This window comes from Taudactylus pleione, unplaced genomic scaffold, assembly GCF_031769625.1.
Source record: "Taudactylus pleione unplaced genomic scaffold, aTauple2 ptg001279l, whole genome shotgun sequence".
Classification (NCBI taxonomy): domain Eukaryota; kingdom Metazoa; phylum Chordata; class Amphibia; order Anura; family Myobatrachidae; genus Taudactylus; species Taudactylus pleione.
The window spans coordinates 1,094,331-1,238,509 of record NW_028285679.1 but is presented as its reverse complement, the minus strand read 5'-3'; the positions used below and the strand labels follow the sequence as shown (position 1 = coordinate 1,238,509).

The 144,179-nt window shown below is 46.7% G+C and overlaps 1 protein-coding gene across 1 annotated transcript; it reads left to right on the top strand.

Moving 5' to 3' along the window:
- Nucleotides 1-27,244: 27,244 nt before the first annotated feature.
- LOC148443410 (interferon-induced GTP-binding protein Mx3-like) lies at nucleotides 27,245-121,441 on the top strand. The gene is made up of 13 exons (XM_088462867.1): nucleotides 27,245-27,291; nucleotides 27,425-27,615; nucleotides 37,323-37,460; nucleotides 75,289-75,443; nucleotides 77,760-77,898; nucleotides 80,377-80,575; nucleotides 83,527-83,605; nucleotides 91,702-91,824; nucleotides 95,500-95,644; nucleotides 102,841-102,999; nucleotides 107,101-107,177; nucleotides 117,927-118,145; nucleotides 121,211-121,441. The coding sequence occupies exons 2-13, from the start codon at nucleotides 27,426-27,428 to the stop codon at nucleotides 121,439-121,441; spliced, it is 1,854 nt and encodes a 617-aa protein (XP_088318993.1). The 5' UTR covers nucleotides 27,245-27,291; nucleotide 27,425.
- Nucleotides 121,442-144,179: the final 22,738 nt, after the last annotated feature.

Below are 144,179 nucleotides of genomic sequence, written 5' to 3'. Positions count from 1 at the left end.
TGACTCTGAATACAATTACTGTATATATAGCCACTTTGCATGTGACTCAGAATAAGCCCCCTAATATATGTATAGCGTAAGGGAGAGGGGATAAGATGGTGTACTAAGCCATTCCTTAGTAGTCTGTATGAGTTTAGCAATGGTTGTTATTAGTCAGTGACATATGTAATATGCAGAGTATGCCTGGTATATCTATGTGATTAGGGGCCTATTCATCACTGGGGCCTGGAATCAAGTGATTGTATTACAGTCATTTATGTGTTAAAATATCCACATAGAGCTGATTGTGTAGGCCAGGGATATTCAACTTGTGGCCCTCTAGTGGCTGTAGAACTACACATCCCAGCATGCTCTGCCTCAGTTTTGCTGTTAGGGCATGATAAAGCTGAGCAGGGCATGCTGGTAAGTGTAGTTCCGCAGCTGCTGGAGGGATGCATGTTGAATCCCACTGATGTAGGACAAACAAGTCACAGCATGAAACAGACAGAACAGGAGAGTACAATAAGAAATTCTAATTCTGATATTGATGAGATACATTCTAAGGCGCTTATTTATATTATAGGTGTGGAAAGCCCAATTGTAGAAGAAAATATGATTAATGATGATTGGCAACAAAAACAATTAGAAATAAATAAAGAAAAGATGACAGGGAAAATAATATCCCACCCTGCTAATAATACAACATAGCTCTAACTAAGCACAAATGGTCATAGCATGGTCTACTTACAGCTAATACACGGGTACAAACATGGTTGTGAGGTCCCCCAAAAAGCTGCAACCAGCACCGGTCTATGCCAGGCTTAGATGGTCCCATTATAATAGTGCCATGTTATTAAGCTATATTTTAAAATTAGATTTACTTTAAAATATTCTTACCTTAGACTCTCGTATCAGCAAAAAGCGTTAAAGTAATGAAAAAAATGCGTGTAGATAGCTATACCGATATATAACTAGCACACAACTCACTCTCATCCAATAACTGATTGTCCTGTACCAAGCAGGGCCTTTTTTCCCATACCTGAGTGACATCACAAAGGCAGCCTGTGACATCATCAGCCTCAACCTGCCTGCTTTCCACAACTGCATGTAATGACTCACATGCTTTACTATAATGTTTGTTTACCAGGGATAGCTGGGCTACAAGAAAATGGCCTTTGTTCACCAGCATGCAGATGATGCCAACAATTACATTCTAATTCCCATAACAAAGTGTGTGAGGGCCCCTATGTACCACCCAATGTGGAGAAATGTATATAACACACGTTACTATGACAAGGATGATGCCCCCCCCTCAGCTCTGGGTCACATAGCAGCTGCACCCCTTGCACCCATGGTAGTTACGCCCATGGCCATGCGGCTAATTGTATTGAGCCCTACCACTACTTTATACCATTGTATTATGCAGCATTTTCCAATAGTACACAGAATAAAACAGAGCAGTCATGAAGGGAAAGGGCACCACAGGCCCATGTGCCTATACCAAAACCACCTTCTAACAGTGATTTGTCAGGTGTCACAAGGGAGCAGCGGTCTGAAGATTAGGAATTGGTGCAAACATTTGGACATTTGTGGCTGTATAGTGTTCCTATTTTAGGTGTGGACATTTATAATTCTCTATGGATGTGAAGAAACTGCACACTGGCTATAAAATAAAAAATAATTAGTTAAAAAAAGTTGAAAAGATTTTTTTTTCCGCTGTACCCCAGTTTATTCATATAAGCACTGTGACGCTGTGTGCCATACTCCCCCCCCAGTGTATACATATATAAGCACTGTGATGCTGTGTGCTGTACTCCCCCCAGTGTATACATATATAAGCACTGTGACGCTGTGTGCTGTACTCCCCCCAGTGTATACATATATAAGCACTGTGACGCTGTGTGCCATACTCCCCCCCAGTGTATACATATATAAGCACTGTGACGCTGTGTGCTGTACTCCCCCCAGTGTATACATACTGTATATAAGCACTGTGACGCTGTGTGCTGTACTCCCCCCAGTGTATACATATATAAGTACTGTGACGCTGTGTGCCGTACTCCCCCCAGTGTATACATATATAAGTACTGTGATGCTGTGTGCTGTACTCCCCCCAGTGTATACATATATAAGTACTGTGACGCTGTGTGCCGTACTCCCCCCAGTGTATACATATATAAGTACTGTGACGCTGTGTGCCGTACTCCCCCCAGTGTATACATATGTAAGTACTGTGACGCTGTGTGCCATACTCCCCCCCAGTGTATACATATATAAGCACTGTGACGCTGTGTGCCGTACTCCCCCCCAGTGTATACATATATAAGTACTGTGACGCTGTGTGCCGTACCCCCCCAGTGTATACATATATAAGTACTGTGATGCTGTGTGCCGTACTCCCCCCAGTGTACACATATATAAGCACTGTGACGCTGTGTGCCATACTCCCCCCCAGTGTATACATATATAAGCACTGTGACGCTGTGTGCCATACTCCCCCCCAGTGTATACATATATAAGCACTGTGACGCTGTGTGCCGTACTCCCCCCAGTGTATACATATATAAGTACTGTGACGCTGTGTGCCGTACCCCCTCAGTGTATACATATATAAGTACTGTGATGCTGTGTGCCGTACTCCCCCCCAGTGTATACATATATAAGCACTGTGACGCTGTGTGCTGTACTCCCCCCAGTGTATAAATATATAAGCACTGTGACGCTGTGTGCCGTACTCCCCCCCAGTGTACACATATATACGTACTGTGGTGCTGTGTGCCGTACTCCCCCCCAGTGTATACATATATAAGCAATGTGATGCTGTGTGCCGTACTCCCCCCCAGTGTATACATATATAAGCACTGTGACGCTGTGTGCCGTATCCCCCAGTGTATACATATATAAGCACTGTGATGCTGTGTGCCGTACTCCCCCCCAGTGTATACATATATAAGCACTGTGACGCTGTGTGCCGTATCCCCCAGTGTATACATATATAAGCACTGTGACGCTGTGTGCCGCACTCCCTTCAGTATATACATATATAAGCACTGTGACTCTGTGTGCTGTACTCCCCCCAGTGTATACATATATAAGCACTGTGATGCTGTGTGCCGTACTTCCCCCCCAGTGTATACATATATAAGCACTGTGACTCTGTGTGCCGTACTACCCCCAGTGTATACATATATAAGCACTGTGACGCTGTGTGCCGTACTCCCCCCCAGTGTATACATATATAAGCACTGTGATGCTGTGTGCCGTACTCCCCCCCAGTGTATACATATATAAGTACTGTTACGCTGTGTGCTGTACTCCCCCCCAGTGTATACATATATAAGCACTGTGATGCTGTGTGCCGTACTCCCCCCCAGTGTATACATATATAAGCACTGTGACGCTGTGTGCCGTACTTCCCCCCCAGTGTATACATATATAAGCACTGTGACTCTGTGTGCCGTACTACCCCCAGTGTATACATATATAAGCACTGTGACGCTGTGTGCCGTACTCCCCCCCAGTGTATACATATATAAGCACTGTGATGCTGTGTGCCGTACTCCCCCCCAGTGTATACATATATAAGTACTGTTACGCTGTGTGCTGTACTCCCCCCCAGTGTATACATATATAAGCACTGTGATGCTGTGTGCCGTACTCCCCCCCAGTGTATACATATATAAGCACTGTGATGCTGTGTGCCGTACTCCCCCCAGTGTATACATATATAAGCACTGTGACGCTCTGTGCCGTACTCCCCCCCAGTGTATACATATATAAGCACTGTGACGCTGTGTGCCGTACTCCCCCCCAGTGTATACATATATAAGCACTGTGATGCTGTGTGCCGTACTCCCCCCCAGGGTATACATATATAAGCACTGTGACGCTGTGTGCCGTACTCCCCCCCAGTGTATACATATATAAGCACTGTGATGCTGTGTGCCGTACTCCCCCCCAGTGTATACATATATAAGCACTGTGACGCTGTGTGCCATACTCCCCCCCAGTGTATACATATATAAGCACTGTGACGCTGTGTGCCATACTCCCCCCCAGTGTATACATATATAAGCACTGTGATGCTGTGTGCCGTACTCCCCCCCAGTGTATACATATATAAGCACTGTGACGCTGCTGGCCATACCGCAGTGTAACATTCATACAAGTACTGTGCGTGACGCTGTAGGTGCATCATATGTAGCACTCTGGTGGGTTAGATGCTGTCTGTAATGTACCTGTAATCTTTGGGGCTTCCTAGTGTCACGTTAGAGAGGCAGAGGACTTCCCAAGGCCTAACACAATGAACGACACACAAAATACAACGTATTGCTTTTTATTTCACTGGAACTCTTCTTCTAATTAGGGGATCTTTCTGCATAAGAAATAATTAACAATACGTCATACAATATTCCTCAAATATATATATATATATATATATATATATATATATATATATCACAATAACAAGTAATGGCCTGTTACATGCCTGGAACAAATTGTGTATCTCTTGTCGCTAAGCTATCTTAGGTGAAATGATGTAACTATTTAGGAAGCTAATAATACAATAATGGCAGTAACAGCACAGACAGGTATAAGTACAATCTTAGGTGTAAGTCTCTCTCTCTGTGGATATGTGAGGCTATAAAATGATGTCAGTGTCCGTTTATACTTTCTCTTGTTACAGTGTGCACTGACTCTATCACTATCACTCCTGCACCAGTCTGGCTGAGCATAGATTTGTTCTCTTGTTACAGTGTGCACTGACTCTATCACTATCACTCCTGCACCAGTCTGACTGAGCATAGATTTGTTCTCTTGTTACAGTGTGCACTGACTCTATCACTATCACTCCTGCACCAGTCTGACTTAGCATAGATTTGTTCTCTTGTTACAGTGTGCACTGACTCTATCACTATCACTCCTGCACCAGTCTGACTGAGCATAGATTTGTTCTCTTGTTACCGTCACTCCTGCACCAGTCTGACTGAGCACAGATTTGTTCTCTTGTTACAGTGTGCACTGACTCTATCTCTATCACTCCTGCACCAGTCTGACTGAGCATAGATTTGTTCTCTTGTTACACTGTGCACTGACTCTATCACCATCACTCCTGCACCATTCTGACTGAGCATAGATTTGTTCTCTTGTTACAGTGTGCACTGACTCTATCACTATCACTCCTGCACCAGTCTGACTGAGCATAGATTTGTTCTCTTGTTACCGTCACTCCTGCACCAGTCTGACTGAGCACAGATTTGTTCTCTTGTTACAGTGTGCACTGACTCTATCACTATCACTCCTGCACCAGTCTGACTGAGCATAGCTTTGTTCTCTTGTTACAGTGTGCACTGACTCTATCACCATCACTCCTGCACCATTCTGACTGAGCATAGATTTGTTCTCTTGTTACAGTGTGCACTGACTCTATCACTATCACTCCTGCACCAGTCTGACTGAGCATAGATTTGTTCTCTTGCTCAGTTATGAATAATCAGAAATGTAATAATCCTGTTCCTGAGGGACTTAGCATGAGGTGGCTACTTGTCAAAGCTTAATGGATGATCACAACTATAGTTCTTTCCCTGTTAGCTGACTCCTCACTTAGGGCTCTATTTATTAACATTATTTTTACTAAAATAAAGTGAAAAAGGGTGTTTTCACACCGTTTTCACATTATTTTAGTTTCACTTGTAGTTATTACAGGGCAATTGGAGTAGAATTAGTAAAATTCTACTCCAACCCCCAGTATCACTTATTTTTAGTAAAGCAGATCGCATTTCCCATAATTGTAATGGGAAATGTGATCTGTGTGCAAGTTACTAAAAATAAATTGTAAAAAAATACCGGGGGAAGCCCTGTGATAATAACGCCACCTGGAGGTGGCGTTATCCAGGGTCTCCTCCGGTTACCGGGCTACCACTCTGCTCTAACGGGGAGAGCAGAGGCGGGAGCCGGTACCAGTAATCAGCTATGTGGTCTAATCAGACCGCAAGCTGATTGCTGTAAAAAAAAGAAAAAAATAATTAAATATTTTTTTTTTTACTTACCTGACTCCAGGGACTGGTGATCGGGCCTCCGGTGATGGCTCCTCTCTGGTCAGCTGGTCTCCCACAGTGCACTGGGGCCTGGTCATCAGGTGATCAGGCCCCAGTGCAGTAATGGAGATCACCTGATCGGGAAGCCCAGAGAAGACCACCGGAGGCCAGGAGGATGCAGGTAAGTGTAATGAAGGGAGGGGGGGTCGCGGGGGGGGGGAGGGGGGGTCGTGGGGGGCCGTGATCGCGGGGGGCGAGGCTTAGCATCGGGGGGCAGGGCTTAGCATCGGTGGGGGGGTAGTAGCGGTGGTCGGTCGGCGCATGTGCGGGCTATTAGTCGCGGTATTTTTTCCGAAAATACCGCGACTAGAGTGCGGATGGGATCCGAAGGGACAGAGCTTTATCGCAAGCTCTGTCCCTGCAAGGGATTTGTAGTAAATCCCTGTGATATTGCCTGAATTCGCAATGCGAATTCACTCGGTAATATCACACTACAATCCGCATTCAATATGCGGATTGTAGTAAATAGAGCCCAAAGGGAATGTGCAGTGACAGATTCCTAAGACGGTGGGGTAATAATGCCTGTTGTAGTGATGTGGATGCTGGATAGTGCTATGATCCTTAGCAAGTGACAGTCAGTTGGTTATATGATAACAGATCTTATCCACGTTGATGTGATGCACCTGTAGGCACTCAGATCCTCAGCCAGTCTCTTTGGTACCTCTCTGCACTCATCTTCCCCAGCGCTTCCATCAGCTCAGCTCCGACAGACAGCGCAGGGCAGACACCACTACTCCGCCCCTGGCTCCACCCTCTCCTGGGGAGCTGCACCTCTCCTATCTTCTATCACTGGGGTGGGACGGCTTAAGGTAGTCTGACTCCTCCTCTAGGGGCCGTCTCACAGATGCTGCTAATCTAAGAGGCTGCTGCTCTCTGCTCCGCCTGGTCTCCTCTCTGTCCGCGGCAATGGCTCCCTCCAAACAAATGACCAGCGACGGCAGCACAGCCCTCTTCTCCTCCGGTCCTCTCAGCAACTGCCGCTAATGGCCGGTGAGTCCCACAGTGAAGCCCCCTTTGGTGCCCGGATTGTTCTCCCTCTAACTGTAACTGCAGCACGCGGTGATCAGGGATTTCACCCGCATGGCAGCACGCACTACAGCTGCTCCAGTCCCGGCCACTGTCACCAATAGCGGGGGCACATTTAGGGGGCATTACAAATGTAGCAGGCACATTTAAGGGGTATTACAGAGGGGATTTTGGGTCTATGACCCAGAAGCCCCTCCGGCGTCCTTCTGCGCATGCGCCCATAAATAAAAAGTCTTACACTTCAAATAAAGCTCCCAGAGGTATATGTAATAAAGTGAGAGTTTTTAGAAATAGAGATATTGCCCATAGCAACCAATCAGATTCTACGTAACATGTAACTAGCACCTTCTAGAAGATAAGAGCTAGAATGATTGGTTGCTATGGGCAACATCTCCACTTCTAAAAACTCTCACTTTAGTAAATTTACCCCCTAGTCTTTTGTCCGCTGTTTCTGGTGCGTAGTCGCTCCAACATTCACATTCCAACTTACTATTCCACAGATCTCACAGTGTATCTTTAGCCATTTTGATAGGATGTTTGACACTTAAAGATAAATAAGCACAAAAAATCGCCACAATAGTGTAATCAATTTATTTCCACATTACACTCACATATCATATATAAAAACATGGATATCACCACTTCATCCTGGTTTTTATACCTTTAGGATCCCTGCTGGACCATCCTGCCTCACCTGTCCCCACCGATGGTAATGAGTAGCATGGTCTTGGTAGCGGTAACCGTAATCCACACAAAGGTAGGTGTACGGCGTTCTTCCAGCAGCGTCACCATAGGGAGTCTTTGTCACACGCCTCTGAGGACATGTAATAATACTTCTGTTGAGGGAATATCTTGCCCCACATCATGAAATCTTGTGTTACACGGGTGTGTTATGATGCTGGTTTGTTGGGCTGACGTCTTATAGTCAGACTGATGCAGAACAACAAGAAGAGTAGTCAGGTGCAAGATGGAGTTTATGTACAAACTAATAGCCTGATACAGCCCAGATCACACGGCTGCGTTCTCACACACCTGCTAGCTGCGGGAATTTGCTAACATACCTCCCAACTTTTCAACAGCTGAAGGAGGGACAGGGCGCACGCCGAAGGCGCGCGCGCCCGAAAAGGGGTGTGGCTTCTAAAGGGGGTGGAGCCAACTGAAAACTGGGAGGAGCCTCGCGGCTTCCCCCCGTTTTCATCACTATAGGGGGCGTGCCCAGCACTCTCCGAGATGCTGGACAGCCCCCCAGGCTCTCCCTATGCTAGTGAACAGATGCCGTGCGATGCGCACGGCATCTGTTCACCTTCTGCACACCCGCTGCTCTGCTAGGCAGAGCAGCGGGTGTGCTCTCCCCAACTTCCCCCCCACCGCGGGACTCTGCGGCCCGCGGGCGGGACAGCGGGACAGTCCCAGAAAAACGGGACTGTCCCGCTGGAAGCGGGACAGTTGGGAGGTATGCGCTAATGAGTGCGATCTCACAGCAACCGCAGCGCTATACCAAGACGCCCATCACTTTATAAAGCCGCCCACTTCCCATGACACATCCGCAAGTCAGCGATAACATTAGTAACATCGGAACCAGTCGCACAGATGTGGGTGACCTGACCCTGCCGCACAAGGTGCTAAACTTACTGTCACCATCTAGACCTCTGCCAGCATCTGCAATCGCAGGGCCTTAATTATGCACGCTCCTGTAATGGTGTTCTACACACAGGCACCCCTGCGCTCCGCCGACCACCCCACCTCTCCACCCCCAAACGGTCACTTCATGTCAGTCACTCTGTGAAGGCTCTGCGTGCTCACTGCGATTGATTCCTGATCACAAGGGCCGGTTTGCGCATGCGCACTGTGATGCATGCGCACTATGCAAACATTGGCCGGCTGCGTGCGAACACAGCCGTGTAATCCAACCTGAATGAGACCCTAAGAGAATTACATGCACAATATCAGGAACAGAGTAAGACACAACACACAGGATACGGGAACCAAGATGGATTCTTCCTAAGTTGTATTACTGACATCTCAGTTACAGTCACGGTCAAGGGCTGTTTAAAGTTGCAAACTAAAAGTATTAGTTCCAGGGTATCAGTGGTGTAAATTCATCCCAGTAACACAAAGCTAAGATAGATGTTAGCGCCCCCCTATGCCGACTCATCAACTTTGTAACATTAACGACATGTCTTTAACATCCCTATAAAGATGAATTGTATTGTACGACTTGGTACTCCCCATCCAGTTACAGACCATATTCTGCTAACCTGTTACCTCTCCCGTTCACCTATTGATGCAAATCCATGGACCTTTGGACTGCTAATTCGACACATAATTTGCCATATAATTATTATTATTTATTAGTATTATTATTAGTATTATTATTAGTATTATTCTTATTAGTATCCTTTATTTATATGGCACCACAAGGGTTCCGCTGCGCCTTACAGTTCAGCAGAACAAAAGGACAGTGACTTTCAGTACAAGAAATTGCAGCACAAGTACATGGTATATAAACATTGCTACAACAGCGATCATATGACACAAATAAGTAGCAGGGTGGCAGAAGGCAAGGGTTAGGTGCTGCTGTAAGGAGCGTGGAGTAAATAATAGTATAAGTAACGGAAGGAAAAGCACATGGGGAAGAGGGTCCTGCTCATCAGAGCTTACATTCTAGGGAGGGGAGGGGCAGACAGACAGGTGTGACATAGATGGAGTACACAGTAAGCATGGGACAGAGGGCCTGATTCAGAGCCGGACGCTATGACCAGAGCGCTCGCTCTGAATCAGGGCCCTCCTACCTAAACTTGGAGCGGCCTCTTGGATGCTCGCATAGCTGTAGGTTACCACCCACAGCTTATGCGAGCGTCCATGATGATGGTCGCGATGGTCAAGACCATCACGACCATCGGGCTTGCGATGAGACCCTGCGGTAGGGTCTCGCTGCCGCAAGCCCTGGAGTGATTTTGGCTCTATCAGAGCCAAAATCACTCCCACTGACATCACTAGTGATGTAATTGGGTCGGACCCAGACGTAGGCGTTCCCATGGGAACGCCTCCGTCTGGCAGCCATGCCCCCGGCACGCCCACCAAAGGGGGCGTGCTGTCACTCACCATCGACAGCACGCCCCCTTTGGTGCGAGACCCCGAGCGACGGCTACCCCGTCGCTCGCCGGGTCTCGCGCATGCGCACGACGGAGTTCCCTCCATCGTGCGCATGTGCATTTGGGTACCATCAACCCGCTTGCGAGCGTCCTGCGCTCGTGAGCAGGTCTGAATGAGACCCAGAGGGTTAGGGTGAGAGATGGCTGGCTTTGATAAAGAAGTGGGTGTTGAGAGACCGTTTGAAGTTTAGTAAAGAGGTGGAGTCTGATAGGGCGAGGTAGAGAATTCCAGGGGTAGGGAGTAGCAAGTGCACAATCTTGGAGGTGGTTATGGGAGGAAGTAGTCAGTTGGCAGGAGAGGCAGCATTAATTTGCAGATGGAAGAGGATGGGCAGGAGTGTGAAGGAAGATAAGGTCAGAGATGTAAATGGGAGAGGAATGGGTGAGGCTTTGTAAGTGAGTGTGAGAAGCTTGAATTGGGTGCTGAAGGGGAGAGGGAGCCAGTGAAGGGCTTGTAGGAGAGGGGAGACAGGTGTAGTATGTTTGGAGAGGAAGATAGACCAGACAGCAGCATTGAGGATAGATTGGAGTGGAGAGAGGTGAGATTTAGCAAGGCCACATAGGAGGAGGTTATAGTAGTCCAATCTGGGGCAGTGACGTGCGGTGAAGTCAATGACTGGGGAGTGACACATGAAGATGGGTCTGAGTGCTGGGAGCCTGTCTCATCCCCTACTCACTGTAACTCTCCCCTCACTACACTAAGCTTCCGTGTCCATTGATTTCCCTACCTGCATCACTGTGTCTTCTCTAGTGCTGCTGCACTGAGCTTTGATCTCTAAACACTGCAATACACTTTCTGGTCACATGACACATCTGAGGTGTCCATGAGTGCTCAAGGCATGCCACCCATGCTCAGAGGCATGCCTCTATTAGCTCTCTTTCTGTACAGCTTACTGCCCATGGTGTGGCCCCACACACAGCTCTGCAAGCAGTGTCTGACTATATAGAAGTGAGGCTGAGCTGTTGCTGCGTCATCTCTCGTCTCCCTGCAGTCCCAGGGAGCTCCACATAGTTTGTGAGGGTTAACTATAAAAATGATTACAATAAACAAAGAGGATGTTTATAGGTTAGAAATATCTTAATAATTTTTATATCAAATCTCAGGAGTATGACAGGGGAGGCTCTGACTCCCCTGCCTACTCTGACTGCACGTTCTTGATCTGGGGATGACTGATGAGTGAATGAGGGTCTTAAGCTGTGCACACCCAAGATGATTTTTTTAAATGATTGTCATTTTCTGACAATCACTATGTGCGCTCCCATAGGGTAGTCCGTTGCATCCTCAGACCTACCATACATGCTGCTCATTCTGAGGATCTGACTGATGACTCCATGTATTTGGATGCAGTGTGATGCAGCAGGGAAATGACATATTGTGTGTTTGTTTACCAGATCATGTGGTGTGTACGGAGCACAAGATATGTCGTTTGGCGCATCTGACGTCGGCCGGGTACACGGCTTAAGCTGCATCCAGGGAGAGGAAAGGTCTGATACTGGCAATATTTTTGAGCTGGAAACAGCAGGACTGTGAGAGATACTGAATGTGTGGTTTGAAGGTGTCAAAGATAACTCCAAGACAGCGCACATAGGGGCAAAAGGATTTTATTCTATGAATAGATAATGAAATTGTGGGAAGTGAGGTTAGATGGAGGCAGGGACTTGGAAGGGAAGATGATGAGTTCAGTCTTAGACATGTTAAGTGTAAGAAAGCACTGGGACATCCAGGAAGAGACAGCAGAGAGATAGTTGGAGATGTGTCTGAGGACAGAGGGGGAGAGGTCAGGGGAGGAGAAGGTAGATCTAGAGTATCATCAGCATAAAATATGATATTGGAGGACAAATGAGCTGATGAGCTCAACCTACAGAAGACATATAGAGGCAGAACAGGAGAGGTTGAAGAACAGAGCCTTGGGGGACACCTACTGTAAGTGGAAGTGGGGGGAAGTGGAGTCATGAGAGGAGACAGAGAGAAGGATTGGCCAGAGTGGTACAGTAGGAGGATAGCCAGTCATATACCTATGTATTAAAATTCATAGTGGTTTATTTGATAATATGAAGCCTATGTGAGGTCAAATATATATTGTTTTATATTTATAGTGGGCATGTTGTATATTATATAGAAGGGGGTGCTCACGTATATTTATATATGTAATCTGTGTATGCTCTGACTTTGTGTATGGATTGAGTAGATGTCCCTGCAGGAGTGCGAGCACAAAGGGTAGAGGCTCGTGCTATAGGTGCAGTATAGGTGGGAAAGACAGGGTCTATAGGACTGAAAGAAGGTGGTAGATGGGGCATGAGAGGCTCTGAGGGAGCTCGTGTCACTAACGGGAGAGGAGAGGGTCGCGAGGCAGGTAGGGGCTATATACAGGGGGAACAGTGGCGGTTAAGCCAATCTGCCGTTCCCCCCTCCAGTGCTTCCAGTCAGAGAGGCAGAGGCCTGTGTGGAGAAGCCAAGGGAGACTAGTGAGCAGCTCCAGTAGTGAGAGTGGGCGTAGCAGAGGAAGCCGGGGACTGCTAGACGCTGCATACCGGGGGCCTCCTTTATCAACAAGTTTTATCACTCACAACGAGTGATAAAACTCGCTGCATATGAAAAAAGGTGCTCCAGCCAATCAGCTCTCAACTGTCATCTGTTTGAAAAATGACAGTTGGGAGCTGATTGGCTGGAGCACCATTTATCATATGCAGGGAGTTATATCACTCGTGAGTGATAAACTCGTTGATAAATGAGGCACCAAGTGAGTCACCAGCAGCAGCAGTTGTAACAGACAGCGGCTACGAGTATCCCGGCCGGTGATTACATTGGGAGCCAGCTCTCAGCTGGACAATGCGGGTGACATTGCTAGAGGAGGGAAGGCGCCTTGGTAGACAGTGGAGCTGTGCCTGTGAGTAATACCAACTCACCACACCCCACTTACATAGATGCTCCCTAGCCATTTATTCAAATACAGGATTTATGGATCCAAACATAGCAGAGTTATTTAGGATGCAAATTATCTGTGTTCATTATTAAACCTCCTATATTGCAGCTAAAATAATAATAATGGGGAGATGTACTAAGCTCTGGAACGTGATAAATTGGAGAGTGATAAACGACCAGCCACTCAGCTCCTAACTGTCCTGTTACAGGTTGTGTTTGAAAAATGACAGTTAGGTGCTGATTGGCTGGCGAAGCATTCCCGATATTGACCCCATCAGCAAACGCCATCTAAAGATAGCGTTAGCCGCTGTGTCCTATGGGCACTTACCCGCATTTCAGCCGGCGGAGGGATCTTCCAGATCCCTCCGCCGGCAATGGGCGCCGCTCATGTGCAGTCCGCGGGACTGCGCATGCGCAGCAGCCCGGAATGCGCTCCGGCCACATCGCAGGGACGGGCTCTTTTCGGAGCCCGTCTCCCTGCATGTGCCGGGTCATACATTCGGCTGGTATGATCGCATTTTGCAATGCGATCATGGGCGGTACTGCATGCCCTGATCGCATTGCAAAATGCGATCCTTAATAAATGGGCCCCATAGTGTCTTAACCTGGCCAGAAATGCCTAGCCACAGGCTGTTCAGATTTTTTACCGCTTAGTGCTGATCTAATTGCGGACCTATGTAGTGCCATGCGTTCTTTAAAAGAACGAATGGTCTTGCCTACATAATATAGTCCGCATGGACATTTGATAAAATAGACCACAAAGGAACTAGAACAGGTCAGTGGATACCTAATTGTATATTTATGGCCGGTATAAGGATGATAAAAGAACTTCCCAATTGTCATATGGCTACACGTTATACAACCTATGCACCTGTAGCAACCTCCACTTTTCAGCTGTATGTTGTTAGACAATTTCACCATATCTGTAATGTCAGATTTAACTATATGGTCTCTGAGGTTTTTACCTTTTCTAAGGCATGGTAGAATCCTGGTCTGTTTTAGACACTTAAGGTCCTTATCTTGTTGTATAATAGGCCAAAGACTATGTGTAGTTTGATTAATGATTTTATTGGCAGAAGTAAACCTACGTGGCCAATGTATACAAGTATCAGTTTTTTCTTTAATGCTTTTTTTCAGTAGATCATTTCTATCCAATCGATCTACCCTTTGTCTAGCTTGAGTTAAAATGTGGGGCGCATATCCCCTGACCCTAAACTTGTTACACATTTTGATAAGATCATCTAATTTCTCAGGGTCACTAGTGATCCGCTTGACTCTAACCAATTGGGGAAAAGGTAGGCTTGTTTTGGTGGCCATCGGATGGTGGCTAGATGCAGTAAGTAGTGTATTGCGATCTGTCTGCTTGGTATAAATACTTGTGATAATCTTATTATTATCCCTTTTAAGTGTGACGTCCAAGTAGTTGACCTGCTCAAGGCTGAGATGGAATGTAAATTTTATTGGGCAGTCACGGGCATTAATGTCTTCCATTAAACTAATAAAGTCACTATAATCCCCCTGCCAAAATAAAAGTACGTCGTCTATATAACAACAGTAGAATTTTATTCTATCTCTCACATCTCTGCCAAAAAAGAAGTCCCTCTCAATTGCAAACATATATGTGTTAGCATAAACTGGGGCAACATGCGAGCCCATTGCGCATCTCGTGCGCTGCAAATAGAATTGGCCATTAAAATAAAAATAATTTTTATATAACTCCTGCTCAAGCAATGACAAAAAGAAATTAAGTTCTGGACCCCTATATAAATCATTATTATGCAACAGATCATAAGTAGCCCTAATACCTTCTTGGTGAGGAATATTAGTATAGAGGCTAACTATGTCTAAGGTACACATCCACAAATTAGTGGGTAAGTCGTCAAGTTCCTCTAGTTTGTTTAACAACATAGTTGTATCCTTAAGATACCTTTCCTCAGCCTGCACACAAGGCTGTATAAAAAAATCGAAATATTCAGATACATTGCTTAAGAGAGAGCCCCTGGCCGATATTATCAGACGGCCCGGAGGCCTGTCCAAATTTTTGTGTATCTTCGGGACACTATACAAGAGTGGGGCTTTCAGATGGTCTGTTTTAAGATAATCACCTATCGCTACATCTATTATTTTATTATTAATAGCATTATCGATTATAGAGTCTAGTTCTTCCTTGAATTTTTGTGTCGGATTGTTCTCCAATGTGACATAAACAGCCTCATCCATTAAATGTCTATCCAATTCAGCCTTATACTGATCAAGATCTTGAATGACCAGGCCTCCACCCTTGTCCGCTGGCCAAAAAATGATGTCAATATAGGAGCCTAAATCTTTAATGGCTCTACGTTCTTCCTTAGAGAGGTTATATCTTGTATTCGGTATTTCTGTAATCATATGGTCAGATACTTGTGCATCTAATGCCTTCATGAAACATTGTATCGAAAGGTTATTGGAAATCGGATCAAAATGTGATTTTTTTTTTCAAAATATCTTATCTTGCTTATCAACTGTACTTATCTCAGCTCCAAAAAACTCTTTAAGTTTCAACTGTCGATATAAAATATGCTGCTCCACTTTCCACTCACAGTTGTTGAAAGGGGTGGTGGGCACAAAACTTAGCCCTTTGTTTAGAACCCTCATTTCTGTTTCAGTGAATACTGGAGATGATAAGTTCATTTGTTGCGTGCCCTGCTCTTGCCCTTCTTTGTTGTTGCGGTGGCATTGTCCACCTCTCCGTGTGGTCCTCCTCGTCCACGTCTTGCCCGTGTATTCACCCCTAAAGGGGGTCTACGGATTGCTTGGGCACTCGAGGAGGGAAAATGACTGTCATCTCAGACAGACAGAGATCATCTTGGTTGTGCAACTGCAATTTATATTTATATTTGGATTTATATACTGCAAATATTATAATTGTTTTGTTGGATGATTCTCGGCAATGTGTTTATCATGCTGAAGATTATTTAAGATGTAATTGTATTACAATATGCCGCTTTCCTAACAATAAAATGTTTTTCAAAAAACCAGTGATGTCAGTGAGAGAGCTTCCGGCTCTATTAGAGCCAGAAGCTCTCTGGGGCTTGCGGCCACGAGACCCTACCACAAGGGTCTCGTCGCAAGCCCGATGGTCGCGATGGTCTTGACCCTCGCGACCATCATTTTGGCCGCTCGCTATAGCTGTGGGTGGGCACCCACAGCTATGCGAGTGGCCAGGAGGCCGCTCTTAAATTCAGAGGGACGGCCCTGATTCAGAGCGAGCGCTCTGTCAGAGCGTCCGGCTCTGAATCAGGGCCAGTGTCAGTTGATACTGGCTGACTCAGGCTGACTAGTGATTGGCCGGATCGCGATCAGGTGATCGGAACAGCAGTACCTCAGGGCTGGCTGGATGTGTGCTGCAGCCCAGCAGGCCGGAAATAATGAAGCCTGCATAGGTGATGCAGGAACTGAGGGGGTCATTCAGACCCGCTCGCGAGCAAAGTTCGCTCGCAAGCGGGTCGATGTTTGGTGAATGCGCATGTGCGAGACCCGGCGAGCGACGAGAAATACGTAGCTTGGAGTCTCGCACCAAAGGGGGCGTGCTGTCGATGGTGAGTGACAGCACGCCCCCTTTGGTGGGCGTGCCAGGGGCGTGGCGGCCAGACGGAGGCGTTCCCATGTGATTAGTGATGTCAGTGGGAGTGACTTTGGCTCTGATAGAGCCAAAATCACTCCTGGGCTTGCGGAAGCGAGACCCTACCGCAGGGTCTCGTCGCAAGCCCGATGGTCTTTGACCATCGCGACCATCATCATGGATGCTCCATTTTCATGGAGGAGGGCCCTGATTCAGAGTGAGCGCTCTGGTCAGAGCGTCCGGCTCTGAATCAGGCCCTGAGCTCAGGGAGCGAGTTGGCTGACCACAGCAGCAGGGGTAACAGCCCGGGTTGTGACAAATAGGGACACACTAACCTCACCTGGCCAATATCTACTAGCCTGTAATGGAGAGGATTTTGTAGCTCAACTGAAAATCAGTGTCACAACCCGAGTCTGTTTCCCCTGCCGCCGGGTCACTTACCGATGCTGCCAGCATTCTCTATCACGTCCTAGACACGCAGGCTTCAGTATTTCCCGGCCTGCTAGGCCACAGACAACATCAGAGCCTGCTGTAGAGTATTGCAATGACAAGTCCCGATCACCTGACTGTAGTGGCCAATCGGGTGACAGCCTGAGTCTTCCCTTTACCACCTGACTCTGCTCAGCCTATCCCGGGTAACCCAGAGGTATACTGTATCTCCCAGCTGCTGGCTCTACCAAATCGCCAGTACAATGTCTAACCTCAGCCTGTACTGAGTAAGCTATGCTGTGCTCCCATTGCATTTCTGGATTCCCATTTGTGCAGTGTTGTTCCTGTTTGCTGCACGGACTCCTGCAAGTGCTCTACACCTGTGGCAGCTATTCCACTGGCTGCACAGGTAATCTCAGCCTGTTCCAGTTACCTGAACCAGTACCACGCCTGTGTATATACCATCCATGCTGCACAGCGAGTCTCTGCTGGTTCCTGCTCCGCTGGTGCCGTTCCTGGTATCACTATCCACTACCCATTCCGGTGTTCGGTCTGTGTCCGGTCCTGCTACCATCTGAGTGCTCCTGGATCCTGGACTACAGCGACATCCCAGTTTGAGCCACTAAGAAGAGTGTTATTATGTTATCTACAGTAACAACCCAGTACCAGCCTGGTCAGTCTACTGCTACAGTACACTCTTCTGACAATCACAGACTGCTAGAAAGTTGTATAAGCCTAAACTGAGCTGTCACAGTGATAACTCAGGGGAAGGTAGAAGTGTGGAGTGAATTATTAGGTCTCATGGTGATAGATATATTTTTAGTTACTGCATCAATAAACTGCACTTACGGTACCAACAGTTTGTTATTCAAAAGGAAAAGGAGTTATACTGTTATATGGCCTCAGATTGTAGAACTTCTATTTTGTTAACACTGTTATAAAGTTACAAGGACCTACTTGGTCAATTTCAATATATCTATACTTATAATAAAGTATTATTTTTTCAGAATTTTTGTTTGTCTGTTCGTTCCGCATCACGCAAAAACTATGGGATGAATTTGGATTGCGTTTGTAATATTGTATAGCTTAGTCACCCAGAAAGAAGCTAAGGTATGTGTTATCTCAATGTGACATCAGGGAGAGGAGCAATAAAGGAAAACCCAGATGCCTCTATGTGTGTATGTATGTATATGTGTGTGTGTGTGTATGTGTGTGTATGTGTGTATGTGTGTGTGTATGTATGTATGTATTGTGATGACTTGGGGTATCTAGCTCTGCAGAGGGTGGATGGGTGCAGTGTTTAGGTGCTTATTGAGGGTCCACACACGGCTTTCAAGTAAACAAATGATGCTTTTACTTCCAGCTTGTCAATTCAGGATACAGAAAATAACAAACAGAAAATAACAAAACAACCTAGCCCCTGTTTAGGGCATCTAGCTCACTTCTTGAGTCCTCTCTATAAGGGTGCAGCTAGTCTGCCAACACAGTCTCTGTAAGTGGGGGTCCTTCCTGCCATGTGCAGAACTGGACCCTGGCCTCCTGGCCTGATATAGCTTCCTTAGCCTGCAGCCTCGCTGCTTTATAGTACCACAGTCTGAGAGTTTGATGGTCCCCCCTTGCCTCTTCCAAGATCCGGACTCAGGCCTCCTGGCCCCCAATGGCTCGCTTAGCTTCACTGGGCTCTCCTGGCTGCTACAGTCTCGCCTAGACTGTCCCCAGCAGCCTGACTGCTCGGCCTTCTCATTAGCTCACACCTGAGCTCTCTCCTCCTGGCAGGTGTATCACCCAGTATTTCACCCCTGTGTGGGAGGATCTCCCCAATCCCACATAGAATCTGCTGCTCACCAGCGCCACCTCTGGTGATACTGCCACAGTATGTATGTATGTATATATATATATATATATATATACATACATTGCACACCCCGAATGCAAATAGTAATATATGTACTGTATGCATAAATAAATACATGGATGGATATATATGTATATATATATAAAGTGATACTTTGAAAATTATATATATATATAATTCAGATGGATGCAGGCACTCCCTTCAAATTGTTCAGGCCGTGGTGCTCACTGAGATCAACAAACAATGCAGCAAAAAACTCAAAAAAAAAATCCAAACTCGTCATCAGGACATACATATAATAATGAAAAACCATTACCTTTATACACCCCCATTGCGTGTGCCGCCAAAGCAACTCCGCCTCCCTCACATTCGCGAGGTCCCGGCCACTGCCGATGACGTCGCTGGGAGAAAGCGCGTTGCCCCGGTAACAAACGATACTAACAACATGAAGATCCATATGTAATAACAAAAGCACACCGGCTCATAAACATAGCGTGAACATATTAAAGACATACAAAGTTTAAAACATTGAGTGTAAGATATACAACACTGAAGCAGTTGCTTATTTGCAATTGTTGAAATGCATAAGGTAAATAATTTCGTAGCAAGCAAAGTGTCACAACCAGAGTATATATATATATATAACAAGCATATATGTAACAAGCAAGACAGAATGCCCTATACAAACTCCTATATTTCAGTCACCTATGATATTACAGGCCACATCAATCCAAAAGTGTTAAAGCTAAACAAAAATAAACAATAAATAAACCAAAATGCATATAAAACAACATACAATCTAATAATTACCAAAAAAGTAAAACTAAAATAAAACAAAAATTGTACAAATACGTTATAGATAAGTAGAAAAAGAAAGCTGATCATTAAGGCCCTTTGGCTTTACCGTGTCCAGTAGGTAAATCCACCTAGTTTCTAGACGCAGCAGAGCCAGGTGTCTGTCGCCACCTCTTGGATTCTCAGGAATGTGGTCAATGACCATGGGGCCCATTTATCAAACTGCATTTGAGGTAAATTCCCCGAAAACGCCTGTTTTCGGGGGTTTACCTCAAATACTAAGTATCCCCCGAATGTATGAAGGAGGGACCGCAGCAAGTATCGGAGATACCTGCTGCGATCCCTCCATTGCCGCCGGCAGCCACCTCCCCCATAGGTTCTATGGGGGATGCGATGCTGCCAAATGTATCAATATCGGGAATGCCAAGCATTCCCGATATTGACCCCATCAGCAAACGCCATCTAAAGATAGCGTTAGCCGCTGTGTCCTATGGGCACTTACCCGCATTTCAGCCGGTGGAGGGATCTTCCAGATCCCTCCACCGGCAATGGGCGCCGCTCATGTGCAGTCCGCGGGACTGCGCATGCGCAGCAGCCCAGAATGCGCTCCGGCCACATCGCAGGGACGGGCTCTTTTCAGAGCCCGTCTCCCTGCATGTGCCGGGTCATACATTCGGCCGGTATGATCGCATTTTGCAATGCGATCATGGGCGGTACTGCATACCCTGATCACATTGCAAAATGCGATCCTTAATAAATGGGCCCCATAGTGTCTTAAGCTGGCCAGGTTATGTTTATTTTCAAAGAAATGCCTAGCCACAGGCTGTTCAGATTTTTTACCGCTTAGTGCTGATCTAATTGCGGACCTATGTAGTGCCATGCGTTCTTTAAAAGAACGAATTGTCTTGCCTACATAATATAGTCCGCATGGACATTTGATAAAATAGACCACAAAGGAACTAGAACAGGTCAGTGGATACCTAATTGTATATTTATGGCCGGTATAAGGATGATAAAAGAACTTCCCAATTGTCATATGGCTACACGTTATACAACCTATGCACCTGTAGCAACCTCCACTTTTCAGCTGTATGTTGTTAGACAATTTCACCATATCTGTAATGTCAGATTTGACTATATGGTCTCTGAGGTTTTTACCTCTTCTAAGGCATGGTAGAATCCTAGGGCCTGATTCAGACCCACTCGCAAGCGGCTGTCCGCTCGCAAGTGGGTCGATGTTCTGGACTGAGCATGCGCACGACGGAGGGAGCTCCGTCGTGCGCATGCGCCAGACGCGACGAGCGAAGGAAAGTCCTTCGCTCGTTGTGTCTGATCAAAGGGGGCATGCTGTCGATGTTGATTGACAGCACGCCCCCTTTGGTAGGCGTGCCGGGGGCGTGCCTCCCTGACGGGGGCGTTCCCACGGGAACGCCTCCCGTCAGAAGCCGGCCCACTGACATCACTAGTGATGTCAGTGGGAGTGCTTTTGGCTCTGATAGAGCCAAAATCACTCAGGAGCTTGCGGTTGAAAACCTCAACCGCAGGCTCCGGCTCGCAGTTTCGATGGTCGCGATGGTCAAGACCATTGCGGCCATCAAACTGCACGCTCGTATAGCCTGTGGGTGGTCACCCACAGCTATACGAGCGTCCAGGAGGACGGCCCTCATTCAGAGCGTGCGCTCTGCTCAGAGCGTACGGCTCTGAATGAGGGCCCTAGTCTGTTTTAGACACTTAAGGTCCTTATCTTGTTGTATAATAGGCCAAAGACTATGTGTAGTTTGATTAATGATTTTATCGGCAGAAGTAAACCTACGTGGCCAATGTATACAAGTATAAGTTTTTTCTTTAATGCTTTTTTTCAGTAGATCATTTCTATCCAATCGATCTACCCTTTGTCTAGCTTGAGTTAAAATGTGGGGCGCATATCCTCTGTCGCTAAACTTTTGCTAAGATCATCTAATTTCTCAGGGTCACTAGTGAACCGCTTGACTCTAACTAATTGGGGAAAAGGTAGGCTTGTTTTGGTGGCCATCGGATGGTGGCTAGATGCAGTAAGTAGTGTATTGCGATCTGTCTGCTTGGTATAAATACTTGTGATAATCTTATTATTATCCCTTTTAAGTGTGACGTCCAAGTAGTTGACCTGCTCAAGGCTGAGATGGAATGTAAATTTTATTGGGCAGTTACGGGCATTAATGTCTTCCATTAAACTAATAAAGTCACTATAATCCCCCTGCCAAAATAAAAGTACGTCGTCTATATAACGACAGTAGAATTTTATTCTATCTCTCACATCTCTGCCAAAAAAGAAGTCCCTCTCAATTGCAAACATATATGTGTTAGCATAACCCGGGGCAATATGCGAGCCCATTGCGCATCTCGTGCGCTGCAAATAGAATTGGCCATTGAAATAAAAATAATTTTTATATAACTCCTGCTCAAGCAATGACAAAAAGAAATTAAGTTCTGGACCCCTATATAAATCATTATTATGCAACAGATCATAGGTAGCCCTAATACCTTCTTGGTGAGGAATATTAGTATAGAGGCTAACTATGTCTAAGGTACACATCCACAAATTAGTGGGTAAGTCGTCAAGTTCCTCTAGTTTGTTTAACAACATAGTTGTATCCTTAAGATACCTTTCCTCAGCCTGCACACAAGGCTGTATAAAAAAATCGAAATATTCAGATACATTGCTTAAGAGAGAGCCCCTGGCCGATATTATCAGACGGCCCAGAGGCCTGTCCAAATTTTTGTGTATCTTCGGGACACTATACAAGAGTGGGGCTTTCAGATGGTCTGTTTTAAGATAATCACCTATCGCTACATCTATTATTTTATTATTAATAGCATTATCGATTATAGAGTCTAGTTCTTCCTTGAATTTTTGTGTCGGATTGTTCTCCAATGTGACATAAACAGCCTCATCCATTAATTGTCTATCCAATTCAGCCTTATACTGATCAAGATCTTGAATGACCAGGCCTCCACCCTTGTCCGCTCGCCGAAAAATTATGTCAATATAGGAGCCTAAATCTTTAATGGCTCTACGTTCTTCCTTAGAGAGGTTATATCTTGTATTGGGTATTTCTGTAATCATATGGTCAGATACTTGTGCACCTAATGCCTTCATGAAACATTGTATCGAAAGGTTATTGGAAATCGGATCAAAATGCGATTTTTTTTTTCGAAATATCTTATCTTGCTTATCAACTGTACTTATCTCAGCTCCAAAAAACTCTTTAAGTTTCAACTGTCGATATAAAATATGCTGCTCCACTTTCCACTCACAGTTGTTGAAAGGGGTGGTGGGCACAAAACTTAGCCCTTTGTTTAGAACCCTCATTTCTGTTTCAGTGAATACTGGAGATGATAAGTTCATTTGTTGCGTGCCCTGCTCTTGCCCTTCTTTGTTGTTTGGGCGGCATTGTCCACCTCTCCGTGTGGTCCTCCTCGTCCACGTCTTGCCCGTGTATTCACCCCTAAAGGGGGTCTACGGATTGCTTGGGCACTCGAGGAGGGAAAATGACTGTCATCTCAGACAGACTGAGATCATCTTGTTTGTGCAACTGCAATTTATATTTATATTTGGATTTATATACTGCAAATATTATAATTGTTTTGTTGGATGATTCTCGGCAATGTGTTTATCATGCTGAGGATTATATAAGATGTAATTGTATTACAATATGCCGCTTTCCTAACAATAAAATGTTTTTAAAAAAACCAGTGATGTCAGTGAGAGAGCTTCCGGCTCTATTAGAGCCAGAAGCTCTCTGGGGCTTGCGGCCACGAGACCCTACCACAAGGGTCTCGTCGCAAGCCCGATGGTCGCGATGGTCTTGACCCTCGCGACCATCATTTTGGCCGCTCGCTATAGCTGTGGGTGGGCACCCACAGCTATGCGAGTGGCCAGGAGGCCGCTCTTAAATTCAGAGGGACGGCCCTGATTCAGAGCGAGCGCTCTGTCAGAGCGTCCGGCTCTGAATCAGGGCCTCTGTGTACTGTAAACCGAATGCAAATGTTTGGTACCTTATTTCCTTATACTGATATAGGGAAGCTGATTACCAAAGCAAGCCTCTAGGGGGGGAACTATCATCATTTCACTAGGTAACAAAGACACTTTAGCAGAGGTAAATGAGGCTACACTAGGAGAGCAGGTTTCTGTTCTTAGAGAAATCGCAGTTTCAGTTTTGCTTTCCCAGAACAGGAGAAGCCCCCTCCCCTCCAATCCTCCTGTATAAGGCCGGGTGCTGTCTCAGTAGTAGCTCTTGCTGAACGCTGAGACACAGCAGCATCACACTAGCCTGAGGCAGCCGGGTACCCAGCAGACAGGTGAGATGGGAGAAGGTTTATCCCTGATCTTATACCTATGATTCTAGCACTAAAGGACTGAAGAAGAGAATAATGGTCCTCATATAATTGTCAAATACTAATAAGAAAAGAATCAAAATACTTTATTCATTTCTATACATTTAAGTTGAAAAAATATCCATTGATATAAGTTATATATTATATGTTAAATATTCTGATACATTTTGTGCTAAATATAAATAGAACAATTATATTTGTAATAATATAATAAAATAGGATAATATTCTGAAATACTGCAGTTACCTAGTGTAAAGTTAGGGGAAGTTCTCTCTCTCTCTCTCCATGTCCCCTCTCCCTCCCTCTATCACTCTCTTTCCTTTTCCTTCTCTCCCCCTCTCTCCAGCTCCCTCTCTGTTTCTCCTCTCTCTCTCCCTCTCCCCTCTCCCTCCCTCTGTCACTCTCTTTACTTTTCCCTCTCTCCAGCTCCCTCTTTCTCACTTTCTCCCTCCCCCTTTCTCCCCCTCTCTGGCTCCTCCCCCTTTCTCCCCCTCTCTGGCTCCTCCCCTTTCTCCCCCCCTCTCTCTCCATCTCCCCTGAGTTGAAGATCACAGCACTGGTCCTCTGAGATTGCTGGGGAAGGTTAGATAGATACAGTACATGGGAAAACTGGTTTCTGTGCTCAGAGACCTTGTACAGTACTTTCAGTTTCGGTTATTATTTCTAGTGTCATTAATGTCCCCTCCTCCTCCTCCATATACCTGTATGTATACTGCAGTGTCACAGTCACACTATGCACCAGCCGGGTGTTCAGAGGCTGAGCCCAGCACACTGGGCAGGTGAGTGGCAGAGCTTTATGTGTCCTGGCACTAACTAGCAATGCTCATCTGTAAGGGTTTGTTTCAGGGGCTGGCCTGCACATTTTAGACTGGGAGCAATTAAATATTAAAGGTTAAAAAAAAGCCCATTTGCTGGTGAATAGACCCGTTCTCTCCAGCATACAGACAGGGTTTGTTTTCATTCCTTAAAATGTTTTTGTCAGGTAAAACCCTGTTGTAGGAAGTCTATCTATGAAGTATTGATTGCGATATTGGCGTTTCTGGTAATGCCATCATCAGATACTGGGCCTCGTTCCGAGATGTAGTCAGACCCGGTGGTGTGTGTACATCCCCAATGTTAGATGATCGTCACATGTGCAGGATCTGTACTGCGTATGCTCCAGTCTTCTGCTGTGAGATCTCTCGCAGTTCCCGTTTAGTGGCGGGGAGTGCAGGGAGCTGGCCTGCGTTTCCAGAAATGGGGGCGTAGCCCCGTTCCCTATGAGGGCTGGGACCAGGGTCTGTTCCTCCAACGCAAACTCCCTGACACTGGATGAGCAGTTCCATTGCCCAGTAAGCTTACTCAGAATGACTGCAATGCTGCGTCTTCGGACACGAGACTCGGATCGCAGATGCTGGCAGGAGGCGTCTTTTCTCATCAGAAGCCTCTGCTACATTACCATATGTTAGCATTGCTGCAACGCCAAAAGAGGCATTAGCTATGCTAACGGCGTCCATTTCTGAGGCAGGCCCATTGTTACTGTCAGAGGGCCTGAAGTGCACTGCTGATCGCAGATTCCCGATTATCGGGAATCTGCGCGTGCACAGGACCCATTCTGCGAGTGTGCACTATCCTCACCCCCCATGGACCGATTCCCCTCTACAGTCTCTGATTGCAATTGGGTCGGATTTGTGATTTGCGGGTGTATGGGGGCGGGCCTAATGATGTGAGGTGCCCGTTCCCATTAGCAACCTGCTGTTGCATTCGAAGTTTTAGTAATAAGTCTGTATGTGTTGTAGCATGCGTATGTTTCTGTCTGTATGTGTTAGTGTGTATGTATGTGTTAGAATGTATATACTATATGTGTATTTATGTTAGTGTCTAACTCTATATGTATGTGTTAGTGTGTGTATATGTGTATGTATGTTAGTGTCTATATATGTGTATGTATGTGTTAGTATGTGTATATGTGTATGTATGTTAGTGTCTATATATGTGTATGTATGTGTTAGTGTGGGTATATGTGTATGTATGTTAGTGTGTTATATATGTGTTAGTGTGTGTATACTGTATATATGTTAGTGTATATATGTGTATGTATGTGTTAGTGTGTGTGTATATATGTGTATGCATGTGTTATTGTGTATATATGTGTATGTATGTTAGTGTGTATATATGTGTTAGAGTGTATTTGCTGTATGTGTTAGAGTGTATGTATGTGTTAGTGTGTATATATGTGTATGTATGTGTTAGTGTGTATGTATGTGTTAGTGTGTATATATGTGTATGTATGTGTTAGTGTATGTATGTGTATGTATGTGTTAGTGTATGTATGTGTATGTATGTGTTAGTGTGTATGTATGTGTTAGTGTATATATGTGTATGTATGTGTTAGTGTGTATATATGTGTATGTATGTGTTAGAGTGTATGTATGTCTTAATGTGCGATCGGCGGCTAAACTTAGACGCCCACCAGCCTGGAGTAAAGACGCCCACTTTCAGACCTCAACTCCAGGAAGTGTATGAAAACATTGACCATCGGGCGATATCGAACCAGTGTGCAGTGCTTGGGTAAACCTTAGGCTACCTCAAGCACTGCGATCACCGCTGTCTGTATTTCACCCGCATGACGCGTATGCTGACGCTGCATTGTAATTATGCACTCCTTAAAGTGGGTGTAAAGACGCCCAGCCACGCCTGTGCTAGTACAAGCACTCCCCGTTTACACAGACCTGTCCCATCCACCAGCCACCCACGCCCTGTTCTGTCACTCAAACTAGCGGTCTGGCAATATGCAGAGAGCAATCGTCTCCCGATCGCAGTGACTGGTCCGCGCATGCGAACTGCGACTTATGTGCATGCGCAGTTTGCAACAATTGCCCGGCTGCGAGCGAACGCAGCTTAGCGACCGGGTCTGAAGCAGTCCCTCTGTTCAATAATAATGTTTTATCTTCCATTAGAGTTGCCGCACGTGACTTCATGAGGTCACGCCACGCTGCTGGAAGGAAGAGGTCAGAGGGGCAGGAGAGCGTGAGGAGAACAAGCCAGAAGGAAGGAGCATTCGTCAAGGAGATAAGGTAAGTCATGACTCATGAGACTTAGCGGTAGCGGAGAAAGGGGGAGGGGGGTCCCTGCCTACTTTGTCAGTCCCGGGCTCCACAATTTCTGATGGCAGCCCTGTATATATAGATTTTTTTTGTTTTCTTACAGAATGCCTAACTACTTGTATGACACATACGAGGAGAAGATCCGTCCATGTATAGATCTCATTGATTCACTGAGGTCCCTGGGGGTGGAGAAGGACCTGGCGCTACCGGCGATCGCAGTCATCGGTGACCAGAGCTCCGGGAAAAGCTCAGTTCTGGAGGCTCTGTCTGGAGTCACTCTCCCCCGAGGCAGCGGTGAGAGGAATCTTTTCATCACTACGAAATGTAGACACAACAGTTACTGCAGTGAGGAAGAGCGATTCAGGTGCAAGGATCCTGATAACATCCATGTTACACATATCATATATCATACTTACCTACTGTACCGGGACCTGCGGGAGGCTCACGATTTTTCGGGTAGCTCCCGCACCCCCAGTACAGTCGGCACTTCTCCCGCATCCTGCCCACATCCTAGTGAAGTGAGCAGGAATAGGGAGAATCTTACCGGAAATCCGAGGTCCGAACGTAGAGGGCAGAGGCTATTATCATAGAATCGCACCCTTTGGCCCTGCCCCCCTATTTAAATATGCGCGATTAACAGGATTTTTCCATGAGGGGGAGTGGCCTAATGATGCAAATACTCCAATCTGAGTTCCCTTAGGACACAGCACTCTGATCCTGTATTGCCAGCAGGAGACCTCTAATTACACCAGACACCTCCTGCTGCATTGGCGTATTAGTTGTGCGGTATCGCAGAGCCGATTCCCTACAGCTGTGCAATGCCAACAGCTCTGAATTAGGCCCTGTGGTAACTTTTTCATAAAATTATTTACAATAATGACAGTGCCTGCGTAAGGGTTTACAATAGCACTGAAACAAAAATGACAAATCTCCGGCATTAATCACAAAAATACAGCTGAGTGACTGGCACCGGACAGACGACCCCCTCAGATACTCGCCGCCGAAGGAGAAGGTCCCCAACAGCTCTACTGACCCACAGGCAGAGCACATGAAACCAGCAGGCCTGCACCTCCGCTCATGCAGTTTAAGGATGGACCACCACGCATAGATGGGGAAGCAGCAGGTCAAACCAGATGGAGCCATGCATCTCTATGAACCACTAGGTCCTCCTATCCACTAAAGGTCCCACAAATCGTCCCATGAATCCCCCCCCCAGTACTACCCCACCACCACAAGTCCTGCAAATCAGAACACCCCCTGAACAATCCCACAGATTTACACCTCATGCATCATACAAAGAGGTATGATAACTGTGGGTTATACAGAATCGGTATGTAGTGCCGGCTGTCGGAAAGCCTGTCAGAATACCGACATCGGCATCCCGAAGGTTGGTATCCTGACAGTGGTCAGGTAGGTATACTTACCCTCCCCTCTTCCCACCCTAACCCTCCCCATTAGTGCTTAAACCTAACCCTCTCCCCTTAGTGCCTAACCCTAACCCTCCCCCCTTAGTACCTAACCCTCCCCCCCTTAGCGCCTAACCTCCCCCCCAGTGGTGCTTAACCTCCCCCCAGTGGTGCCTATTCCTCCCCCCTAGGGGTGCCTAACCCTAACCTCCCCCCCAGTGTTGCCTAACCCTCCCCCCTAGGGGTGCCTAACCCTAACTTCCCCCCCAGTGGTGCCTAACCCTCCCCCCTAGGGGTGCCTAACCATAACCTCCCCCCCAGTGGTGCCTAACCCTCCCCCCTAGGGGTGCCTAACCCTAACCCTGCTATGCTCCCTAAACCTAACCTCCCCCACCCCCCCGGCTAATGCTACGGGTGCCCCGGACTTACCTTGTTTGGCCTGGCATCCTTCGGCGTTCCGGCATCGGGATTCAGATAGGTGTCGGTATTTTGACTCCTATCTTGAGTCCTATGACGGGATTCCCCAGTCGGAATTGAGAACAGCAGCATCGCGGCCGCCGGTCTCATAACTACATCCCGGGTTATACATGGTATCAGCACAATACAAGAGAGATATATGTCAGGGAGAGAGAGAGAGAGAGAGAGAGGAGGAAGAGAGATGGGGAGAGAGAGATGGGAGGAAGAGGAGAGAGAGATGGAGAAAGAGTGGGAGATGGGGAGAGAGATAAAAGAGGGGAAGAGAGATGGGAGGAAGAGCGGAAAGAGGGAATAGTAAGATGGAAGAAAGAGGGAGAGAAGGGGGATAGATAGAGAAGAGAACGAGGAGGAGAGAGTTGGTAGTAAGATGGGGAGAGAGATGGGAGGCAAAGGAGGAGGAAGATGAGGACAGTGACAGGGGAGAAAAAGGGGTAGAGAGAGATGGAAGGAAGATGGGTAGAGAGAGATGGAAGGAAGATGGGTAGAGAGAGATGGAAGGAAGATGGGTAGAGAGAGATGGAAGGAAGATGGGGAGAGAGATGGGAGGCAAAGGAGGAGACAGATGGAAGATGAGGACAGTGACAGGGGACAAAGAGGGGTAGAGAGAGATGGGATGTGGGGGAAGAGAGGGAACAATAGCTAGCGCCCAGACAAATTACAGGTCTAATAATAATACATATTAGTACATTCATATAAACGTTTGTATAGAGAGAGACTTACTGTACATTCTCTGACAGTGGCTGGAAGACACCGCAGATAAACTGACCATTTAAAACACCAACATTGTACATGTTGGCTTCAGTCATTAGACCTTCTCCCACTTCCAGCCTCCTCCTGCACCACTTCCCCTCTCACCTGCAGGCTGAATAACTTCACTTTCTTATCAGACACGAGACAGTCACAGGACACGGCAGTGATCAGTGGTGGAGCTCCCGCTGTAGCCTGGGGTGTGGAGGCTATGGAGCCTGGTGCTGATCCATATGATGCTGGGAATGAAGGCCTAGCCCTTGTACATGCCCAGGAGGGCAGAGCAGAGGCCTCTGTACATAGAGTTGCCAGCGCACTACCCCGTGATTTGCTATGGAGCTCGGCGAATGGACATCCGTTTTAACTTCACAATCAGCAACACAGTAAATATATTAATTAGTGAAAGAGGGCTCTCAAGTCCAGATAAATATCTATCCTAAAAAATATATATTTTAATCAATTATAATTCCTTGCAGCAATTTAATTCCATGCTCACGAGGGCCATTTTAATAAAGAGGCAAAAACAAGAGATATGGTAAGAACTTACCTTTGTTATCTCTGTTTCTACGAAGTCCATAGGGTCCACAGGGTTGACCTTGGGGTATAGGTTGGGAACCAAATCCGGGCACCACGCAGTTAAAGCTTTTTGCTCCTAGGATGCACTTGGGTCCACTCTCCCTATAACCCCACAACCCAGCCAGAGGCACCTCAGTTTGTAAGTAGCCAAAGGCCAGAGGAGGAGAGAAAAAGAGAGAGAAAACTGGAACACTCAATAACCATACTTACAGAAATGGAAGACGGAAAACCGGTGACCAGCCACACAGCCCATATGAAGCCAGGTGCGTCAGGGCGGGCGCCCTGTGGACCCTATGGACTTCGTAGAAACAGAGATAATAAAGGTAAGTTCTTACCATATCTCTTGTTTTCTACTTCAGGGTCCATAGGGGATCCACAGGGTTGACCTTGGGGATGTCCCAAAGCAGTTCAACCAAGGGTGGGGACGCTCCTGTGCTGAGAGGAGAATCCGTCGCCAAAAAGGAAGCATCCTGAGAGGCAAAGGAAACCAATGCCTAGAACCTTAAAAAGGTGTGGACAGAAGACCACATGGCCACCTAGTAAGGTAACACAGCCAAGGCGCCACAGCGAGCCGCCCACGAGGGTACATGGCCCGAGAAAAAACAAGCATCAACAACAGAAAGGCCTACCCAAGGGAGGCCCCTGAAGAAGACATACGAGGCCATCCAGCCAACATCTGGCTATAGGGCGGCCATCCTTTCCTGTTAAAACCAGAAATCTCAGACCACCAATAAGATGTCCGATTTCCGTAAGGAACCTGAACGGATTACATAAATCCACAGAGGCCGGACCACAGTCAATGAGGCCACACCAGCCGAGAGGACTGGGGACTGAATGGCCGTACCATAAGTTCCAGAATAATATGGAACCTAAAAATCACTAAGAAGAAACACAGGGTGAGAGCAACTCACACCCTGACATGATGCCCTCCAGAAGAGGGAGCCACATGAGAACGCTCCCAATTCCGACACTCACCTGGGTGATATAAACACCCTGAGAGAAAGAGAGAGCCTAAGCAATAGACCATGTAATGGCTATCACAACCAGCGGTTCCATAGACCATCCCCGGAGGGAACGAAGAACCACTACTAACTCCCAAGGAGTCCCTAGGGAGGACAAATGGAGGAATAATCCAGAAAACACTCCAAAGGATGAACAGGATACCAGAGCGGAGCAATTCCATATTTTAATCATACTGACAGTGTAGAGATCCGCACTGACAGGAAGGCCAGGCCGAGGGTGCAACCCAAGCCAGCCGGAAGGAATGCCAGAATATCAGGAAATCCTGGACACCGGAGGATTGTATCGACAGGTACAATACCATAAAAATTATGGCTGCCACAGTTTGTGGTAGGTCCCAGCAAAAGCTGATCCATGTGCTCTAATCATGATTACAAAGCCAGGGAAGCCGTAAGACCACTGTAGGGGACGCAGTCAAAGACAAGCAACCCAGGTCCAAGGCAAAACCAAGGACCCTGAGATAACAGGTCCGGGCAGTGAAGCAGCAGGAATGGAGTATCGATGGAGAGACTCCGAAAATCCAAGTACCCCTGACATCTGGGGCAATCAGGAGCCACCAGCAGGAAAGCATCTCCGTCCACGAGGAAGAAGGGAGACCGGAGAACACAGGTACTCAGAGTGGAAGGACCACTTCACCGACAGAGAGTCACTGAAGGTTGCTTCAGAATCCCCAGAGTTGGACTGTAACACCATAGTGTGATAAAGTCAGAAGGCCAGGAGGGTCACCTCAGGGGGGGCCCCCCTGCTCACCAGGAGATGAAACCTCTCTTTGGGAAGAGACTAGTCCTCGTGATGCACTTCGTGACGGCTGAGGACTTAATATGAACGCTGCCGAGATGGTCGGGAGGAGACCCTCGGACTATGTCCGAATGTGTGACATACCTGTCATTGCCACCCAACACACAGTATTGCTAAAAAGGAAGCCACTGCCCTGACCCTGCTGGACTGAACTTTTTCAGGTTCACCAGGAAACAAGAGTTATGCCAGAGTGAAGGCCCAAGACAGGTTAAAGTTCCAACAAGTTAATTGCCAGGGTGGAATCGACAGACGTCCAACTGCACTGATATGGATGCGAACCAGACACTGTCCGTAGCCAAGAATACCCTGGACGAGATGACCATAGCCACCCGGAAAGGGACCGACTTGCCTCCAGAGAGAGCATCATCGTTTGAACAGTGATCCGACAGAAAAAACTCGTTCCATCTGGAGATAAGCCAATTATGGAAAGGCCTGGAATGGAACTGAGCCCATTCCACCCTTCCAAAGGCAGACACTGAATAGTGGACCATGCATCCCAGAGTGTAAAGACATATGTCGACTGCGTAGCCATCCATGTACTCCTAATGGAAGAGTGGAGATGCCGTCTTACGCCAGAAGAATTCTCAGATTCTGAGAATCCAGCAGGGCTCCTAGGTGAAGAATACCCAGAGAGGGATGCAGGGAGGACTTTTTCCCCGTTGATTAAACGTCTGCACCCTGAAGAAGCCACGGTCATCCTGACCTGGCTGTAGAGAACCCCTGCGATCCTGCTAAGAGCAGGAGGCCGTCCAGGTACAGGAGCATTGGGATATACTGAACAGGAGAACTGTCAGAAAATCCAAAACGCTGGTAAACCCCTGTGTGGGCTGAGGATAGTCCCAACAGGTAGAGCCCGAAAAATTGTAAGTGCTGTGATACAGCAAACCTCAGTCCATGCTGAGGCAAGGTCTCTGTAAGTACCCGTAGGCACGCGTCCTGTATATCTAATGATACCATAAAGTCCCCAGGTTCCAAACATAGTATGATGGACCCTAGGGATTGCCTCCTGAGCCCAGGTAGCTTTAGGAACTGGTTCAGGGAAGTGAGACAGAGAATAGGCCAAAGAGGACCATTCAGCCACCGCACCAGAAAGAAAGCAGTACAACCAGTCCCTCGCTGAGAAAGTGGGGATGGCCTAATGAGCTCCGCTTACCGCAACAACTGTATAGCTTTCTGGATTTGTAAGGCCCTGTTCGGGTCTGAATAAGGGCCTGCGTACCATCACCTGGAAAGAGTCCGCCTGAGCAAAGAGAGGGCTTACCCTCCTACCCACCTAGCCGCGGCAACTTGACACTAGTACCGGGCGAACTGAGAAAATCGCCATCTCCCAGTGGTAGGCCTGTCTCGTCAGGCTGAAGAGATATCCGTAGGTTCAGAAGCAGGATCGGCTGGCAGTCCAGGCCTGCTCGGTACTGGTTATGTCGGCCCTCGTAGAGGCCGACAGTCTATGAAGAAACAGACCTTAAGGCTGACCCAGAGGACAAAAAGACTTAACAGACTTAGTCTGAGGCCTTGTAGTGGGCATAGCTGAAGGCGGTAAACTTGTCGTTAGTAATACTGCCAATGTTACTACAAGCCTGTCAAGGTCAGGACCAAACAAGATCTACCCTATAGATGGTATCTGCACCTCTGCATTCCCAGAGCGCAGCATAGGGTATTACGGAGGATACAGTCGCAGCCGGAACTCTGAAAGTTAGGAGACTGATATCCAATATAGGCATTTCCACCTACAACAACTGCATATATTACGTGAGCGACCAAATACATTTGAACCCCAGACGTGTTGGAGGGGAAAAAACATTACAAATGCATCAGCTCAGTATGCAAGAGTATTAACCAACCATGCTATAGCCATGGTAGGATGGGTAACAAGCCCTGAAAGCGAGTATACTGACTTCAGGCAGAGTTACCCCCTACGGATCCGAAGAATCCGACCACGCAGGAATGGGAGGCGTCAACGTCTGAAATCAGATGAGTAACACAGGAGGGACTCGTGATGACCCTCAGGGAATTTGGGACAGGAGGCCAAACACTGTTGCAATACCTCGTATCTGGCAACAGCCAGAGTCCCGCCATGCGATCCACCCGCTAGTCAGCAACAGGGAACCCGAAGGCACGTAAGACTGAGGGTGTATGATACAAGTGCAGGTCAACATTCACTCTAACCAGAATGGACCTGCTACCAGCCCCAAAGAAGGGATAATAATACCTGAAATAGGCTTCCCCCCGTGTAAGAGGGAAAGAGCCCAAAACAGTATCCAGTTCACGGCAGAGCCAACTGGGAAGTAACCACAGGGCGTCAACCACGCCACTTTGCGTTTTGTAGAAAACGACATCCACCCAGGGTGGCTGTGGTAATCCCTGCAAGGGGAATGACAGACTGTTGTGGCACCAGGGGGAATTCATATTCTGCGAAAAATCCCTGCAGGGAGCGGTAGTCTGTGTCACAGGGGAAGAGTCCTGAGATGAAAAGGGCAGTATGGTGAAGTAACCCCAAGTGAGGTACAACAATGGGGCCCGCCCGGCGATCCGCAATTGAGAGGATCCAGAGAAAACAAACCACCCAAGGGGGTCGTGAAAGGGGCCGGCACCAGATGACGCCACACACAGAACCCTTTATGAAACAAATCCTCCGCACTAACACCTGCAGCACATGACTTGCAGGATAGTAAAAATGGGTGCAGTATAACGCTCTGTCTCCTGGTCAAATATATCAAACCAATCTTGGCGGAAATATCAAGCAGCGCTATACTGGTCCTGACTGATGCCAAAATTAGCCGCAGGGACCCTTCAGCGTATGCAACACACAGTTCCAACTAAAATGTGGCAACGTGCAGCACGCAACAGTATGTGACAAACCTCACAAATATTAACGAGTATATAAATGTGAGGTCTCAGAACCACCCTAAGTACAGCTGTATTAGGGCAGATAAAGTAAAGGGATAGATATACACTGACAGGTGAGAGAATTAAGTACAGACAGTCAGCACTAGCATAAGTCACATACCATGCAGATATATGCATATATACATAAACATGTCATATAATATACTGCACTATTACACTGCATTCAACTTACCCAGATTCAGTGTCTGGGAAGGCTACAGCGCTGTGTACACTGACCTGATGGTGAGGTACGCAGGGGGACTGGACTCACTGCCATCTCCAGAGATTTCTGCTGCACCACAAGAAAATGGCCGCTGGAGACCTCAGAAGAAGCGTGGCCCGCGGAGGAAGCAGCTCAGCGACGCCAGACTATACATACTGAAAGGCGCGCTGAGCTCAGGGGAGGAGCCGCTGTAACAGGGATGGCTGCCTCCCCTGGCCGGCTATTAACCCCCGGGACGCCGGCTCCCTGCACCGATCAGTAAGTCCCTGGTGGTCTAGTGGACACACAGGGTATGGGAGGGCACGCCGCCACCGCCGGCGCCTCTGGTCTGTCCCCAGAGACCGGAGGCACAGGATTGCATATTAAATGCGCGGATCACCGCAAGCGGTGACCCGCGCCTTACCTGCTCCCCGTGGATCCGGCAGCAGTCCTGGGCGCCCGCAGAGTCCGGCTAGTACAGACTCTGGGGTCCCGCTGAGATCCCCAGATCTGTACTGGCGTCTCAGCGCCGGTGGGGTGACGGAGCGGCAGCTTAGAAGTCCCATGGACAGTCCGACGCTGCCGCTCTAAAAGTCCAAAGTAAAAAATAAAAAACTCTGTTCTTTGAAAAAAAAAAAATATAGCTTAGGTTCTGTTAAGCAGCTCCCCACTGCACTAAACGGTGACCCGACGCCGGCCGGGCACCAACTTAAACTGAGGTGCCTCTGGCTGGGGGTGGGGTCATAGGGAGAGTGGACCCAAGTGCATCCTGGGAGCTAAAAGCTTTAACTGCGTGGTGCCCGGATTTGGTTCCCAACCTATACCCCAAGGTCAACCCTGTGGACCCCCTATGGACCCTGAAGTAGAAATAGCAATTTTCCCTGGACCTACTAGGCCGTGGGGCACATTATCTTCTATATCATCCACCTTGTTGCCTAGGATGACAAGAAACCCTTAGTCCTAAATGTGATCCTACCCCAGTCATTGGCCCTAAGCAGACACCTAATACAAGCCTAAGGCTTAATGTACAATTGTAACTGTGTAATTGCATGTGATAACCATATGAGATATCTGTGACAGATGGCTCCCTCCCCATACGGCTCCTAGATTGTGGTATTGGTTACAGACCAAGCTTCTATGCTACTATAGAGACCTGCACATCTCTTACATCAGACCTGCTGCTCTCCTTATCCCAATGGGTTACTTTCATGTAATTGTTGTATTCTGTCCCATGGGGTAATGTGATGCCCTTATAATGGGTGGGATGCATGACGAAAATCACAAAGGGACGTCTCTCTCTCTCCCTCGGTAAGAGCGGCCCTTTGCGATGGAGGAACCTCCGGGTCTATGACCCAGAAGCCCCTCTGCTGTCCTTCTGTGCATGCCACAGGGGTGCATCTGTTTGTCTCCCTCTCACAGCACTCTCTGGATAGAAGCCCATAGACTTCTATAGGGTAACGCCATCAGAAGATTATTATTATTATTATCCTTTATTTATAGGGCGCCACAAGGGTTCCGCAGCGCCTAACATTGCACATAAACAAATGAGCACACAAGAAACACAGTTATTAACAGTACAAACAATGAAGGACAAATACAGGATTTATATACATTGCTGCATAACACTTACATAAGCAGCAGGGTGTCAGGGGCTGTTGTAAATTAAAATATAAGTAAGGGAAGGAGAAGCACATGAGGGAAGAGGGCCCTGCTCGTGAGAGCTTACATACTAAAGAAATAGCAGATGAGGTGACCCACCGCATCCAAGCCCCGGAGTGCACCTTGGGGGGTCTGACCTCATTTCTCCCTTTGCTGGATCCCGCCCAATGTGAGAAATCATATTATAGATCTATGATACGTGATCATTACTATCTCTCTTTGCTCTACAGGTATCGTCACCCGATGTCCCCTGGAGCTTAAACTTGTGAAAAGTAAAAATGGTTCAGAATGGAAGGGAAAAATCAGCTATAAAACCACCAGCCAGGAGCTGGGGAACCCCGAGGAGGTGGAGAAGGAAATCATGAAAGGTGAGGAATATAAGCACCTCCCGGATATTATCTGTGTGATATAAGCACCTCCCGGATATTATCTGTGTGATATAATCACCTCCCGGATATTATCTGTATGATATAATCACCTCCCGGATATTATCTGTGTGATATAAGCACCTCCCGGATATTATCTGTATGATATAAGCACCTCCCAGATATTATCTGTATGATATAAGCACCTCCCGGATATTATCTGTATGATATAAGCACCTCCCGGATATTATCTGTATGATATAAGCACCTCCCGGATATTATCTGTATGATATAAGCACCTCCCGGATATTATCTGTATGATATAAGCACCTCCCGGATATTATCTGTGTGATATAAGCACCTCCCAGATATATTCTGTATGACATAAGCACCTCCCGGATATTATCTGTATGATATAAGCACCTCCTGGATATTATTTGTATGATATAAGCACCTCCCGGATAGTATCTGTATGATATAAGCACCTCCCGGATATTATCTGTGTGATATAAGCACCTCCCGGATATTATCTGTATGATATAATCACCTCCCGGATATTATCTGTATGATATAAGCACCTCCCGGATATTATCTGTATGATATAATCACCTCCCGGATATTATCTGTATGATATAATCACCTCCCGGATATTATCTGTGTGATATAAGCACCTCCCTGATATATTCTGTATGACATAAGCACCTCCCGGATATTATCTGTATGATATAATCACCTCCCGGATATTATCTGTATGATATAAGCACCTCCCGGATATTATCTGTATGATATAATCACCTCCCGGATATTATCTGTATGATATAATCACCTCCCGGATATTATCTGTATGATATAAGCACCTCCTGGATATTATTTGTATGATATAAGCACCTCCCGGATATTATCTGTATGATATAAGCACCTCCCGGATATTATCTGTATGATATAAGCACCTCCTGGATATTATTTGTATGATATAAGCACCTCCCGGATAGTATCTGTATGATATAAGCACCTCCCGGATATTATCTGTATGATATAAGCACCTCCCGGATATTATCTGTATGATATAAGCAGTGGCGTAACTAGGGTCTGCGGAGCCCAGGGCAAGTTTCAGATTGGCGCCCCCCCCACACACACCACAAATATATCTTGCGCGCCTACGGCGCGCGCCTAAAATATGGGTGTGGTCACCTACCGGAAGGGGCGTGGCTACTGAATATGGGGCGTGCCAACATGGCACAACACCCATATTTTGGCACATTCCTTTACATTCCATGTGCACCTTACCTCTGCGGTGGTTTCTCACAACGTGGAACCTCTGAAGAAATGTATCCTCCCTGGGACGATGGCGTCTTCAGTCGGTATTCACTATTCATGTAGGTCACATCGTCCGGAAGATGCCTGTTCGTGTGGGAATAATAACAAAGTCATCATCATACAACAGCGGTTCAACCAGCCTCATGCCTCCTGTGTAACTTCCTCTCCCCTGCGTCTCTCAGCCACACCATCATCCCACTGCATCATCCGTCAGCCACACCATAGCCTCCCCCCTGTGTCGTCTCACAGCACACCATGACCGTCACCCTGTGTCATCTCTCAGCATACCATCATCTCCCCCCTGCCTCATCTCTCAACATACCGTCACCTCCCCCCTCCTGCGTTGTCTCTCAGTCACACCATCATCTTCCCCCCGCGTTGTCTCTCAGCACAGACACACTGACACAGATACACACACACACTGACACATATATATACACACACACTGACACATGTATACACACACACACTTATATATATATATATATATATATATATATACATACACACACACTGACATATACACACTGACATATATTCACAATGACGCATATACACACACACACACACACTGACATATACACATACATACACACTGACATATACACATACAGTACATACTGACACATAAACACACACTCAGGGCCGTAGGGAGGGTGGTGCGGCCGGTGCCTCCGCACAGGGCGGAATCCTCTAGTGGCACCGGCCACGAACTGCCCGACTCCGGAGAGGTCTGCAGAAAGTGACCTGCAGTGCTGCGCAGCGCACACCAGCGATGCCGGCGAAGATCACCGCCCTCCACCCACCTCCGAGAGGAAAAGGTAAGCGTTCAGGAGGAGGAGTGGGGTGGGGGTGAGCGAGAGGGGCGGAAGTGCAGCACAGGGCGCACTGCCGTCCTGCTATGGTGCTGCACACACTGACATATACACATACACACACTGACATATATTCACACTGACACATACACACACACTGACATATACACATACAGTACATACTGACACATATACACACACTGACACATATACACACACTGACACATATACACAAACATACACACTGACATATACACATACATACACACTGACACAGATACACACACGCTGACACAGATACACACACGCTGACACAGATACATACATGCTGACACATATATACACACATGCTGACACAGATACATACATGCTGACACAGATACATACATGCTGACACAGATACACACATGCTGACACAGATACATACATGCTGACACCGATACACACGCTGACACATATATACACACATGCTGACACAGATACATACATGCTGACACAGATACACACATGCTGACACATATACACACATGCTGACACAGATACATACATGCTGACACCGATACACATGCTGACACATATATACACACATGCTGACACAGATACATACATGCTGACAGTAACAGATACGCACATGCTGACACAGATACACACATGCTGACAGATACATACATACATGTTGACACAGATACACACACTGACACATATATACACACGCTGATGCATATATACACACATGCTTACACAGATACATACATGCTGACAGTAACACAGGTACACACATGCTGACACAGATACACACATGCTGACACAGATACACACACGCTGACACAGATACATACATGCTGACACATATATACACACATGCTGACACAGATACACACGCTGACACATATATACACACATGCTGATACAGATACACACACACTGACACATATACATACATGCTGACACATATACATACATGCTGACACATATACATACATGCTGACACAGATACACACACACTGACACATATACATACATGCTGACACATATACATACATGCTGATACAGATACACACACACTGACACATATACATACATGCTGACACATATACATACTAGGGGTGAGCGGGTTCGGATTTCTGAAATCCGAACCCCCCCGAGCCCCCCCGATCCGAGTCCGATCCGAGTCAGGCTCGACTTTTCCCGCCTGACTCGGATCTGAAATCGAGGCAAAACGTCATCATCCCGCCTTCCGAGTCTCGCGGGTTTTGGATCCTATATAAGGTACCCGCGTCGGCGCCATTTTCTCACTCGGCTGTGGACAGTGAAGAGGGAGGGTGGGAGTTAGGGCTGTGTAGTGTAGTGTAGTGTAGTGTAGTGCTGCTGTTGTCCACTACTTCAAAGTCCATAGGGGCTGGCTGTGTTGTGCTGTGCTGCTGTTGTTAATAGGGGCTGTGTCCACTACTTCAAAGTCCATAGGGGCTGGCTGGACTGTGTTGTGCAGTCAGTTCTCCATAGGGGCTGTGTCCACTCCAAAGTCCTGTGCAGTGTCCCAGTCCTAAAGGAGTGCTGTAGTGTTGTCCAGGGGGTGCTCTGTCCATCAGGGGTGCTCCCCCCAAGTGCTAAAAAAATAATATATTTTCTGTGTTTGTGAATTGTGTGCGCAGTAGCCGCACGTGCATCAACAAAGTAGTGCCAAGCGTGCGCCTGTGTCATAAGTAAAGGGCCGACTGGCTTGACCGTTAAGGGTGCTGTAACCCCCGAAAGTACACTCCAGTCCAAACCAAAAAAAATTTATTTTCTGTGTTTGTGAATTGTGTGCGCAGTAGCCGCACGTGCATCAACAAAGTAGTGCCAAGCGTGCGCCTGTGTCATAAGTAAAGGGCCGGCTGGCTTGACCGTTAAGGGTGCTGTAACCCCCGAAAGTACACTCCAGTCCAAACCAAAAAAAAAATTATTTTCTGTGTTTGTGAATTGTGTGCGCAGTAGCCGCACGTGCATCAACAAAGTAGTGCCAAGCGTGCACCTGTGTCATAAGTAAAGGGCCGGCTGGCTTGACCGTTAAGGGTGCTGTAACCCCCGAAAGTACACTCCAGTCCAAACCAAAAAAAAAATTATTTTCTGTGTTTGTGAATTGTGTGCGCAGTAGCCGCACGTGCATCAACAAAGTAGTGCCAAGCATGCGCCTGTGTCATAAGTAAAGGGCCGGCTGGCTTGACCGTTAAAGGGTGCTGTAACCCCCAAAGTACACTCCAGTCCAAACCAAAAAAAAAATTATTTTCTGTGTTTGTGAATTGTGTGCGCAGTAGCCGCACGTGCATCAACAAAGTAGTGCCAAGCGTGCGCCTGTGTCATAAGTAAAGGGCCGGCTGGCTTGACCGTTAAAGGGTGCTGTAACCCCCGAAAGTACACTCCAGTCCAAACCAAAAAAAAATTATTTTCTGTGTTTGTGAATTGTGTGCGCAGTAGCCGCACGTGCATCAACAAAGTAGTGCCAAGCGTGCGCCTGTGTCATAAGTAAAGGGCCGGCTGGCTTGACCGTTAAGGGTGCTGTAACCCCCGAAAGTACACTCCAGTCCAAACCAAAAAAAAAATTATTTTCTGTGTTTGTGAATTGTGTGCGCAGTAGCCGCACGTGCATCAACAAAGTAGTGCCAAGCGTGCGCCTGTGTCATAAGTAAAGGGCCGGCTGGCTTGACCGTTAAAGGGTGCTGTAACCCCCGAAAGTACACTCCAGTCCAAACCAAAAAAAAATTATTTTCTGTGTTTGTGAATTGTGTGCGCAGTAGCCGCACGTGCATCAACAAAGTAGTGCCAAGCGTGCGCCTGTGTCATAAGTAAAGGGCCGGCTGGCTTGACCGTTAAGGGTGCTGTAACCCCCGAAAGTACACTCCAGTCCAAACCAAAAAAAAAATTATTTTCTGTGTTTGTGAATTGTGTGCGCAGTAGCTGCACGTGCATCAACAAAGTAGTGCCAAGCGTGCGCCTGTGTCATAAGTAAAGGGCCGGCTGGCTTGACCGTTAAAGGGTGCTGTAACCCCCAAAGTACACTCCAGTCCAAACCAAAAAAAAAATTATTTTCTGTGTTTGTGAATTGTGTGCGCAGTAGCCGCACGTGCATCAACAAAGTAGTGCCAAGCGTGCGCCTGTGTCATAAGTAAAGGGCCGGCTGGCTTGACCGTTAAAGGGTGCTGTAACCCCCGAAAGTACACTCCAGTCCAAACCAAAAAAAAAATTATTTTCTGTGTTTGTGAATTGTGTGCGCAGTAGCCGCACGTGCATCAACAAAGTAGTGCCAAGCGTGCGCCTGTGTCATAAGTAAAGGGCCGGCTGGCTTGACCGTTAAAGGGTGCTGTAACCCCCAAAGTACACTCCAGTCCAAACCAAAAAAAAAATTATTTTCTGTGTTTGTGAATTGTGTGCGCAGTAGCCGCACGTGCATCAACAAAGTAGTGCCAAGCGTGCGCCTGTGTCATAAGTAAAGGGCCGGCTGGCTTGACCGTTAAAGGGTGCTGTAACCCCCGAAAGTACACTCCAGTCCAAACCAAAAAAAAATTATTTTCTGTGTTTGTGAATTGTGTGCGCAGTAGCCGCACGTGCATCAACAAAGTAGTGCCAAGCGTGCGCCTGTGTCATAAGTAAAGGGCCGGCTGGCTTGACCGTTAAAGGGTGCTGTAACCCCCAGAGTACACTCCAGTCCAAACCAAAAAAAAAAATATTTTCTGTGTTTGTGAATTGTGTGCGCAGTAGCCGCACGTGCATCAACAAAGTAGTGCCAAGCGTGCGCCTGTGTCATAAGTAAAGGGCCGGCTGGCTTGACCGTTAAAGGGTGCTGTAACCCCCGAAAGTACACTCCAGTCCAAACCAAAAAAAAATTATTTTCTGTGTTTGTGAATTGTGTGCGCAGTAGCCGCACGTGCATCAACAAAGTAGTGCCAAGCGTGCGCCTGTGTCATAAGTAAAGGGCCGGCTGGCTTGACCGTTAAGGGTGCTGTAACCCCCGAAAGTACACTCCAGTCCAAACCAAAAAAAAAATTATTTTCTGTGTTTGTGAATTGTGTGCGCAGTAGCCGCACGTGCATCAACAAAGTAGTGCCAAGCGTGCGCCTGTGTCATAAGTAAAGGGCCGGCTGGCTTGACCGTTAAAGGGTGCTGTAACCCCCGAAAGTACACTCCAGTCCAAACCAAAAAAAAATTATTTTCTGTGTTTGTGAATTGTGTGCGCAGTAGCCGCACGTGCATCAACAAAGTAGTGCCAAGCGTGCGCCTGTGTCATAAGTAAAGGGCCGGCTGGCTTGACCGTTAAGGGTGCTGTAACCCCCGAAAGTACACTCCAGTCCAAACCAAAAAAAAAATTATTTTCTGTGTTTGTGAATTGTGTGCGCAGTAGCTGCACGTGCATCAACAAAGTAGTGCCAAGCGTGCGCCTGTGTCATAAGTAAAGGGCCGGCTGGCTTGACCGTTAAAGGGTGCTGTAACCCCCAAAGTACACTCCAGTCCAAACCAAAAAAAAAATTATTTTCTGTGTTTGTGAATTGTGTGCGCAGTAGCCGCACGTGCATCAACAAAGTAGTGCCAAGCGTGCGCCTGTGTCATAAGTAAAGGGCCGGCTGGCTTGACCGTTAAAGGGTGCTGTAACCCCCGAAAGTACACTCCAGTCCAAACCAAAAAAAAAATTATTTTCTGTGTTTGTGAATTGTGTGCGCAGTAGCCGCACGTGCATCAACAAAGTAGTGCCAAGCGTGCGCCTGTGTCATAAGTAAAGGGCCGGCTGGCTTGACCGTTAAAGGGTGCTGTAACCCCCAAAGTACACTCCAGTCCAAACCAAAAAAAAAATTATTTTCTGTGTTTGTGAATTGTGTGCGCAGTAGCCGCACGTGCATCAACAAAGTAGTGCCAAGCGTGCGCCTGTGTCATAAGTAAAGGGCCGGCTGGCTTGACCGTTAAAGGGTGCTGTAACCCCCGAAAGTACACTCCAGTCCAAACCAAAAAAAAATTATTTTCTGTGTTTGTGAATTGTGTGCGCAGTAGCCGCACGTGCATCAACAAAGTAGTGCCAAGCGTGCGCCTGTGTCATAAGTAAAGGGCCGGCTGGCTTGACCGTTAAGGGTGCTGTAACCCCCGAAAGTACACTCCAGTCCAAACCAAAAAAAAAATTATTTTCTGTGTTTGTGAATTGTGTGCGCAGTAGCCGCACGTGCATCAACAAAGTAGTGCCAAGCGTGCGCCTGTGTCATAAGTAAAGGGCCGGCTGGCTTGACCGTTAAAGGGTGCTGTAACCCCCGAAAGTACACTCCAGTCCAAACCCCCAAAAAAATTATTTTCTGTGTTTAGCCGCACGTATATATCAAATCGATATAACATAAATGGAGGACCAAACTTTCTCCGATAAAAATAAAATAGAGAAAGATCAAGAACCACTTCCTCCTAGTGCTGAAGCTGCTGCCACTAGTCATGACATAGACGATAACATGCCATCAACGTCGTCTGCCAAGGCCGATGCCCAATGTCATAGTAGAGGGCACATACAATCCCAAATGGCAAAGTTCAGGAAAATGACCTTGAAAAAGACATTTAAATCAGCTGAAGAGAAACGTAAACTTGCCAATATGCCATTTACGACACGGAGTGGCAAGGAACGGCTAAGGTCGATCCCTAGTATGTTCATGACTAGTGGTTCAGCTTCACATGACGATGGAAGCCCTCCTCCCACTAAAAAAATCAAAAGAGTTAAGCTGGCAAAAGCACAGCGAAGAACTGTGCTTTCTAAGAAGATATCACAAATCCCCAAGGAGAGTCCAAGTGTGGTGGTGGTTGCGATGCCTGACCTTCCCAGCACTGGACGGGAAGAGGTGGCTCTTTCCACCATTTGCACGCCCCCTGCAAGTGCTGAAAGGAGCACCCACAGTCCACTTGCTGATATGCAAATTGAAGATGTCACTGTTGAAGTACAACAGGATGAGGATACTGGTGTAGCTGGCGCTGAGGAGGAAGTTGGCGAGGAGGATTCTGATGGTGATGTGGTTTGTTTAAATCAGGCTCCGGGGGAGACAGTTGTTGTCCGTGGGATGAAAAAGCCCATCACGGTCATGCCTGGGCAGAAGACCAAACATTCCACCTCTTTGGTCTGGCAATATTTCTATCCAAATCCGGACAACAACTGTCTTGCCATATGTACCATATGTAAAGGTGAAATAAGTAGGGGTAGGGACATCAACCACCTAGGAACATCCTCCCTTATACGGCACCTGCAGCGCGTTCATAAAAAGTTACTGTCAAGTTCAGAAACTTTGGCTAAGACCGTAAGCAGTCCAGGGACACCTAAATCCCGTTGTCCTGTTGTATCCAAGCGCCTGCAAACCACACCGTCAACTCCCTCCTCGTCAATTTCCTCCTTAGTCAGGATCGGAAGTAGTCCTGCAGGCCATGTCACTGGCATGACTGACTCTCCTATCCGGGATTCCTCTGGAGGATCCTGCATTGCTACGCCTACTGCTGCCGCTGCTGCTGTTGCTGCTGCTGGGAGTCGTTCATCATCCCAGAGAGGAAGTAGGAACACCACTACTTTTACTAAACAATTGACCCTCCAACAGTCCTTAGCGAGGAGGATGAAGTACGACAGCAGTCATCCTGAAGCAAAACGTATAACTGAGGCCTTGACTGCTATGTTGGTGTTAGACGTGCGTCCGGTATCCGCCATTAGTGCAGTGGGATTTAGACAATTGATGGAGGTAGTGTGTCCCCGGTTCCAAATCCCGTCTAGATTCCACTTCACTAGGCAGGCGATACCGAGACTGTACAGAAACGTCAGAAAAAGTGTCCTCAGTGTCCTGAAAAATGCCGTTGTACACAATGTCCACTTAACCACGGACATGTGGACAAGTGGAACAGGGCAGACTAAGGACTATATGACTGTGACAGCCCACTGGGTAGATGTATCACCTTACGCAGCAACAGCAGCAGCGTCACCAGTAGCAGCATCTCAGAAATGCCAGCTCGTTACAAGGCAGGCTACGCTGTGTATCACCGGTTTCAGTAAGAGGCACACCGCCGACAACCTCTTAGAGAAACTGAGGGAAATCATCGCCCAGTGGCTTACCCCACTTAGACTCTCCTGGGGATTTGTGATATCTGACAACGCCACCAATATTGTGCGGGCATTACACCTGGGCAAATTCCAGCACGTCCCATGTTTTGCTCACACAATAAACTTGGTGGTGCAGAATTTTCTGAAAAGCGACAGGGGCGTGCAGGAGACGCTTTGGGTGGCCCGAAAAATTTCTGGCCACTTTCGCCATTCAGCGACTGCGTGCCGAAGACTGGAGCGCCAGCAAACACTCTTGAACCTGCCCCGCCATCACCTGAAGCAAGAGGTTGTGACGCGGTGGAACTCAACCCTCTATATGCTTCAGAGGATGGAGGAGCAGCAAAAGGCCATACAAGCCTATACATCCACCTATGACATAGGCAAAGGAGGGGGTATGCACCTGACTCAAGCGCAGTGGAGAATGATTTCCGTGTTGTGCAAGGTTCTCCAGCCCTTCGAACTTGCCACACGTGAAGTCAGTTCAGACACTGCCAGCTTGAGTCAGGTCATTCCCCTCATCAGGCTTTTGCAGAAGCAGCTGGAGAAAGTGAAGGAGGAGCTAAGACGGAGCGATTCCGCTCGGCATGTGGGACTTGTGGATGAAGCCCTTCATTCGCTTTGCCAGGATTCCAGGGTGGTCAATCTGTTGAAATCAGACCACTACGTTTTGGCCACCGTGCTCGATCCTAGGTTTAAAGCCTATGTGGTGTCTCTCTTTCCGGCCGACACAAGCCTGCAGAGGTGCAAAGACCTGCTGGTGAACACACTGTCAGCTGAAGCGGAACGTGACACGTCAACGGCTCCTTCTTCATTTTCTCCTGCAACTGGGGCTGCCAGGAAAAAACTTAGGTATCCTAAGCAACCCGCTGGCGGTGATGCAGGGCAGGCAGGACCAAGTTTGGACATCTGGTCCGGACTGAAGGACCTGGCAACAATTTCTGACATGTCTACTGTCACTGCATATGATACTGTCACCATTGACAGAATGGTGGAGGATTACATCGGTGACAGCATCCAAGTAGGCATGGCAGACAGTCCATACCTGTACTGGCAGGAAAAAGAGGCAATTTGGAGGCCCCTGTACAAACTGGCTCTATTTTACCTGAGTTGCCCCCCCTCCAGTGTGTACTCCGAAAGAGTGTTTAGTGCAGCCGGGAACCTTGTCAGCGAAAGGCGTAGGAGGTTGCTTCCACAGAATGTGGAGAAGATGATGTTCATCAAAATGAATTATCAGCTCTTCCAGGGAGACCAGCCTCCAGAAGGTACAGAGGGACCTGTGGTGGTGGATTCAAGTGGGGACGAGTTAATACTTTGTGAGGATGAGGATGTACACACTGAAGAGGGTGAGGAATCGGTGGATGAGGAGGATGAGGATGACATCTTGCCTCCATAGAGCCAGTTTGTGCAGGGACACATTAATTGCCAGCTTGTTTTGTGGGGGCCCAAACGAACCAATCATTTCAGCCACAGTTGTGTGGCAGACCCTGGCGCTGAAATGATTGGTTTGTTAAAGTGTGCATGTCCTGTTTATACAACATAAGGGTGGGTGGGAGGGCCCAAGGACAATTCCATCTTGCACCTCTTTTTTTTCTTTGCATTATGTACAGTTTGGGGCCTAGTTTTTCAAACTGCCATCCTGTCTGCCACTGCAGTTTTACGCCTAGATGGGTCACGTGTTTGTGCCGCCCACTCGTGTCGCTTAGCATAGTCATCCAGCTACCTCGGTGCAACGTTTTGGACATAAAAACACTATTGTGAGGTGTGAGGTGTTCAGAATAGACTGGAAATGAGTGGAAATTAAGGTTATTGAGGTTAATAATAGCATAGGAGCAGAAAAACCTACAAATTCTGTGATTTTAGCTGTTTTTATGCTTTTTAAAAAAAAAATACAGATCCAAAACACAAAACCCAGAACCCAAAACACGGAAGGGTGGTTTTGGCAAAACCAATCCAGATCCAAAACACGAAGAAAGATCCAGATCCAAAACCAAAACACAAAACACGAAAAGTGGCCGGTGCACACCCCTAATACATACATGCTGACACAGATACACACACACTGACACATATACATACATGCTGACACATATACATACATGCTGACACAGATACACACACACTGACACAGATACACACATGCTGACACAGATACATACATGCTGACACAGATACACACATGCTGACACTGATACACACGCTGACACATATATACACATATACACACATGCTGACACATATACATACATGCTGACACAGATACACACATGCTGACACAGATACACACATGCTGACACAGATACACACATGCTGACACAGATACATACATGCTGACACAGATACACACATGCTTACACATATACATACATGCTGACACAGATACACACATGCTTACACAGATACATACATGCTGACACATATACATACATGCTGACACAGATACACACATGCTGACACAGATACACACATGCTGACACAGATACATGCATGCTGACACAGATACACACATGCTGACAGATACATACATGCTGACACATATATACACACATGCTGACAAATATATAAATACATGCTGACACAGATACACACATGCTGACACATATACATACATGCTGACACAGATACACACATGCTGACACAGATACATACATGCTGACACAGATACACACATGCTGACACAGATACACACATGCTGACACATATATACACACATGCTGACACAGATACACACATGCTGACACAGATACATACATGCTGACACATATATACACACATGCTGATACAGATACACACACACTGACACATATACATACATGCTGACACATATACATACATGCTGACACATATACATACATGCTGACACATATACATACATGCTGACACAGATACACACACACTGACACATATACATACATGCTGACACATATACATACATGCTGACACATATACATACATGCTGACACATATACATACATGCTGACACAGATACACACACACTGACACAGATACACACATGCTGACACAGATACATACATGCTGACACAGATACACACATGCTGACACTGATACACATGCTGACACATATACACACATGCTGACACATATACATACATGCTGACACAGATACACACATGCTGACACATATACACACATGCTGACACAGATACACACATGCTGACACAGATACATACATGCTGACACAGATACACACATGCTTACACATATACATACATGCTGACACAGATACACACATGCTTACACAGATACATACATGCTGACACATATACATACATGCTGACACAGATACACACATGCTGACACAGATACACACATGCTGACACAGATACATACATGCTGACACAGATACATGCATGCTGACACAGATACACGCATGCTGACAGATACATACATGCTGACACATATATACACACATGCTGACAAATATATAAATACATGCTGACACAGATACACACATGCTGACACATATACATACATGCTGACACAGATACACACATGCTGACACAGATACATACATGCTGACACATATACACACATGCTGACAGTAACACAGATACACACATGTTGACACAGATACACACATACTGACACTGATACACACGCTGACACATATATACACACACTGATGCATATACACACACGCTGACACATATACACACATGCTGACAGTAACACAGATACACACATGTTGACAGATACATATATGCTGACACATATATACACACATGCTGACACATATACATACATGCTGACACAGATACACACATGCTGACACACAGTGCCGCCATCAGGGGGGGACTGTCGGGACTACTGTACCGGGCCCGGGCACTCCGCCAAACAAGGGGGGCCCGGCCCGCTCCTACCACCCACCCGCCGCTATTGCTTGAGCAAGGCAAAGGGGCCTCCTGTCTGATGCCCGCCCACCGCAAATGAATGGGGACCCCCGCCGCTACTGCCTCGCCCAGCATGTAAGCGGTGCCTGACCTGTGACTGTCCGCAGGATCAATAAAGTTTATTATCCGGCGCGCGTCATGATGTCAACGCGCCACTAAAGAAGAGAGAGAGAGGACAGAGGAGCCGCAGCGCCCTTCTAGACAACCATGGAGCAGAAGCCTGGACCTAACCTGGAATTAAAGGTAAGTTAATTCATATGCTGCCTGGCTGGGGAAGAAGGGGACAGGCTGGACCAACACTGTGTGCAGTATGCAGTGAGGCAGAAGGGGGCTGGAAACGTCAGATTAGTCACATAGGCTATATAGAATTAATAAAAAAAATGTGTAAATATATATGTGTGTATACACTTATATATATATATATATATATATAGAGTGTGTGTATATATATATATATATATATATATATATCTGTATGTATATATATATATATATGTGTGTGTGTGTGTGTATATATATATATATATATATATATATATATATCTGTATGTATATATATATATATATATGTGTGTGTGTGTGTGTATATATATATTTATATAGTGTGTGTGTATGTGTGTATATACGTATGTACATATATAGTGTGTGTATGTGTGTATATACGTATGTATATATATAGTGTGTGTATGTGTGTGTGTATATATATATATATATATGTGTGTGTTTGGGTTTGTGTGTGTGTATATATATTTATATGTGTGTGCATATAATATATATATATATATATAGTGTGTGTTTGTGTATATTAGGGGTGTGCACCGGCCACTTTTCGTGTTTTGTGTTTTGGATCTGGATCTTTCTTCGTGTTTTGGATCTGGATTGGTTTTGCCAAAACCACCCTTCCGTGTTTTGGGTTCTGGGTTTTGTGTTTTGGATCTGGATTTTTTCTTAAAAAATTAAAAAAAACGCTAAAATCACATAAAATGGGCCTTTTTTTGTTCCTACGCTATTAATAACCCCAATAACATTAATTTCCACTCTATTCTGAACACCTCACACCTCACAATATTGTTTTTAGGCCAAAAGGTTGCACCGAGGTAGCTGGATGACTATGCTAAGCGACACAAGTGGGCGGCACAAACACGTGGCCCATCTAGGAGTGGCACTGCAGTGGCAGACAGGAAGCCAATCAGCGTTATGGTGCCCATTTGCATGTAGCACGAACCCGGGAGATCCGTGCTACATGCATCTGTGTGATTGGCACAGAGCAATGACAGGTCCGTGAGACCCGTCTGTGCTGCTGTGGTAAAAAAAAAAAAAAAAAAACCTGTGTAAAAAAAGAAAAAAACGGCGTGCACCCCCCCAAAAAAGAGCAACCAGCCCCGGGCATTAGTAACCCAGTGCTGGGTGTGCTTAAATACAGGGGACAAACGACGTAGGGGTCCCCTGTACTTAAGCACAACCAGCACCGGGCTAGTCAGAACCAGCGCTGGTTGCCAAAATATGGGGGACAAACGACGTAGGGGTCTCCCGTATTCTGCGCAACCAGCTCTGGGCTCTGATCCGGTCCTGGTTCTGGAAATACAGGGGAAAAAAATTAGTAGGGTTCCCCTGTATGTTCCAGAACCAGCACTGGACTTTTTCTAGCGGGGGGCTGATGCCACAGCCAGGGGAGCCCTTTCACCGGGCCCCCCAGCCGCAGCATCAGCCCTGACCGCTAGTCAGCCCAGGCCGGGGATCCCTGGAGAGCTGGGGACCCCCCCAATAAAGGGGTCACCCTCTCCAGGGCACCCCAGGCCCAGGCTGATAGCCCGGGGCTATCCCCGCCACCCCTGGTGGCGGTGGGTGGAGGGTTGATTGTGTGATGTGGTGTAAATAAAGAATATCAAACATTGTCTTTACAAGTAGAACTGCAAGTCCCAGCTAGCCTGTCCCGCATGCTGGTACTTGGAGAACCACAAGTACCAGCATGCAGGGCATTAAGGGCCCACTAGTACCTGTAGTTCACCTGTAAAAAAAATGTTTAAAAAAACACAGGACACACACACCGTGACAGTATAAGTTTATTAAACATACATACACACACACATGTACACATACTCACCTATGTAACCCTGTAGCATCGGTCCACTTGTCCGGTAAAGTATCCATAGGGGACCTGTGAAAAAAAACATACTCACCATCTCCTATGCGAGGTTCTGTCCTCTTCGTTCCAAAGTAGGCATCCCCGGACTTGGCAAACAAACAAAACGAAAACGCGATCCACGAACTTAGTACCGTTCTATAGAACGGTACTTCCCGAATGAGAGCTTAGCGGCGGGGTATCACCATGGAAACCCCGCTGCTAAGCGTTCATTGGCTGAGAGAGGTCATCTCCCGTCTCTCAGCCAATGAACGGCTCCCTCCATTGTAGTCAATGGTGGGAGCCGCAGGGTAAACTTTAATAACCAGAGCTGGTTGCGCAGAATACGGGGGACCCCTACGTCATTTGTCCCCCGTATTTTGGCAACCAGCGCTGGTTCTGACTAGCCCGGTGCTGGTTGTGCTTAAGTACAGGGGACCCCTACGTCGTTTGTCCCCTGTATTTAAGCACACCCAGCACTGGGTCACTAATGCCCGGGGCTGGTTGCTCTTTTTTTTGGGGGGGGGGGGGGGGCACGCCATTTTTTTCTTTTTTTACACAGGTTTTTTTTTTTTTTTTCATCACAGCAGCACAGACGGGTCTCACGGACCTGTCATTGCTCTGCTGTGTCAATGACACAGATGCAAGTAGCACGGATCTCCTGGTCCGTGCGTGCATCTGTGTCATTGAAATACACAGCAGCACAGACGGGTCTCACTGACCCATCTGTGCTCTGTGTCACTGTCAGTCACACAGATGCATGTAGCACGGATCTCACGAGTCCGTGCTACATGCAAATGAGCACCATAATGCTGATTGGCTGAGAGCCATGACAGACGGCTGTGTCAGCCAATCAGCACTTTGCCCATTAAAGGCAAAGGCATTTTTTTTTAAATGGCCGCTCGAGGCAAAACCTCGAGATCCGACAGCAGATCTCGAGGTTTTGCCTCTCAAGAGGGATCCGGGGCAGACAGGGAGATCCGGATCCCCGAAGTTCGGGTGGGTTCGGTTCTCAGGGAACCGAACCCGCTCATCCCTAGTGTGTATATGTATGTGTATGTATGTATATATATATATATATAGGTGTATATATATATATATATAGGTGTATATATAAATAAAATGTGGTTTTATTTATCTGTTTGGGGACATAACATTGGCATCTAGCAGCAGCAAACCAGGAACATGCTGCATTTCTATATACATGGTGTAAGGAGGGTGTACTAGCCGTACCTGCCATCGGCTGCAGCCCGCGCCCTTCTCCGCCTCACGGTTTTTGTAATGTATGGGAAGGGGTGGGCCCTGCCTATTTTGAGTGTCCCGGGCCCCACAACTTCTGATGGCAGCCCTGCTGACACATATACACACATGCTGATACATATATACACACGCTGATGCATATACACACATGCTGACACAGATACACACATGCTGACACAGATACACACATGCTGACACAGATAGACACATGCTGACACAGATACACACATGCTGACACAGATCCACACATGCACATTCTGACACAGATACACACATGCTGACACATGCACACACATGCTGACACAGATACACACATGCTGACACAGATACACACATGCTGACACATGCACACACATGCTGACACAGATACACACATGCTGACACATGCACACACATGCTGACACAGATACACACATGCTGACACAGATACACACATGCTGACACATGCACACACATGCTGACACAGATACACACATGCTGACACATATATACACACGCTGATGCATATACACACATGCTGACACAGATACATACATGCTGACTGTAACACAGATACACACATGCTGACACATATATACACACGCTGATGCATATACACACATGCTGACACAGATACATACATGCTGACTGTAACACAGATACACACATGCTGACACAGATACACACATGCACATGCTGAAACAGATACACACATGCTGACACAGATACACACATGCTGACACATGCACACACATGCTGAGACAGATACACACATGCTGACACATATATACACACGCTGATGCATATACACACATGCTGACACAGATACACACATGCTGACACAGATACACACATGCTGACACATGCTGACACAGATACACACATGCTGACACAGATACACACATGCTGACACATGCTGACACAGATACACACATGCTGACACAGATACACACATGCTGACACAGATACACACATGCTGACACATGCTGACACAGATACACACATGCGGGCTCCCCCTGTTGTTTCTGGCACTTTTTTTTTCCTAAACAGAGAGCAGCAGCAGCGGGGCACTGAAGGGGCACTGAAGGGGGTCGAGATGGTATGGTGGTGTGTGAATGTTGGGGGGTTGAGTGGGCCCCCAGAGATATCACTGTAAAATTTCTGTTACAGGCCCTGGGACCTGGCCTGCCTTCCTAGTTTAAGCTAATGTCAGACATGCCGGCCCAGGTCTACTCTGTCCCACGTTAGGCCCGAGCATTGCCCTTCTGTGTCGGCTGTATTATCTGCATGCACATGGATCAGTGTCTGGATAAAAGTTCAGTTCTTCATTCACAGCATACACTCTTAAGGTGGGTACACACCTGACAGATATATCTGCAGATGATGGTCATTCATACCCACTGAACGGCCATCATCTGCTTGTGCCCTCGGGTCCCGGCGGCCAGGGGGCGGGAACTGGCGGCCGGTGAGTCAGTTTGGGGGTGTGTCCCACCCCCCTCCTCGCGGCTGCCGCTGTGTGTGTACGGGCGGTCTGCAGACATATCTGTCCATCGGCTGTGCAGCACAGCCAATGCGATATGTCGGTGAACGATGACGTTCACCGACATATCGCGGGTACACACTGGCTGACGTGCAGCAGATATATTGGCCGATCAATTGATCGGCCAATGTATCTGTCAGTGTGTACCCACCATTACACACTCTCTCCCCTTCCCCCCCCCCCCTCCTCTCTCTCTTCCTTTCCCTCCCCTCTCACTCTATGGTTGGGGTTAATATTCCCGTTCTATGTCCATGTAGATAGTAAGGGCCTCATTTATCAATGAGTTTATCACTCAAAACTAGTGATAAATGTCCCTGTGTATGATAAATGGTGCTCAGCCAATCAGCTCCTAACTGTCACTTGTTAGAAAAATTACAGTTAGGAGCTGATTGGCTGAGCACCATTTATCATACACAGGGACATTTATCACTAGTTTTGAGTGATAAACTCGTTGATAAATGAGGCTGTAGTGGTAGCTCACCGGCCTTGCCTCTCCTCCTGCCGTCACGGGTCACATGGTTGTGACGTAAGAGGTCCTTCTACCAACTTGGATCTAGCATCAACCCTCACTCCATCTTTCTCTCTCTTTCCTACTCTCAGCTATTATGTTAAGCCCCCTTGTTTTTTTTCTGCCTATCTCCCCCACTGATACTCTCCCTTTATGTCCCAGTGAACCCGTTTAACCCACTTTAATCCCTCCTTCAGAGACCTCAGATGGGTTGGGTAAGGGATGCCGGCAGTCAGAATACTGACAGCAGCATCCCGACAGTCAGAATCCCGACCAGATAGGGTAAGTGTCCTAACCCTCTGTCACAGTGTGCCGGACACCGGGCGTAACAGCACTGGGGTCCTGATCAGCGGCGGCCAGCAGGCGGGGAGTCCCCGGCACTCGCTGCAAGTATCTTTCTTCGTGCTGGGCTGATGTAGGTGGCCGCAGCTCCCCCTAGGGGTGCACGCCAACCTGCAGGAAGATTTAAAGGGCCAAGCACACTCCCCTAGTGACATCACAGGAGGCGCCGAATTCAGCTTTCTGGGTGCACTCCTGTGCCAGTGTATAGTCTCTCATATCATACTCCAGCATTCCTGTCTCTAGTGATCCCTTTGACTTGTTACAGACCTTTGGCTTGCTTGTGACCTGATTCCATCGCTGGTACTTCACTTGGTATGCTAGTTCTGACCTTGGTCTTGTTCCTGACTCTAAATTGTCTGATCCCTGGTACTGTCTAGTTCATCGGATTCTGATGCGGTTTGTTGAGTACGTTTGTACCCCTCCATTGTACACTGCTCCATTCCAGAGTATACCAGTACCTGTATCAGGGAACCAAGTCTGAGGGCCGTGACCTGTGTGTCGGAAGCAGCTAAGTCCAAACCTCCTTACAGGGGTCCTTGGTGAACACCGCCGACACAATAGACTTCGCGCCTCAGTACTGGGTCTCGCCAATCCCGGGCTAGCATCTACTATTCATCCATGAGTTGTGACACCCTCCCACTATCCTACCTTTCCCACAGCCTAACCCTCCCCTTTGCAGCCTAACCCTCCCCCCGAAGCCTAGCCCTAACCCTCCCTATGCTGGGCACTCCCCCTGAGTGATGCAATTGGGATTTCCTGATAGGCCGCGGCCAATTTGTTAGGCGTTGCTGCGCAAGGTGGGCTGAAGAATGAGCACCGGGTGTCGCCTCTGTGTCCCATACTGTTCATATTAATTTGTTAGGTGAATTTGGGAGTACGGGGGGTGTTGGGAGTCAAGTTTGTATAAACACGTTTGTCTTATTTACAGTTCTCTCATAAGTGCATATTTATGAATTATAGAGTATTAAATGGAACTGGCTCCTCCAGATCTTTCATGCTGCATAAGAGATCTGGAGATGCGATGAACAATCCAATGCAGCGCTATGCGGAGGTGGGGTTGCAGCATATCGGGCGGTCGGGCATTTGATTGTTCCATGTGTGGGGACTGCCCGATATGCCGGCCATCGGATTGGCCGTCGCATCGCCGGCTACACATCGTACCATGTGCTGGCTTATCCCTCCCATATTTCTAGCAGTGTTACTTACCTTTCCAGTCACCAGCTTCTGCGCTTGTGTGCCCTCACTCTCCTTGGGGAAATTTTTCCTCAAATGTCCCCTGAACCTACCACCCTCCAGTGTCAGAGCATGTCCTCTTGTTCTAATACTTCTCTTTCTTTAAAGGAGGGAGACATTCTTCAAAGAAAGAGAAGTATTAGAACAAGAGGACGTGTTCTGACACTGGGGGGTGGTAGGTTCAGGGGACATTTGAGGAAAAATTACTTCACAGAAAGGGTAGTGGACAAGTGGAATAGCCTCCATCAGAGGTGGTAGAGGCTAAGACAGTAGAGCAATTTAAACATGCATGGGATAGACATAAGTAAGGATCAATAAGGGTTGAGGTAACAATATGTTTAAAAATGGGGCAGACTAGATGGGCCAAGTGGTTCTTATCTACCGTCAAATTCTATGTTTCACCTTAGTACCTCTGTCTTTACCCTCCCTGTAACTCCCCCACAGTGTCCCTATCCCCACCCACCTTGTAACTCCCCCACAGTGTCTCTGCACTCACCCTCCCTGTAACTCCCCCTCAGTGTCTCTGCATTCACCCTCCCTGTAACTCCCCCTCAGTGTCCCTATCCCCACCCACCTTGTAACTCCCCCTCAGTGTCTCTATCCCCACCCTCCCTGTAACTCCCCCTCAGTGTCCCTGCCCTCACCCTCCCTGTAACTCCCCCACAGTGTCTCTATCCCCACCCACCTTGTAACTCCCCCTCAGTGTCCCTGCCCTCACCCTCCCTGTAACTCCCCCACAGCGTCTCTATCCCACCCTCCCTGTAACTCCCCCTCAGTGTCTCTGCATTCACCCTCCCTGTAACTCCCCCACAGTGTCTCTATCCCCACCCTCCCTGTAACTCCCCCACAGTGTCTCTGCATTCACCCTCCCTGTAACTCCCCCACAGCGTCTCTATCCCACCCTCCCTGTAACTCCCCCTCAGTGTCTCTGCATTCACCCTCCCTGTAACTCCCCCACAGTGTCTCTATCCCCACCCTCCCTGTAACTCCCCCACAGTGTCTCTGCATTCACCCTCCCTGTAACTCCCCCTCAGTGTCTCTGCATTCACCCTCCCTGTAACTTCACCTCAGTGTCCCTATCCTCACCCTCCTTGTAACTCCCCCTCAGTGTCTCTGCATTCACCCTCCCTGTAACTTCACCTCAGTGTCCCTATCCTCACCCTCCCTGTAACTCCCCCTCAGTGTCTCTGCACTCACCCTCCCTGTAACTCCCCCACAGTGTCCCTATCCCCACCCACCTTGTAACTCCCCCACAGTGTCTCTGCACTCACCCTCCCTGTAACTCCCCCTCAGTGTCTCTGCATTCACCCTCCCTGTAACTCCCCCTCAGTGTCCCTATCCCCACCCACCTTGTAACTCCCCCACAGTGTCTCTATCCCCACCCTCCCTGTAACTCCCCCTCAGTGTCCCTGCCCTCACCCTCCCTGTAACTCCCCCACAGTGTCTCTATCCCCACCCACCTTGTAACTCCCCCTCAGTGTCCCTGCCCTCACCCTCCCTGTAACTCCCCCACAGCGTCTCTATCCCACCCTCCCTGTAACTCCCCCTCAGTGTCTCTGCATTCACCCTCCCTGTAACTCCCCCACAGTGTCTCTATCCCCACCCTCCCTGTAACTCCCCCACAGTGTCTCTGCATTCACCCTCCCTGTAACTCCCCCTCAGTGTCTCTGCATTCACCCTCCCTGTAACTTCACCTCAGTGTCCCTATCCTCACCCTCCTTGTAACTCCCCCACAGTGTCTCTATCCCCACCCACCTTGTAACTCCCCCTCAGTGTCCCTGCCCTCACCCTCCCTGTAACTCCCCCTCAGTGTCTCTGCACTCACCCTCCCTGTAACTCCCCCTCAGCGTCTCTATCCCACCCTCCCTGTAACTCCCCCTCAGTGTCTCTGCATTCACCCTCCCTGTAACTCCCCCTCAGTGTCTCTGCATTCACCCTCCCTGTAACTTCACCTCAGCGTCCCTATCCCCACCCTCCTTGTAACTCCCCCACAGTGTCTCTATCCCCACCCTCCCTGTAACTCCCCCACAGTGTCTCTGCACTCACCCTCCCTGTAACTCCCCCACAGTGTCTCTATCCCCACCCTCCCTGTAACTCCCCCACAGTGTCTCTGCACTCACCCTCCCTGTAACTCCCCCTCAGTGTCCCTATCCTCACCCTCCCTGTAACTCCCCCTCAGTGTCTCTGCCCTCACCCTTAATATAACTTCACCTCAGCGTCCCTATCCCCACCCTCCCTGTAACTCCCCCACAGTGTCCCTATCCCCACCCTCCTTGTAACTCCCCCTCAGTGTCTCTGCACTCACCCTTAATATAACTTCACCTCAGCGTCCCTATCCCCACCCTCCTTGTAACTCCCCCTCAGTGTCTCTGCACTCACCCTCCCTGTAACTCCCCCACAGTGTCTCTATCCTCACCCTCCCTGTAACTCCCCCACAGTGTCTCTGCACTCACCCTTAATATAACTTCACCTCAGCGTCCCTACCCTCACCCTCCTCGTAACTTCACCTCAGTGTCTCTGCACTCACCCTCCTTGTAACTCCCCCTCAGTGTCTCTGCACTCACCCTTAATATAACTTCACCTCAGTGTCTCTGCACTCACCTTCCTTGTAACTCCCCCACAGTGTCCCTGCCCTCACCCTCCTTGTAACTCCCCCACAGTGTCCCTGCCCTCACCCTCCCTGTAACTCCCCCTCAGTGTCCCTACCCTCACCCTCCTCGTAACTTCACCTCAGTGCTTTGCCTTCACCCTCCTTGTAACTCCACTTCAGTTTCTATTCCCTGAAGAGTGACGAATTGGGGATGTCATGAAAACACGCCCCTCCCGGTCAGCCACGCCTCCTTTCCGGGAGCGTGCGCACCTTCGGCGTGCACAGGAAGACTCTGCCTGTTCCCTGCCCTACCCCCAGTCTGGCATGAACACTAATAGGAATAACATTAGAAATCTTTGCTGCCTAAATAATGATCACAGAACACAGTTCCAAACTTCCAAGTTAACATAAGTTCTAGTAATGTGTTGGAACTGGGACCACCAATTATCAAATGTCTAATTTCGTCTATGCCCTCCCCCTATCATGGTACCCCCCTGTCATTTTTTTCTGGATCCACCCCTGCCTGTCGGATATTATCTGTATGATATAAGCACCTGTCGGATGTTATCTGTATGATATAAGCCCCTCCCAGATATTATCTGTATGATATAAGCACCTCCCGGATATTATCTGTATGATATAAGCACCTCCCGGATATTATCTGTATGATATAAGCACCTCCCGGATATTATCTGTATGATATAAGCACCTCCCGGATATTATCTGTATGATATAAGCACCTCCCGGATATTATCTGTATGATATAAGCACCTCCCGGATATTATCTGTATGATATAAGCACCTCCCGGATATTATCTGTATGATATAAGCACCTCCCGGATATTATCTGTATGATATAAGCACCTCCCGGATATTATCTGTATGATATAAGCACCTCCCGGATATTATCTGTATGATATAAGCACCTCCCGGATATTATCTGTATGATATAAGCACCTCCCGGATATTATCTGTATGATATAAGCACCTCCCGGATATTATCTGTATGATATAAGTACCTCCCGGATATTATCTGTATGATATAAGCACCTCCCGGATATTATCTGTATGATATAAGCACCTCCCGGATATTATCTGTATGATATAAGCACCTCCCGGATATTATCTGTATGATATAAGCACCTCCCGGATATTATCTGTATGATATAAGCACCTCCCGGATATTATCTGTATGATATAAGCACCTCCCGGATATTATCTGTATGATATAAGCACCTCCCGGATATTATCTGTATGATATAAGCACCTCCCGGATATTATCTGTATGATATAAGCACCTCCCGGATATTACCTTTATAAGATAAGTGCTGGAAATATGTGAGTACATGTGCAGCAGTGTCGGACTGGGAAATAAAGGGTCCACCTAGAAGGGGCCGTTCTTAAGGGGTGTGGTCATCCACCAGAGGGGGTGTGGCCAGACACCACAGCTGCTTGGCTACCCATTAGGCAAATATTGGTGTAGTTTCTATGGGCTCTATTTACTACAATCCGCATTTGTAATGCAGATTGTAGTGTGATATTACCGACTGAATTCGCATTGCGAATTCAGGCTATATCACAGGGATTTACTACAAATCCCTTGCAGGGACAGAGCTTGCGATAATATCTGTCCCTGCGAATCCCCTCTGGAGCCTTATCACGGTATTTTCGCAAAAAATACCGTGATTAAGTGCCCGCGCATGCGCCGACCGCCGCTGCTACCCCCCCACCGGTGCTAAGCCCCGCCCTCGGTGCTAAGCCCCGCCCCCACGATCGCGGACCCCCCACGACCCCCCCTCCCCCCCGTGACCCTACCCTCCCTTACTTACACTTACCTGTATGCTCCAGGCCTCTGGTCAGGTGATCTCCCATACTGCACTGGTGCCCGATCACCTGATGACCGGGCAGCAGTGCATAATGGGAGACCAGCTGAACGGAGGGGAGTCATCACTGGAGGCCCGATCACCGGTCCCTGGAGTCAGGTAAGTAATTTTATTTTTTACAATTTTTATTTTTTATTTTTACAGTAATCAGCTTGCGGTCTGTTTAGACCACATAGCTGATTACAGGGACCGACTCTCGGCTCTGCTCTCCCCGTTAGAGCAGGGCAGGAGGCCGGTAACCGGGGGAGACCCTGGATAATGCCACCTCCAGGTGGCGTTATTATCACAGGGCTTTCCCCGATATTTTTTTCACATTTATTTTTAGTAACTATGGTCGGATCACATTTCCCATTACAGTTATGGGAAATGCGATCTGCTTTACTAAAAATAAGTGATACTTAGGGGTTGGAGTAGAATTTTACGAATTCTACTCCAATTGCCCTGTAATAACTATAGGTGATACTAAAATAATGTGAAAAGGGTGTGAAAACACAAAACAGCCTTTTTCACTTTATTTTAGTAAAAATAATGTTAATAAATAGAGCCCTATAAAAGGAAACCAAGAACCGATGTGTGTGAGTGGTCCTGCTCCACAAGGTAACTGGGTCCCTAATAGAGTAACGATGTGTAATTAAGTGCACAGTCTGGAACATGGGCCCTCATTCAGAGCCGTTCGCTATTTGCGGTCGTTCGTTTAAAAACAAGGGGTGGCTATTCAAATGATCCGTACGCACATTGTAGTCTGTTCACACCTCTAAGTCTGAACGAGCGAGCAAAACATACGCTCGTTTATTTGTTAAAAACGCCCCCTGGCCGCTCGCATCCTACGTCATGTCCGCTATTTATTAGATTAATCGAGTACATCGACCAGCGTATGAACTGCTCGCTATTCTTGTGGTTGGTGTTTGCTACCACAAATTTGCGAGCAGTTCTGGCTATAAAATAACACAGTGACGTGAACAATGACGCTGCTGTTTTAAATATACACACCCATAAAACGCCCGTTTTGACCTTTAAGCACGCCTGCGTTCGGATCTCCACTCCCCATTTTCAAGCACCTTCCCCTGTTACCACCCACATACGCCTCATTCTGTCATTCAAAATAGCAGGCACTCGCTATATTGCGTACCAACGATTTTTGACCGCACTGACTGGTTCGCGCATGCGTACTAAAAACCGTACGCATGCGCAGATGTGCAAATATCGCTCGGAACGAGCGTACTGCCGCTAACGAGCGGCTCTGAATGAGGGCCCTGATCCCTAGAGGATGGGGTGGGCCCTCAGGATTTCCCCTGTACCCCTGTGGACCAGTGTGTCCCTGATGTCAGGTGGTATGGCAGAGTTATGCCCAGTTGCTTACACATTCGCACTAACACTTTCATTAATACAGAAGTACAGTAGCAGTGATACTGTGATACAGAACGTGGGGACAGATGATTTTTGAACCAGCTGTCCATGTACTGGAGCAATGCTGAGTTGCTCTGGTGTTTTAGCAGTGAATTGAATACTAAGGGAAAAATTTACTAAAAATAGTGTTTGGCAAAATTCCGTGATAAAGGTGCGATTTTACAAATGGGGATTTTACTATTGGTGGAATCGCATGTCGAACATGACTTTGCAAACTAAATCGCGTCAAAGCACCATCGAAGCAAACATCGTCAAAATAACATTTATTTGGTACCAATGCAAATCACGAAAGACTCGCACCAAAATCGCACCTCAATTCACAAAATCAATATGCTTGTTTTAAAAATCGTGTTGACATGTGTAAATCATTTCAATTAGCCCCAACTCAAACAGGATGCTTATAAAAGCCCACAAATGCAGCTGCAGCGCTCTCTATCTGCTGACATGCAAGGCTGAGGCAGGATACTCAGGGCCTGATTCAGCAAGGGAGGCAAGCGAGAGAACGCACGCTGCGAGCCGATGTTTGCGATCGCATTGCACGTGTGCGAACAGGTTGCAGAGTACGGTAAGGGCTCTCTCAGAGTACACAGGGAGCCCGCAGAGACCTCCGATGTTGATTGATGGGATGTGCCGTTTGTGGGTGGTGACAGGGGGGTGGTCGGCCGAATGCAGGCGTGCCTGTGCGTTCGCACGCCGTTACAGGGGCGTGCATAAATTTATCTCAGTGGTGCCGCACGCTGCCGGGCGCCTCTCTGCGTGCACTAATCTCTGAAGTCCTGCGGCAGGGTCAGGTCTACCCTTAGCTTTTACGCAGCTTCGATGGCACTCGATGTTTCCGATGTTTGCGCTGTCAATCACGGCAAAGGTGGGCGACTTTATGTTTTGCTGGGTGTCTGCTTCTTGTGCTGCGGTCTCCGTGCTTATGCATTGATTAGCATAGTCTCGCAGCGGCCGGGTGCGTGCGTCTGCTAGCGTGCGTTCCTTGCTGAATCAGGTCCTCAGTTGCCTGTGCACAGGACCTTATATCATGTGGTCTGCACCAGCTGACTGAAAGGGCCCAGGAGCAATTTTGACCCATTCGGATTATGTTAGCGATTTGCTCCGATTTGCTCCGATTTCACATGGTAATTTGATGGGGGGGGTGCAAGTTTCGTCTTATTACACATTTGCAAATTCATTTGCGAAACACACCCTAACAGACTGATCTCGCACACGCCATAACACGACTAGTTACACCATTGAATGGCAAAACGCAAGCTAGCACGATTCGTTGTAAATGTGCATTTTGCCTCGAAAACCATTTCGGCGATAAGATGTGAGAATGGATCGCATCCCAAAATGATTCTTAGTAAATTTCCCCCTAAGGGTTGGATTCAGATGTGGACGCAATGCCTATAATTATTAGGCAGCTGAGCTATTATCGGCTGACTGCAGACGTATCACGATCGCACGCACCAAGATACCTTAGTAATGCTGCTCGCAGGGAGGATTTCCTGTCAAAGTGATTGACATCCAGGGAATGCTTGGGAGCGGTCACGGGGCGTAGGGGGAAATGCGGGCGGATCGTGGCCATTTTTAGGGCGTCTCTCACCATAATGCTGCGACCCCGTAATCAGAAAGCTTGGGGCAGGTGTCTCCGTTCCCTTGGCCTTTCTGCGTGACCATAGGATCTCTCAGATGGTCGATTATCGGAGGATCTGTGACCACAGCTGAGTATTTGCAATGTATGCACTTGCTGGGATCTGCAAAGTCATTATTGGGAGTCTCAATACATTTCCAGGCGGCTGTAGCATTAGCGTATTTTTGCACAGTAGCTGCGTACTAGATTGCAGCAGAGAATACATTAACTTATCTGAATCAGGCCCTAGGTTAGAGCGGCAGTGCTTACTGAAAAGACCCCTTTAGTACCTGCCGTATGAGTGATATAAGCACCTGCCAGATAGTATCTGTGTGATATAAGCACCTGCCGGATATTATCAGAGTGATATAAGCACCAGCCGGATATTATCTGAGTGATATAAGTACGTGCCGGATATTATCTGAGTAATATAAGTACCTGCGGGATATTATCTGTGTAATATAAATACCTGCCGGATAGTATCTGTGTGATATAAGCACCTGCCGAATATTATCAGAGTGATAGATAATATCCGGCACGTACTTATATCACTCTGATAATATTCGGCAGGTGCTTATATCACACAGATACTATCCGGCAGGTATTTATATTACTCAGATAATATCCGGCACGTACTTATGAGTAATATAAGTACCTGCCAGATATTATCTGTGTAATTGTCTGTGTAATATAAGCACCTGCCAGATATTGTCTGTGTAATATAAGCACCTGCCAGATATTATCTGTGTGATATAAGCACCTGCCGGATATTATCTGTGTGATATAAGCACCTGCCGATAGTATCTGTGTGATATAAGCACCTGCCAGATATTATCTGTGTGATATAAGCACCTGCCGGATATTATCTGTGTGATATAAGCACCTGCCGATAGTATCTGTGTGATATAAGCACCTGCCAGATATTGTCTGTGTAATATAAGCACCTGCCAGATATTATCTGTGTGATATAAGCACCTCCCGGATATTATCTGTGTGATATAAGCACCTGCCAGATATTATCTGTGTGATATAAGCACCTGCTGGATATTATCTGTATGATATAAGTAGATGCCGGATATTATCTGTGTGATATAAGCACCTGCTGGATATATTCTGTATGATATAAGCACCTCCCGGATATTATCTGTGTGATATAAGCACCTGCTGGATATTATCTGTATGATATAAGCACCTGTCGGATATTATCTGTGTGATATAAGCACCTGCCGGATAGTATCTGTGTGATATAAGCACCTGCCGGATATTATCTGTGTGATATAAGCACCTGCCGGATTTATCTGTGTGATATAAGCACCTCCCGGATAGTATCTGTGTGATATAAGCACCTGCCGGATAGTATCTGTGTGATACAAGCACCTGCCGGATAGTATCTGTGTGATACAAGCACCTGCCGGATAGTATCTGTGTGATACAAGCACCTGCCGGATATTATCTGTGTGATACAAGCACCTGCCGGATATTATCTGTGTGATACAAGTACCTCCCGGATAGTATCTGTGTGATACAAGCACCTGCCGGATAGTATCTGTGTGATATAAGCACCTGCCGGATAGTATCTGTGTGATATAAGCACCTGCCGGATAGTATCTGTGTGATATAAGCACCTGCCGGATAGTATCTGTGTGATATAAGCACCTGCCGGATATTATCTGTGTGATATAAGCACCTGCCGGATATTATCTGTGTGATATAAGCACCTGCTGGATATTATCTGTGTGATATAAGTACCTGCCAGATATTATCTGTGTAATTGTCTGTGTAATATAAGCACCTGCCAGATATTGTCTGTGTAATATAAGCACCTGCCAGATATTATCTGTGTGATATAAGCACCTGCCGGATATTATCTGTGTGATATAAGCACCTGCCGATAGTATCTGTGTGATATAAGCACCTCCCGGATATTATCTGTGTGATATAAGCACCTGCCAGATATTATCTGTGTGATGTAAGCACCTGCTGGATATTATCTGTATGATATAAGTAGATGCCGGATATTATCTGTGTGATATAAGCACCTGCTGGATATATTCTGTATGATATAAGCACCTCCCGGATATTATCTGTGTGATATAAGCACCTGCTGGATATTATCTGTATGATATAAGCACCTGTCGGATATTATCTGTGTGATATAAGCACCTGCCGGATAGTATCTGTGTGATATAAGCACCTGCCGGATATTATCTGTGTGATATAAGCACCTGCCGGATTTATCTGTGTGATATAAGCACCTCCCGGATAGTATCTGTGTGATATAAGCACCTGCCGGATAGTATCTGTGTGATATAAGCACCTGCCGGATAGTATCTGTGTGATATAAGCACCTGCCGGATATTATCTGTGTGATATAAGTACCTGCCGGATATTATCTGTATGATATAAGCACCTGTCGGATATTATCTGTGTGATATAAGCATCTGCTGGATATTATCTGTGTGATATAAGCACCTGTCGGATATTATCTGTATGATATAAGCACCTGTCGGATATTATCTGTGTGATATAAGCATCTGCCGGATATTATCTGTGTGATATAAGTACCTGCCGGATATTATCTGTGTGATATAAGTACCTGCCGGATATTATCTGTATGATATAAGCACCTGTCGGATATTATCTGTGTGATATAAGCATCTGCTGGATATTATCTGTATGATATAAGCACCTGTCGGATATTATCTGTGTGATATAAGCATCTGCCGGATATTATCTGTGTGATATAAGCACCTGCCGGATAGTATCTGTGTAATATAAGCACCTGCCGGATATTATCTGTGTGATATAAGCACCTGCCGGATAGTATCTGTGTGATATAAGCACCTGCCGGATATTATCTGTGTGATATAAGCACCTGCCGGATATTATCTGTGTGATATAAGCACCTGCCGGATATTATCTGTGTGATATAAGCACCTGCCGGATATTATCTGTGTAATATAAGCAACTGCTGGATATTATCTGTGTGATATAAGTACCTGCCGGATAGTATCTGTGTGATATAAGTACCTGCCGGATATTATCTGTGTGATATAAGCACCTGCCGATAGTATCTGTGTGATATAAGCACCTGACGATAGTATCTGTGTGATATAAGCACCTCCCGGATATTATCTGTGTGATATAAGCACCTGCCGGATATTATCTGTGTGATATAAGTACCTGCCGGATATTATCTGTGTGATATAAGCACCTGCCGATAGTATCTGTGGATATAAGTAGATGCCGGATATTATCTGTGTGATATAAGTAGATGCCGGATATTATCTGTGTGATATAAGCACCTGCCGATAGTATCTGTGTGATATAAGTACCTGCCGGATATTATCTGTGTGATATAATCACCTGCCGGATATTATCTGTGTGATATAAGTACCTGCCGGATATTATCTGTGTGATATAAGTACCTGCCGGATATTATCTGTGTGATATAAGTATCTGCCGGATATTGGCCCTCATTCAGAGCCACTCGCTAGCAGCAGTACGCTCGTTCCGAGCGATGTTCGCACATCTGCGCATGCGTACGGTTTTTAGTACGCATGCGCGAACCAGTCAGTGCGGCCGAAAATCGTTGGTACGCAATATAGCGAGGGCCTGCTATTTTGAGTGACAGAATGAGGCATATGTGGGTGGTAACAGGGGAAGGTGCTTGAAAACGGGGAGTGGAGATCCGAACGCAGGCGTGCTTAAAGGTCAAAACGGGCGTTTTAAGGGAGTGCATAATTAATACAGCAGCGTCATTGACCACGTCACTTGGTTTTTTTTAACTCAGAACTGCTCGCAAAATAGCGGTTGAAAACACCAACCACAAGAATAGCGAGCAGTTCATACGCTGTACGATGTACTCGATTAATCTAATAAATAGCGGACATGACGTATGGTGCGTGTGGCCAGGGGGCGTTTTTATCAAAAAAACGAGCGTATGTTTTGCTCGCTCTTTCAGACTTAGAGGTGGGAACAGACTGCAATTTGCGAACGGATCATTTGAATAGCCACCCCTTGTTTTTGAACGAACGACCACAAATAGCGAACGGCTCTGAATCAGGCCCATTATCTGTATGATATAAGCACCTGTCGGATATTATCTGTGTGATATAAGCACCTGCCGGATAGTATCTGTGTGATATAAGCACCTGCCGGATATTATCTGTGTGATATAAGTACCTGCCGGATAGTATCTGTGTGATATAAGTACCTGTCGGATATTGTCTGTGTGATATAAGTACCTGCCGGATAGTATCTGTGTGATATAAGTACCTGTCGGATATTGTCTGTGTGATATAAGTACCTGCCGGATATTATCTGTATGATATAAGCACCTGTCGGATATTATCTGTGTGATATAAGCATCTGCTGGATATTATCTGTGTGATATAAGCACCTGCCGGATATTATCTGTGTGATATAAGCACCTGCCGGATAGTATCTGTGTGATATAAGCACCTGCCGGATAGTATCTGTGTGATATAAGCACCTGCCGGATATTGTCTGTGTGATATAAGCACCTGCCGGATATTGTCTGTGTGATATAAGCACCTGCCGGATATTATCTGTGTGATATAAGCACCATCCGGATATTATCTGTGTGATATAAGCACCTGCCGGATGTTATCTGTGTGATATAAGCACCATCCGGATATTATCTGTGTGATATAAGCACCTGCCGGATATTATCTGTGTGATATAAGCACCTGCCGGATATTATCTGTGTGATATAAGCACCTAAGAGTTTTGCAAAGACCAGAACTCCTGCACCAAGCTATTAGTAGATGTAAATAGCACCAGGGGAATATTGTCTATAATATCCAGCTTATAGGGTAAAGTTTCATGCCTATAAGTGAGTAATTGGTGCCACCACTGATTCTATTATATATGCAAAGTTCCAGAAGAGAGAAAGAAGGGAATCAGGGCCTGATTCAGCACAGATCGCGAGGCTGCGTTCGCACGTACCTGGCCGCAGCGAAAATATGCTAATGAATGCATTTGCACTGCCGTCGCAGCACAAGTCGTAGACGCCCAGCACTACATAATGCCGCCCCCTTACCCTCTACTCACATCCGAACTAATGCGCAAGCAAGTATGCAAAATCATCGGTAACATTGAGTAACATCGGAGCTGCACGCACACTTGTGGTTGACATGACCCTGCCGCAGAAGTTGTTACATTTCATGCACGCAGTGAGTGCTCAGGCTGCGCATGGGTTCGCTGTGAATAATTTATGCACGCCCCTGCAACAGAAATTCGAACGCACTGACACGCCTGCATTCGCACGACCACCCACCATCACCACCCACATACTGCACTTCCTGTCAATCACGGAGTGATGGGTCTGCGTACTGCCTGCGTTCGCATTCCCTATCGCAGCGCCTGGTTCGGGCACGTGCACTGCATCTTATACGCAGAATGCAAACATCGTCCGTCTGCGTGCGAACACAGCATTGCGATCCAACCTGAATCAGGACCTCAGTTTCAGTTGGGTGCACTCATATTCCCAAAACACATTTATAATTCTATTTAAAATCATTTCTTTATTCGATATGCATTATAAACAGGTATCTTAATTCCCATGTGATAATGAAAATGCTGATGATTGCTTAATATTCCAGGTATTTAAATCAGTAATATCAGTAAAAGGAATAACATGAGAAGTCTATTTTAAGTGAGAATGTGGAGTAACAGTGTTGCATAATAATGAATTTATAATAACTAGTGATGAGCGGGTTCGGATTCCAGAGATCCGAACCCACCAGAATTTAGCAGAACCGAGTCAGATCCAAGCAGGCTCAGAGTTTCCCGCCAGACTCGGATCTCGATACCGAGGAAAACGATAGAGTCTGAAATCTCGCGGTTCACGAGCTTTCGTCTCTATGATCAATGTAGTATATAAGGGACCACGCGACGGTCGCCATTTCACTCCGGCTGTGGAGACTGAACAGGGAGGGTGGGTAGTGTAGGGCTGGGAGAGGTGCTGGTGCTGTCTGCTGTGTCCTGGGCTGGTGACTGCTGATCCATTCTGGGCTGGTGTTTTTCATGTCTGCTGTGTCCATCTGGGCTGGTGCAGAACTGCAGATACATCTGGGCTGGTGCTGTGTCCATCTGGGCTGGTGCAGAACTGCAGATACATCTGGGCTGGTGCAGAACTGCAGATACATCTGGGCTGGGGCTGTGTCCATCTGGGCCCAAGTTCTGGACTAAAAAAAAATATATAGTAAAAAAAAAATCAATCAAAGTGTCTTTTATATGTTTGTGTGTGTGTGTGTGTGTGTGTGTTAGGCTGAACCGCAGTACCGCACAAGATCCAGCCAGCAACCGAAGTTGCAACCTAGTGCTGCCCGACTCCAGGCGTCACCAATCTGTGCTCTGGGCCCAAGTTCTGGAGCCGAAAAAAAAAAAATAGTGTCTTTTGTATATTTTTTTTCTGTGTGCGCACGACTGCACGTGTGTGAGTTTTGTAACCGCACCTTGGCTACACTATTGGTGCTTGTGACACTGCTTCAAGACTGCAGAAAATATGGAGGGCTGTCACATGACAGGAGAGCAAGGCCAAGAACCACATGTTGTAGCTGCTGCCAGCAGTCATCACGATGATGCAAGGCCGTCAACTTCCTTGTCCTCTATGAAGGCCCATGCCTTCAATCCTCAAGGGTATCCCAACCATCATCTTTGCACAGTCCTCAACTCTATTAATAATTATATCAATCAGTTTTGAGCCAGCAAGCTGGATGCAACCTTTTGGCCCTTTAACTAGATGAAGAAAATCAATATTGTGAGCTGTGAGGTAACCAAAATTGACTGGAAACGAGTGGAAATAAATGTTATTGAGGTTATTATTACTGTAAGAACAAAAAAGGCCCATTTTATGCGATTTTATCGTTTTTTTTTTTATTTTTAAGAAAAAAATCCAGATCCAAAACCAAAACACAAAAACAAAACACCAAGGAAAAAAATCCAAAACCAGATTCAGATCAAAAACCAGGGGAGATCCAGATCCAAAACCAAAACCTAAACACGAGGGTCGGCGCACATCTCTAATAATAACAGATACTGCTAGTTCTATTGGTATAAGAACAATACACTGGAAATACGGGGCCTGATTCAGACCTGGTAGCAAGGTTGCGTTCGCACACAGCCGGCCGATGTTTGCAATCTGTGCAGGCGTATAAGACGCAGTGCGCGTATGCGAACCAGTCGCTGTGATCGGGAAGCGCAAGCATGAGTGACAGGACGTGCCATTTGCGGGTGGTGACAAAGGGAGGTCTATGGTAACGGGGGTGTGGTAGTGCAAACGCAGGCGCGTCTGTGCGTTTAAACGCCATTTCAGGCGAGTACATAATTAAGATGCATCGTCAGCATACACGTCACATGGCTAAAATAAGCACAGCAGCACTCACAGTGCTTGCGGTACGGTATGCGTATGGGTCCAATATCAGCCGATGTTACCGATTGTTTAATACACTTCCTAGAGATGACGTATGTTACTAAGGGCAAGTGGGCATCTTATGTCAGGCTAGTAGGCGTCTAATTTCATACCGCAATCGCACGGCAAAACATAGTGGGCGTGCTAATGTCTTGCTTGCGATAGCGGGATTTGCATACTTTGAATGTGGACGGGTGCGTGCGAACGCAGCCTTCCGACCTCGTCTGAATCGGGCACACAGTACCATCCACTAAAAAAAGAGAGATATGACTCTATGAACATAGCGACAATAGCCCCAGTATTATACTCTCACATCCTGATCATTACACCCAAAACACGGAGGCTCTAAACAAAAATTATCACCTGCTTGTATAACCCTGTTACCTATAGATAGAACCCTGCCTGCATATATAACCCTGTTACCTATAGATAGAACCCTGCCTGCATATATAACCCTGCTACCTATAGATAGAACCCTGCCTGCATATATAACCCTGTTACCTATAGGTAGAACCCTGCCTGCATGTATAACCCTGCTACCTATAGATAGAACCCTGCCTGCATATATAACCCTGCTACCTATAGATAGAACCCTGCCTGCATGCATAACCCTGCTACCTATAGATAGAACCCTGCCTGCATATATAACCCTGCTACCTATAGATAGAACCCTGCCTGCATGTATAACCCTGCTACCTATAGATAGAACCCTGCCTGCATGTATAACCCTGCTACCTATAGATAGAACCCTGCCTGCATGTATAACCCTGTTACCTATAGATAGAACCCTGCCAGCATGTATATCCCTGTTACCTATAGATAGAACCCTGCCGGCATATATATCCCTGCTACCTATAGATAGAACCCTGCCTGCATGTATAACCCTGCTACCTATAGATAGAACCCTGCCTGCATGTATAACCCTGCTACCTATAGATAGAACCCTGCCTGCATGCATAACCCTGCTACCTATAGATAGAACCCTGCCTGCATGTATAACCCTGTTACCTATAGATAGAACCCGGCCTGCTTGTATAACCCTGTTACCTATAGATAGAACCCTGCCGGCATATATAACCCTGCTACCTATAGATACCCTGCCTAGCTAATGTGATCATAGGATCCGGTTTATTATTCATGATCACAGTAACAGCATAACATTCCACAACTACAGTGATAAGATCCATATATAACCAAGAGGGAAGTAGCTCAGTGAATGAGGGATTAGCATTTGTGACCCTCCCAAGCAAGAGCAGAACAACCGGGCTCTGATTTACACAGACTACACAGCGTGTGCGTCACATACATCTGATGTCGCTGGAAACTCCTTATCAGTGCTATAAATGATAAGTACCTGAGCAGTACAGATCTCTGTGGCTATAGGAAAAGACCTTTCATTTAATTAACACTGTGCTGACCAAAACTTAAGGACGAGTATTGACAGAGGATATCACTGACAATATCTATTAAAGGAATGACAAGAGAAGTCTATATTAAGTGTGAATGTGGAGTAACAGGGTGTCGCATAATAATGAATTTATAATAACATACTCCTGGTTCTATTGGTATAAGAACAATGTCAGTTTTGGCAGGGCCGAAACTAGGATTTTTGTCACCAGGGGCAAGACAGTAATTTGGCGCCCCCCATGTAATTCCCCCTGCAGTAGTGCCCATATTGTAATGCCCCCATAGTAATGTCCATATGTTAATACCCCCATAGTAATGCCCCTGTAGTGCCCACCATACAGTAATGCCCCTGTAGGGCCCATGCTCCCATATTAATGCCCCTGTAGTGCCCATGCTTTCATATTAATGCCCCTGTAGTGCCCATGCTTTCATAGTAATGCCCTTGTAGTGCCCATGCTCTCATAGTAATGCCCCTGTATTGCCCATGCCCCCATAGTAATATCCCTGTAGTGCCCTTACAGTAATGCCCCTGTAGTGCTCATGCCCCCACAGTAATGCCCCTGTGGTAATGCCCCTGTAGTGCCCATGCCCCAATAGTAATGCCCCTGTAGTGCTCATGCCCCATTAGTAATGCCCCTTATTGCCTATGCCCCCATAGTAATGCCCCTGTGGTAATGCCCCTGCCCCCATAATAATGCCCCTGTAGTGCAGCTTATTATAAAAAAAAAAAATACTTACCTTGAACCCCGCTCCTGCATCCAGCATCGCGTCCGGTCCGCCGGCTGCTCCTTGGAACTATGGGGGAGATGTCATGACGTCTCTCCCATAGTGCCCGTGGGGAGAGCTGGAAGCTGGAGTTCGGGAGAGAACTCCTGCCTCCGGCTCCGGCTACACCGCGTTGCTGCAGAGAAGGAGCAGGGCGCCCGCTGGTAATAAATATTACCAGCGGACGTCCGGCTTGGAGCCTCTCTGCAGCGCCGGGCTGGAGGTCACTGGCACCAGGTACAGCGGCTCACCCGGTGCACGTGCACCTCCAGCCCCCCCCCTAGTTGCGGCCCTGGTTTTGGGGTGATTTCTTGCAAAATGTGTTTAATAAATATGCCCCGAAGGGAGATTAATAAAGTAGAGAAGTATGTGTTACCCACGTGGCTTGTACTAGAACTGAAACACATGCGACAATCACAGACCCATCTTGCCAACCAAAGAGGGGTCCTCTTCAAAGCCCCCAATCCCGTTACACCATTAGTCATACCCCATGGTGGTACCTCCAGTTACCCAGTGTGTGACCTGCACTCATGCCACTACATGGCCATTACATGGATAGTTCCTTCCTTTAGGGGTGTTGCACCCAGTCATTTACCTAATGTTGCTTTACCTATTTCTCATTTGCAGCTCAGGACGCGATGGCTGGTACAGGTTTTGGGATCAGTTCTGATCTTATAAGCCTTGAGGTGATCTCTTCCGAGGTTCCCGACCTGACGCTCATTGATCTCCCTGGAATTGCAAGAGTGGCAGTTGGTGACCAGCCAAAGGACATTGGAGACCAGGTGAGATGTGAGACCTTTAGTGAATTAGCTGCCACTGGGCCTGATTCAGGGATGGAAGCGGAACACATCGCAGCTGCTTCTTTGGCTGCAGTAGCGATGTGTAAGAATGCTAACGCTGCAAGAGGCGCCTGAAGGGAAAAAAAGCACCCATCGGGTTTACATACATCTCTAAATCAGGCCCCTGACTGCACTCTGTCTAACACTTGGCTACTATATTACTTGTTTAAATGACTGTTCTAAGGGTTGTACGACTTCTGCAGTCACCAGTCTTATAGTTGTGTCATATAATTAAATCCCTGTTTGTAATTCCTAAATCACAGAGGACGCATCTGTTCATTTTTAATGTGCACAGATGGTATAAAGTCGAAAACAATCTGACGAGCAGGGGTCTATTAAGTGAGGAGGGGGCCAGTGTGCAGTCTCTGTCCAGGCCCCCTCCTCTCTAGCTGGTGGCACAAGCATGGGATTGTGCCAGAGTCTACTGCCCATACTTAGGTCTCCGGGAAGATGGCTACTGCACCATTTTCCCGGAGACCAGCGCAAAACACATGCGCAGATGGGTTTGTGCAGCGCTGCCATTGCCGCCACGGAGAGTTATACAAAACATGGGTGTGCGGCATCGGCCCATGCACCCGTTATAGATGCGGCACAGTGATCAAGGGCCTGTTTCAGCGATGGGCGCTAATGCATACTTGCCGACATTGTGGCTGCCCCCTCAGGCTCCCCCCTTGACTTGTCATTGGGGGTGTGACCGCGCGATCGCGTCATCATGGCCCCGCCCCGCTGCACAATGTTGAGATTACCGGCATGGTGAATCAGGGAGTCCATGATGACGTAATTCAGCGTAAATAGCGTCATCGTTCCCCCTTCCCCCCGCTGTGGGGGTATGTGCAGGGGTGTGGCGGGGTCCAGGGGGAACACAGCCGGCAGGGAGACTTGCCCACTTTTCTGGGAGGTCAGGAGCGCCAACTGATTTTCAAACCTACCAACAGGTGACGGTATCCTACCCTTGTTGGGATGCTGGAGTCGGGCTTGTTACCGCCGGGATCGCGAGCGCCGGCAGCCCGTACACATCCCGTGTCAATCAGCCTCTCCCTCTGTGTCAATCAGCCTCCCCCTCCCTCTCTCCAGGGAAGAAAGCAGCCTCCATATGTTTCTATATATGGGAATGAGGTGAGAGGTGATATAAGCGTATGGTGGCTGAGCACAATTCCTTTTGAATGCTGTGAGTAGACGTTTCCCACCTGCCTGCCCCTTCCTTGACGGTTTTCTATGTGTGGAGTGAATTTATTCATGGGTGGAACAGCATCATCATCAACTAGACATGGGCAGAGTGATTCACTCTACTGGGTTGAGCCACATGGCTCAGCTCAGTGGAGTGTCTCGAGAAAGTGTCTCGGGAAAAGACTCTTTGACTGAGCATTGGCCGGGTGAGTCGCTGATAGTTCCGCCCCTCGCAGCCCCGCACTGCTGCTGACGGATTAATCTGCACTGACTCTGCCGAGTCATCGCACTCACCGGGACCCAGCTCTAGCGGCGCGACTCTGAGTGAGTCACAGCTCCGCCGCCCCACAGCCCTGCACTGCTAACTCCCGACTCGAGTGAGTGAAGGCAGGCACACTGGCAGGATCACATGAATGATGACTCTCCCGGGTCCCAACTCCTGGAGCTTCCGCAGACTACAGTAATAACACACATTTACACACTGTAACCTCTGGCTCCCTCTGACTATGTAACTGTGGGAGGCTAGAGAGGTGGGTGGGTGTCTCGACTCCCCAACCTTTGAGTGACTCGAATCGTTCGAACATCTAAATGATTGGAGTCACTGTGTGGAGACACTCACTCACTAGCCATCTCTATCAGCAACAGCAGCAGATACACACGTGATGTACACGGTAGCTGTGAGGATAACCCAGCAAGTGGGAGATATACAGTACTTGGGCTGCGCCACGTGTCATGTGATGACTGGATAGCGCAGCTGACGGGGGAATGTTTTTGTCGCCACCTTATTTTGAGATTTCAATTTCCAATTAATTTTTAATAAATTGTGACAAATGTTTTCGCCAAACACAAGTCTCCGTGTCTTTATGTCTTATTTATGTATCATGTAATATTTAGGGGCATATTTATCAAGGTCATTTTTTTAAAGAAATCTCCCCAAAATAGCCATTTTCGCTTTTGGGGGGGATACCCACAAATATTGAGCATCCCCTGGATGCATGAAGGGGATTCTGCTATATACATCCAGGAGATATCGGCTGTGTATATAACAATGCCGGGATTCTGCTCTTTACCTGTATTATGTTATGTTTACAGATTAAAAGGCTCATCACAGAGTACATTGGGAAGCAGGAGACCATCTGCCTGGTTGTGGTCCCCTGTAATGTTGACATCGCTACAACGGAAGCTCTGGAGATGGCTCGTCTGGTGGATCCTGGCGGAGAGAGAACTGTGGGTGAGTTCAAAGGTCATCTTTTAAAGGGGCTCACGTAAGAGTAAGACGTAAATGTGTCATTTGTCTAAAATAAGTGTTATCTAACTGTGCAGGTGTATAAAATAAAGTATGTATACGCCCGTATACATATTTGGGCTCATCTTACACTCGGAGATGGGAACTGTGGAGGACAGGGGGTGTGAAAGTGTTGGTCAACAACAAGGGTCAACAAGAAGGTGGGAGGGGTGTAAAATGTACACAGGACAGGCAGAAGGATGATTGACGCCCACCAGTTGGACACATGTTCAGCTTTTGGATAGTGTATGTGATTGTGTTTCCTACCGTGTTCCCTGTAGCCCAATACTCCTGAACATACAGCCGGCATATATCTGTGTGATACGTGCAGGCTACATGTGTGGTTTTTTTATTAAAAAGTGTAAACTTAAGAAAGACACACTGCTCAGGAGGGGATCTATTTTAAACCTCCATTTTTAACCGATTTTGCTTAGATTACACCCGTACAGAGCCGGCCCTAGCCCATTTGGTGCCCTAGGCAAAATTTTTACTGTTGTCCCCTAACAACTACCCATACGGAACTGAACAGCCCTACAGGAAAAAAACAGGTGGCCCTCCTTATGGCCATGGGCCTAGTGCACGCCTACTTTATTCAATAGTGACCTGGGCCTAGTACCCAGATCACTTACACCTAATAGGGTATAATTCCCTCTAGGGCCTAATGCCCCCTATGTAGCCCGGGCCTTGCACCCGCCTATACGCCCACAGGCCTATAGCCCGACAATGCCCCCACGGGCCTAGTGCCCGACAACCCTGGTGGTCTAGGGAGGGGGTATATGGTAGGCCTCATGGAGGGCCTACCTGCTCTGTTGGAAGAGGCTGCAGGGGGGAGCTTCGTTGGCTCTTTTACTTTCCACCCTACGCAGTCCTCTCCGCCTGTCTTCCTTCTTGATCGCGGCGTCTTCTGGCCTCTTCCTCCTATTGGCTGCTGGCCCGCGAGCTGGGTTTGGCACGTGGCCAGAGCCAAACACCCGCCATGGCTGACGCTGTACCAAGGCTACCGGGTGACGGGCTATAGTAAGCCCGCACCCGGAGCCAAGTCCTGCCCGACGATTGACCGGCGCCAAGTCCTACCCGCCGCCTATGCTTCCCAGGTGCTGGGAGCAGAAATAGCATCCCAGCACCGGACACTGATGTGTCGATGCTGGGATCAGCAACTTGATCCCAGCACGGCTTTCCACGCGGCAGCGACAGCAGCAGGGCAGGGGGGAGGGGCATGCAGCACCAGTGGGGGGGGGGAACTGCGGCAGAGCCCTGGAATGCCCCTAAGCATTCTAGTTGCCCCTAGGCATTTGCTTATTATGCCTATGCCTAGGGCCGGCTCTGCACCCGTTATTATAATAACGATTCGTGGTAAATTCCCATGTCGTAGTCCTGTCTATGGAAAGTACTGCCGTGTTTAGACGATGGTGTTTTATTTTCTATTTGTGTTTACATATGCATTTTAACGTTGGGTTCGTCCCGTGTTCCCCTCCGAAAATACGGAAAACACTCCCGTGTTTGCCATAGTAAATCTCTGTGTTTGAAAGAATAGCAAAATACGCTATTTTGGAAAGGGATCTAGGAGTCACTATTTCAGGTGACTTCGTACTTGCCGACTATCTGGCTGCCCCTTCCGGGAGGGAGCAGCCAGATCGGCTTGAATGGGGGGGCGTGGCCAGCAAACGGGGGCGGGGGAGGCCAGACGACAAGAGTTTGCGGGCGGAGCGGGGGCGGAGCCAAGCTGTGCCATTGCTTTGTCCCAACGCTATTGTAGTTGCCCATTGCAGACATCGTCTGCAATTAAATTGACCCCTTTCATTTTTATAGGTAAAAACAACAGTTGTTTATATTTAATTTGTATCTGGTTTTCGTGTTGGTATGTAATAATATTTTATATTCAGTATGTGACTTACGCATTTATTAATAACTTTCCAGGCTCTATTATCTTTTGTGTATATGACCTGTCATTACATTACTATATTCTGTACACATAGAGTAATGCTGCTTCTGCACTTCTTACTAACACCAAACCACTTGTCTATGCTGTAACTATTGTGGGGTGTAAGTATACACACTTGTTACTGCAGATGTGCGTGGATCCCCGTATTTTTTAAGCAGTCGCCCACCAATGATCCCAGGTGTTTCAGGATACGGCCACACCCCCTGAAACATATAAGGTGACATTTTCATGCCTGGCAACACTCCTCAGTAATGGGCCCTAACAGAGATCCCAGGGGCCCTGCCTACAGGCACCTACTGTATAACGTGAAGGCTAGCTGATGCATACTCCGAAGCACTGGGAGAGCACATTCATATAAGGCTGATAATAGGTGCATTGCAGTTACAGGAGTTTACACTTGATCTAAGGCACCTGGCACAGGGATTTCCTCAGCGATCTCTTTATCCTCATTATTCAATTTAGTCCCTTGTTTCCCGTTGCAGGAATTCTGACTAAACCTGACTTAATTGACAAAGGCACAGAGGAGACGATTGTCAATGTGCTAAATAATAACGCTGTCCGCCTAAAGAAAGGCTACATGATTGTGAGGTGCCGAGGCCAGCAGGAGATCCAGGACAGGATCTCGCTGAAGGAGGCCATTGAGAAGGAGAAGGCTTTCTTTGAAGAGCACGAATATTTCTCGTGAGTGTTTCTTTATTATTTCTCTGGGGTTTTTCTTGCTCTCAGTAAGGATCATTAGGAGAAAACAGGGGAAAACAGTGTTTTATCCTCATTTATTCATTAAATTATTGATGAGAATGAGGGTGAGCGGGCTTAGGGGCCCATTCATCAAAACATCATTATCACTTGTGATATTTATGGTATGAACTCGCTGCGAGTACAAACACCATTTAGGAGGCATTCATCATGCCTCCTGCCCTAAACTATCACTTCTGAAATACTGCTGTTACTACAAAGTCAGTCTTTTGGAAGTGAGAGACTTTTCTCCTGCTCCGCCGGTCTTCCTTTAGTTTTCTCTGCCTGTCTTCAAGCTGTGCATGTGCGGCTTGAAGACAGACTGCGAAGAGACTAGCAGCAGCATGCGAAAAGAGAACCTCCTTCCCTTCCCCTGCCTATCTGCCCGTATGCCCGCCCGCTCACCAATTCTGATGGTGTCTGTGTCCAGCCCAAACCCCCCTCATCCTCCGCAGAGCTACAGCTGTCAGCATGGCCGAAATCTGTGCCCCCCTCCACTGAGACATGCAGCCCCCCACCACTGCTGTGCCCTCTCCCTTGGCCCCGGCTCACAGGAGGACTGCTCTGCGAGGCGGGAGGGAGCTGCTACAGGTAAGAGGACACAGCAGGGAGGGAAATCTGCTCTGTCAGGTACTGTACGCCATCTCAGAATGGCGTACAGTATCTGTCAAGTTCTGAAAAAAATGCTCTTTCGGAACTTGATGAATTACATAATGTACACATCCCCATACTATAGTATGGGGAATTTGGAAATTATCGGGGGACAATTGTGAACAGGAGATATCAGTGATATCTCCTGCGTTACATGTATGATGAATAACCCTGACACTTAATTTATACAAAAGTAGGTGAAAATCTTTTGTATAAATGTAGTGATAATAAATAGACCCCATACAATCCATTTTTATTTCATGTGTCACTATTGTGTATTAGATAGTTTTTATTACTTTGCTTTAATACAGTACCTACCTATAATTTGGCAAATGTCCCCCTAAGGGCCCTAATAGCTCAATTCACTAAAGAAACACAATAATTGAGTGATCCAAAAGCGTTGTCTATGGTAGAATAATAGACAGAGCTTTTGGACCATTTAATGGATATTTTATATTGGCAAAGGACTGGTGCTCCTGAGTGCTTTGGGCAAAACTGTGGTTTACCGGGCACAATGAAGCAACAAACATTGTAAGAATATAGCTCCTTTTAAATGTATTGCTTTTCAATGTAATAGTGGCCTCTTTTGATCTAATATGATTAAGAAATAAAACATAATAGAACAACATCTAAGACATGGCTGTATCCTTCTTACTGTCTATAACCCACATATAGGGGCATATTCAACCTAGAGAGATATTGGATCACGATATGCGGCTGCACGCGACGCTGATATTTATAAAAGCTTCATTTTATTACCCACCTCCAAGGGGCTGCGAAGTAAAATAAGCAATGTTGAGGGGCTGATTTGCCGATGCTCAGAAGAGTAGAGCAGGGGACCGTGGAGCTGATAAACAAGCATCACAGGGCCCCCCCCCCAAAATAATTTTGTAAGCGTTCTGGTGAGTGAGGTCCCATACTAGCGATTGAGTGTTACTCTGTGAGCCCAGTTGGACATACATAGTGGGAGAGGTGTATGTGAGAATGCACTGTGTACCCGGGGATTGAGTCTACTCCCCTCACCGTCGGAAAGAGAGGAGGGGGAACACATGGAGACTACACATGGGCCCCCCCTTCTCATAAGCCATCCTTGCACCCGATGCACCTATGTTGGATACACTCCAAGCTCGCACAGCAAAAGAATAAAGAATTGGAGGTTCTTTCATTACATTATAATTGACACACGTTGCTAAATGTATCAAATAAAAGACATCAGATATTGCAATAATTCTAATTAATTTGAAATCATTAATTTTGCTTCTACAGTATCTTCTCAGATGCCTCCAAGTTGTTTCTAAGCAAGCAGTAAGACCGGCAATAGAACTCCTGATGCTGGAAACAGAATAAATATTTGTTATTGGCTGACAGTGTATAAAAGACTATTTGCACGGAAATCGACTCTTTGGACTAAATGTAGTAGCCTCCGAACTTCTGAGGCTGTGGGGGTTTATGTCAGTCTCCCCGTATTTTTAAAGTAACAATCGTTTTTAAGGCTAAACCAAGCTGGTTTAGCCTTTAAAAGGATCGACACTTTAAAAATACGGGGAGACTCGCATATATTCCCGCAGCGTCAGAAGTTCCGAGGATACTACATTAGCCCTTTGGGACTGATTCTGAGGGGTAAATTTACTAAAGTGAGAGTTTTTAGAATGGAGATGTTGCCCATAGTAACCAATCAGATTCTAGCTATTATCTTCTAAAAGGTGCAAGCTAAAGGTTAATAGAATCTGATTGGTTGCTATGGGCAACATCTCTGAAACTATCACATTAGTACATTTACCCCTGAGCATCCCATGATGTTTAGCAGCATATACATAACTTTATTCAAACATGAGCGATTCCCAGTTGGCCACATCTCAGTCGCATCTCATGTGCGGCTGATTGGGAGTTACTAAGTGGCAAATAGGAGGTGATGGGGCATTTGCACATAATTGTCCAGTGGCCATGGCATGTCCGCGCTGACTGAGTTGTGACCTATTCTGAGGTGAGTATGCAGAGATCTGTCCGCCTTCAGTCTCGTTTCCTGCGCAGTTGCAAATGCCGATACTAGTAATGACGGGTGGCTCTCTCAAGCGGAGGGCTGGGGGCAGTGCTGTCACATAATGCGGCCAACTTAGATTTTCACATGAGACTTCCTATCGCAGTAGGCGGCCGTAATTGTAACCACATTACGTTCTACTCAGAATCAGGCCCTTTTCCGGTAGTGATGCATCTGCTAATGTAATTCTCTCATTTAATTGCTGCAGCGACTTCCTGAATGAAGAGAAAGCCACTGTCCCATTTCTAGCACAACGACTCACAACGGAACTGGTGGAGCACATCAATGTAAGTTGGCCGGAATGTCATGATATTCGATGGCATTTATTTATTTTGTGTACAGGGCTTCTATTTATTTCTATATAACATTCATTTCCATTGGATTTCCACATGAAACACATACCCCATTGAAATTAATGGCCTATTGAAAAGAATGGTAACATCAGAAAACACTATTTACGCCATACGATGTTGCAGGAACCACATGGCTTCACATTAGTCACCATCGGTTGCACCATCGAACCTTGCACTAGCCGTATGGCAGGTGCAGATTATCCGTCTGAGTATAGCCTCCTATGTGAGTGGTTCTGCGTCTATGGGCCTGATTCAGAGATGAACGCAATGGCGATTACATACGCAAATTGTGCGATTGTTTTCCATTGTGCATGCGCATAAGCTGTACTGCGACTACGGACGCACAGAGGAATCCATCACAAAGTGAGTGACAGGCTGTCACAGAGGAATCCATCGCAAGTGGTGACGGGGGGTGGTCTGATATACGCAGGCGTGTCTGACCGTCTGAACGCCCTTACATGGACGTGCATAAATTAGCCACTGCGATCTCCTACGCAGCTCTGTGTGTCAGGAGAGCTGCCAAATCTGCGTCCAATCAAACCTTCCGTAAGGGCAAGGTGGTCGCTCAATGTGCGCTGATGTTACAGATATTTACGCCGGTAAGCGACATCGTACGCATGTGAGAAGCTGGCAGTGGGCATCTTTATGCCGGCTGGGCTGTGGGGTGCATTAGCATATTTTTACAGCTGCCTTCCGTGCGTAATCGCAGCTGCGATTCCATTAGCGTCCATCTCTGAATCAAGCCTTAATGTACGCAAATACTATCGGTGACACGCCATAGACACTACTGTGGGAGGCAACATCTCTTGAGCCACGCCCCTGTTACATCCCAGTCACCGTCCAGGAACGCCCCTTACATTTCTTATACCGTGCGTGTACATTTCATCCGCCACTCTGTGCGAACAAACAGTGGCGCCATTATTGGGGTGGGGAGATTCTGTATTTTGCGAGGCAACATGCCGGCCGCTAAGATGAAGTAAACAGCGAACAGGCACCAGTATCCCAGAATCCTATAACTATATACAGCTGATACATACATCCTGAGATTCACCCACCACATTATTATTATATAGCACCCACATATTACATCAGTCACTGTACTGTATATATCCTATAACTATATACAGCTAATACATACATCCTGACATTCACCCACCACATTATTATTATATAGCACCCACATATTACATCAGTCACTGTAATGTATATATCCTATAACTATATACAGCTAATACATACATCCTGACATTCACCCACCACATTATTATTATATAGCACCCACATATTACATCAGTCGCTGTAATGTATATATCCTATAACTATATACAGCTAATACATACATCCTGACATTCACCCACCACATTATTATTATATAGCACCCACATATTACATCAGTCACTGTAATGTATATATCCTATAACTATATACAGCTAATACATACATCCTGAGATTCACCCACCACATTATTATTATATAGCACCCACATATTACATCAGTCACTGTAATGTATATATCCTATAACTATATACAGCTAATACATACATCCTGACATTCACCCACCACATTATTATTATATAGCACCCACATATTACATCAGTCACTGTAATGTATATATCCTATAACTATATACAGCTAATACATACATCCCGAGATTCACCCACCACATTATTATTATATAGCACCCACATATTACATCAGTCACTGTAATGTATATATCCTATAACTATACACAGCTAATACATACATCCTGAGATTCACCCACCACATTATTATTATATAGCACCCACATATTACATCAGTCACTGTAATGTATATATCCTATAACTATATACAGCTAATACATACATCCTGACATTCACCCACCACATTATTATTATATAGCACCCACATATTACATCAGTCGCTGTAATGTATATATCCTATAACTATATACAGCTAATACATACATCCTGACATTCACCCACCACATTATTATTATATAGCACCCACATATTACATCAGTCGCTGTAATGTATATATCCTATAACTATATACAGCTAATACATACATCCTGACATTCACCCACCACATTATTATTATATAGCACCCACATATTACATCAGTCACTGTAATGTATATATCCTATAACTATATATACAGCTAATACATACATCCTGAGATTCACCCCCCACATTATTATTATATAGCACCCACATATTACATCAGTCACTGTAATGTATATATCCTATAACTATATACAGCTAATACATACATCCTGAGATTCACCCACCACATTATTATTATATAGCACCCACATATTACATCAGTCACTGTAATGTATATATCCTATAACTATATACAGCTAATACATACATCCTGACATTCACCCACCACATTATTATTATATAGCACCCACATATTACATCAGTCACTGTAATGTATATATCCTATAACTATATATACAGCTAATACATACATCCTGACATTCACCCCCCACATTATTATTATATAGCACCCACATATTACATCAGTCACTGTAATGTATATATCCTATAACTATATATACAGCTAATACATACATCCTGACATTCACCCCCCACATTATTATTATATAGCACCCACATATTACATCAGTCACTGTAATGTATATATCCTATAACTATATACAGCTAATACATACATCCTGACATTCACCCACCACATTATTATTATATAGCACCCACATATTACATCAGTCACTGTAATGTATATATCCTATAACTATATACAGCTAATACATACATCCTGACATTCACCCACCACATTATTATTATATAGCACCCACATATTACATCAGTCACTGTAATGTATATATCCTATAACTATATACAGCTAATACATACATCCTGACATTCACCCACCACATTATTATTATATAGCACCCACATATTACATCAGTCACTGTAATGTATATATCCTATAACTATATACAGCTAATACATACATCCTGACATTCACCCACCACATTATTATTATATAGCACCCACATATTACATCAGTCACTGTAATGTATATATCCTATAACTATATACAGCTAATACATACATCCTGACATTCACCCACCACATTATTATTATATAGCACCCACATATTACATCAGTCACTGTAATGTATATATCCTATAACTATATACAGCTAATACATACATCCCGAGATTCACCCCCCACATTATTATTATATAGCACCCACATATTACATCAGTCACTGTAATGTATATATCCTATAACTATATACAGCTAATACATACATCCTGAGATTCACCCACCACATTATTATTATATAGCACCCACATATTACATCAGTCACTGTAATGTATATATCCTATAACTATATACAGCTAATACATACATCCTGACATTCACCCACCACATTATTATTATATAGCACCCACATATTACATCAGTCACTGTAATGTATATATCCTATAACTATATACAGCTAATACATACATCCTGACATTCACCCACCACATTATTATTATATAGCACCCACATATTACATCAGTCACTGTAATGTATATATCCTATAACTATATACAGCTAATACATACATCCTGACATTCACCCACCACATTATTATTATATAGCACCCACATATTACATCAGTCGCTGTAATGTATATATCCTATAACTATATACAGCTAATACATACATCCTGACATTCACCCACCACATTATTATTATATAGCACCCACATATTACATCAGTCGCTGTAATGTATATATCCTATAACTATATACAGCTAATACATACATCCTGACATTCACCCACCACATTATTATTATATAGCACCCACATATTACATCAGTCACTGTAATGTATATATCCTATAACTATATATACAGCTAATACATACATCCTGAGATTCACCCCCCACATTATTATTATATAGCACCCACATATTACATCAGTCACTGTAATGTATATATCCTATAACTATATACAGCTAATACATACATCCTGAGATTCACCCACCACATTATTATTATATAGCACCCACATATTACATCAGTCACTGTAATGTATATATCCTATAACTATATACAGCTAATACATACATCCTGACATTCACCCACCACATTATTATTATATAGCACCCACATATTACATCAGTCACTGTAATGTATATATCCTATAACTATATATACAGCTAATACATACATCCTGACATTCACCCCCCACATTATTATTATATAGCACCCACATATTACATCAGTCACTGTAATGTATATATCCTATAACTATATACAGCTAATACATACATCCTGACATTCACCCACCACATTATTATTATATAGCACCCACATATTACATCAGTCACTGTAATGTATATATCCTATAACTATATATACAGCTAATACATACATCCTGACATTCACCCCCCACATTATTATTATATAGCACCCACATATTACATCAGTCACTGTAATGTATATATCCTATAACTATATACAGCTAATACATACATCCTGACATTCACCCACCACATTATTATTATATAGCACCCACATATTACATCAGTCACTGTAATGTATATATCCTATAACTATATACAGCTAATACATACATCCTGAGATTCACCCACCACATTATTATTATATAGCACCCACATATTACATCAGTCACTGTAATGTATATATCCTATAACTATATATACAGCTAATACATACATCCTGAGATTCACCCCCCACATTATTATTATATAGCACCCACATATTACATCAGTCACTGTAATGTATATATCCTATAACTATATACAGCTAATACATACATCCTGAGATTCACCCCCCACATTATTATTATATAGCACCCACATATTACATCAGTCGCTGTAATGTATATATTCTATTATATAATATGTATACACAAGGGTTATTTTTTATTCCAGAAGCTAATTAACCTACCAGTATATTTTGGGATAGTGTAAGGTAGCTGGAGTGCCCGGGTGAAACCCACACAAACACGGGGAACATACAAGCTCCACCCAGATAGCGCCCTGGTTGGAAGCGAACCCATGACTCCATTGCTGTAAGGCAGCAAAGCTGACCATTATGCCACCGCGCTACCTGTTTGGACCTATATGCCTAGAGTAACCCAAACAGACAAAACTGTTCAGATGAGGACCAAGGGCCTCATTTATCAATGAGTTTTATCATATGCAACGAGATTTAAAACTCATTGTGTATGATAAATGGTGCTCCAGCCAATCAGCTCCCAACTGTCATTTCTGAGTGCGAGGGCACACTAGGGCAGTGGACAGTACGGAGGTGGTGACCTGCATATGCATATTATCAGGTCACCTTACTATAGTGGCAGCGGGGGTAGGGGCAGAGTAGGAGGGCACACTGGGTCAGTGGACAGTACGGAGGAGTTGACCCGGCATATGCATATTATCAGGTCACCTTACTATAGTGGCAGTGGGGTAGGGGCAGAGTAGGAGGGCACAATTGGGCAGTGGACAGTACAGAGGAGGTGACCTGGCATATGCATATTATCAGGTCACCTTACTATAGTGGCAGCGGGGTAGGGGCAGAGTAGGAGGGCACAATGGGGGAGTGGACAATACGGAGGAGGTGACCTGGCATATGCATATTATCAGGTCACCTTACTATAGTGGCAGTGGGGTAGGGGCAAAGTAGGAGGGCACAGTGGGGCAGTGGACAGTACGGAGGAGGTGACCTGGCATATGCATATTATCAGGTCACCTTACTATAGTGGCAGCGGGGTAGGGGCAGAGTGTGAGGGCACAGTGGGGCAGTGGACAGTATGGAGGATGTGACCTGGCATATGCATATTATCAGGTCACCTTACTATAGTGGCAGTGGGGTACGGGCAGAGTGGGAGGGCACACTGGGGCAGTGGACAGTACGGAGGAGGTGACCTGGCATATGCATATTATCAGGTCACCTTACTATAGTGGCAGCGGGGTAGGGGCAGAGTAGGAGGGCACAATGGGGCAGTGGACAGTATGGAGGAGGTGACCTGGCATATGCATATTATCAGGTCACCTTAATATAGTGGCAGCGGGGTAGGGGCAGAGTAGGAGGGCACAATGGGGCAGTGGACAGTACAGAGGAGGTGACCTGGCATATGCATATTATCTGGTCACCTTAATATAGTGGCAGCGGGGTAGGGGCAGAGTAGGAGGGCACAATGGGGCAGTGGACAGTACAGAGGAGGTGACCTGGCATATGCATATTATCAGATCACCTTACTATAGTGGCAGTGGGGTATGGGCAGAGTAGGAGGGCACAATGGGGCAGTGGACAATACGGAGGAGGTGACCTGGCATATGCATATTATCAGGTCACCTTACTATAGTGGCAGTGGGGTAGGGGCAGAGTAGGAGGGCACAGTGGGGCAGTGGACAGTACGGAGGAGGTGACCTGGCATATGCATATTATCAGGTCACCTTACTATAGTGGTAGCGGGGTAGGGGCAGAGTAGGAGGGCACAATGGGGCAGTGGACAATACGGAGGAGGTGACCTGGCATATGCATATTATCAGGTCACATTACTATAGTGGCAGCGGGGTAGGGGCAGAGTAGGAGGGCACAGTGGGGCAGTGGACAGTACTGAGGAGGTGACCTGGCATATGCATATTATCAGATCACCTTACTATAGTGGCAGTGGGGTAGGGGCAGAGTAGGAGGGCACACTGGCGCAGTGGACAGTACAGAGGAGGTGACCTGGCATAGGCATATTATCAGGTCACCTTACTATAGTGGCAGCGGGGGTAGGGGCAGAGTAGGAGGGCACAATGGGGCAGTGGACAGTATGGAGGAGGTGACCTGGCATATGCATATTATCAGGTCACCTTACTATAGTGGCAGTGGGGTAGGGGCAGAGTAGGAGGGCACAATGGGGCAGTGGACAGTATGGAGGAGGTGACCTGGCATATGCATATTATCAGGTCACCTTACTATAGTGGCATTGGGGTATGGGCAGAGTAGGAGGGCAGAATGGGGCAGTGGACAGTACGGAGGAGGTGACCTGGCATATGCATATTGTCAGGTCACCTTACTATAGTGGCAGCGGGGTAGGGGCAGAGTAGGAGGGCACAATGGGGCAGTGGACAGTATGGAGGAGGTGACCTGGCATATGCATATTATCAGGTCACCTTACTATAGTGGCAGTGGGGTAGGGGCAGAGTAGGAGGGCACAATGGGGCAGTGGACAGTACGGAGGAGGTGACCTGGCATATGCATATTATCAGGTCGCCTTACTATAGTGGCAGCGGGGTAAGGGCAGAGTGTGAGGGCACAGTGGGGCAGTGGACAGTATGGAGGATGTGACCTGGCATATGCATATTATCAGGTCACCTTACTATAGTGGCAGTGGGGTAGGGGCAGAGTAGGAGGGCACAATGGGGCAGTGGACGGTACGGAGGAGGTGACGCGCGTATGATAAAACTCATTGATAATTTGGGCCCCCAAATCTGTCTGTGTGTATCAGTCATTAGTAAACTTCTGTAACTGTGCCCTGTAGGTGTCAGCCTTTTGGGCACAGGGCCTGGTTCAGACCCGCTCGCTAGTGCACATCGTGACCATCACTTGGCCGCTCGCTAAAGCTGTGGGTGGTCACCCACAGCTATGCGAGCGGCCAGGAGGCCATCTTTAAAAAAAACAGGGACGCCCTGATTTAGAGCGAGTGCTCTCAAAGAGTGTCCGGCTCTGAATCAGGCCCACAGTTACAAGAGATACGACCATAGATGGGGGGAGATTTATCAAATCGTGGAGAGAAAGAGACACCCCCAACCAGCTTAAAACTGGCCCATTACAGGCTGTGCTAGGAAAATGACAGAAGCTGATTGGTTGGTAATTTATCTCTCTCCTCTTGTGTCCCCCCCTAAGGCTTAGTACATCTTCCCATGTATCTCGCTTCACTTTATTTCTTTCTAAGATTTGATAAATCTCCCCCAAAAGTAAGAACCAGCGACGCGTACAACCTTCACCCCAAGCTGCCAATTCATATGATCAAGTCGCTAAAGAAAGAACTTTTTTACTCTCTTAGAAATCACTTCCAAATCTTGAAGTTCAGATAAAAAACAAACTTCAGTTAACAAAGGATGAGCTGGAGAAATGTGGAAAAGGTGTCCCCGAAAATGAAGGTGACAAGCTGACGTTCCTGGTGGAGGTAAGTGTGATCATACTGTATATGCTAATTATTTGTCACTTTATGGATTATGGTTGAAAATGATCTAATGTTTCCACTCTCTTCCTTGACATACAAAGTTTAAATGAATGGTGATTAGCCTACAGTAAGTATTGTAATGCAAAACATCAGTGGCGTATCTATAATGGGTGCAGTGTGGCCCCGCACCACACACCCTGCACCCATATTTGTTTTAACTCACCTGTCCGTGGTCCCACGTCTGGTGTCGGTGCTGCTGAGAACACGGGAAAATGGCCGCCGCGGCCATGTTTCCTGCGTTATGCGCATGCGCAGTAGACTCTGGGCACACTCTAGTGCCCGGAGTCTACTAATGCTCCGGTGGCTGGCCAGCCGCGTCAGTCGGCTGCCGGCCACCGGGGGGAGAGGAGGGGGCCCCGCACGGGCCCCCTCCCGGGGGGAGAGGAGGGGGCCCCGCACGGGCCCCCTCCCGGGGGGAGAGGAGGGGGCCCTGCGCGGGCTCCCCTGCAAAAAATATATATATTTGTCACCCTAATTCTATATGTGTATGAAATAACGTGGTATGATTCCCAAATAAATGGCTAATCTGATGCTCTTTGCAGGAGATATGGGTGAGTGGGTCAACTTATAGCTGCACCATCCCCCTGCACCCAGCTCCAGCACCGACACTTATCTTACACTAGCAAGGTCTCCGCCATCCTGCTTTCTGTTCCTCTCCTCTTACATCGGCTTCCTCCCCTGGTCTTCAACTCCCCTTATTACATCCATTCTCAAAGACATTCTGCCCCCCCATGACACCCCCTCCTCATAGCACCCCTACAATCCAAGTCCTCCCCCTTACTGGTCCAGCTGAAAAGCATTAAGGGGATGTAGTTAAGTGCGGTCACAATCCCGATGGCAGAATGCCGGCTTGGGATGTATGATAGGCATCAAGATGCCAGAATCCAGAACGATGCGGGCCTGAACGAGGTAAGTACGGGGTGCATGTCTTCTTAGCCGCGGAGGTTTGGTTAGGGGGCTCCCTGGGGGACTTAGGGTTAGGCACCCCCTCCCCGGGAGGGTTTGGTTAGGCTTGGGGAAGGTGGGGTTAGGGTTAGGTACCCCCGGTGGGAGGTTAGGGTTAGGCACCCCCTTAGGAGGGTTAGGGTTAAGCACTGCTGGGGAAGGTGGGGTTAGAGTTAGGCACTAGGGGGGAGGTTAGGTTTAGGCACTGCTGGGGGAGGTTAGGGTTAGGCACTGCTGGGGAAGGTGGGGTTAGGGTTAGGCACTAGGGGGGAGGTTAGGGTTAGGCACTAGGGGGGGAGGTTAGGGTTAGGCACTAGGGGGGAAGGTTAGGATTAGGCACTAGGGGGGAGGCTAGGGTTAGGCACTAGGGGGGAGGTTAGGGTTAGGCACTGGGGGGGAGGTTAGGGTTAGGCACTAGGGGGGAGGTTAGGGTTAGGCACTAGGGGGGAGGTTAGGGTTAGGCACTAGGGGGGGAGGTTAGGGTTAGGCACTAGGGGGGGAGGTTAGGGTTAGGCACTAGGGGGGAGGTTAGGGTTAGGCACCCCTAAGGGAGGGTTATGGTTAGGGGGGGGAGAGGGAAGGGGTAGCTTTACTTACCTCCGCTGTCGGCATTTCATCCTTCCGGGCTCACGTTGTCAGGATTTGAATCAGCTGCATTACAATCCCATCCCCTGTTAAGCAGGAGTCATGACTGTCCATTCACACGTCCTCAGTATAAGAGGCAGCTGCCAGATATTGCCATTCCTTAATAAATATATATATATAGTGCTATTTTTCAGCAGGAGCTCAGGGCCTGATTCAGAGCCAGATGCTCTTTCAGAGAGCTCACTCTGAATCAGTGCCCGCCTATTGTATTTTTAGAGCGGCCTCCTGGCCGCTCGCATAGCTGTGGGTGACCACCCACAACTAGTGCGAGCGGCCAGGATGATGGTCGCGATGGTCAAGACCATCGCGACCATCGGACTTGCGATGAGACCCTTGTAGTAGAGTCTCGTTGCCGCAAGTCCCAGTGGACTTCTTGCTCTTACAGAGCAAGAAGTCCACCCACTGACATCACTTGTGATGTCAGTGGGGCCGGCCCCAGACGGTAGGCGTTCCCATGGGAACGCCTCTGTCTGGGCAGCCACGCCCCCGGCCCGCCCACCAAAGGGGGCGTGCTGTCACTCAACATCGACAGCACGACCCCTTTGTACCGAGACCCGGAGCGACGACTTGCCCTTCGCTATCTGGGTCTCGCGCATGCGCACGACGGAGCCGCCTCCGTCATGCGCACTGGGTCAACATTGACCCGCTTGCGAGCGCTCAGCGCTCGCGAGCGGGTCTGAATCAGGCCCTCAGTTCCTAAACCTCTCAATAACTATCATGTAATGTTCTGGGCCAAAATGTATTTTCCATAAGATAAGTTCTATTTTTTTTTCTATAGCTCCGCCCCCAGTAGCTCCAACCCAAGACCATGAACCTATTTTTCCAGAAAAATAGCCCTGTGTGTATATATATATATATATATATATATATATATACACGTATGCATGTGTGTTTGGAGGAGGGGTCAAGGATTAAGGGGGCCCCGGAGATATCAGTGTATCGAGCCCCAAGAATTTTGTTGCCGGCCCTGACGACACGCCCCCGTTTCCAGAAACGCCGGCCGTCCCCGCCCCCGCACCACCCTTTAAATGCCTCTGCATAGGGGCTGCGTGCAGTCACATAGGACCCGTTCTGCACATTCACAGAACGGGTCCTGCGCACGCGCAGATTCAGCCCCAGTGTTCACATCTGAGATGACTGCACGCAAGAGAGTGGTTGCTCCCAGATGGTGCGGATATCCAAGATGGTGATTCAGGGGCGGCTTACGAGAGGAGGGGGGCCTCTGTGCTGTCTCCGCGCCTGCCCCCTCCGCTATCGTGGCATAGTAGACAGAGGCGTCACTTACCTCCATGGCACCCGGTGCAGCAGGAATAGCTGTATTGCGCCCCGAAAGAGGGTGTGGCTTCATGGAAAGGGGCGTGGCATTGTATCATGAAGCCACGCCCCTTTATGTGTGTTGATCTTGGGGGGCGTTACCGCCTCCCATTCTCGTCACACAGTGGGCTTCCCCAGCGCTCCTGCAGCTGCTGGAGCAGCCCACATCTTTCGATGCCTCTCTTCATGTCACGGTGACACCATCCCACGGGGGGACACCAAAATAGCAGAGCAGCTCTGCTATTTTGGTGTCACCCACTCAGATGGTGTCACCCAGTGCAGCCCGCACCCCCCTAGTGACGCCAGTGGTAGTAGACTCTGGCGCTCACATCACCATTTTCCCGGTGATTTCTCTACTTCGCATGCACCAATCTCTGGAATAATGTCTGCTGCATCATTTTCCCGGTGACTTCTGCAGCGCTGACACTGGACTCTGGAGAGGTGAGCATAGTATGTGGGTGCAGGGTGTGGCGTGTGGGCCGTTGTGAACAGAGGGGGCTGTGTGTACCATACGCCATGCATCCATTATAGATCCGCCACTGTGGTTATTATGTGTAGTTGCCCAAAACCATACAGCGCCAGTTTCCTAATCAGGCTCCGGTAACTCACACATTAGTATAAGGGCACAGAAAGGAGAACTGCGTTTTTTCAGTCCCTTTCATGTCAGTAACATTTATCAGGTTTACTAACACTTATTATTGTGCCGCATTACAGAAAATTCAGCAATTTAACCAGGACATCGGCCGCGTCACACGAGGAGAGGAATTCGTGTCTCTAAGAAAAACTCCTAAACTTTATTCAAGACTTCGACGGTTCTTCAGCAAATGGAAGAATGATTTGGACCAGTCCATCATGCAGTGTAAGATATGGCAATGATCATCCGTTATTGTATTGTATGATGTACATGACCCCTAGAGACTTTACCAACTCATGATTTAAATAAAGGCACGTGTGTAAATAAATAAAAATATATATATACTGTATCTGCCCTGGCAGTCCAGCTTATAATGCAGCACACAGCTTGCTCCGGTGCCCTCCTCGAGGGTCACCCCCAAATACACTCCAGTAACACACGAGGCGGCACTCAGACTTCCAAACAGTGAACCCTATGGGGTATATTCAATTGGGCGCGAGGTTTAGTGAGGCTAAAACCTTGCGCCCCTCGCGGTCAATTTCGGAAATCCCGCGTGTATGCGCGCTCCCGATACCCGCGGGATTCAATTAAAACAGTGGACGCGGGAGTTTCATCAATGAAAACCCCGCGCCATGTAAATTAAAAAAAAAAAAAACCTCACTTACCTGCCCGGGTCTCCGCGGCTCCCGGTGGCTTCCCCTCTCTCTTCTTACTGGAGAAGGGGCTGCTGGGAGTCCCGGGGGCTGATGGGAGGAGCAAGGGCTGCTGGGAGATTTAGTTCTCCCAGCGCCCATTCCGGGGGGCCACACACACCGCACCGGGGTCACACACACAAATACACACACTCATAGACCACACACACTGACATACTCACCGCTGCTGCAGAAGAGCCGGCTCCCGACGCTGGTTGCAGAAGAAGATGCAGAAGACAGCGCTGAGGAAGGTGAGTAATTAAGGACTAATTAAGCTAACTGGATACTTCCAATTGCTTAATTAGTCCTCAGGGGGGGGGTGCCGCGAGGTTGTCAGAGCAAGTCCCGGTGATTTTTCCTTAAATCATCGATTTTAGGAAAAATCACGCTTGCTTGAGGAGGTGCGTGAAAAAAAACCTCCCAGTGCGTGTTTTTTAGAAAACCACGCACCTAATAGAATAGCAAAAAACCTCGCACCTAATAGAATAGCATAAAACCCGCACCTGCAGGAAAAACCTTGCACCTAATAGAATAGCAACAAACCCGCACCTGCAGGAAAAACCACGCACCTAATAGAATAGCAAAAAACTCGCACCTGCAGGAAAAACCTCACACCTAATAGAATAGCAAAAAACCCGCACCTGCAGGAAAAACCTTGCACCTAATAGAATAGCAAAAAACCCGCACCTGCAGGAAAAACCTCGCACCTAATAGAATAGCAAAAAACCCGCACCTGCAGGAAAAACCTCGCACCTAATAGAATAGCAAAAAACCCGCACCTGCAGGAAAAACCTCGCACCTAATAGAATAGCAAAAAACCTGCACCTGCAGGAAAAACCTCGCACCTAATAGAATAGCAACAAACCCGCACCTGCAGGAAAAACCTCGCACCTAATAGAATAGCAACAAACCCGCACCTGCAGGAAAAACCACGCACCTAATAGAATAGCAAAAAACCCGCAACTGCAGGAAAAACCTCACACCTAATAGAATAGCAACAAACCCGCACCTGCAGGAAAAACCACGCACCTAATAGAATAGCAAAAAACTCGCACCTGCAGGAAAAACCACGCACCTAATAGAATAGCAAAAAACCCGCACCTGCAGGAAAAACCTCACACCTAATAGAATAGCATAAAACCCGCACCTGCAGGAAAAACCTTGCACCTAATAGAATAGCAAAAAACCCGCACCTGCAGGAAAAACCACGCACCTAATAGAATAGCAAAAAACTCGCACCTGCAGGAAAAACCTCGCACCTAATAGAATAGCAACAAACCCGCACCTGCAGGAAAAGCCTCACACCTAATAGAATAGCAACAAACCCGCACCTGCAGGAAAAACCTCGCACCTAATAGAATAGCAACAAACCCGCACCTGCAGGAAAAACTACGCACCTAATAGAATAGCAAAAAACCTGCACCTGCAGGAAAAACCTCACACCTAATAGAATAGCAAAAAACCCGCACCTGCAGGAAAAACCTCGCACCTAATAGAATAGCAAAAAACCCGCACCTGCAGGAAAAACCTCACACCTAATAGAATAGCAAAAAACCCGCACCTGCAGGGAAAACCTCGCACCTAATAGAATAGCAACAAACCCGCACCTGCAGGAAAAACCACGCACCTAATAGAATAGCAAAAAACCCGCACCTGCAGGAAAAACCTCACACCTAATAGAATAGCAAAAAACCCGCATCTGCAGGAAAAACCTCGCACCTAATAGAATAGCAAAAAACCCGCACCTGCAGGAAAAACCTCGAACCTAATAGAATAGCAACAAACCCGCACCTGCAGGAAAAACCTCGCACCTAATAGAATAGCAAAAAACCCGCACCTGCAGGAAAAACCTTGCACCTAATAGAATAGCAAAAAACCCGCACCTGCAGGAAAAACCTTGCACCTAATAGAATAGCAAAAAACCCGCACCTGCAGGAAAAACCTCGCACCTAATAGAATAGCAAAAAACCCGCACCTGCAGGAAAAACCTCGCACCTAATAGAATAGCAAAAAACCCGCACCTGCAGGAAAAACCTCGCACCTAATAGAATAGCAAAAAACCCGCACCTGCAGGAAAAACCTCGCACCTAATAGAATAGCAAAAAACCCGCACCTGCAGGAAAAACCTTGCACCTAATAGAATAGCAAAAAACCCGCACCTGCAGGAAAAACCTTGCACCTAATAGAATAGCAAAAAACCCGCACCTGCAGGAAAAACCTCGCACCTAATAGAATAGCAAAAAACCCGCACCTGCAGGAAAAACCTCGCACCTAATAGAATAGCAAAAAACCCGCACCTGCAGGAAAAACCTCGCACCTAATAGAATAGCAAAAAACCTGCACCTGCAGGAAAAACCTCGCACCTAATAGAATAGCAAAAAACCCGCACCTGCAGGAAAAACCTCGCACCTAATAGAATAGCAACAAACCCGCACCTGCAGGAAAAACCACGCACCTAATAGAATAGCAAAAAACCCGCACCTGCAGGAAAAACCTCACACCTAATAGAATAGCATAAAACCCGCACCTGCAGGAAAAACCTTGCACCTAATAGAATAGCAACAAACCCGCACCTGCAGGAAAAACCACGCACCTAATAGAATAGCAAAAAACTCGCACCTGCAGGAAAAACCTCACACCTAATAGAATAGCAAAAAACCCGCACCTGCAGGAAAAACCTTGCACCTAATAGAATAGCAAAAAACCCGCACCTGCAGGAAAAACCTTGCACCTAATAGAATAGCAAAAAACCCGCACCTGCAGGAAAAACCTCGCACCTAATAGAATAGCAAGAAACCCGCACCTGCAGGAAAAACCTCGCACCTAATAGAATAGCAAAAAACCCGCACCTGCAGGAAAAACCTCGCACCTAATAGAATAGCAAAAAACCTGCACCTGCAGGAAAAACCTCGCACCTAATAGAATAGCAAAAAACCCGCACCTGCAGGAAAAACCTCGCACCTAATAGAATAGCAACAAACCCGCACCTGCAGGAAAAACCACGCACCTAATAGAATAGCAAAAAACCCGCAACTGCAGGAAAAACCTCACACCTAATAGAATAGCATAAAACCCGCACCTGCAGGAAAAACCTTGCACCTAATAGAATAGCAACAAACCCGCACCTGCAGGAAAAACCACGCACCTAATAGAATAGCAAAAAACTCGCACCTGCAGGAAAAACCACGCACCTAATAGAATAGCAAAAAACCCGCACCTGCAGGAAAAACCTTGCACCTAATAGAATAGCAAAAAACCCGCACCTGCAGGAAAAACCACGCACCTAAAAGAATAGCAAAAAACTCGCACCTGCAGGAAAAACCTCGCACCTAATAGAATAGCAACAAACCCGCACCTGCAGGAAAAGCCTCACACCTAATAGAATAGCAACAAACCCGCACCTGCAGGAAAAACCTCGCACCTAATAGAATAGCAACAAACCCGCACCTGCAGGAAAAACTACGCACCTAATAGAATAGCAAAAAACCTGCACCTGCAGGAAAAACCTCACACCTAATAGAATAGCAAAAAACCCGCACCTGCAGGAAAAACCTCGCACCTAATAGAATAGCAAAAAACCCGCACCTGCAGGAAAAACCTCACACCTAATAGAATAGCAAAAAACCCGCACCTGCAGGAAAAACCTCGCACCTAATAGAATAGCAAAAAACCTGCACCTGCAGGAAAAACCTCGCACCTAATAGAATAGCAAAAAACCCGCACCTGCAGGAAAAACCTCGCACCTAATAGAATAGCAACAAACCCGCACCTGCAGGAAAAACCACGCACCTAATAGAATAGCAAAAAACCCGCAACTGCAGGAAAAACCTCACACCTAATAGAATAGCATAAAACCCGCACCTGCAGGAAAAACCTTGCACCTAATAGAATAGCAACAAACCCGCACCTGCAGGAAAAACCACGCACCTAATAGAATAGCAAAAAACTCGCACCTGCAGGAAAAACCACGCACCTAATAGAATAGCAAAAAACCCGCACCTGCAGGAAAAACCTTGCACCTAATAGAATAGCAAAAAACCCGCACCTGCAGGAAAAACCACGCACCTAAAAGAATAGCAAAAAACTCGCACCTGCAGGAAAAACCTCGCACCTAATAGAATAGCAACAAACCCGCACCTGCAGGAAAAGCCTCACACCTAATAGAATAGCAACAAACCCGCACCTGCAGGAAAAACCTCGCACCTAATAGAATAGCAACAAACCCGCACCTGCAGGAAAAACTACGCACCTAATAGAATAGCAAAAAACCTGCACCTGCAGGAAAAACCTCACACCTAATAGAATAGCAAAAAACCCGCACCTGCAGGAAAAACCTCGCACCTAATAGAATAGCAAAAAACCCGCACCTGCAGGAAAAACCTCACACCTAATAGAATAGCAAAAAACCCGCACCTGCAGGGAAAACCTCGCACCTAATAGAATAGCAACAAACCCGCACCTGCAGGAAAAACCACGCACCTAATAGAATAGCAAAAAACCCGCACCTGCAGGAAAAACCTCACACCTAATAGAATAGCAAAAAACCCGCATCTGCAGGAAAAACCTCGCACCTAATAGAATAGCAAAAAACCCGCACCTGCAGGAAAAACCTCGAACCTAATAGAATAGCAACAAACCCGCACCTGCAGGAAAAACCTCGCACCTAATAGAATAGCAAAAAACCCGCACCTGCAGGAAAAACCTCGCACCTAATAGAATAGCAAAAAACCCGCACCTGCAGGAAAAACATCACACCTAATAGAATAGCAAAAAACCCGCATCTGCAGGAAAAACCTCGCACCTAATAGAATAGCAAAAAACCTGCACCTGCAGGAAAAACCTCGCAGGTGCGGGTTTTTTGCTATTCTCGCACACAATTGAATATGCCCCCATGTGTAGGTATATATTAAGTGGTCGACGTTTCAGGGACTGTATCCCCTTCCTCAGGCCAGAAATACCCCCAAATAGGGTTCACTGTTTGGAAGCCTCTGAGTGCCATCTCGTGTTTTACTGAAGTATATATATATATATTTATATATATATATATATATATATATATATAGTATATATACACACACATACCCAATAAACTAGTAAATCACGGTCATGAGCAATATTATAAAAACAATAATAATGGTATAGCGGATTATGTGGAGGTGAAGCACTGCTAGCTTAGCAGTCACTATAGAGGGGGTCCACCTTCATGGCTGGCAACAGAAATCTTGGGGCCTGGTACACGTTTTAGGGCCCCCACCCCAATTTTGTACAGGCCAGATGTCCACTGGCTCATCCCCCGTGTTGCTCTAGCCCTGTACCAGTGTCTTCAGCACCATCCCCCCATTTCTCCATCACCAAACCCCTATGTCTCTCCAGCCTCATCCCCTTTCTGTTCCTACATCTCCAGCCTCATCCTACTCTCTGTCTCTCTGGCTTCAGACCACACCTTCTGTCTTCTGCTGCTCCTCACGGCTTCTCTGCTCTCTAGTGGTGCAACATGTGCTGTGCCGCAAAAAAAGAAAACCTTTATTGTGCTGACTGCCGGGCTCCCTCTTCATGTCTGCACCATGAGTATTCACTGCAGAGACTCAGGCAGAGCAAACGGCAATGGTCTGAATGTCTAGAGCTGCTTTGAGTCTCCCATGTCTGGTACATGTGTCCACCATATGCACCTCTGCCACTGGGCCTGCACTCCTTATGTTTTGCCCAGAGCTGAATTTTGTTTATAGCATGCTAAAAATATACTAGTATTATTGAACCGCTAGTTAGTGTGGTTGCCGTATATCCTCATCCCCCGTATATCATCAGCACCGATCTTACAACATTCTATCCAGCCTCAAGCTCCCAGTCTGTCTCCAGACTCAAGACTGCCTATGTTTCTCCATCCTCATGCCTACCTGTATCTCTCCATCCTCATGCCTACCTGTATCTCTCCATCCTCATGCCTACCTGTATCTCTCCATCCTCATGCCTACCTGTATCTCTCCATCCTCATGCCTACCTGTATCTCTCCATCCTCATGCCTACCTGTATCTCTCCATCCTCATGCCTACCTGTATCTCTCCAGCCTCGTGCCTACCTGTATCTCTCCATCCTCATGCCTACCTGTATCTCTCCATCCTCATGCCTACCTGTATCTCTCCATCCTCATGCCTACCTGTATCTCTCCAGCCTTGTGCTCCACCTCTGTCTCTCCAGCCTCATACCCAAATGTCTCTCTAACCTCATGCATCCCTGTATCTCTGCAGCATCATGGAGTGCCTGCTCCAAGCACTGATGGGTATCTTTCCCTACTTTCCCATGTCTGTCCCCCCACAACCCACCCCTGTCCCTCTGTCTGTCTTTCATCTTTGTCCCTCCACTCTTTTATTTCTGTCCCCTTTATCTCTCTTTCATCTCTGTGCCCATCCCCATATTTCCTCCATGTCTCCCTCTCACCTCTCTTCCTCCTCCTCTTTTTAGAAGGGTATCATGAGAGGGGGAGAGTGAAGGAGGGGAGTGCTGGCCTGAGAAGTGAGGCTGTGGCTGTCAGGCAGCCAGTGAGAGCTGTGAATGGAGGAAGGGGGTGGGGCCTCAATGCAGCCCTCTTCAGAGTCTGCTCTAGATGGACAACATTATATAATAGGTTATACGGAATGTTATATTTAGTGAAGTGATGAAGCTGAATAACTGATAAATGGTATATATACAATACGATTTCCTTCAATCCCTTCATTTTATGATTTATTTTAGTTAACAAAGTGCTAAAAAGTGAAATTGAGGAATATGAGCAGCTGCACCGTGGGATGGAGCTCCCGGGGTTTATCAATTATAAGACCTTTGAAGCAATTGTTAAAGAGAGGATTGGTAACATGGAAGATCCTGCCAGGAAAATGCTGGGCAGTGTGACTGGTGAGTACGTCCTGTCCCTTTTGTGTTTTTAGATGTAAATCAATTGCGCAGATGAGCTCCCTTCCCCCCCCCCCAACTGTATAACATGTATAATGTCTTGTTACCGCCACACCATCTTCATTACCGAAGGAGGCTGCCAATCAGACCCAGAGAATCACCCTGATCAGTAGTCCCAATCTCTACGGGTCCTTGTGAGCTGGAAGTGCTCCCGCCACCTCCTCACCCCCAGGGGGGCTCTTGGCCACTTCATTACACTTTATCTGCACACTTGTTCTTCCTGCACAATTATTCTTGTTGCCAGGATACGGCTCAGTACACGAATATGGCTCTGCACATTATCCTCCCTGCCTTACTATGGCTCTGCACATTATCCTCGCTGCCTTACTATGGTTCTGCACATTATCCTCGCTGCCTGAATATGGCTCTGCACATTATCCTCGCTGTCTGAATATGGCTCTGCACATTATCTTCGCTGCCTGAATATGGCTCTGCACATTATCCTCGCTGCCTTACTATGGCTCTGAGCATTAACCTGGATACCTGAATATGGCTCTGCACATAAGCCTCGCTGCCTAAATAAGGTTCTGCACATAAGCCTCGCTGCCTGAATATGGTTCTGCACATTATCCTCGCTGCCTGAATATGGCTCTGCACATTATCCTCGCTGCCTGAATATGGTTCTGCACATTAGTGTCGCTGCCTGAATATGGCTCTGCACATTAACCTTACTGTCTGAATATGGCTCTGCACATTAGCCTTGCTGTCTATGGCTCTGCACATTAGCCTTGCTGCTTGAATATGGCTCTGCACATTATTCTTGCTGCCTGAATATGGCTCTGCACATTAGCCTCGCTGCCTGAATATGGCTCTGCACATTAGCTTTGCTGTCTGAATATGGCTCTGCACATTAGCCTTGATGCCTGAAAATGGCTCTGCGCATTAGCCTTGATGCCTGAATATGGCTCTGCACATTAGCCTCACTGCCTGAATATGGCTCTGCACATTATTCTTGCTGCCTGAATATGGCTCTGCACATTAGCCTCGCTGCCTGAATATGGCTCTGCACATTAGCCTCACTTCCTGAATATGGCTCTGCGCATTATTCTTGCTGCCTGAATATGGCTCTGCACATTAGCCTCACTGCCTGAATATGGCTCTGCGCATTATTCTTGCTGCCTGAATATGGCTCTGCACATTACCCTCGCTGCCTGAATATGGCTCTGCACATTATTCTTGCTGCCTGAATATGGCTCTGCACATTACCCTCGCTGCCTGAATATGGCTCTGCACATTAGCCTCACTGCCTGAATATGGCTCTGCGCATTATTCTAGCTGCCTGAATATGGCTCTGCACATTAGCCTCACTGCCTGAATATGGCTCTGCGCATTATTCTTGCTGCCTGAATATGGCTCTGCACATTAGCCTCACTGCCTGAATATGGCTCTGCGCATTATTCTTGCTGCCTGAATATGGCTCTGCACATTAGCCTTGCTAACAGGATTTGGAACAGGCCATTTGCAGAGATGTGGCATTCCAGCTATATACAGTATTTCAACAGCATTGCTATAGTAATAAGTCACCCATTTGTTTTATTATTCCCTTTTGTTAACTTAACTTAATCCTAAACCTAGAAATAAACACACTGACACATGTATATGGAATTAAAAAAGGTCACAGCCAGAACTTATTGATCAAATTGAAATTTTAGAATAGGTGGCAAGAAGAAAGCAGTGCTCCGAGGCCACAGCCCGATGGATACCAATACTAATAAAAAGGGCGGATCCCCGTCCTGCACAGACTGACCTGGGGCAGTACCATCCACCCCTAATTGGCACAGCATTGGTCCCTCCCTTGGAACAATGACCATGTCCCCCCTTTAGGCGGTGACATACTGGCCGCTCTCAAAGGAAGATGCTACCACAGGCACTCCTGCACTAATAATAGGCCGCCCATAGGTACTGCTCCCCGCCAGGCTGCACCTCTACCTGTTGGAAGCAAACACAGACAAACGCACAATCCAACAACAGAAAAAGTTACACAAACCATCTTACACTATTGAAATAAAACTGGAAAGAGGAAGATGGTTCCCTTCACCAGGCTATTTATATGGGACCTCTAAGCCCTCCCCTAAATCCTACCATAGGCTTATACTCCTCAAGTGACGAATACTAACCGCACCCCCCTCCAGTTTTTAACCCTTAACTTACCTAACAAAATTACATATCAAACAGCGTGCTTATCTATCCTCAAACTTCTTCAAGTATTCGGATGCATTAAGTAGGGCAGCTTAATACTGGTATAGGTTATTTATTTGTTTTGCCTATTGGCTAAAACAGTAATTAACCGTTTAAGAAATGTTTTGTTACGTTGTATTAAGTAACCGACTTTCTTAAATTTAGAAATAAAAAAATGTCTGGTCAAAGAAACATAACTAAGTCACTAACACTCGCTGGCGGCCAGACTTCCTGTCTCAGACCGTGGGCTAAATTTACTAAGCATCTGTTTTTTAGGGGATGCGCCGCACAATTACCACCGGTTCTAAAATCAAAATACAGCATTCAGTATAGGTCGGTTTGAATTTATAAACAGAAACCTCCATCTATTCCCATTGGTTAATAAACCCTTATCCCACTGCAAAATCGCCGAGAGTCTGCCACCAAGTTATCGCAAAATGGATTTGTTGTAGGAGCCTGCACAGATCAGTGGGATCTGTATAATGTTCAAAAATTTAAAAAAACAATGTTAGAAATTAAAAATAATTAAAGAACAGGATGGGGTCCTTTCCAAAGTGATAGCCTAGGCTGTGATTGCAAAATAGGAGGGGGTTTCATGGGGTTCGAGTTATTCTTCTCAAACCAGTTCTAGGCTGATGACACTATAGCAGGGTATATATATGGCGTGGGGTACCCCTGGTGGTCTTTTGCTATTGCCACATAACCTTCATAGCTTACCTATCTAGTTACATCCCTTCTTACAGTCTGCACATAATCTCACATATATTCTCTTTCTTCAGTCTCACATCCTCCTGACCCTAGGTCACTTTCCTGTGTGACTGGACCATACAGCTCACCAATAACCTCTGCAATCGGGCTGGACCAATATGCAATATATAGCACCTATCCTTGTGTATCAATGCCTATTTCCCTATAGATTGTAAGCTTGCGAGCAGGGCCCTCTTACCTTTATGTCTGTCTGTTACTACCCAGTTTGGTTCTATTCATGTTATTTCCATTTGTAAACAGACTATGCTGCGCTATATAATAATAATAATAATAATAATATTGGGGTACATTTTTTCGGTAGGTTCCCCTCTTCCCCAGAAATTCCAACCCCGGGCTAACCAGTCTAGAGCTGTTTAACATTATATCTGGGGGACCCCACACTATAAGCAGGGCCAGCTCTAGGGGTGTTCGACCTGAGCGGTCCCACAGGGGCGCCACCCATAGAGGGCACACCCCTCTCCAACATACCACGGGTGGTTAAATCGGGAGGTTGGGGACCCCAACCGCTGCAGCTGTACGGCGGTGCCAGACCCCGGAGACTCTGAATGGATGCTGCGTGCATGCGCGCGGCATCCATTCAGTGACGAGAGAGGACTGGGGGAAGCCCAGCTAGTGAGGCTTCCCCCAGCCTGACGTTATTTGGAGGCAGACACGCCTACTAATAACGGCATGTACGGGGCGTGGCCTATGGTACTTAGGCCACGCCCCAATTTCCGTGCGAAGATAGAGCGCTATGGAGGGGGCCGGCACAGGGTGCTCCGACCCCTGGAGCCAGCCCTGACTATAAGTGTCCCCCTGCTATAGTGTAATATGTTAAGCATAAAAAAAAAATTTGAAAACCTCCACAAAAGCAAAAATAACACTTAAGGGTAGATTTACTAGAGTGAGCTGGTGTATACTTCTTGTAGATGCCCTCTGCTCTAGGGCCCCTAGAATCATGGGGCCCTGGGCAGCTGCCCAGTGTGCCTATACGTTAAGATGGCCCTGCAGTGGGGCAGAGTTATGTGCAAAATGGTACCAAATATGGTTGATCTTATTGTACCCTGGTAAGAATAGTGCATTTCTATTTGTTTTAGGGGTTTCTGTTTTTGTTCATAGATATTGTACGAGACACTTTCAGCGACATCGCAGGATCACATTTTAAGAACTTTCCGAAGTTTTGTAAAGTTACAAAGGTGAGTACTGTTATTCTGATACATTTTGTTCTATGAGTGCTCCCATAAAGACACATAAAGATATCTAAATTAAAGCGTTTTTGTATAGATTTGTTTGGAAATTAGTTTTTTCATCAGTGTTTTATAGCTTCATTGATTCTAGTGTTACCATACCCACTGCTATATTACTTGCATATGATGATGAGAAATACTGTACATATACAGTATATCACAGGGGGCTCACCAGGCTGAATAAAATCACAGCCTAATTACACTTGGGTCATCAGGTTTTGCGTGATGACCTAATCGCGGCTAACATGCACGGCGCGCACAACAGCTATCACTGTGTGTGCTGTGCACATTAGAGGACCGGGAATAGGGGATAGGTAAAATGGGATGGGAGGGGCAGTGATAGGAGTGAGAGGGGCAGTGAAGGTAGGGGAAGGGAGGCAAGGACTGGGAGGTGGAGGGAGGCAAGGACTGGGAGGGGGCAGGGATGTGAGTGAGGGGGCAGTGAAGGGAGGGGAAGGGAGGCAAGGACTGGGAGGTGGAGGGAGGCAAGGACTGGGAGGGGGAGGGAGGCAAGGACTGGGAGGGGGCAGGGATGGGAGTGAGAGGGCAGTGAAGGGAGGGGGAGGGAGGCAAGGACTGGAGGGGCAGGGATGGGAGTGAGAGGGGCAGTGAAGGGAGGGGGAGGGAGGCAAGGACTGGAGGGGGCAGGGATGGGAGTGAGGGGGCAGTGATGGGAGTGAGGGGCAGGGATGGGAGTGAGAGGGCAGTGAAGGGAGGGGGAGGGAGGCAAGGACTAGAGGGGGCAGGGATGGGAGTGAGAGGGCAGTGTAGGGAGGGGGAGGGCGACAAGGACTAGAGGGGGCAGGGATGGGAGTGAGAGGGGCAGTGAAGGAAGGGGGAGGGAGGCAAGGACTGGAGGGGGAAGGGATGGGAGTGAAAGGGGCAGTGAAGGGAGGGGGTGGGAGGCAAGGACTGGGAGGGGAAAGGAGGCAAGGACTGGAGGGGGCAGGGATGGGAGTGAGGGGGCAGTGAAGGGAGGGGGAGGGAGGCAAGGACTGGGAGGGGGAGGGAGGCAAGGACTAGAGGGAAGGGATGGGAGTGAGGGGGCAGTGAAGGGAGGGGGTGGGAGGCAAGGACTGGGAGGGGAAGGGATGCAAGGACTGGAGGGGGCAGGGATGGGAGTGAGGGGGCAGTGAAGGGAGGGGGAGGGAGGCAAGGACAGGAGGTGGGGAGGGATGGGAGTGAGAGGGCAGTGAATGGAGGCAAGGACTGGAGAGGGAAGGGATGGGAGTGAGGTGGCAGTGAAGGGAGGGGGAGGGAGGCAAGGACTAGAGGGGGCAGGGATGGGAGTGAGAGGGCAGTGAAGGGAGGGGGAGGGAGGCAAGGACTGGAGGGGGCAGGAATGGGAGTGAGAGGGGCAGTGAAGGGAGGGGTTAGGGAGGCAAGGACTGGAGGGGGCAGGGATGGGAGTGAGGGGGCAGTGAAGGGAGGGGAAGGGAGGCAAGGACTAGAGAGGGAAGGGATGGGAGTGAGGGGGCAGTGAAGGGAGGGGTAAGGAGGCAAGGACTAGAGGGGGCAGGGATGGGAGTGAGGGGGCAGTGAAGGGAGGGGGAGGGAGGCAAGGACTAGAGGGGGCAGGAATGGGAGTGAGAGGGCAGTGAAGGGAGGGGGATGGAGGCAAAGACTGGAGGGGGCAGGGATGGGAGTGAGGGGGCAGTGAAGGGAGGGGAAGGGAGGCAAGGACTAGAGGGGGCAGGGATGGGAGTGAGAGGGCAGTGAAGGGAGTGGGAGGGAGGCAAGGACTAGAGGGGGCAGGGATGGGAGTGAGAGGGCAGTGAAGGGAGGGGGAGGGAGGAAAGGACTGGAGGGGGCAGGGATGGGAGTGAGGGGCAGTGAAGGGAGGGGGAGGGAGGCAAGGACTAGAGAGGGAAGGAATGGGAGTGAGGGGGCAGTGAAGGGAGGGGGTGGGAGGCAAGGACTGGGAGGGGAAGGGAGGCAAGGACTGGAGGGGGCAGGGATGGGAGTGAGGGGGCAGTGAAGGGAGGGGGAGGGAGGCAAGGACTGGGAGGGGGGAGGGAGGCAAAGACTGGAGGGGGGGAGGGATGGGAGTGAGAGGGCAGTGAAGGGAGGCAAGGACTGGAGAGGGAAGGGATGGGAGTGATGGGGCAGTGAAAGGAGGCGGAGGGAGGTAAGGACAGGAGGGGGGGGAGGGATGGGAGTGAGAGGTCAGTGAAGGGAGGAAAGGACTGGAGAGGGAAGGGATGGGAGTGATGGGGCAGTGAAGGGAGGGGGAGGGAGGCAAGGACTGGAGAGGGAAGGGATGGGAGTGAGAGGGCAGTGAAGGGAGGCAAGGACTGGAGGAGGCAGGGATGGAAGTTAGTGGTGATGTGATGGGTGGGGTGTGGGTCCGGAAGAGGGCGGAGTGGTTGAAGTAACTCATTCAGAAGATGGCGGGTCCATGTATTTAGTGAAATACACAAAAATTTGATATGGTATGAGTCAGAGATGGACGCACTTGGGAAGCAGCAGTGTTTTGCTAATGCAGCATCTGAGGAGAAAAGATGCCTCCTGACAACATTGCTAAACCGATTGCTGCATCCCAAGATCGAAGCATTGAATCACCATCACAGCTATCGGCCAACTGAGAAAGCCAAAGGCTACTCAGAATGGCCGTCTTATCTGTCTGTGGCCTGGTAATCTGCATCTTCCGACGCAGATTCTGGCCTCAGCACTCTCAAAAAAACGGGGGCGACATGCGCCCATCTTCTTACAAAAGTTTTTTCAGCTACAGGGTCGATTGATTGGGTGTGTCTTAATTGTCCTGTGGATTTAGAAGGGCAGGAAGGGCTTAGGCTTTCTGCTGGTGATAGTTCTTGTTGCAGCATTGACTACCTGCGCTCCTGAATTTAAGTTCAATATATTGCTTATTTTGTGTTGAAATTGTTCACTGCCTGCCCTGACCCTTGAAATTGTTTTTTTTTTTTTTTAAATCTGCCTGTCTATATCCCTTGATTTTGGATTATTTGACATTGATTATTATTCAGCTTTAGTTAAGAACCATGTATTATTTACATTGTTGTGGTGAACCTGGAAATCATTTATTATTTGCACTGCTGCTCCTGAATTGCTTGCCATAGGCTCCTGTTTGTTGTTCCATCGTACAATGGATGGGCCTATATTCCTTGCCTGGGTTGCTTAAATAGTATATTGCTGCAGTGATTGTTATTCAATATGAGTATTACATGGTATTCTGTATTACATATGTACATTTTTTTTTATCTGAGATTACATTACTCTTGTATATTTACTAAAGTGCAGGATTTTAGAAGTGGAGATGTTGCCCATAGCAACCAATAAGATTCTAGCTATTATCTTCTAGAAGGTGCTAGATAAATGATAAGTAGAATCTGATTGGTTGCTATGGGCATCAACTCCGCTTATAAAAAAAAACCCTGCACTTTAATAAATATGTCCCTTAGTGTCCAGTTGCCTAGTACATTGAGGCATAATTTAATAGGCCCAGTTTAGTGTAATGTTTAACCTTACCTACTGTATATAACACATATTAGTAATAAATCCTGGCGGCACCCAAATATCGGTAAGCATATCAGGCTTTGAGGTTAAGGCACCTGTGATAGGTGATCATCTGGGTCCTGGTTATAAAGTTTTATTATTAGTGTCTGAATGTAATTTTTAGCGACAGATGACAATATGCCTTTATTTTCTTTCATGCATACAATGAGGGAACGCATACAAACAAATAGTATTCCGCTACATAACAGACTCCAAGGGCCAAATGTAATAGGTAGTCAGTTTTAGAAACAGTACAAACTCGCACTTTCTCGCACTTTTAAAAAGTGCGAGTTTGTACTCAAACTCGCAAATTCAATAGCCTGCGAACTTTTCAGCTCGAGGCTACTGCATTTGCGAGTGCAGGCGAGTTTAGGACAATGTAAACTGACACCTTTTAATGCGAGTAGCATTAAAAGGTGCAAGTTTTAGAGAAGCCATCACAGATCAGTGAGATCCATGATGGCTTCTGTGTGTGTTAAAAAAAAAAAACGTGCACCCCCTCCCCAAAAGCATAACCAGCCCCGGGCTTTATAAAGCCTGTTCTGGTTCTAAAAATACAGGGGCCAAAATGCGTAGGGGGCCCCTGTATATTAAGAACCAGCACAGGGCTTTGTTGAGCTGGTCCAGGTTCTGGAAAATCAGGGGACAAAACGAGTAGGGGTCCCCTGAAAATTCCTGAACCAGCACCGAACTCTTTCTAGCAGGGAGATAATGCCACAGCCAGGGAAAACCTTTCACCGGTTTCCCCGGCCTAAGCATTATCCCTGACCGCTAGTCAGTCCAGGCCGGGGATCCCTGGGGAGTTGGGTACCCCCCCAATAAAGGGGTACCCCTCTCCAGGGCACCCCAGGCCTAGACTGATAGCCCGGGGCTATCCCCGGCACCCTAGGGCGGTGGGTGCCGGGTTGATAGTGTAAAGTGAAAGTGTAAAATTAAATTTACCATATTGTCTTTATTTGTAGAACCACAAGTACCAGCAAATCTCCCCAGCATGCTGGTATTTGGAGAACCACAAATACCTGCATGCGGGGCATTACGGGCCCGCTGGCACTTGTAGTTACACAACTAAAGAAATACGTAAAAAAACAAACTTACACCGTGAAAGTATAATTTTAATAAAACATTGTATCATTGATGTAACCACAAGATTAACATCAATTAATCTTGCGGTTACTATGTAGCGGCTCTCACCATAGACGGGCTATGGGGATTTCTCACCATAGACGTCTAAGGGAGACAGAGGCTGGCCGCATTCAGCTAATCAGGGAGCTGCTCAGACGGAGATGCTCCCTGATTGGCTGGCGGCCCCTGCACTGACGGGGCACACGTGTGCCCCGGTCATTTACGCGGAGCAAAGGTATGTGTAGGTACACACATACCTTTGCTCAGTCCGCATGGATTGTTTTTTTTTCGTTTTTTTATTTTAACCCCTGGATTGCCTACTTGGAGAAGAGGACGTGATCTACGCATAGGAGAGGTGAGTATGGTTATTTTTTTCAGGTACACCCCTATGGATTACTTCGGATAATAGGTGAGTATGTATGAGTGTGAGTGTGCATGTATGTTTTATTAAAATTATACTTTCACGGTGTAAGTTTGTTTTTTTACGTATTTCTTTAGTTGTGGAACTACAAGAGCCAGCGGGCCCGTAATGCCCCGCATGCTGGTATTTGTGGTTCTCCAAATACCAGCATGCAGGGGAGGCTTGCTGGTACTTGTGGTTCTACAAATAAAGACAATATGGAAAACTTATTTTACACTTTACACTATCAACCCGGCACCCACCGCCCTAGGGTGCCGGGGATAGCCCCGGGCTATCAGTCTAGGCCTGGGGTGCCCTGGAGAGGGGTACCCCTTTATTGGGAATTACCCAAATCCCCAGGGATCCCCGGCCTGGACTGACTAGCGGTCAGGGATAATGTTTTGGCCGGGGAAACCGGTGAAAGGTTTTCCCTGGCTGTGGCATTATCCCCCCGCTAGAAAGAGTTCGGTGCTGGTTCAGGAATTTTCAGGGGACCCCTACTCGTTTTGTCCCCTGATTTTCCAGAACCAGGACCAGCTCAACAAAGCCCTGTGCTGGTTCTTAATATACAGGGGCCCCCTACGCATTTTGGCCCCTGTATTTTTAGAACCAGAACAGGCTTTATAAAGCCCGGGGCTGGTTATGCTTTTGGGGAGGGGGTGCATGACATTTTTTTTTATTTAAACTAGGGGTGAGCGGGTTCGGATTTCTGAAATCCGAACACCCCCGAGCCCCCCCGATCCGAGTCCGATCCGAATCAGGCTCGACTTTTCCCGCCTGACTCGGATCTGAAATCGAGGCAAAACGTCATCATCCCGCCTTCCGAGTCTCGCGGGTTTTGGATCCTATATAAGGTACCCGCGTCGGCGCCATTTTCTCACTCGGCTGTGGACAGTGAAGAGGGAGGGTGGGAGTTAGGGCTGTGTAGTGTAGTGTAGTGTAGTGCTGCTGTTGTCCACTACTTCAAAGTCCATAGGGGCTGGCTGTGTTGTGCTGTGCTGCTGTTGTTAATAGGGGCTGTGTCCACTACTTCAAAGTCCATAGGGGCTGGCTGGACTGTGTTGTGCAGTCAGTTCTCCATAGGGGCTGTGTCCACTCCAAAGTCCTGTGCAGTGTCCCAGTCCTAAAGGGGTGCTGTAGTGTTGTCCAGGGGGTGCTCTGTCCATCAGGGGTGCTCCCCCCAAGTGCTAAAAAAATAATATATTTTCTGTGTTTGTGAATTGTGTGCGCAGTAGCCGCACGTGCATCAACAAAGTAGTGCCAAGCGTGCGCCTGTGTCATAAGTAAAGGGCCGGCTGGCTTGACTGTTAAGGGTGCTGTAACCCCCGAAAGTACACTCCAGTCCAAACCAAAAAAAAAATTATTTTCTGTGTTTGTGAATTGTGTGCGCAGTAGCCGCATGTGCATCAACAAAGTAGTGCCAAGCGTGCGCCTGTGTCATAAGTAAAGGGCCGGCTGGCTTGACCGTTAAAGGGTGCTGTAACCCCCAAAGTACACTCCAGTCCAAACCAAAAAAAAAATTATTTTCTGTGTTTGTGAATTGTGTGCGCAGTAGCCGCACGTGCATTAACAAAGTAGTGCCAAGTGTGCGCCTGTGTCATAAGTAAAGGGCCGGCTGGCTTGACCGTTAAAGGGTGCTGTAACCCCCGAAAGTACAGTCCAGTCCAAACCAAAAAAAAAATTATTTTCTGTGTTTGTGAATTGTGTGCGCAGTAGCCGCACGTGCATCAACAAAGTAGTGCCAAGCGTGCGCCTGTGTCATAAGTAAAGGGCCGGCTGGCTTGACCGTTAAAGGGTGCTGTAACCCCCAAAGTACACTCCAGTCCAAACCAAAAAAAAAATTATTTTCTGTGTTTGTGAATTGTGTGCGCAGTAGCCGCACGTGCATCAACAAAGTAGTGCCAAGCGTGCGCCTGTGTCATAAGTAAAGGGCCGGCTGGCTTGACCGTTAAAGGGTTCTGTAACCCCCAAAGTACACTCCAAACCAAAAAAATATATATTTTCTGTGTTTGTGACTTGTGTGCACTGTGGCTGCACGTGCATCAACAAAGGAGCAGCACCAAGCGTGCGCCTGTGTCCCATAAGTAAAGAGCCGGCTGGCTCATTTCTTAAAGGGTGGTGTAACCCACAAAGTGCACTACTTTCCAGCAAAAATAAAAAAATATTTTCTGTGTTTGTGTGCGCTTTAGCCGCACGTATATATATCAATATAACATAAATGGAGGACCAAACTTTCTCCGATAAAAATAAAATAGGGAAAGATCAAGAACCACTTCCTCCTAGTGCTGTTGCTGCTGCTGGGAGTTGTTCATCATCCCAGAGAGGAAGTAGGAACATCACTACTTTTACTAAACAATTGACCCTCCAACAGTCCCTAGCGATGAGGATGAAGTACGACAGCAGTCATCCTGAAGCAAAACGTATAACTGAGGCCTTGACTGCTATGTTGGTGTTAGACGTGCATCCGGTATCCGACATTAGTGCAGTGGGATTTAGACAATTGATGGAGGTAGTGTGTCCTCGGTTCCAAATCCCGTCTAGATTCCACCTGCATCCTCAAAGCAGCAGCGACAAGCGTGCGTCTGTCTGTTAAAGGGTGGTGACACCCTCAAAGTGTGCTACACAAACAATTAAAATATTGTTCTTTTTTTTTCTGTCTTTGTGAATTGTGTGGGCTGTAGCCGCACCTGCATCCTTAAAGCAGCAGCGACAAGCGTGCGTCTGTCTGTTAAAGGGTGGTGTAACTCTCAAAGTGCTCCAAAAAATAAAAAACTATTTTTTTAATGTGTTTGTGACTTGTGTGCGATGTAGCCGCACTTGCATCCTCAAAGCAGCAGCGACAAGCGTGCGTCTGTCTGTTAAAGGGTGGTGACACCCTCAAAGTGTGCTACACAAACAATAAAAATATTCTTCTTCTTTTTTCTGTCTTTGTGAATTGTGTGGGCTGTAGCCGCACCTGCATCCTTAAAGCAACAGCGACAAGCGTGCGTCTGTCTGTTAAAGGGTGGTGACACCCTCAAAGTGTGCTACACAAACAATTAAAATATTGTTCTTTTTTCTGTCTTTGTGAATTGTGTGGGCTGTAGCCACACCTGCATCCTTAAAGCAGCAGCGACAAGCGTGCGTCTGTCTGTTAAAGGGTGGTGACACCCTCAAAGTGTGCTACACAAACAATTAAAATATTGTTCTTTTTTTTTTGGTCTTTGTGAAATGTGTGGGCTGTAGCCGCACCTGCATCCTTAAAGCAGCAGCGACAAGCGTGCGTCTGTCTGTTAAAGGGTGGTGACACCCTCAAAGTGTGCTACACAAACAATAAAAATATTCTTCTTCTTTTTTCTGTCTATGTGAATTGTGTGGGCTGTAGCCGCACCTGCATCCTTAAAGCAGCAGCGACAAGCGTGCGTCTGTCTGTTAAAGGGTGGTGACACCCTCAAAGTGTTCTACACAAACAATTAAAATATTGTTCTTTTTTTTTCAGTCTTTGTGAAATGTGTGGGCTGTAGCCGCACCTGCATCCTTAAAGCAGCAGCGACAAGCGTGCGTCTGTCTGTTAAAGGGTGGTGTAACTCTCAAAGTGCTCCAAAAAATAAAAAACTATTTTTTTAATGTGTTCGTGACTTGTGTGCGATGTAGCCGCACTTGCATCCTCAAAGCAGCAGCGACAAGCGTGCGTCTGTCTGTTAAAGGGTGGTGACACCCTCAAAGTGTGCTACACAAACAATAAAAATATTCTTCTTTTTTCTGTCTTTGTGAATTGTGTGGGCTGTAGCCGCACCTGCATCCTTAAAGCAGCAGCGACAAGCGTGCGTCTGTCTGTTAAAGGGTGGTGACACCCTCAAAGTGTGCTACACAAACAATTAAAATATTGTTCTTTTTTTTTCGGTCTTTGTGAAATGTGTGGGCTGTAGCCGCACCTGCATCCTTAAAGCAGCAGCGACAAGCGTGCGTCTGTCTGTTAAAGGGTGGTGACACCCTCAAAGTGTGCTACACAAACAATAAAAATATTCTTCTTCTTTTCTCTGTCTTTGTGAATTGTGTGGGCTGTAGCCGCACTTGCATCCTCAAAGCAGCAGCGACAAGCGTGCGTCTGTCTGTTAAAGGATGGTGTAACCCTCAAAGTGTGCTCCACAAACAATAAAAATATTCTTTTTTTTTTTCTGTCTTTGTGAATTGTGTGGGCTGTAGCCGCACTTGAATCCTCAAAGCAGCAGCGACAAGCGTGCGTCTGTCTGTTAAAGGATTACATCGGTGACAGCATCCAAGTAGGTATGTCAGACAGTCCGTACCTGTACTGGCAGGAAAAAGAAGCAATTTGGAGGTCCCTGTACAAACTGGCTCTATTTTACCTGAGTTGCCCCCCCTCCAGTGTGTACTCCGAAAGAGTGTTTAGTGCAGCCGGGAACCTTGTCAGCGAAAGGCGTAGGAGGTTGCTTCCACAAAATGTGGAGAAGATGATGTTCATAAAATGAATTATCAACTCTTCCAGGGAGACCAGCCTCCAGAACGTACAGAGGGACCTGTGGTTCCATGCAGGGACGAATTAATACTCTGTGAGGATGAGGATGTACACACTGAAGAGGGTGAGGAATCGGTGGATGAGGAGGATGAGGATGACATCTTGCCTCCGTAGAGCCAGTTTGTGCAGGGACAGATAAATTGGCAGCTTGTTTTGTGGGGGCCCAAACGAACCAATCATTTCAGCCACAGTTGTGTGGCAGACCCTGGCGCTGAAATGATTGGTTTGTTAAAGTGTGCATGTCCTGTTTATACAACATAAGGGTGGGTGGGAGGGCCCAAGGACAATTCCATCTTGCACCTCTTTTTTTTCTTTGCATTATATACAGTTTGGGGCCTAGTTTTTCAATGCCATCCTGTCTGCCACTGCAGTTTCACGCCTAGATGGGTCACGTGTTTGTGCCGCCCACTCGTGTCGCTTAGCATAGTCATCCAGCTACCTCGGTGCAACCTTTTGGACATAAAAACACTATTGTGAGGTGTGAGGTATTCAGAATAGACTGGTAATGAGTGGAAATTAAGGTTATTGAGGTTAATAATAGCATAGGAGCAGAAAAACCTACAAATTCTGTGATTTTAGCTGTTTTTATGCTTTTTTCAAAAAAATACAGATCCAAAACACAAAACCCAGAACCCAAAACACGGAAGGGTGGTTTTGGCAAAACCAATCCAGATCCAAAACACGAAGAAAGATCCAGATCCAAAACCAAAACACAAAACACGAAAAGTGGCCGGTGCACACCCCTAATTTAAACACATTTTACATAAGTACACACAGAAACATGTACATATCTCATGGATATGTGCATGTTTCTGTGTTAATCTGACCTGCTCAGGATGTACTCGCTAGCCTGAAGCAGGTCTATTATTTGGGGACTTTTGGTAATCTTTTTTTTGCGAGTCTGAAACAGACACCCTATTACATTGGGCGAGTTGATTGTTTTCAATGTGAAAACATCTGGATGCGAGTTTGAGAATGGAGAGTTTTAGTAACTGAAAAATGCGAGTTTTAGTGAACAGACCCCTATTACATTGGAGAGTTGTGAAAAATTGCGAGTTTAGCACCAAACTCGCAATTTACCAAAACAGACTACCTATTACATTTGGCCCCAAGAGTTTGAGTAAAAGTGTCTTTTTCTTTCTCCCAGGATAAAATTGAGAAAATGAGACAAATACAAGAAACCTCTGCGGACAATCAGATCACAATCCAGTTTTTGATGGAGAAGATGGTCTACGCTCAAGACAAATCTTACAGGATTGATTTAGAGGCTGTCCAAGCTAAAATGCCCAGCAACACACCCTATAAAGTCTATGCTGATCAGTGCTCTATCAAAGAGATGACGCATCATCTAGAAGCTTATTTTAAAGTAAGTTTCGGAACAGTTCATGTGGGATAAGTTGGGATGTTGCCAGTTTATAAAGCGCAAATTCAACAACTACCATTGACGAACATGAATCAGGTGAATTCATCCATTTGTTTGGCCAATTTAGACCAAAATGGTCTGAAATAGCTGTATATGTGGAATCCATTTGGATAACTCTAAAAATGTAGTCAGTCCGTGACGGAGATCAACATGTGCTTGTGTGGTAATCACACTTGTGGTTTCCCGTGAGGCTCATCACCACCACCATTGGTTGAGCCTTTCCAGTTGGCCAACTAGTCCCAGCTCACAGCATATGTGGTCAGCTTAAACTAAAATGACATATTGCTCTATCACAGAGGCCTACAATATTGAGAATATTTTTCAGATTTTTGGGACAACAAGCATTGCCCTACAGAATTTTTCTATTGTCCAGCTAGAGTAGCCCGTACAGTACATTAGAGCGCTCCTACATCCTGGTTTTTGGGAACTGGCAGAGGAAAAAGCAATTTTGTGGGACAGTGGATTCACTGTCCCACAAAATCTGTACTGTGTTGAAAATGTGACTTCAAAGTCCACCCTGCAGCCACTTATTCAGCAGAACATTCATTAATCTCACCTCTTCCTTGTTTTCCTTATAAAACAATGCTCATTTCAGCCTCATTATTTCTTGATAGTATCATTATCATTTAATTGTACGGCACCACAGATTCTGTAGAACAGTGGTCTCAAACTCGGGCCATCCAGCTGCAGTGGAACTACATGTCCCAGCATGCACTGCCACAGTTTTGCTCTTAGGGCATGCTAAAACTTTGGCATGGCGTGCTGGGATGTGTAGTTCCACTGCAACTGGATGGCCCGAGCTTGATATCACTGCTGTAGAACCTGACGGAGTCATGCAGATATGTCATACGTGAAGCCAGCAAACATAGTAACATGCACGTGGGCACAAAGCAGAGTATTATAGGCAAGGAGACAGGGGCTGGCTGGCAACTTTTAGCCTGGGGGGCAAATGCATGCAGGCGGCCCTGGCAGAGGGGTAGCGTGTAGCCAGGGTGCCCGAAGAAAGTGCGTGCTACGGCGCCCCCCCCACCCCTCAAGTGTTCCAGGGAGGAGGCGGGTCCAGATGGGATTAATGTAAAGTAAAAATAAAGATTAGGAACAGCCCCGTCGTGGTGCCCATATGCAGTGCCCCCCTGTGCCCCAGGAGAGGACCCCCTTATGCAGGCCCCCAGTAGTGATCCCCCCTATGCAGTGCCCCTAGTAGTTGTCCCCTCCCCTTGTAGTGCCCCTAGTAGTAGTAGTCCCCCCTTCTAATAGTAGTCCCCCCCTTGTAGTGCCCCCAGTTGTAGTCCCCCCCTTGAAGTGCCCCCATAATCCCCAGTAGTGGTCCCCCCTTGTAGTGCCCTCCCCCCTGTAGTGCCCCCAGTAGTGATCTCCCCCTTGTAGTACCTCCAGTAGAGGTCTCCCTCTTGTAGTGCCCCCAGTAGTAGACCCTCCCTCTTGTAGTGCCCCCAGTCCAGTAGTGGTTTCCCCTTTGTAGTGCCACCAGTAGTCCCCCCCCCTTGTAGTGCCCCCAGTAGTAGTAGTCCCCCCCTTGTATTGCCCCCATTAGTAGTAGTCCCCCCCTTGCAGTGCCTCCAATAATGGTTCCCCCCTTGTGGTGCCCCCAGTAGTGGTCTCCCCCTTGTAATGCCAGCCTCCCCCCCAGTAGACACACGTAGTAAAAAAAAAAAAAAAACACTTACCTGAATCCCCGCTCCCACCGTCGCTATCCGCTCCTCCGTCTGTCCTTCCCGGGCCGGGCCGCTCTGCATTATGGGAGAGACGTCATATGACGTCATGACGCCTCTCCCATTGCCCACTGCAGGAGCCGGAAGATGGAGCGGCTCCTGCAGTGGGTGCAGCAGCAGCTAATGAGAGTCTGACAGACTCTCATTGGCTGCTGATCAAAACAAACACACAGCTGCCGGAGCCGGCGGCTGTGTGTTTGTCACTTGTGTAGCGCTGACCGAACTCCGTCCGGTCAGCGCTACACACGCGGTGCAGTCTGTGTCACAGTAACAGTGACAGTGTGTCACAGTGACACAGACTGCCCGCGGCCCGTATGACGCTGCGGCCCGGGGGGCACATGGCACCCTGCCCCCCGGCCCAGCCCGCCACTGCAAGGAGGTAATAACCTCTCCCATCACATACAGAGCATTAGACATGACAGAGACAGACAAAGATGGCAGCCAACAGGAGCTGTGTGGCCCTTCGTAAAACATTTTCTGCTGCATGTGCACGTCCCTCTGGGTGACATAATGTGGAGTAATTTTTGTCTACATCGCTGGTCCAAGAGGACAATCAAGGTAGAGTACAAAGCCTCACTGATGACCTCATGATATAATAGGCACCATGAGCAGGGGCCAATACACTGTAGCCAATGTATGTTGATTTAATAAATAGCTCTGCCTACTTATGGCCACTAACATGCCTGGACACCAAGACCCTCTACAGAGCCGCTCACTGGAACATACATCACAAACATAAATATAAGGAGTAGTTCGTTATTTGGAAAAGGTGAAGTAAGAAGTTTGAAGAGTCAGCAAAATACATTCTCTCTTTTTCCCCAGCAGCCCGTAGGCCAGGGGTCGGAACCTTTTTTCTGCTGAGGGCCATTTTGATATCTATATAACATTTTTTGCGGGCCCGGTGCAGGCCACACCCCCTCCATGTGACGTTACATGGGGGCGGGGCCACAATCGCCGGTGATTATAGCAATGCCTGGAGCATCCTATGGATACTCCTGGGAGCTGTAAGGGCAGCGGTGTGACCGTCTGAAGACTCCTAAGGACGCTCCAGGCAGCACTGCTGCATAGATTCTGGCTGCAGGGTTCCATTCTAGGCTCCCTGCTAGTCAGATGAGGATAGCAGAAAAAAGCTCAGAGGGCCAGACGAAATGACTCCGGAGGCCTTATACAGCCCCCGGGGAAGAGGTTCCCCATCCCTACCATAGGCACAGGTCTGCATAGCCCATTGTGAAATGTAGTTGGCTGTCATCCATCACAAGGGTTGTATTTGCCTTACAGGGAGCAGCGGACCGCCTCTGCAATCAGGTCCCCATGATCATCCAGTTTTATATTTTGCAAGAACATGGGAAAAGGCTGCAGAGAGAGATGCTGCAGATTCTGCAGGAGAGAGACCAGTACGACGATCTCCTGAAGGAGAATAAAGATCTCTCGGGCACCAGGAATTTCCTGAAGCAAAGGATTCAACGGTTGACCAAGGCACACAGGCGTCTGCTCTGTTTCCCAGACTAAAGAATAGTTGTGCACTTTCTTTATACTGTCCAGTCACTGGCGGCGTTCACAAAACTAGAAAGCTACGTTGTTAACTTGCCGGCCATGTTTTTGTACAAATTGCTTTCTTATTAGTACTCTGTAAGTGAACAAATGCTCAAAATGTGTCACAGACTTTGCCTGGTATCTCCTATGTATTTATTAAAAGCAATAACACACAGGGAAATATTTATAATGTGACCAATGCTGGCACTGGCTAATATGTAATATAGCCACCGATGATTAAATGATAATATATATCCATGGTTGATACTGTATGTTGCATTATAGTTATTTAGTTCAGAGGTGCATTTCCCACCATACACCCCCTGCACCAGACAGGAGCCTCATCTACATTTTCTGTGCTATCGGGGGGCTTTCTGCTCATCCTGGGTCCTCGTTCACCCATCCGTTTTTTTCCATATGGCGCAAGTCGCTTGCAGTGTTTTAGACGCTCCGTTACGGGAAGAGATTCTTCAGCTTTCACATCTATTTCTTCATTTAACATCTGTGTGGCATTCTAGCTACATCCAAAGTAGTGTCCTAGGGGAATGGGTATATAATGCCGGCTTGTCGGGATGCCTCCGGTCAGAATTCCGATAGCGGCATCCGGATGGTTGGTATCCCGACAGAGGGCCTGATTCAGAGCCGCTCCGAGCGATGTTCGCACATCTGCGCATGCGTATGGGTCATAATGCGCATGCGCGAACCAGTCAGTGCGGTCGGAAATCGTGTGCTCGCAAAATAGCGAGTGCCTGCTAATTTGAGTGACAGAATGAGGCGTTTGTGGGTGGTAACAGGGGAAGGTGCTTGAAAACGGGGGAGAGGAGATCCGAACGCAGGCGTGCCAAACGGTCAAAATTGGCGTTTAATGGGAGTGCATAATTAACAAAGCAGCGTCATCGACCACGTCACTTGGTTGTCTTTTAGTCTGAACTGCTCGCATGATTGCGGTAGGAAAATGCTACCACAAGAATAGCGAGCAGTTCATACGCCGTTCGATGTTCTCGATTAATCTAATAAATAGCGGAGATGACGTATGATGCGAGCGGCCAGGGGGCGTCTTTACAAAATAGCGAGCGCATGTTTCGTTTGCTTGTTCAGACATAGAGGCGTCAACAGACCGCAAAGAGCAAGCGCTCTAATTAAATATCCGGCCCCTTTTTCAGAACGACCGTCCGCAAATAGCGTCCGGCTCTGAATCAGGCCCAGACATCAGGTAAGTATACACTCCCCCATCCCCTCCTAACGCTTCCTTTCTGTAGCCTAACCCTAAGCCTCCCCACCCGCATGCTAACCCTCCCCTTAAGTGCGTAAACCTATCCCTCCCCCCTTACTGCCTAAACCTAACCCCCCACCAGTGGTGCCTAACCCATCCCAGGAGGTACCTAACCCTAACCTCCCCCTCCCCTAGCCTAATCCCCAGTGGCTAAGTCTTTACCAGCCCGCTATACTCACGTTCAGCATCCTGGCTGTCACCTCCTGTCGGTATTCCGGCGCCGGTCTTCTAGCCACCGGCATTCTTCAGCTGGGATGCCGCACGTTGGTATTATAACTGCATCCCGTCCTGGGCACTTAGGATTAGTATGTTTGCCACAATGGAGTTGGTATAAAGTTGCATATTAAGCACAACGCAGCGGGGCGAGATGCGAGTCGCCGCTCACCCGTATTGGCCCTCCTTGTTTTTTTTTTGTCTTTTACCTCCGGTTAGCATCTAAGTTATGCACAGCACCTGCATATAATTCCAGTGCCAGTGTACAGGGTACCCGTGCATTGTACAGATCTGTCCTCTTGTATCCTTGCCACCGCTGCGGCAAATTGCAGCACACATGCAGCAAAAAATGCCCACTAGAGGGCACGGGCACTGCATAGGATTGCATGGTGCGAATGCTCCTGCATTGTGGTGTAACATGCGCAGCAAATCGCATGCCGCGATGCGTGCCAATGTTAGCTGCATCAGCGGCAACAATGGAGAAGGACACATCTGTTCTTTTGTCACATTAGAGATGCAGATACGATGCAAATTCGGTACAAAACTAAGTGGCGGAACGCTTGGCGTGGCTTAAACGCATTAACTGTGGTGAGCCAAATGGAGCTACTGTACATGGCGAGATTTGAGGATACATTAGTGTGGACATATCTGTACTGTATATCTGCATATTAGTGATGTGCGTGGACCCGTTTTTTTTTTTTTTTAAATATCTTTTTATTGAACAGCAATAAAACAATTATACATTGCACAATCCAAGAATTAAATAAAATAAAATTATCTGATAAGCGACTAGTCTGTTTCTTGGAACAAACAATAGACAAACTACTGTTAATCTTTTCAAACTTTTTTGGAAAATAGTACAAATATAGATTGAAATTATGTCAAAGTACAAAGAAACAAAGTACTTGAATATAATATAATGTAGAAAATTACAAAATTACAAATACTGTATAAAAAAATCGATATAGTACACCGTATAGAAATGCAAGTAAATATACAATCAATGTCACTCAAACTATGCAACTTATAGAGCCAGTGTAAGCAGCAATTGAATTTTGAGTTAACCAATTATCACATCAACTTCGGTATATCAGTCAATCGTTGCGTCAATATAATCTACATCAATGCAGAATTATATTAGAAAAAGGGGGAGAGTTAGAATAAAATGATAAAAGAAACAGAAGAAGAAAGAAAGGTGAAATAGAGGGGGAATCACTGACAAAAGGTGAGAGATACCTTGTCTGGGGGGATTCACAGAGAGCTACATATAAATAGCAACAATACGGGCATTTTAAGTGATATTTCTTAGCATAAACCATTCCGTGTGATCAAAGACTTTCCATATGTTATTCCGAATCTGGACCGGTAAACATTGTATGTATGGTTCCCATTTTTTGGAAAAAATCCGTACCCCTCTTTCGATGTTAAAGATAGCCATACGTCTCTCCGCATAAATTACCTCCAGCAGCGCAATTTTCCATTCCATTAGTGTAGGTGCTGATTTTGAGATCCAGTAATTAAGGATAAGTTGTTTAGCTACTGTAACCATGACTCTCAGAGCAGGTTTCCATGGGCCCAAGGAGGACTCAGACTCCCATATTGAAAATTCTGCGAAAATAAGAGCTGCCGCATTTTTGGACAATTTAAGATGTATTGTATTATTTAGATAACACAAAATTTTATTCCAAAATCTATGGATCTTTCTGCAGTACCAGAGGTTATGCGAGAGAGAGGCATTAGAGCAGTCACATTTCACACAATTTCCCTCCTCCAGTGGCACAAAATGTCTCAGTTGGGCCGGGGACATATATGTACGATTTAAAATTCTAAGATGAATTTCTTGAAGTCTCGCTGACTTAAGACAGGGTAAAACACGATCCAGATTCGCAACAAATGGCTCCAAGTCACATAATTCGGGTATCTCTGTGTGCCAAGCTTCCGCAACTGGTGCCCAAGCATGTATAGGAATTTCAATCAGGTATTTATATAAATGAGCTATTCTGAATTTGGTTGAGCGACATAAGAGTAGAATGCGACCCATTGTATCTGTGTTAACTGAGATCCATAAAGGATTATCTAAGGATTGAATGAAATGACGTACTTGTAGAAACATAAAAAATTGTGTACGAGGGATGTCATATTTATCCTGTAATTGTACAAAGGAGAGCAAATTGCCACCCGGATCAAATACATCTTTGATGGACATGATTCCCTTTTGATTCCACATTTTAAAAAGAGGAATGTCAAGTGAAGGGGGAAAACAGGGATTACCCCATAAGGGGATGTACGGGGATGAAAAAGGATTTTTCCCCAAATGTGTATTGACCTTCAACCACGTAGTGTAAGTGTCCCAGAATAAAATATTAGAACAAAATATCTTAGGAATGTGTATTTTAGGGGTGTGTAACAAGGCTGCTGGGGCATATGGGTGAAATAATGCTTCCTCCAAGTCAGGATTAGTATAGTGATCGGTATGTAATAACCAATCAGTTATATATCGGAATATGGCAGCTTTTGCAAATGCAGAGATGCTTGGGATGCTCAGCCCTCCATTTTTTTTCAGTAGGTAAGCTCGGGAACGCGGCATTCTGGGTTTCTTGTACTGCCAAATGAATTTAAAAAAGATCTGCGTAAACTTCAGTACATCCGCTCTTGTTAAAGTAATGGGTAAAGTTTGTAAAAGATAGGCTAGTTTCGGGAACACCACACTCTTATTACAGTTACTCGTCCGAGTAGAGAGAGTTTAAGATCTTTCCAATTCTGGAGTTGGGAGTTTAATCTATTTAGCAATGGAGAGAAATTAAAAGCATATAGAGAGGATAATTGAGCTGGTATAAATTAGGGGTGAGCGGGTTCAGATTTCTGAAATCCGAACCCCCCCGATCCGAGTCTGATCCGAGTCAGGCTCGACTTTTCCCGCCTGACTCGGATCTGAAATCGAGGCAAAACGTCATCATCCCGCCTTCCGAGTCTCGCGGGTTTTGGATCCTATATAAGGTACCCGCGTCGGCGCCATTTTCTCACTCGGCTGTGGACAGTGAAGAGGGAGGGTGGGAGTTAGGGCTGTGTAGTGTAGTGTAGTGTAGTGCTGCTGTTGTCCACTACTTCAAAGTCCATAGGGGCTGGCTGTGTTGTGCTGTGCTGCTGTTGTTAATAGGGGCTGTGTCCACTACTTCAAAGTCCATAGGGGCTGGCTGGACTGTGTTGTGCAGTCAGTTCTCCATAGGGGCTGTGTCCACTCCAAAGTCCTGTGCAGTGTCCCAGTCCTAAAGGAGTGCTGTAGTGTTGTCCAGGGGGTGCTCTGTCCATCAGGGGTGCTCCCCCCAAGTGCTAAAAAAATAATATATTTTCTGTGTTTGTGAATTGTGTGCGCAGTAGCCGCACGTGCATCAACAAAGTAGTGCCAAGCGTGCGCCTGTGTCATAAGTAAAGGGCCGGCTGGCTTGACCGTTAAAGGGTGCTGTAACCCCCAAAGTACACTCCAGTCCAAACCAAAAAAAAAATTATTTTCTGTGTTTGTGAATTGTGTGCGCAGTAGCCGCACGTGCATCAACAAAGTAGTGCCAAGCGTGCGCCTGTGTCATAAGTAAAGGGCCGGCTGGCTTGACCGTTAAAGGGTGCTGTAACCCCCGAAAGTACACTCCAGTCCAAACCAAAAAAAAATTATTTTCTGTGTTTGTGAATTGTGTGCGCAGTAGCCGCACGTGCATCAACAAAGTAGTGCCAAGCGTGCGCCTGTGTCATAAGTAAAGGGCCGGCTGGCTTGACCGTTAAGGGTGCTGTAACCCCCGAAAGTACACTCCAGTCCAAACCAAAAAAAAAATTATTTTCTGTGTTTGTGAATTGTGTGCGCAGTAGCCGCACGTGCATCAACAAAGTAGTGCCAAGCGTGCGCCTGTGTCATAAGTAAAGGGCCGGCTGGCTTGACCGTTAAGGGTGCTGTAACCCCCGAAAGTACACTCCAGTCCAAACCAAAAAAAAAATTATTTTCTGTGTTTGTGAATTGTGTGCGCAGTAGCCGCACGTGCATCAACAAAGTAGTGCCAAGCGTGCGCCTGTGTCATAAGTAAAGGGCCGGCTGGCTTGACCGTTAAAGGGTGCTGTAACCCCCAAAGTACACTCCAGTCCAAACCAAAAAAAAAAATATTTTCTGTGTTTGTGAATTGTGTGCGCAGTAGCCGCACGTGCATCAACAAAGTAGTGCCAAGCGTGCGCCTGTGTCATAAGTAAAGGGCCGGCTGGCTTGACCGTTAAAGGGTGCTGTAACCCCCGAAAGTACACTCCAGTCCAAACCAAAAAAAAATTATTTTCTGTGTTTGTGAATTGTGTGCGCAGTAGCCGCACGTGCATCAACAAAGTAGTGCCAAGCGTGCGCCTGTGTCATAAGTAAAGGGCCGGCTGGCTTGACCGTTAAGGGTGCTGTAACCCCCGAAAGTACACTCCAGTCCAAACCAAAAAAAAAATTATTTTCTGTGTTTGTGAATTGTGTGCGCAGTAGCCGCACGTGCATCAACAAAGTAGTGCCAAGCGTGCGCCTGTGTCATAAGTAAAGGGCCGGCTGGCTTGACCGTTAAGGGTGCTGTAACCCCCGAAAGTACACTCCAGTCCAAACCAAAAAAAAAATTATTTTCTGTGTTTGTGAATTGTGTGCGCAGTAGCCGCACGTGCATCAACAAAGTAGTGCCAAGCGTGCGCCTGTGTCATAAGTAAAGGGCCGGCTGGCTTGACCGTTAAAGGGTGCTGTAACCCCCAGAGTACACTCCAGTCCAAACCAAAAAAAAAAATATTTTCTGTGTTTGTGAATTGTGTGCGCAGTAGCCGCACGTGCATCAACAAAGTAGTGCCAAGCGTGCGCCTGTGTCATAAGTAAAGGGCCGGCTGGCTTGACCGTTAAAGGGTGCTGTAACCCCCGAAAGTACACTCCAGTCCAAACCAAAAAAAAAAATATTTTCTGTGTTTGTGAATTGTGTGCGCAGTAGCCGCACGTGCATCAACAAAGTAGTGCCAAGAGTGCGCCTGTGTCATAAGTAAAGGGCCGGCTGGCTTGACCGTTAAAGGGTGCTGTAACCCCCAAAGTACACTCCAGTCCAAACCAAAAAAAAAATTATTTTCTGTGTTTGTGAATTGTGTGCGCAGTAGCCGCACGTGCATCAACAAAGTAGTGCCAAGCGTGCGCCTGTGTCATAAGTAAAGGGCCGGCTGGCTTGACCGTTAAGGGTGCTGTAACCCCCGAAAGTACACTCCAGTCCAAACCAAAAAAAAAATTATTTTCTGTGTTTGTGAATTGTGTGCGCAGTAGCCGCACGTGCATCAACAAAGTAGTGCCAAGCGTGCGCCTGTGTCATAAGTAAAGGGCCGGCTGGCTTGACCGTTAAAGGGTGCTGTAACCCCCGAAAGTACACTCCAGTCCAAACCAAAAAAAAAATTATTTTCTGTGTTTGTGAATTGTGTGCGCAGTAGCCGCACGTGCATCAACAAAGTAGTGCCAAGCGTGCGCCTGTGTCATAAGTAAAGGGCCGGCTGGCTTGACCGTTAAAGGGTGCTGTAACCCCTGAAAGTACACTCCAGTCCAAACCAAAAAAAAAATTATTTTCTGTGTTTAGCCGCACGTATATATCAAATCGATATAACATAAATGGAGGACCAAACTTTCTCCGATAAAAATAAAATAGAGAAAGATCAAGAACCACTTCCTCCTAGTGCTGAAGCTGCTGCCACTAGTCATGACATAGACGATAACATGCCATCAACGTCGTCTGCCAAGGCCGATGCCCAATGTCATAGTAGAGGGCACATACAATCCCAAATGGCAAAGTTCAGGAAAATGACCTTGAAAAAGACATTTAAATCAGCTGAAGAGAAACGTAAACTTGCCAATATGCCATTTACGACACGGAGTGGCAAGGAACGGTTAAGGTCGATCCCTAGTATGTTCATGACTAGTGGTTCAGCTTCACATGACGATGGAAGCCCTCCTCCCACTAAAAAAATCAAAAGAGTTAAGCTGGCAAAAGCACAGCGAAGAACTGTGCTTTCTAAGAAGATATCACAAATCCCCAAGGAGAGTCCAAGTGTGGTGGTGGTTGCGATGCCTGACCTTCCCAGCACTGGACGGGAAGAGGTGGCTCTTTCCACCATTTGCACGCCCCCTGCAAGTGCTGAAAGGAGCACCCACAGTCCACTTGCTGATATGCAAATTGAAGATGTCACTGTTGAAGTACAACAGGATGAGGATACTGGTGTAGCTGGCGCTGAGGAGGAAGTTGGCGAGGAGGATTCTGATGGTGATGTGGTTTGTTTAAATCAGGCTCCGGGGGAGACAGTTGTTGTCCGTGGGATGAAAAAGCCCATCACGGTCATGCCTGGGCAGAAGACCAAACATTCCACCTCTTTGGTCTGGCAATATTTCTATCCAAATCCGGACAACAACTGTCTTGCCATATGTACCATATGTAAAGGTGAAATAAGTAGGGGTAGGGACATCAACCACCTAGGAACATCCTCCCTTATACGGCACCTGCAGCGCGTTCATAAAAAGTTACTGTCAAGTTCAGAAACTTTGGCTAAGACCGTAAGCAGTCCAGGGACACCTAAATCCCGTTGTCCTGTTGTATCCAAGCGCCTGCAAACCACACCGTCAACTCCCTCCTCGTCAATTTCCTCCTTAGTCAGGATCGGAAGTAGTCCTGCAGGCCATGTCACTGGCATGACTGACTCTCCTATCCGGGATTCCTCTGGAGGATCCTGCATTGCTACGCCTACTGCTGCTGCTGCTGCTGTTGCTGCTGCTGGGAGTCGTTCATCATCCCAGAGAGGAAGTAGGAACACCACTACTTTTACTAAACAATTGACCCTCCAACAGTCCTTAGCGAGGAGGATGAAGTACGACAGCAGTCATCCTGAAGCAAAACGTATAACTGAGGCCTTGACTGCTATGTTGGTGTTAGACGTGCGTCCGGTATCCGCCATTAGTGCAGTGGGATTTAGACAATTGATGGAGGTAGTGTGTCCCCGGTTCCAAATCCCGTCTAGATTCCACTTCACTAGGCAGGCGATACCGAGACTGTACAGAAACGTCAGAAAAAGTGTCCTCAGTGTCCTGAAAAATGCCGTTGTACACAATGTCCACTTAACCACGGACATGTGGACAAGTGGAACAGGGCAGACTAAGGACTATATGACTGTGACAGCCCACTGGGTAGATGTATCACCTTACGCAGCAACAGCAGCAGCGTCACCAGTAGCAGCATCTCAGAAACACCAGCTCGTTACAAGGCAGGCTACGCTGTGTATCACTGGTTTCAGTAAGAGGCACACCGCCGACAACCTCTTAGAGAAACTGAGGGAAATCATCGCCCAGTGGCTTACCCCACTTAGACTCTCCTGGGGATTTGTGATATCTGACAACGCCACCAATATTGTGCGGGCATTACATCTGGGCAAATTCCAGCACGTCCCATGTTTTGCTCACACAATAAACTTGGTGGTGCAGAATTTTCTGAAAAGCGACAGGGGCGTGCAGGAGACGCTTTGGGTGGCCCGAAAAATTTCTGGCCACTTTCGCCATTCAGCGACTGCGTGCCGAAGACTGGAGCGCCAGCAAACACTCTTGAACCTGCCCCGCCATCACCTGAAGCAAGAGGTTGTGACGCGGTGGAACTCAACCCTCTATATGCTTCAGAGGATGGAGGAGCAGCAAAAGGCCATACAAGCCTATACATCCACCTATGACATAGGCAAAGGAGGGGGTATGCACCTGACTCAAGCGCAGTGGAGAATGATTTCCGTGTTGTGCAAGGTTCTCCAGCCCTTCGAACTTGCCACACGTGAAGTCAGTTCAGACACAGCCAGCTTGAGTCAGGTCATTCCCCTCATCAGGCTTTTGCAGAAGCAGCTGGAGAAAGTGAAGGAGGAGCTAAGACGGAGCGATTCCGCTCGGCATGTGGGACTTGTGGATGAAGCCCTTCATTCGCTTTGCCAGGATTCCAGGGTGGTCAATCTGTTGAAATCAGACCACTACATTTTGGCCACCGTGCTTGATCCTAGGTTTAAAGCCTATGTGGTGTCTCTCTTTCCGGCCGACACAAGCCTGCAGAGGTGCAAAGACCTGCTGGTGAACACACTGTCAGCTGAAGCGGAACGTGACACGTCAACGGCTCCTTCTTCATTTTCTCCCGCAACTGGGGCTGCCAGGAAAAACTTAGGTATCCTAAGCAACCCGCTGGCGGTGATGCAGGGCAGGCAGGACCAAGTTTGGACATCTGGTCCGGACTGAAGGACCTGGCAACAATTTCTGACATGTCTACTGTCACTGCATATGATACTGTCACCATTGACAGAATGGTGGAGGATTACATCGGTGACAGCATCCAAGTAGGCATGTCAGACAGTCCATACCTGTACTGGCAGGAAACAGAGGCAATTTGGAGGCCCCTGTACAAGCTGGCTCTATTTTACCTGAGTTGCCCCCCCTCCAGTGTGTACTCCGAAAGAGTGTTTAGTGCAGCCGGGAACCTTGTCAGCGAAAGGCGTAGGAGGTTGCTTCCACAGAATGTGGAGAAGATGATGTTCATCAAAATGAATTATCAGCTCTTCCAGGGAGACCAGCCTCCAGAAGGTACAGAGGGACCTGTGGTGGTGGATTCAAGTGGGGACGAGTTAATACTTTGTGAGGATGAGGATGTACACACTGAAGAGGGTGAGGAATCGGTGGATGAGGAGGATGAGGATGACATCTTGCCTCCGTAGAGCCAGTTTGTGCAGGGACACATTAATTGCCAGCTTGTTTTGTGGGGGCCCAAACGAACCAATCATTTCAGCCACAGTTGTGTGGCAGACCCTGGCGCTGAAATGATTGATTTGTTAAAGTGTGCATGTCCTGTTTATACAACATAAGGGTGGGTGGGAGGGCCCAAGGACAATTCCATCTTGCACTTCTTTTTTTTCTTTGCATTATGTACAGTTTGGGGCCTAGTTTTTCTAACTGCCATCCTGTCTGCCACTGCAGTGTCACTCCTAGATGGGTCACGTGTTTGTGCCGCCCACTCGTGTCGCTTAGCATAGTCATCCAGCTACCTCGGTGCAACCTTTTGGACATGAAAACACTATTGTGAGGTGTGAGGTGTTCAGAATAGACTGGAAATGAGTGGAAATTAAGGTTATTGAGGTTAATAATAGCATAGGAGCAGAGAAACCAACAAATTCTGTGATTTTAGCTGTTTTTATGCTTTTTTTAAAAAAAATACAGATCCAAAACACAAAACCCAGAACCCAAAACACGGAAGGGTGGTTTTGGCAAAACCAATCCAGATCCAAAACACGAAGAAAGATCCAGATCCAAAACCAAAACACAAAACACGAAAAGTGGCCGGTGCACACCCCTAGTATAAATATACCTAAGTATTTTAATTTATGTGTTGCAATTGTGAAAAGAGAGGCTATGTGGGGATGTGTAGCTAAAAAAGTAGCTGCATCAATAGGGAGCAACTCAGATTTACTCACATTGATGCGATAACCTGCAAATGATCCAAATGTGGTAATTAGATCCAGAAGTGTAGGGATGGATCGTAGGGGATCAGATATAAAAAGCATCATATCGTCTGCAAATAAAGACAATTTACATGTTTGGTTTCTGATAGTAATACCCTTTACCTCCATTTCCTGTCTTATTGCTATCGCCAATGGCTCTAGCGCAATTGCAAACAAAAGTGGAGAAAGCGGGCAACCCTGTCTCGTCCCTCTCTGTGTACAGAATACAGGTGACAAATATCTATTAGTGAGAATCTGAGTAAGGGGAGAAGTATATAAGGAACGTATGATCTCAACAAAAAGGGCGGGCATACCAAACCGACGCAGAGATTCAAACAGGTGATCCCAGGTTACCAGATCAAACGCTTTTTCTGCGTCTAAAGACAACAAGAACCGGGGATCACCCGTCTCGCCCATATGCAGAGACTGCAGCACCGTAAGGACTTTCCTAATGTTTGTGACAGAATTTCTGCCACAAATAAACCCGGTTTGGTCCGGGTGTATGATAGACGGGACAATCAACTTCAAGCGCTCTGCTAAAATTTTTGTCAATAATTTATAGTCTACGTTAAGTAGAGAAATGGGTCTGTATGATGAAGGCAAAAGGGGGTCTCTACCTGACTTCGGCAGAACTTTTATAATGGCCGAATTAAAATAGTGAGGGATTATTTTACTATCCATTATGGAGTTAAATACATTAGTTAAAGTCTCTGTGATTTGGGGACGTAATATTTTGAAAAACTCCCCACTCAGACCATCTGGGCCTGGGGCCTTGAACGTCTTGAGAGATTTAACAGCCTGATCTACCTCTTCATGTGTAATTTTGCCAATCAATATATCAGCCTGTGCAGATGAAATCTGTGGCAGGGTGTGTGATTCCCAAAAAGCCTCCTTTTTAGTGATATCTATTGGGTCTTGGGAATAGAGGTTTTGGTAGTATCGGAAAAAGATATTCGCGATATCTTTGCCATTGTATTGTGTGGCAGAGCTTTCATCTTTGAGAGCTGCAATATTATTATGTGGCTTGGTACCTCTCAGCATGTTTGATAGGAGTCGGCTAGGTTTGTTGCCGTATCGAAAGAAATGTAATTTACCTGAGTATACATATTTATCATCCATTTGAGTGAGGATTTGATCAAAGTGTAACTTGCACTCACCATATGCGGCTCTAGTCACCGGTGAGGGTGAAGCTCTTAGAGCTTGAAATGCGGATGTTAAGGCTGTCTGTGCAGATCTATAAGTGGCGTCTTGTTCAGCCTTATATTTTGTCATAAAAGAGATAATTTCCCCCCTAATCACCGCCTTAGCAGTTTGCCAATATAAACCTGGGTTATCTTTATGTATTTGGTTGTTCATTTCGTAATTGGCCCAAGCAGACTCTAGCATTGACTTAAATTTAAGGGATGAGGCTAATTTTGCCGGAAATCGCCATTGGGAGTATGAACCCAAAAGGAATTTCCCCTGTACATCCACCCACACCGGCGCATGATCCGAAATAGCTATAGTTTCAATCGATGTATCGATAATCATTGGGGATATTGAGTTAGATAAGTAAAAATAATCAAGCCTAGAAAAGGCGTTATGAGTGGCTGAGTAGTACGTGTATTCCAGATCAGTGGGGTGTCTCATTCTCCACACATCTAATAAATTAAATTCTTTGGCTATATAATTTAAACCTATTTTTGGTTGTTTGGGGGAGGAATGAGAGAAAGTTTTCCTATCTAAGGTTGGGGAAGCGACCAGATTGAAATCACCCCCTAATATAATCTTAGAATCTGCAAAAGAATATAATTTGTTAATCAATCCTAGGAAAAAAGATTTATCATATATATTGGGACCATAGACATTACACAAACAATATCTAGTGCCGTCTAGCGTGACATCCATAAGAATGTATCGGCCTTCTTGGTCTACATCAGAGGAATGAATATCGAATTGAATACCCTTGCGTATTAGGATTACCACTCCACGTGACTTAGAACCAAATGATGATGACGCCAATACCTGGTGGTGCAGTGTGTTTAGCTTGGCGTGTTCTGTGGGAGTTAAATGGGTCTCCTGTAAATAAGTGATATCGGATTTAAGCTTATTAAGATATGTCAATATGCGCTTTCTTTTCACTGGTGAGTGAATCCCCCTGACATTCCAGGTGCAAAACCTAAGGTGGGAATGCATCACAAGGTGTGGAAATTAGGTAATGCAAATAGTAAAAAAGTGTAGTATAAATGTTAATATACTCCCCATAATACCGGTTGGTGCTAGGTAGGTTCATAATAATATGAATGTCGGCTCTAGTATAAGTCATAAATAAGCTATGAAGGGCATGAGCTTCGTGATTCATACAGTATAAAGAAACAAATAAACAAATGGACATAGACATAAAAAGAAAATAAAGATAGACGCTTATATGCAGAGATTGCGAATCAAATGCAAACATATAACCAAAACTATAGTCATTGATCTCAGCCTATTGAAAAGAAAAAAAAAAGACAATAGTATTAATAATAACTATAAAGCAACGTCACAAGTATATATGTAATTATAATCCTAAATCAGATTATAAACATATTTTTGAAGAAAAGGGTAAAACCTGGTAAAGGCATCAAAATAGGTATGGGACATCTTCCCGTAATCAATCATTATGATCCATCGTGGAGGGGTCCGAGGACTCTTTTACTTCATTAAGGAAAGCTTGGGCGTCAGCAACTTCTGTGAAATCTTTAGGGCCTTGAGATGAGAAAATGCGAAGTCTAGCTGGGAATAAGAGCGCGAAGCGAGTCCCTGATTGGATGAGCTGAGAGCAGGCAGGGGACATATTTCTGCGTGCTCTGGCAACCTCCGCGGAGTAGTCCTGGAACAAGAGTATACGTTGGCCATCCCACTGAAGAGGGCCCTTCTGTCGAGCAGTTGACCATATCAGATCCTTGTGACGAAAATTTAAGCACTTGAAGATAACAGCTCTAGGTCGTGAGATGTTAGAATCGCGAAAAGGACCTAATCTATGTGCTCGTTCTATCTCAAAATTATTCAGTTCAGCCGAGATGCCGAGTAGCTCAGGGAGATCGGTTTGAAGAAATTTAGTGAGATCGTTGCCTTTAATCGTTTCCTTAAGACCCAGAAGTCGCAGGTTGTTGCGTCTGGACCTATTTTCCAGATCGTCTACCTTGGATAGTAATTGTTGTTGAGTGGTCGACATGGTAGCAACTTGTTGTTTTAGTTCCGAAAGTTCATGAAAGTTGACTCCGATCCTGTTTTCATTTTCACGCACTTGTTGTGAGACAGAAGACATTTGCGTCTTAATATCCGCCAGTGCCCCCATGAATTTATCCGCTTGGTTTTGCAGTAGTGGTTCCACTGTTTCTTTAATGGCTCTAACTATCTCTGCATATGAGAGAGGAGCAGGAACCGGGCCCATTGTGTTATGGGTAGTAGCGGGTTCGGAACTATGTGTATGTGGCATGTTTTCCACAGAGTCTGTAGGTTGATCTGTATGTTTGCTACTACCCCTGGCTCGATTTGCCTTGGGGGTGGGCTGTGGAGCCATGAACTTATCCATGTAGAGATTGGTTCCTAATTTTCACCAGGTTATGATAATACTGAGGAGTGTGTTGCTTAGAAATGGCTGTGATCACAGACAGGAGATCCTTTACATTTCAAATAATTGTGAAGTAACTTGAAAAATAGGGCTGGAGCACCATCTGGTGGTAGAAGCTGGTACTGTAACTATTCCCCAGAGTAAAGGATATGTACATAAATATTGCCAAATTTATCATCAGCTATAGCTGGGGATTCAAAAGAAGTATAGAGTTGCAAGACTTCTGTTTATAAGCAGCTGCACGTTCTCCAGTATAGGGCTTTAACTGGTAACACACAGTACCTTGTCTCCTGTATATGCAGTGTCTGCAAAATGGCGCCGTCTGTAAAAGGACCTTGAAGGGAGCCAGCGTCTGCCTTCTGCAATTATGATATGCGGTCGCGGGGACCCGTCCAGCGGCGTCCCCGTGTGTTCCCCTCGCTGCTCGCGCCCACCAGCTGACTGTCTGTGAGCCAGCGTCGCGGGGTTTGGCAGTGGACCAGGCGCGATGCAGGAGCCGGGAGGCGAGGGCCGGAACCCAGCACCACGCACCGCGTCTGCAGTAGGCCGCGAGGTCCGGCAGCCCGAGTCCGGGAACCAGGATCCCGCTAGGCAATGGGAACACCCGCCTTGGGGGCAGAGATGGCTTGTGGCGGTAGGAGAGCCAAGAAGCACCGCGCACGGCCGGAGGGACTGGATCAGCAGGCTCAGTCGTAACGGAGCCCCGACTCCATGCAGCTTTCCTCCTCGGCTTCCAGGCCACGCCCCGTGGACCCGTTTTTGATTCTAACTCATCGTTGTATTTTGGATCTGGATTTCCATAAAATTGGATAAAAACAGCTGAAATCATGTCATTTGGGCCTGCTTTTGTTCCTGCAGTATTATTAACCACAATAACATTATTTTATCATCATTTCCAGTCAATTTGGACCAGCTCACGATATTATTTTCAGTTTTTACTCATATTGGCCAACTGGCTACACTAAGTGACAAGATCAGCGGCACAAACACAAATGAATGTATCACACCTAAGAAATAGAGTGGCACTGCAGTGGCTGACAGGATGACAGTTTAATATAAACTATATGATGCAATAGAATGTGTTCCTTAATCAAGAAATAGATCAGAGGCCTGAGGCCAGCACAAGTCAATGGAGGGTGTAGTAATAGTGGAAGCCAGGTAAATGATTGATTGATGTATTTTAATAGTTTATTCTATATCAATCAAATAATCCAAATTAGATTGATTACAGTATATAACTATAAATAATAAAAAATTACAAATGGAACCATTAAAATACAAGAATCCAAATGAGATTGATTTGATTGATTGAGGAATATAACTATAAAGAAAAACAGATCAGAGACATTGAAAACACTATCAAAAACAAGCATCTAAAATCTCAATGAGATTGATTCCTCGGGGTTCAAGGCAGAATTACAGCCTACTCAAATCGAATAATTATATGATTATATAATTTGATTATACTAGTCTGTATATGCTGAGAATCTGCAGGAAATGGGGTCTATATGCCTGGATGAAAAGCTGGTGACGGATATCATTGCAAGATACAAAAGAACACAACGCCACAGTAAAATATAGTAACATACAGTACACTGACTGTCAAATACACACACTCTTGGCAAAGCCCATTATGAAAAGTGGTGCACGATGGAATTGTCCTTGGGCCACCTACCCATCCATTGTTATATATTAAAAAGGACATGTACAGTTTAACAAATTAAGCACTTCAGCAACAGGGACTGCAACTTCTATGGCTGAAGTGCTTGGTTTGTTTGGGTCCCCACAAAACAAGCTACCAATGGGCTTAAGGCAGCTAACAGTCTTGTTAATCATCTCTACAGTTGTAAGATGTAATTTTTATCCTCAACCTCATTGTTTTTATACTCATTACACAATATTAGTTTATCCACACTGGAATCCACCTTTACAGTAGTCTCTGTACTTGGTTGTAATTGGTGGCAAAGGTCTTGCTTATAGAATTTGTAGTTCATTTTTATGAAAATCCACATTTTGAGGAAGTAGCCTCCTATGCCGATTGCTCACAAGGTTCCTAGCTGTGCTAAACACTGTTTCCGAGTACACATGCTGGAGGGTGGGTAGCTTAAGTAAAACAAAGTTAGTTTGTTCAAGAGACTCCAAAATCCCTTTTTTTCCTCCCAGTATTCAAAAGGACTGTGTGACATGCTACAGTAATTTGTACATTTTCATTCAAATAGTCCTCCGCATTCTATTGATGCTTAGGGTTAAATTTACTAAGAATCGAGATAGGTCGAGTTTAGTTTTTTTTAATCTCGATTAGCATCGCCAAATCTTGGGTGATTTCCTGTTTTTCATCTTGCAAAGTCAGTTTAGCTGAAAGCGAGTTGGCCGATGGTGAAGCAGATCGAGATATCTAACCGAGTTGCAAGTGAAGATGAGATTATAATGTTTACTCTCTGCAAATCTCTCCCGAGCTAGCAGCCTGCACATATCAGTGAGATACAGTATATCCTGGCTGCTTGTGTATTAAGACCTGTAAAAAACGGGTCAAATGTTATAATAAAAATGATGTAGGTTTCCCTCCCCCCTAAATCATAAACAGCCCCGGTGTCACGATCCCTAAGTTGTGTGTGTGCGCATGAAGTACTCAAAATACTTGAATAAGGTTATTTACAGCTGTCAGGTGAAATTAAATAAAGATTTATTAGCAACAAGGGTTACTCATAAATGCAGGGATTGTCAGAAAGAAAACAGTACAGGAGTAATGCAGATGGATGATCACTGAATATAGACAAAGTTCTGTTTGCTGATATTGATGAGCAGTCACTGAGCTACAAATGGATATAGAACTGGCAATGTGAATACAGGTATACTGGCTGGACCCGGACTGGATTCACACACTAAAGTCCAAGGTAGCAAATGCAGTGCAAAACAGGTACAGATGAAGTGAGGTAGATGTAGTAATTGCTGATAATAAATCCAGAGGAATTGTAATGCAAATAAACAAGCCCTGGTCAGTTGGTGCAAGGTAAGGAATAATGATAATGTCCTTGATTACTCACACAGGGAAGGTGAAAACCTTGGTTGCAATGAGCCAGGATCCAAGGTGGTAACAAGCAGAGATAACTTTGGAAATGGTAACCTTGGGATACAGAGATAGACTAGATGACCTGGCACTAATAGCACAGTTCTGAGGAGATATATATACAGTCAGGTGCATATATATTCGGACATTGACAGAATTTTCATATTTTGACCTCTATTCACCACCACAATGGCTTTGAAATGAAACAAACAAGATGTGCTTTAACTACAGACTTTCAGATTTAATTTGAGGGTAATTAAATCCAAATCAGGTGAACAGTGTAGGAATTATAATGGTTTCTATATGTGCCTCCCACTTTTTAAGGGGCCAAAAGTAATGGGACAAACTAAACAATCCTAAATCTAACTTTCACTTTTTAATAATTTGTTGCAAATCCTTTGCAGGCAATTACAGCCTGAAGTTTGGAACGCATAGACATCACCAGACGCTGGGTTTCATCCCTGGTGATGCTCTGCCAGGCCTCTACTGCAAATGTCTTCAGTTCCTGCTTGTTCTTGGGGCATTTTCCCTTCAGTTTTGTCTTCATCAAGTGAAATGCATGCTCATTCGGATTCAAGTCAGGGGATTGACTTGGCCATTGCATAACATTCCACTTTTTAGCCTTACAAAACTCTTTGGTTGCTTTTGCAGTATGCTTCAGGTCATTGTCCATCTGCACTGTGAAGCGCCGTCCAATGAGTTCTGAAGCATTTGACTGAATATGAGCATATAATATTACCCGAAACACTTCAGAATTCATTCTGCTGCTTTTGTCAGCAGTCACATCATCAATAAATACAAGGGAACCAGTTCCATCGGCAGCCATACATGCCCACACCATGACACTACGGCCACCATGCTTCACTGATGAGGTGGTATGTTTTGGATCATGAGCAGTTCCTTTCCTTCTCCATACTCTTTTCTTCCCATCACTCTGGTACAAGTTGATCTTTGTCTCATCTGTCCATAGGATGTTGTTCCAGAACTGTAATAGCTTTTTTAAATGTTGATTGGCAAACTTTAATCTGGTCTTCCTGTTTTTGAGGCTCACCAATGGTTTACATCTTGTGGTGAACCCTCTATATTCACTCTTGTGAAGTCTTCTCTTGATTGTTGACTTTGACACATATACACCTACCTCCTGGAGAGTGTTCTTGATTTGGCCAACTGTTGTGAAGGGGTTTTTCTTCACCAGGGAAATAATTCTTCCACCACAGTTGTTTTCCATGGTCTTCCGGGTCTTTTGGTGTTGCTGAGCTCTCCGGTGTGTTCTTTCTTTTTAAGAATGTTCCAAACAGTTGATTTGGCCACACCTAATGTTTTTGCTATCGATGAGTTTGTTTAGATTTTTCAGCCTAATGATGGCTTGCTTCACTGATAGTGACAGCTCTTTGGATCTCATATTGAGAGTCGACATCAACTGATTCCAAATGCAAATGTCACACCTAGAATCAACTCCAGACCTTTTACTTGCTTAATTGATAATGAGGGAATAGCCCACACCTGTCCATGAAATAGCTTTTGAGTTGATAGTCCCATTACTTTTGGCCCCTTAAAAAGTGGGAGGCACATATAGAAACCGTTGTAATTCCTACACCGTTCCCCTGATTTGGATGTAATTACCCTTAATTTAAATCTGAAAGTCTGCAGTTAAAGCACATCTTCTTTGTTTCATTTCAAAGCCATTGTGGTGGTGAATAGAGGCCAAAATATGAAAATGTTGTCAATGTCCCAATATTTATGCACCTGACTGTATATATATATATATATATATATATGTACACCCATAGTTCCCAGGTGCAAACCACTGCTGCTTGATTAAGGTAATCAAGACTAGGCAGAATGGAATAGGCTAGACAGGGCCTCAGGCAAGAGCGACACCATAGGTAGGGAGGAGGAACTACACAGACCGTGACAGTACCCCCTCCCTAAGGAGCGAATTCCAGACGATTTCCTTTCTTCCCTTTCCCCTCTTCCAAGAACCTTTAGACCCCTTTGAGGATGTCGAGATTTTTTTCAGAGGAGAAAACGTGACTTGGTAATACGGGACCCCCAAATACAAGACCAGAATCATCCACAAATTCACTTTCAGAGTCAGAATCAAAATCCATAGTTTGCAACAACCACTTACTTCCTCGGGTAACATCAGGACCAGGTAGCATTTTTGCTGAATCTGAATCCATCAAACGGTCAGAAGAAAAATCTAGTTAAGTAAACCCGATTTTCATAGAAACTTGTGAATGATGTACAGGCTCTGCAGGCTTAGAACTATAGCATGTGGGAGATTTTATAGAAGCAGGTGGACACTTGGAAGATTGGACTGCCAAAGGACACCCAGAGGACTGAGCAGCAGGTAAACCAAACTTCTGAAATACTGCATCACAGAAGGCTAAGGGATCTTGAAGCATTGGATCTTTTGATTGCATTAATTGATTGGCCCACTCCAAGGCTTCCCCTCTGAAGGCTAGAAGAAGATAACCCTCTATCCAAGCTGGAGTGACAGAGCCTGAGGTTGGCTCTTGAAAATACCTGATGCATTGGCGCACTAAAGTGCTAATCTGGCCAATATCCCCATCAAAGTAATTAGATGGCTGGGTATTAGCTGGACACTCAGGGGTTTGAAACGAAACCTCAGATGACTCTGGAAGGGTAGCAGACTCAGATGACCCTGGTTTGGCAGGTGACATTGGCTGGTCTGGAATCTCAGATAGCTAGGCAGAAACCTCGGATGGCCGCGGCTGGGCAGAAACCTTGGATGGCCCAGGCTGGGCAGGAACCTCGGACAGCCCCCGCTGGGCAGGAATTTCGGACAGCCCTGGCTGGGCAGTAACCTCGGACGGCCCCGGCTGGGCAGGAACTTTGGATGGCCTTGGCTGGACAGGAACCTCAGATGGCCCTGGCTGGGCAGGAACCCCAGATGACTGGTTGACCCTGAAAGAAAAAGTAGAGAGAACAGCACATGGACTAGTGACCAACACCGTGGCACTCAGAACAATGGATGAAACCGCATGCCTGAAGGCAAGGGCAGATGGGACCTCATGCACGAAAGCAAGGGCAGATGGGACCTCATGCACGAAGGCAAGGGCAGGTGGATCCTCATGCCCGAAGGCAAGGGCGATACTGTCGAAATTGGCAGCGTGCTGATAAGATGACTCTTCCAAATATACGGGCAGATGAGAGTCCGCAACTGAGATGGACGGATTCCCTAAAGGCTGATGGGAACACGGGCCAAATTTCTTAAGTACAGCAGTGTTCTCATGATCAGATACAGAGGCTGTGCTGTGAGAAGCCAAGATGCTGGACTCCCCTCCTGAAATTTACTTTGTGCTCAGTGCCCCCTCCTGGGGCCCAAAACTTGAAACCTATTCTTGGGGCAAAAGACTTGAGACTCCCTTCTGGGGTATAATACTTGGAAACCCCTTCAAGGGTATAATGATTGAAAACCCCTTCTGGGGTGAAAGACTTCAGATTCTCTCCTGGGATGTGAAACTTGAAACTCCCTCTTGGAGAGAGAGACTTGAGACCCCCTTTTGGGGTACGAGACTTGGAACCCCTTCTTGGGGCTGGATACTCGAAACCCTCTTCTGGGGCTGGACACTCGAAACCCACACCTGGGGCTGGACACTCAAAACCTCTTCCTGGGGCTGGACACTCAAAACCCCCTCCTGGGGCTGGACACTCGTAACCCCCTCCTGGGGCATGGCACTCGGTGTTCCCTACTGGGGCACAGCACTCGGAGACCCTTCCTGGGGCATGGCACTCAGAGACCCCTCCAGGCCTAAAGCACTGTAAACCTTCGCTAGGGCTGAAGCACTAGAAACCCTTCTTTGGAGTTTGGTTTTTGAGACTCCTCCTGGGGCTTTGGAACTCGAGATCCCTTCTGGAGCTTTAGAACTCTTATGAGGTGAATCAGACTTCAAATTACTTATAGGAGTGGCAGACAGAAGTCCCTCCTCAGGACACCTAGGCTTCAAACCCCCATTTGGGGCTGGAAACTTGGAACCCCCAATTGGGCTGGAAACTTGGAACCCCCACTTGGGACGACAGGCTCGGGACCCCCACTTGGGACAGGCTAAGTGAATGGTGGGAACTGCAAAGTAAACTTTAGTTACCCTGTGGCTCTCCATTGACTTCAATGGAGGAGCCGCTCATTGGCTGGGACCCACGTGGGTCCCAGCCAATGAGTGGCCACTAATGTGAAGCCGCCGCTGATTGGCTTGCAGCCCGGTACAAATGACAGCTCATTCCCATGAGCTGTCATTCATGTACTGTAACAACATGCTGAAGCGAGTTGTCACAGTGTGTCCATGGGCCTTATTGGATTTCTGCAGAGAACATCGTGAGACAAAAGGAGACTATTGGATCTTTTTTCAGGTACTTCCATAGGATACTTGACGGTGACAAGGAGATGTAAACATCTGGGAGCAGGTGAGTATGTGTGAATGTGTATGTATGTAATAAAACTTTATTTTCATGGTGTGTGTGTCTTGCGTTTTTGTACACATTTCTTTACAGGTGAGCTACAGTTACCAGCGGGCCCTTAATGCCCCACACGCTGGTACTTGTAGTTCTTCAAGTACCAGCATGCTGGGGAGGCTTGCCGGGACCTGCAGTTTTACTGTAAAGACAATGTGAACAATTCACTATTATTACACTACACCTACATTATCAACCTGCCACCCACTGCCCAGGGGTGGCGGGGATAGCCCCGGGCTATCAGCCTAGACCAGGGGTACATTTATTGGGGGGGTCACCAACTCCCCAGGGATTCCTGGCCTGGGCTGACTAGCGGTCAGGGCTGATGCTGCGGCTGTGGGACACGGTGAAAGGGCTCCCCTGGCTGTGACATCAGTCCTACATTAGAAAGGGTCCAGAGCTAGTTTTAAATATAGGGGGACCCCTACGCAATTTTTCCCCCCTATAATTAAAACCAGGACTGGCCCTGCAGCCTGGTGCTGGTACCTTATTTGCAGTGGAACCCTACTCATTTTGTTCCCCGTAATTTTAGGTACCAGGACAGGCTGACAAGTCCAGGGCT

What these genes read in the sequence shown, in the direction of transcription:
- LOC148443410 (XM_088462867.1), top strand. Translation starts at nt 27,426, where the DNA reads ATGCCTAACTACTTGTATGACACATACGAGGAGAAGATCCGTCCATGT. An exon ending in AGCTGACGTTCCTGGTGGAG is followed by an intron (nt 91,825 to 95,499) that starts GTAAGTGTGATC and finishes GCCGCATTACAG; the next exon opens with AAAATTCAGCAATTTAACCA. An exon ending in AGTTTTGTAAAGTTACAAAG is followed by an intron (nt 107,178 to 117,926) that starts GTGAGTACTGTT and finishes TCTTTCTCCCAG; the next exon opens with GATAAAATTGAGAAAATGAG.